Source organism: Jaculus jaculus, chromosome X (assembly GCF_020740685.1).
Source record: "Jaculus jaculus isolate mJacJac1 chromosome X, mJacJac1.mat.Y.cur, whole genome shotgun sequence".
In the NCBI taxonomy this organism is placed as follows: Eukaryota; Metazoa; Chordata; class Mammalia; order Rodentia; family Dipodidae; genus Jaculus; species Jaculus jaculus.
In genome coordinates this window covers 39173230-39296478 of record NC_059125.1, presented here as the reverse complement: position 1 = coordinate 39296478, position 123249 = coordinate 39173230, and the positions used below count along the sequence as shown (strand labels likewise).

General features: G+C 37.4%; 1 protein-coding gene and 1 pseudogene across 4 annotated transcripts; both read left to right on the top strand.

Annotated features, from left to right (window-relative positions):
• The first annotated feature begins 10734 nt into the window (after positions 1-10734).
• On the top strand, positions 10735-68167 carry Rpgr (retinitis pigmentosa GTPase regulator). 4 transcript variants are annotated; one of them, XM_045140999.1, is made up of 18 exons: positions 10737-10981; positions 13866-13991; positions 15205-15297; positions 16964-17026; positions 17888-18046; positions 20042-20191; positions 26092-26250; positions 27624-27779; positions 30588-30712; positions 32979-33158; positions 34980-35145; positions 39879-39976; positions 45448-45513; positions 46987-47889; positions 58534-58713; positions 60567-60624; positions 63758-63849; positions 67864-68167. In XM_045140999.1, exons 1-18 carry the CDS (start codon positions 10954-10956, stop codon positions 68065-68067), a joined length of 3006 nt encoding a protein of 1001 aa, XP_044996934.1. In that variant the 5' UTR covers positions 10737-10953; the 3' UTR covers positions 68068-68167. The 4 variants fall into 4 exon arrangements, with proteins under 4 accessions (XP_044996935.1, XP_044996934.1, XP_044996936.1 ...); XM_045141001.1 differs by having other exon boundaries at positions 67895-67980; XM_045141000.1 differs by lacking the exon at positions 20042-20191 and having other exon boundaries at positions 10735-10981.
• Positions 68168-99565: 31398 nt separating this feature from the next.
• On the top strand, positions 99566-100755 carry LOC101611904 (annotated as a pseudogene).
• Positions 100756-123249: the final 22494 nt, after the last annotated feature.

The following is a 123249-nucleotide window of genomic DNA, read 5'->3' as shown; positions in this document are numbered from 1 at the left end:
CTTGGTCCTAGCTATACTTCCACATATGAACACATAAAATTATCATTGATTTCCAATATTCTACTGTACACATTTTAGGTATACAAAGTGACATTCCATCATATGTCCAGATTTTTGAGTAAAATGATTACCACAGTCAAGCTAATATTCATCTCCTTGTAGTGGCCTTTATAATTTTTTCTACTCTTTTGGTAAATTCCAAGCATTTGGTACCCTGTGCCCAATATCTCCTCATATCCTCATTAACCATCCATAGCAATCAGTGTTATACTCACTGATTCTATGAGCTTGACTTCTTTAATTCCACATATAAATGAGTCATGTATTGTCTTTCTGTAGCTGTCTTATTGCACTCATCATAAGGTTGTGTTGATCCATTTATATTGTTGCAAATGGTAGCATTTCCAACATGTTTATAGGAAATTAATAATAGTCCATTATAATAGTTATCTATCTATCTATCTATCTATCTATCTATCTATCTATCTATCATCGGTCTAATTCAACACACACACACACACACACACACACACACACACGCACTTGCTTCATTTCAGTCTGGTGTGCCAGTGTGGTTGGCATAAAAGATCAAAGGATTACTTAGTCAAAACTTAAAATGAAGCCAACATCCCAGAGGGGCACAGATTTCAGAAGACTGTGACCCTAATCAGAAGTCTTCATGGACATGTATTGTGTACCACACAAGAAATAAAAAGTGCAAATATAAGGAACTTCAAGTTATTTTTTATAGCAAGTGTCCTTATGCAACTTAGGTATGCTCATAAACTAATTATTGATCTAATCTATATTATTTCAGGTGGAAAGGAATGCTGGTTCCTACGAACTCTGCTGTTGCTACATAAATTATAAGTTTTCTTCACAGTACTGATTTCAGCTCTGTGTTGTTTTCAATACTGCCATACTGCCTCAACGACTTTTGTCATGCTGGTGGTCTACATGGCAATCAAAAAATCTTCTACACATGGACACACACACACACACACACACACACACACACACACACACATACACATATGTCATACTTATTCAACTCATCTGCTGATGGACACTGGTTGTTTCCATATATTGGATATTGTGAAAAACAGTTCAATGAATATGGTGGTCTAGATAACTCCTAGAGATATTTATTTCATATCCTTCAGATATGTACAAACAGATATAATTGCTCTACAATAGGTAAAACAATGGTACTCTACTGTATTGAAACTCAATTATTAAGCCATCCTAAGCGGGTGTCTGAGGCAAGAGTATTGAAAGTTCAAACTTGTCTGAGTTACAGAGTGAAATCATATACAGCCCGGTCAAATTATTGAGATCCCACTCAAAATTCAAAAGAGGCCTGGGCATTTATCTCATTGATAGAATACTAGGTTAGTTAAGGTGTAGGTCCTATATTCTCTTCTCAGTACTGAAAATAAAATAGAAAAAGAAAACCCAAATTATTTCATTAATTTGTTGAAGTCATTTAAACATCTTTGTTTGTATTCTAACATCGATGTAATGCAGTTTCTTGCACTTGTTTTTGTGCAAATTTGTCAGTGCAAAAAAGTCTATTGTAGAAAGAAAATGAGAATAGTAGGTATGAGGAAATAAAATGCATATCTAGGTTAGGGTGGCATTAACTTATGTATATTTTACCAAATTCATCCAATTCTACAAGGGAAAATAATGTTAAGTCAGTGTCAGGAAAACAAATATCACAGGTTTTCTTACTTGTGGTTCCAAGATTTTATATATATATATATATATATATATATATATATATATATATATATATATATAAAATCCAAGATTTTATATATATATATATTTATATATTTTTTAATATAATTTTATATATACATAAAATCTTGGATATATATACACACACACATATATACATATATACATATACATATATATACATATATATATACATATATATACATATACATATACATATATACATACATATATATATATATATACATGTATGTATGTATGTATATATAACATGAAAGTAGAAGCAAAACTGCTTAGGGAAGCAAAGGGGAAAATAGGAGGGGGAACGGAGAGAAAAAAAAGTTGGAGAACTAAAGTGAACATGTTCAAGCTACATCGTATACTTGTGTGAAAAATGTCCGTATGTTACCCAGTGCCCTACATAATGCATACATGCCTATAGCAGGAAGGAAAACCTCATCCAAGAAAACATTTAAAATGGGTGCATTTAATACATGTAATTGTGCCTCAATAAAATATTTTTAAAAGACAAAACGATTTTTTGAAATTAAAAAAAACTTTGTCAATTTTCATACATGACCATAACTTTATCAGCACCCCCTCCCATTACGTTTTTGCATTGAACTTATTTTTGTGACACTAAAGTAACTTTGGAACATACCTTGTTTTATATCGCCATGGCTTAAATATTTCTTTTTTATATATACAGGGCCTGATGTAACCCAAGAAAGCCTTGAACTGATCCTCCTGCCTCCATCAAAAGACAGTTTTAATTAAAATATTTCACTTGTGGGCTGGAGAGATGACTTAGCATTTAAGTGCTTGCCTATGAAGCCTAAGGATCCTGGTGTGAGGCTCGACTCCCCAGGACCCACGTTAGCCAGATGCACAAGGGGGCACACACATCTGGAGTTTGCAGTGGCTGGTAGCCCTGGCACGTCCATTCTCTGCCTCTCTCTATCTGTCTCTTTCTCTCTCTGTCTCTTTCAAGTAAATAAATAAAAACAAATCTAAAAAATATTTTAATTGTGCAGTATAGAAACACAATCTGCTTGAATAGAGGTTAATGTTGTGCCTTATTTATTTTAGATCTCTGTTCTTTTAAAGAAACATTATAGATACTTATGAGGTTTGGTTTCACAATTCATTCCTCATGCTTCCTTCTTATTCCAGAGGAAGTACCTTCCTGATTGATCTGTATATGTATATGTATATGTATATGTATATGTATATGTATATGTATATGTATATGTATCCCTAGACAAATAGTTTACCTTTCATATGCTTACTTTTTAGATAAAATAGCTCTGATATTTAGATAAAATATAATGCATGCCTTTTTATTAATTTTATTTTTGTTTACATTATATTCTTGAGAGTTCTTCACATTCATAGCTGTAATACTCCTTAATTTTAACTATATAAATAGTCTACCCCCATATCTCAACTGATGAGAGAATTAGGTTGTGTTAGTCATATTTCCATCATTGTGACAAGATAAGCATTTTATAGAGAGGAAATATTTGATTTGTTTTAGCTTGTAATTTCAGAGATGTTAGTCAATAGTTGGCTGTATCAGTTACTTTTGTGCCTGTGATGACTACATAGGACCCTTTTCTCCATGTGAGGGAAACTCTCCACTGGTCTTCTCTCCTCCAAGAATTGCTGGGAGTGAGGAATGCCTCTTTCCTATTTTTTCTTCTCTCCTGTTTTCACCCAATCTTTTTTTTTTAAATTATTTATTTATTTATTTGAGAGCAACAGACACAGAGAGAAAGACAGGTAGAGGGAGAGAGAGAGAATGGGCGCGCCAGGGCCTCCAGCCACTGCAAATGAACTCCAGACGCGTGCGCCCCCTTGTGCATCTGGCTAACGTGGGACCTGGGGAACCGAGCCTCGAACCGGGGTCCTTAGGCTTCACAGGCAAGCGCTTAACCGCTATGCCATCTCTCCAGCCCTCACCCAATCTTTAATAAAATTTTATAACTTCCCTTCTCTTTGTCCTTGTGTTTCAATTTTTTGATAACTTAGAAAAGGACTGAAGTTTGGAGTTCATGAACCTGGGGGTCTCTTGCATCCTGCAACAATATTATGAGGTTAATGTGCTATTTTGTTATTGTTTTGCATCTTCCTTATTTCAAGTAAGGTGGGTATTTTTTAACTTTCTATTGACAACTTCCATACATAGGGACAATATACCATGATCATTATCTCCCACAATCTTTATCTCCCCCCCATTCTCGTGTGCTCAGAATCCTTTCCTCTTTCTAACTAGTCTCTCTTCTATTTTGATGTTATCATTTGGTTCCTCCTATTACTCAGTAATGCCATGGCCACTTTGTGTCTGAAAGACAGTGTTGCCAAACACTACTCTCCATTCTTTGGCTCTTACATTTTCCCCCATCTCTTCTGAAATGGTCTTTGAGCATTAGATGGTGTGACAGAGCTGTCTCACTGAGTGCTAAACACTTGAATGTCACTTCTCAGCACTTTGGTGAGTTTTGAGAGTCCCCAGTACTCATTATCATCTGAAAAAGTGACACTTCTCCAACCAAAAGTGAAAGTAGCATTACTATATGGGCATAAACATAAGTATTTAGAGAACAGTTTGGTGGGCATGATATATTCATGTACCAGATAGTAGTCTTATTCTCCCCCGCCTGAAATATAAGACCTTAAAGCCTCCCCAGCCATAGGCTATTGATTAAGGTATTAGTACCAGGCATGAATTCCCTCCTGTACAACAGGTTTCAAATCCAGTCTGAGAGCGGTTTATTACCTCCATAACATGCATGCCACCATTGTACCTGTTGTCACATTTGGCCTCTTTCCCAAATGTGAAATATGCAAGGTACACTGCTGCTTAAGAATTAAGGCCTTGGCTCTCCCCGCCCACTGGAGACTGATTGGTGTATTCATGACCCTACAGTGAATATCTGTAGAGAAGGAACATAAAAGTACAGCCAGATGGTAAGAAACCAATATACAATTTGTTTATATAATAAAATTCTCAATTAAAAGATATCTATACATAAGGTCCACCACCAAGAAATATGAAATGAAATCTTTCTAGAATAGGCTCTTGTAAAGACTTAAAATGCTGTCACTGTTGACAATTATATGTCTAAAGCAATTCAATAAACTGATAATTCAAAAAATGTCCCTACTTTTGCTAAGAAGGGACAAGGTCCCACTTGTCATTTGATTGTGGTAGGAGTTTAACAGACCTCAAATACTGGTGTCCAGGCCAAGAGTCTCTTGCTCTTTTTGATCTGAAGCACTGTGGTCCTCACCACTAAGATGGTTGTTTAGCAAGCCAAAGTATCTGCTATGGCCCATGTGTGAACTCTGTGCTTCTCAGGCAGCCAAGGTGGCAGAACAGGAAGGCCAAGTCCAGACAGGCAGGGGCAGTGGTGCCTTGGTGAATTTGCTGAGCAGAAGCAGCTTTCTAGGCATGTAGAATGTCAGCAGCTTGATCACAAGTCACTATACCATATGCCTGCAGGAAAGAAAAAGTCACTGGATTTTCAACACGGTTTTATGGCCATGGACAATATGAAGTAGGCTTATTATATTCCCTGAGTGGAGGCCCAATGGACCCATGTAGATGGATTGTGGGTTGCAGTGCACACCCAGTGGGAATGCCAGGACTTTGAGATGGCTGCCAAGGTGAGCTGTTGACACCAGATGAAATTTTCCAGGACTGTGACGAGCCTAACTGGAAGGGTGGAATTGGAACTCCATAGACTTGTAACTGATGAGAATTGACTTATACACTTGTCACTGACGAGAATTGTTGGACTTGGAGTTACAGAGTTTGATGTTGCCCTGTTTAAATCCTGTATTGGTTGAATATTTCTTTCTTATGCCCAAAGCCATCTTTTGCAGTGTGAATGTTTATTCTGTACTATGATTATTATTATTGTATTTTGGCTCAGTTAAAGATCTTGGATTATGGGAATATTTGAACATCATTGGGATATATGTGTGTGTGTGTGTGTATGTGTGTGTATTATGTGGACTTTTAAAGTTGGACTGACTGAATGCATTGTATTTTGCATCATGTATCAGTTTATGGATGCCAGAGGTAAAATGTGGTGCTTTGATTCAGGTGTCCCTCATAAACTTAGGTATTTTGAATGCTAGGTTCTCAGCCGATGAAGATTTGGGAATTAATGTCTCCTGGAAGCAGTGTATTGTTGGGGGTGGGATCATGGGTATTATAGACAGTTTCCCTTTGCCAGTGTTTGGTACACTCTCTTGTTACTGTTGTCCATATGATGTTGGCCTTGTGTTGATGTCTAACCTTAACTCATGCTATCATTTTCCCTTGCCATCATGGAGCTTCCCCTTGACTCTGTAAGCCATATTAAACCTTTTAGTTTCTACAAGCTGCTCTTTGTCATGTGTTTTCTTCTGCTAGCCATGCAAACCTGACTATAACAATGACCAAGATTTTTTTACATGATCCTGATATAATAGTTACAATAAATAGGTATACAAATCAATCATTTACTTAGAACAAATCATAAAGAAACTTACTTAAAAGCAATTCTTTGGCAGATATGTCATTTCAGAATTTATTAAAGAAGAAAGTAAATTTACACACCAACAAGATAGATATGCTTGTTTATTTTTACATAAAGAATTAAATTTTGGAATACAAGTTAATATTGCAAAACACAGATTCCCTTGAATATCTTGCATATTTGATCAGTGTTTTGATTTTCTAATCAACACTGCTGAGAACACTTTTCAAATATGTAGTACTGATGATAGAAGTAGGTTTAGGGCATTTGAGAACTTATTGAAAATTATGTCCTAATGAAAAGCCAAACTTGGGCTGGAGAGATTGCTCAGTGGTTAAGCGCTTGCCTGTGAAGCCTAAGGACCCCGGTTCGAGGCTCGACTCGCCAGGACCCACGTTAGCCAGATGCACTAGGGGGTGCATGCATCTGGAGTTCCTTTGCAGTGGCTGGAGGCTCTGGTGCATTCAATCTCTCCCTCCCCCCCCCCCTCTCTCTGCCTCTTTCTCTGTCTGTTGCTCTCAAATAAATAAATAAAAATAAAAATAAAGAAAAGCCAAACTTAATTGCATGTTTTTCCTTTGTAAAAATATTTTCTTTATTCATTTATTTGTAATGAGAGAGAGAGAGAGACAAGAGACAGAGAAAATGGGCATATTAGGGCCTCCAGCCATCACAAATGAATTCCAGATGCCTGTGCCTCTTTGTACACCTTGCTTTACATGGGTACTAGGGAATCAAACCCAGATCATTAGGCTTTTCAGGCACGTGCCTTAGCTGCTGAGCCATCTCTTCAGTTCTAATGATTTTTTTTCTAAGAAACTCAAGTTAGCAACTCAAACAGCAAATTTTTACATCAAACATGCTAACTCAATACAACCAAAATATACAGTACTAATTTGATACTACATACTGATGAAAGCTGGTAGAAAAATATTAAGTTTTGTTAGACATATATAGGCTACCCACCCATAGCTAGAAGGACACAGGCTCCTATCACTGACTCACCTAGTCCACTTGTTTCAGGCCCCAGCACAGTCCAGACACATGTCTGTTACTGGAGTACCCCAGTCCCAGACAACCATGTATTCTCTAGTGGAGCTGCTCTTGCTACATTCTTGGCAAGACAAGTGGATTATCTCCAGATGGGCAAACCCTGACTCAAAACAAATAACACAGGAAACCAAGGCAAAACATCCTCACCAAGAATGACTCATCCCAAAGTGGAAGGCTCCAAAAGACCAATTTGGAGGAAACTCCAGGCTAAATATTACAAAACACAATTAGAATAAACCTATAACACAAACTTAAAACATGATATAAACAAAATCCTGAACGACATGCAAGAGAATGAACTAAAAGAATCCTATAAACACCTGCATGAATTCAAAGAGGACATGAACATTTGCCTGAATGAATTCCAATCAACTAAGTATGAGTCAAACCAAGGAAAGAAAATGGAACTCAATGAAGAGGTAAAGATGTTGTAAAGAAACCACATGAAAATGAAAATGAAATAACTCAAAAATCTCCCAGGAAAGTCATTCCAATAACCAGGGTTAATGTGGAAGACAGGATATCAGGACTTAAAGACAAGAAAGAGGAAATAGAAAGGGAGGACAAAACCAATTACAAGTTCAAAAAAACATATGAGCACAGATCCGGAGGCCAAGATCATAATAAGTTAAAAATTGAGCATAATGAGAAAAACGTGAGACATCTTAAAAAGACAAGCATTAAGCCAGATGTGGTGGCACACGCCTTTAATCCCAGCACTTGGGAGGCAGAGGTAGGAGGATCACCGTGAGTTCAAGGCTGCCCTGAGACTACAGAGTAAGTTCCAGGTCAGCCTGGACTAGAGTGAGACCCTACCTTGAAAAACCAAAAAAAAAAAAAAAAAAAAAAAAAAAAAAAAAAAGACAGACATTCAAATCATGGGCTTACCATAAGGAGAAGAACATCAGGTTAATGCCATGAAAATATTGTTAGGCTGGAGAAATGACTCACTGGGTAAGGTGTTTGCCTGTAAAGTCTAAGGACCTAGGTTTGATTCCCCAGAATCCATGTAAAGCCAGATGCACAAAGTGGTGCATGTGTCTGGAGTTTGTTTTCTCCCTCCCTCCCTCCCTCCCTCTCTCTCCCTCTCTCTCTCTCTCTCTCTCTCTCTCTCTCTCTCTCTCTTTCTCTCTCTCTCGCTGTTTTAAAAATATCATGTCAATAAAATTATAGAAGAAAAAATTTCCAATCCTATGGAACAAAATCCCATCCAGGTATAAGAGGCATAGAGAGTGCCAAAAAGACCAAACTGGAAAAGAAATTTCCCATGGTCATATGTTAATTAACACTCTAAACACAGAAAACAAAGCAAGCATAATTAAAAGTATCAAGAGAGAAACAGTATGTCATTTATAAAGGTTAAGTCAACAGAAAAAATACCAAATTCTTCAATTGAAACTTTAAATGCCAGAATGGCTTTGGAATAGAGTAATTTAAATATTGAAATACAACTTTCAACACAACAACTATACCCAGCAAAATTATTTCTCATAATAGAAGGAAAAAGAAAAGCTACCTGTGATTAAAAGAGCTACCAATAAGAATATATGAGGACTGGAGACATGGATTAGCAGTTACGGCATTTGCCTGCAAAGCCAATGGATCCTGGTTTGACTCTCCAGGACCCACACAAGCCAGATGCACAAGAGGGTGCATGTATCTGGAGTTCTTTTACAGTGGTTGGTGGCTCTGAAGTGCCAATTCTCTCTCTCTCTCTCTCTCTCTCTCTCTCTCTCTCTCTCTCTGCCTCTTTCTCTCTCTCAAATAAATAATAAAATAATATTTTTAAAAAAGAATATATGAGGATTGAGTTACCAATACAGAGAATACTGGGTGGAATACTTAGAATGATAGAGAAGAATAAACATGATTTAGAAGCTACAGAAGGGGAAAAATAATAAAAATTAGAACTGTTTTAAAACAAATGGAAATCAATAAATCATTAAATTCCACAAAATCATCAACGTGGCAGGGATTAATTCACATCTATCAATTATAACTCAGAATATCAATGGACTCAATTATAGTCAAAAGAAGCAAGGAGACAGAGTCTAGGGGAAGGGAAGAAGAGCAGAATGGGAGAATGACAGAGACAGTCTTACAGCTTCAGACCCATGTATATGAGCCACATATCTAATTAGAATGAGTCTCTCCATTAGGCTCAGGGAGAAACCTGATTGGTTGTTGGGTCCAAGAGCAACACTGATTCAGGAAGGGCTCATCCATGGCAGTTTAAACCTGAGATTGGAAGCAGAGGAAGTTTTTGGTGTTGCTGAGGAGGAATTAAGATGTTGTTTTTTAAATAGCCATTTTGGATCAGATGGAAGTTTTAATCCTGCCCAGGCAGGCAGTGACATCTATGTTTCTGTGAGCCAGTCCCTGGCTGTCAGGAGAAAGCTACCTTGTCACTAATCTTATCATTAGCAGAACATCCTAATTACCCCACTGCAACAGCAATAGCAACGGCAACAGTTTCCTGTTTCTTCCCTAATTTAGTGTGTTTAGCACCTGTGGGCTTGCCCTTCCTAAATCAAAATTCCTGTTGTGCCCAACAAGGAAACATGTTCCTTCCTACACACCTGATCCTGGTGATGTGTTTTATTCTAGTTGGTTTCCTGATTCATATAAAGGGAGCCACGCCACCTGTGTAAACCCCTTTCTCCATAGGTTTCTCAGTTTCTTGGCTCCCTTTCCAGCAATGGTTTGCAATTTATTTGCCTTTCCTTCATCCCTCAACTCTCCCTAAAATAAATCCCATAATTTACTCTTCTCTGAGTCTGCAGGTTCTTAAAAATATTTTATTTATTTGAGACACACACACACACACACACACACAGAGAGAGAGAGAGAGAGAGAGAGAGAGAGAGAGAGAGAGAGGAGATTAAGAGAATGGAGGGCTACACTAGGGCCTCCTGTTGCTACAAACTCCAGATAAATGCACCACTTTGTGCCTCTGGCTTTACATGGGTTCTAGGAATTGAACCCATGCCATCTGGCTTTGCAAGCGAGCATCTTTACCCACTGAGCAATCGTTCCAGACCCAAATCTGCAGTTTTTTAATTATTTACTCACCTAGACAAAAACTGGAGACTTGAGAACTGCTAGTACAGGAGTAATAATCTTACTCAGAGCTCTCCCCTACATCACTATATTACAGACTCACGATTATTAGTGCTCTCAAAGCTGTGTATTGAGGTTTTTGTGCGTCATACAACTCACGTTAACATGTATGGAAGGTACGTGATATTATTACTGTCAGGTTCCCTGCATGGCCTTAGCATCTGCCAGCAAATGCGCATGCACTTTCAAACACGACAAGGTTTGGCCATCCTGCCCCTCAGAAACGCTAGAGGGCAAGCGGTCTCTACTGCCCCACCCACCTCATGTGCGCATGCGCCAGTGCGCTGGCACTAGCACCACCTCCGCTTCCCGTCCTCCAATGGCCATCCACCTCAACGCTCCGCCTCCGTTGCCCTTAGCGTCTGTTTGTTGACTTCCGGCAGCAGGGTAGAGGCCCATTCCAAGAGGGTCGCGATGGGGGTTTGGGGGGCTAAGGCAATATCTTAGGCCCAGCTGCACAGCTCCAGCTGTCTTCCCCAAGCAGTACTTTCCGTATACAGTCCTCAGCATGGCGGAGACCGAGTCTTTAGTGCCTGGTGAGTCGCGCCCGCGAAGGCGGCAGCGGCTGAGGCGTCTGACCTAAGGGGAGAGTTGGCGGGCGGGCAGGCGGCCAGGCCCCGCCTTCGGGCGGGCCGCATCGGGGTACAATCTGGAGTTTTAGTGGCTAGACTATGCCCAGAAACCTGGCCGCGCCTCTGAGAATAACTGAGTGGAAAAGAGGGGACCTGAGGTAAAATTCCGGGTCTGTGTGATTTTAAAATGAGCTTTTTGGTGAATTTTCTCACAGGCAGTGGCACTTATCTCGCGCAAAACCCTAGGTACCTACTTCATGTGAGACTGTATGGCCCAAGTACCCAGTTTGGTATTGAATTCAATAGAGTGAGTGGACTTGCGGTGGGAGGTTAAAGGGGATGAAAGAAATGAACTAGAGAAAGAGGAGGAAAGCCCTGCTCCCCCCTTTTAAAAAGGCATTTCTTTTCTTGAATGTTAGTTTGAAATAGAATTAACATGACCCAGTACGGCTTCCGTACTGCGTGACAGTTACATTTACCCTTTAGAACCCTTTGGAAAGTTGGTCATTCCGTCAACAATGCTGATTGTGGTCCACTAAATTGACTTGCAGACCCCACGCGACTAAATTTAGTCACACGACTAAAATTTGGACAAAAATACTGGTTAGGGCAGAAGTAAAACATTCATACTAATGTAAAAGTAATACGTAGAAGTAATATATTCATGTTTTCAGTTTTCTGTGATTCTCCCAACTTGCCACTCTTTGATACCTGGTATCCTGGAGTTCTGAGCTAAGTGACAGTACAAGAAATAAAAGGAAAATCCACTTGACAGATGCTAGGGGGCAAACCAGACCCACCAGTCTCTTGTTTAGAAAAGGAAATCATCTGCGGAGGCTTTCTAAGCAACCAAAATCAAGCAAATGATTCATTTATGGGTCCGGGTCTCCTAACTCTCAAATGAATGTGAACTAGTATGCCTCCATAATAGTTCTTAAAATGTTTTTATGGTGACTTGGTCTCTTGTACATTAATATTTATTATTAATATATGCTTTTCTTTCAAATACTGAGTAGGTGTGATCATTCCACTTTCGGATTTCCACAGAAGCCAGATCTAGTCTGTTTAAGATAGTGCACATGACTTTGAATAATTATTGTGGTCTGATAGTTTTTTTTAAAAAAATCTTAAAACTATTACTGGACCAAAAAGTTTGTGAAGGCTAATATGATCAAGTAATAACAGTTTAAGTATTTCGAGTTTCACCATCTGCCTCCTCAAATCTCCTAGAACCATGACACATTTTATAGTTATTTGTCTATTGAAAATTCATTCCTTCTTCGAAATAAAAAAAAAAACTGAAATGATTCTATGTTTAAGGTTAGGTAATCTGCTGTTAAAACATTAAGTGTTGAAAGGTATGTTTGACTCTCTACTCACCATTGTGATGACCTGTACACAATTATGAATAAATGTGCATGCATGTAAAAGGGAGGTTTTCTGTGCAAAATAGAATACTTTTAACAGTAACATACTTATTATTAAAGCACTACTTTGTGTAAGGTAATATGGATAGCATGGACAAACTTAAAACTTCAGAACATGGTTGAGAAAACAAAATAGTGATCAATAAACATATGTGTAACCATTTCCTTTAGAAAGGTTGCCAAGTAGAGTATAACTAATTGCTACATAACTTCTGTGTGTCACACAACTAAAAAATACAGTAATTGTTTCTTCTTTTTGTGATAGGAGTTTATAGAGGTAGCTATGAGCTAACATTTGGAATTGTGGGATCTGTACTAGGCTGTTTATGCATAAAATCTCATTTATTTCTCACAACTATGATATTAAGATAGCCCTGTGTTTATAACATAAGTACCTTCTACCTTTATGCATCACCTATTTGTACTTGTGTCAGATTCAGGACATATAAAAGCACATTGATATTTAGGTACTATCCAATAAATATCATAGTCATTAAAGAAAGAAGGTAAAAACTTAGTAAAGTGTTCTGTTGATAATAATATAGCTAAGAACTTGAATATGCAACTGCCATTAAAGACTTTTTATAGCTTCCTTTAATGCAAATTAAAAGGTTAATATTGTAAATAAATTGTTTCTGTAAGTTTCGCCCCCTAGTTTTATGGTTCACTGACTCAGCCAGTAGAGAAATTGACAAGTCAACATATTCGGTAACAGTCCTTTGTTGAATAAGAACACTGGCTATTCCTTGGAGAAACTATAATAAAGAAAATTCAAACTAATTTACATAGATCCTCCTCACAAATGTCCTGTGATACTAAAGAAGAAACTCAATTTTGTGCTGGTTCTAAGTACAGAACAGAGACTCTAGTCAGAGACCAGACTATGAGATACTTAACCAAAATGAATAAAGGGCACAAACTTTACAAGTTTATTCTAGATATTAAATACCCATGTAGTGCTTTTCTTGTGATAGTATATTTCTTATTTCATAGCATGAATAACACATATTTAATTTAGTAGATGTCAAAGGTCAAACCAGAACGAAATCTAAGAACTAAGACAGGATTAATACAAAAGAAAAAAAAGCTTAACCAGTGCTCAGAGGCAAATCTGACATGAGAAAAATGAGTTGTGGGCTGGGAAGATGGCTTAGCAGTTAAAGCCACTTCTAAAGCCTGCTGGCCGTGGTTCAATTCCCCAGTATACATGTGAAACCACATACACAAAGTGGCACCTGCATCTGGAGTTCGTGTGAAGTGGCAAGAAGCCCTAACACAGCTGTTCTCTCTGTCGCTCTCCCCCATTTGTAAATAAATAAATGAAAAAAGAAAAACAATTTGTATACTGCTACTAAAAATGTATTTTAATAAGAACCAGCACCGTAAAATTTGTGACATAAAAATCTGTTTTATGTTTGCAGATACAGGTGCCATATTTACATTTGGAAAAACTAAATTTGCTGAAAATATTCCTAGCAAATTCTGGTTTAAAAATGACATACCCATATGTCTTTCATGTGGAGATGAACATACTGCTATTGTTACAGGTTGGTATTATTATCCTAAGTATCAGAAAAGGGGCAGGGAGGAGGGAAAGGTTGATACCAACATGTGATGTTTACATACAAAATATGTTCATATCTAATAATAAACATAAATGAAAATAGTTATTAAAGCTGACCATGGTGGTGCATGCCTTTAATCCCAGCACTCAGAAAGTAGAGTACCATGAGTTCAAGGCCCACCTGGGGTTACAGAGTTGAGTTTGAGGTCAGCCTGGGCTAGAGTGAGACACTGCCTCAAAAAAAATTGTTATTGCATAATCTTAGAAACTCTTTACACTTAATAGGACCTGCCCATATGTAGAGTAACAATGTAAGTGTCTCAACATAGAAAAACAATGCCATTTTAGAAATCTGTTCTTTTTATTGCCTAAACATACGGTTCTTTCATGTCTAAAAATCCCACTGATTTTAAACCCAGAGACTAGAAATGAAATCATGATCCTAAAGTATTGCATTTGATCACATTTTGTCTGTTTGTAAAACTACATAAATATTACCATTATTATGTATGTATCTCTCCATATAAATAAATATATATGTATATGTATATATATAGAGAGAGAGGAGAGGGAGAAAGAGAGGGAGAGGGAGGTGGGGGAAGAGAAAGAAACAAAGAAATACAGAGAGAACAGGCATTATAATATGTTAAACCTGTTGAAGACATAAAATGTTGGGCTGGTGAGATAGGTTAGCAGTTAAGGCACTTGTCTTTGAAGCCTATGGACTCAGGCTTGGTTCCCCAGTACCCATGTAAGCCACATGCACAAGGTGGCACATGCATCTGGAGTTTGTTTGCAATGTCTGGAGGCCCCAGTAATCCCATCCTCTCCCTTTCTCAGATAAATTAAAATTTTAAAAAGACATAAAGTGTTCTTTTACTTATCAGAGAAATTTTCACATACTGGCTTTTCCATGTAGTTTTTGCAATGTTAAGTTACCTTATTATACTTAAGAAATTTTCTACATATACAATTTGTTTTAGGATATGTTTCAGTGTAATACAATTTATTGTTGGATAATATTAGAAACCTTTTACACCCAATGAGCTCTGCCTATACATACATGGACAACAGTAGCATGTTTCAACATAGAGAAATAGTGACAATTTTAAAAGTCATATTTTTTATTACCTTGTAATGACTTCTTCTCACATTATGTGAATGGTTTAATTTGATTTTTGGTTTCCCTCCTATAGGAAATAATAAACTTTACATGTTTGGCAGTAACAACTGGGGTCAGTTAGGATTAGGAACAAAGTCAACGATCAGCAGACCAACGCGTATCAAAGGTTTGGGTATTCCCCCCTTATATATCATTTTAAATATTCAACAAATTACACAACATACTTTAATGCACATTATGTTATTTAATATCATAAATAAGAAAGTCTTTGTTTTACTTTGTAACATTTAGTCTCATTATCAGCATCTAACTTTACTGTTTACATGAAATTTGAAATTACTTTTATATGTTATGTGTCTAAAAATTGAATTTTAAAGACATGACCCATAAAGAAAGTAATGATACTACAGTATTACATTTGAACATTAATTTTATTTTTTGTTTTAAAGTGGCTTAAATATTACTATTAATGTCACTTCTCATAAGTAAAAGAGGTATGATAATGTGTTAGACTATCAAACTATCTCATCACAGTTATATGTAGTTGTAGTTGTAGGTTTTATAAAACATGCTTTATCCTGTAGCACTATATATAGTTAGTAGATGATCTGAACAAAACATTAAGGGTAGAAATAGGAGTTCATTAATACTAGCCTACAAGAATAAAATATCTGAAATCAGCTTTGTCCCAGATTATATGATGTGTGTGTGTGTGTGTGTGTGTGTGTGTGTTTGTCTCCCTTAGAAAACATTCTCACTGTCTTATGCAAAGTTTCTGGGTATAGCTTATGAACACTAACTAAATTTAAAACATGATGGAGATTCGCAGGGATATTATAAAAGCAATATTCTTTGTCTTACTGGCCAAAATTTAAATTTCAGCTCAGAAATTTTAGTGTGAATTTATTATATTCATGGTAATCACTGGCATTGTAATTGCATTATTAAAGTTTTTCACATGGTCAAAATGTATTTATTGAGCACAGACTATTAATCACTTGGGGATATTCACAATGAACATGATCCTTACAAACACCTCATAGATAAGTGAGCAGTAGAGTAGATTATAAAATCCCCTAAAGAGCAAGGACTCTTTAGCCATCTGTGTAGTTGATTTGCCAAGTAAGTCTAGGAATGTTTAATTTTAAAATGTAGATAAATGAATTGACAACTTTAACATAAATGTATGCCTGTGATTATTGGCCTTAGGGTTTTTATTTATTGGGGTAGAAGATGAGTTTGATAATGGTGTTGGCAGGCTAGGTAATAGATTAGGTTGGTGAGGAGAGAGGATAACAGAAAGCATTGGACTTTGGCATGTGGGATTTAAAAAAAAAATAGATGCTTCAGCCTTACATTAGACACAATGACTCACTGCCACACTCCATTTGTTATCATGATGCACAACTAGGTCTAAATAAAACGTCTGGTGTAATAAGTAACATTTACATTGGATTCAGATAGACCTACTTTCAAATTTTCGTTCTGGAGCTACAGATGTAGTTCAGTTGCAGAATACAATAAATAAATAAATTTTAGGCTGGGGAAATGGCTTAATAGTTAAGGTTTAACAGTTAAGATTCAGTTCCTCAGGACCCACATAAGCCAGATACAAAAAAGGTTGCATGTGTCTGGAGTTCATCTGCAGTGGCTGGAAGCCCTGGCATTACTATTCTCTCTCTGTCTCTGCATCTTCCTCTTTCTCAAATAAATAAATAAAAATATTTTAAAAAATAAAATAAATATCAATTATATCATTTCGTTATCAGACCCCTTGATTACTTATTTTCATACCCATAAAATATTTTAATTGTCAATTTTTATATGTTTAGCTCTTAAGTCTGAAAAAGTGATACTTGCTGCTTGTGGAAGGAACCACACCCTAATTTCAACAGGTATGGTATCAACCTGTGTTACTTCTTTTGAGGCCTCTCTTATTAACTCTTGGGCTTTGTAAAATTAATAAAAATAGTACGTTAGCACTGGTAAGATTGAGTATACATAGTTTCCTTTTAAAATAGGAATAGAAATGTTAAATAACTGAAAATCAAGCTGTTCTTACATTGTATCAAATGATGGCATCTCCTTACCTGCGTGATTATCTTAGTCAGCTTGCTCTTGTTTTCTTGTTCTTCCTGCTTTACAGAGAGTGAGTGGAAGCCTCACTGAAGTCTAGTGATATGTGTCAGTTCAGTTATATCAAAATTTAAACAGGGTGTGACATATGTATATATGTTAATAAGGTGATTGTAAAATTTATATAAAAAATGAAAGGACATAGAATAGCGAAAAAAATTTAAAAGAACAGACTTGAAGGACTGATACTATGAATTCAAGATCTGCTATAAAGGTACAATAATCAAGAAAACATGGTATTAGCAAACACGGACAAAGTTTAGTGAAATAAAATAGACTCCAGAAATAGACCCATACATGCATGTCCAGTTTACTTCTAACAAAAGTGCAAAGCAGTTCAATGGAGGAAAATATAGCATTGTCAACAAATGCTACTGAAGAGTTAGAATTCCTGAATTTAGTGTTCCTTCCTGTCTCCATTTTTTTCCATAGTTTTTGCTTGCTTTGGCTCCTTCCCACTTGTATTTATTCATATTTTTGGACTCTTAATAGAGGAAATATCAGGTATATGTTGACTTATTTATAATTAATAATATTAATAGAGGAAATATCTGGTATATGTTGACTTATTTATAAAACAAGCTGGCTATAGTATATTAATATTTCTTCTCCATGTACAGTTAATGGCAGTGTATATGCAGCTGGAGGAAATAATGAAGGACAACTGGGACTTGGTGACACTGACGACAGAGATACTTTTCATCAAATTAGCTTTTTTACCTCCAAGGATAACATTAAACAGCTTTCTGCTGGAGCCAATACTTCAGCTGCACTAACTGGTAAGTGAGACTTGCTTGCATTTTTATTTGGACACATCTTTTCATTTAGAAGAGGATTTATAAACCCCATAAACCCAGTATCACTGCTCAGCTTCCTTTCATTGACTGTGCATATATAGAAAACTTAAAATACAGCTTTAAGTCTATTTGTGGTGTTTATAGAGATATAAATAAGAAGGGTGATTAATAAAGTCCAACCTCCTACTCTTGGATATTCTTAAATATTATCTTTTGTTTTTTGGTTTTTAAAGGTAGGGTGTCCCTCTAGCTGAGGCTGACCTAGAATTTACTTTATAGCCCTAAGGCATCCTTGAACTCTCCATGATCCTCCTACCTCTACCTCCTGAGTGCTCGGATTAAAGGTATGCTTAAATCTTATCTTAATTGTATGTTTGAAATGTATACCTACAAGTTTAAATGAAGTTATAGCCAGAAATATCCACAGAGCTGGATGTTGGGACACATGCCTTTAATCCCTACACTTGGGAGGCAGAGGTATGAGGATTATCATTAGCTCAAGGCCACCCTGAGAATAGATAGTGAATTTCAGGTCAGCCTGGGCTAGAGTGATCCTACCTCAAAAAAAAAAGAAAAAGAAAAAAAGAAATATCCTCAGAAATGTATTGGGACCTTACAGCCATTGCATCTTTCTGCCCTCCTTACTAAAAGAAGTTGAGAACTTTCTTTAAAACTCACTGGCATTGGGGCAGGGGGGAGGGAAGTGATGGTAGCAACATATAATGGGTCCATACAGAATTTCTACTTAACAGTAAAAAAAATAGAGCCATGATCATGTTGGTCCTACTGAAACAGCTGGTTTGCTGGTAGATTACAAGAAGGACTATCTAAACACTCATTACATTGTCTATTAGGAAAATCCAAGTTGTATCTGAAATTCTTTCACTTCTGTTTTGTGAACCAAATAGTTAGTTATTCATTGTCCTTCTTTTAACTCATTTACAATTTTAATTTTATTGCTTTATTATTAACCTACCTCAAAGGTTATTTTTTTAATTCATAAAATGATAGAAATTGCCACATATGGTGGCACATACCTGTATTCCCAGTACTTGAAGGTCCAAGATAGGATAGGAGAAGAGAATGAATTCACAGCCTCCCTGGGCTACAGAGACTCTATCTCAAATGAACAAACCAAACAAAAGAATAGACGTAAGCTAGAGAAGATGGCACAACAGTTAAGTTGCTTGCCTGCACAGCATAATGACCCAGGTTCGACTCCCCACTACCCATGAAAAGCCAGATGCACAAAGTAAAATATGCATTTGTAGTTCATTTGCAGTGGCTGGAGGCCTTAGTATGCACATTTTATCTCTCCTTCTTTCTCTCTGTCTCATTCTACTTGCAAAATAAATAATAAAATATTTTTTAAATGTTAAAGTACAAAAAAATAGAAGTACAGGGGCTAGAGAGATGGCTTAATGATTAAGGCATTTGCCTGTGAAGCCTTAGGACCCAAGTTTTGCTCTCCAGAGCCCACATAAGCCAGATGCACATGGTAGCACAAGTGTCTGGAGTTCGTGTGCCATGACTCTAGGCCCTGGTGTGCCCATTCTCTTTCTTACTGTGTGTCTCTCATAAATGAATAAATAAAATATTAAAAATATAAGTAAATAAATATTGATAATTCTTAGAATATTTATTCTTATTAACCTGAAGCTCTCCTCAGAAAGAGTGCAAGTTAATGTGATTTTTAAATACTGTAAATGCTAAGTAGCTATAGTAGTTGTTTTAAATGTTTTCAATACAAAGGAATTACACATTCTTAAAGTGATACCTTGCTTTGGTCATTAAATAATGTATACATGTATGGAAATACAATGTTGCATTCCAGACATGTATATGATTTTATGCATCAATGAAGAATAAAATAAAACTAAAAATATGCAATCCATAATTCAAAAATAATCTATAAAAAATAATAACTTGAGAGCACTACTACCTTTTGAAGCCTTTTCCACCTTGTTTTTCTTATAGAAGATGGAAAACTTTTTATGTGGGGAGACAATTCTGAAGGGCAAATTGGCTTAAAAAATAAAAGTAATGTATGTATCCCTCATGAAGTAACTATTGGGAAGCCAATCTCATGGATCTCTTGTGGATATTACCATTCGGCCTTTGTAACAGGTAAAACAGAACATTTTGGATTCATCACATTATCTCATTTCTAAGTTATTACTGCTAGTGAAAATTATATAACAAATTTTATAGTTTTGTAGAAATTATGTCATAGTTGACCATTCAATGAGAATATTTGGGTATGTTTTAAGTCATAGAATATCTATCTCCCTTCCTATACTTTTTTATACTTTTAAACTTTCTCTGACATGTTAACTTATTTTATTTTATTTTATTTATTTATTTGAGAGAGACAAAGAAAGAGAGAGAATGGGCGCGCCAGGGTTTCCAGCCTCTGCAAATGAACTCCAGACGCGTGCGCCCCCTTGTGCATCTGGCTAACGTGGGACCTGGGGAACCAAGCCTCGAACCGGGGTCCTTAGGCTTCACAGGCAAGCGCTTAACTGCTAAACCATCTCTCCAGCCCTGACATGTTAACTTTTAAAATGACTATTGATCTATTGGAAAAATAAAATTCATTCAGTAAAATCCATCCTACATTTTGGATCTCAGACCTTTTTGAAGTATTTCATTAAAATCAAGGCCTATGGTCCAATTTCTTTGGATCCAGGTCTACATTCTTTGACCATCTCCTTTATTCTTATTGTCCTGATTGTTTCTTTTATCGTTTTGAGTGAGTCGTAGATTATTCTTGTGGGAGCCAGGATGAAGACTAAATAAGAAAGGAAGAGAATTCAGTATATTATTTCCTTTGGTAGGTCTTTTCTCATTACCCAGTACACCCGTAAGCCAGATGCACAAGGTGGTGCATGCATCTGGAGTTTGTTTGCAGTGTCTGGAGGCCCTGGCATGTGCATTCTCTCTCTCTGCCCCTCTCTGTCTCTCTCTGTCTCTCTGTCTCTTTCTCTCAAATAAATAAAATAAAATAAAAAGTTGAAAGGTTGAACTTTATTGTTCTATACATCTACATTTATGATAGGAGAACTATGATCATGGCTTTTCATTTAATTGATATTTTTCTAACAATCAATTATCTAAATTAGATACTTTGGTAGACCCTCTTAGACATCTCTCCAAGATTTTATTCTGAACATTTACTCTTTAATCTTGGAACCACAGATTCAGGTTTAGAAAATTCTAGTTTCCCCATCCCAGTTCTCCCCAGATTTACCAACAGATTGGTAGGAGCATGATACCGAGATTGGACTAAACTGATTTTGCTGTTATTATTCACCACTATACCTCTGGGGATAACCAGTAAATATTTTTAAAGAGGAGCAAGTTAATATTATTATTAACTGCTTTAGTAGACTAGGTATGGTGGCCCATGCATGTAATTCTAAACTTGGGGGTGGGGAGTAGAGGCAGAAGGATCATCATAAGTTGTAGGCCAGCTTAATGTACATAATGAGTTCCAGGCCAGCTAGTAATATATTTTGATACACTGTCTCAAGAAATAAGCAACAATTAAAAAAAAACTCTTCCTGATTTGCCCATTATTTGAATATGTAGGATTTATCATCTTAACCAATAGGCATGACATTGAATATTGTGGATTTTTTTAATGTCCAAAAAACTTTATTGAGGGCTGGAGAGATGGCTTAGTGGTTAAGCGCTTGCCTGTGAAGCCTCAGGACCCAGGTTCAATGCTGGACTCCACAGGACCCACGTTAGCCAGATGCACAAGGGGGCACATGCATCTGGAGTTTGCATCTGAAGTTCATTTGCAGTGGCTGGAGGCCCTGGCGTGCCCATTCTCTCTCCTTCTCTCGATCTGCCTCTTTCTCTCTCTGTCTGTCACTCTCAAATAAATAAATAAATAAACTTTATTGAGATATATTTTACAAACTATATTATTTACTTGTTTACAGTATATAATTAGAAGGTTTTAAATATATTCACAGACTTATAAAAACGGGGATCTCTTAAACTACATACATTGCTACAAGTCTGTTTCTATTAACTGATGTGAACTGTCAGTAATTTTTGTATTAGCCACTATTTTATGACTTTTATCATTTAAAGCAACTTTTTACCCATCTTAGAAATAACTTAAGCAAAAGAGCTTTTACTTGACATTTATTTTGGTTAAAGATGGTATATAGAGAAGAACAGTAGTCATCTTCTCTTTATATGTGGAGTTTGGAGACCAAATAGAACATTAAAATTTTTAATGAAAATATAGGACAGGTTACTGAAATAGTCACCTCTAAGACATTCCATAATATTGTCACTCACTAGTATGTTTGAGTCCTCGTGTTTAAGTTCTAAATTATATAAAATAAGTAATTTATAAATATTAGAAATAAAATATATACAATTTTTGTTATTGTTCCTAATTTCTCTATCTTTTTATCTGACATGTTAATGGTTGGGTCTGAGCATTCTAACAGATGATTCATAGAATAAAGAGTGAATTTGTTGTAGTAGGGGATATAAATAAATGGGTTGTGATTGTGAGAACCAGGCACAGGTGTGTATGGAGCAGTCTTCAGAGACTAGAGAATAGAGAACTGGCAGGGTAATTAAAGTCAGATTTTTGCAGAAGGCAGATACCACAGCCAGGGAGATTAAAAAAAATTCCAGACTTTATTAAATGTAATAGGTTTAAGTGAAGTAAAAATAAATAAGAGGAAGTGATCTGTTTCTTTATTCATGGTATGGTGATATTTTTATATAGATAAAAATTGGAATTAAACTTTTTATATGAATTGAACTCTTTCTTTTTTTTCTTATGAAGAATATACTTTAGCTGGGTGTGGTAGCACAAGCCTTTAATCCCAGTACTTGGGAGGCCAATGTAGGAGGATGACTGTGAGTCCAAGTCGAACCTGATACTACACCTACACAGTGAATTCCAGGGCAACCTTGCCTAGAGTGAGACCCTACCTCAAAAAACCAAAAAAAAAAAAAAAAAACTTTGTATGGACACATCATGTGTTAGAACCATCATTTCCCTCCTCCCTGTTCCCAATCCGAGGGCCCACCTCAGTGGAGATACTGTCATTCCCCATGGGGTTGTGGGTTAAGTGCTGTGAAAGCAGAAGTCAATCATTGGGGTGGGGGAAATGCCTCTGGGTATGCTCTCCTGACCTGTGGCTCTTTTCTTTTGACCCCTCTGCCACAAAATTTCCTGAGCAGTTGTGGGTGTTTTAAATCTAATGAAATGTTAAGCTCTGAGGAACTTTTGCTTTGGTATATGTTGAGTATCCTCAGAGTCTCTCTTTGTCACCCTGGTGTAGATGGTCAGGCTCACCATGGAAGCAGTAATCTTGCTCATCTCACCAACTCCTCTGTGGTTTTACCTGGGCCTTGAGGTGTGTGTGTGTGTGTGTGTGTGTGGCGTGGGGGGTGGGAGTGGGTATATCCTCGGGTCATACTACCTTCTGAAAAACAACAGATTCTCTAGTGGGGAGTGAAGTCAGCATAGGTTAAATGCGATAAGCTTTGTAAATTTAGAGAGTTTTGGATGGATGTGGCCCTTCTTTTGGCCAAAACCTAGTGGGAGCTTGTCATTGGAGACCATAATCTCGGTCTCCATGGGATTCTGACCTGGTTCCCAGTCCCAGCCATGGGTTCCTTTGGAAAACCTTTCCCTTTATTGAAGGTCCTTCTAATAGCTACAGGAAATATTCAACCATATGAAACATCTTACTTTCAAAGATGGACATTCTGAAAAGTAATTTAGCAGCCTTCCACATAAAAGTTATCTTTTTAAATTTTATTTAGGATAGAGAGAGAAAGAGAGAATAAGAATAGACACATTAGGGCCTCTTGCTGATGCAGACTCCAGGCATATGTATCACTTTGCACCTATGGCTTTATGTGGGTACTGGGGAATTGAACCCAGGCTGGCAGTCATTCTAAGCAAGTGCCTTTAACTGTTGAGCCATATCTCCAGCCCAAAAGTAAAATTTATCTTAAAGAACCTACCCCCTTCCTCTCCATCTCCCTCCCTCCCTCCCTCCCTCCCTCCCTCTCTCTCTCTACATCTCTACATACACACATACACACACACACACACACACACACACATATGTGTGTATGTAGCATGTGTATGCAGATCCTCCCCCTTCTGAAACACATACATGGAGAGGCTGAAGGAGAATGTCAAGTGTCTTTTTATAATCACTTATCTATGTAATTTTTTTTTCCCTGAGATTGGGTCTCTCCCTCAATCTGGAGTTGCTATCCATCAGTAAGCCCCAGAAATTCTATAGTTTCTGTCCCTGTGCAGTTGGGTTACAAATGTGCATGGCTATAGCCAGCTTTTTATGAGTCTTGAGATATCAAACTTGGGTGTCTCTGGTCTAAGAGACCCTCATGCTTAAGTGTCAAGTGTTCTTAACTTCTGTGCTATCTCCCCTACCCCTGTAAAATGTTTCTTATAAAAATTAATGTGTTTAAAACATAGGACTTATCCTTTGGGACTTAATAGTATGCTAGCTCCAAGATGTATAAAGTTTTGCTATCCAGAAAGTATTTCAAACTATAAATATATTCCATTTTATCTCATGATAACTGTGTGAGAGAGGTGTACCACCTCCGATTCCATATACAGACAAGTTTAGATATAACGTGATGCAGCAACTCAGTTGCAGAATCACAAATCGGCTCCCAATCTTTGGATTTTACACACCTGAATTCTGACATCTCAGTTTCTCTACATATAAACATGAGGAAGAGAATGATGTAATAGCAACAAGAGGATAATCCCTAAGTACTTCTGAATTTATTAGTTTATTTATTCATATGAAGTAAATACCCAATGCCATAGTTATTTCTATTCATATGACTCTGTGAATAAATCACAGCATTATAGACATAAGCAAGTCCCTTCTTTCTATAAGCTCACAGTTATTAGATAGTGTGATAATTGTAATACAGAGGGAAATCAGTAGTGTTTGTGTGGACAAGGTAGTGATTGTCAAGAGTTCCTTGGCGAAAGGCTTTTGGAGAAAACATCATCTAAGTCAAATCTTCTATCTAAAGGTTTGCAAAACATATGTACCTCAAACATAAATGAGGTTTCTAGAAACAGGTATTGTTTTTAAAAACATTTAACTGGCTTAGTGGCACAGGCTTATCATAAGCCCATTTATTCATAATCTTTATTCAGAAGAATTGCATGTTGAAGGCCACACTGGGCTAATTACTGAAAGAGAATCTTTCTTAAAATTTGAAACTTAGCCAGGCGTGGTGGTGCACACTTTTAATCCCAGTATTTGTGGGGCAGAGTTAGGAGGATCACGGTGAGTTTGAGGCCAACATGAGACTACAGAGTGATATCTAGGTCAGCCTGGGCTACAGTGAAATCCTACCTCAAAAGAAATTAAAACAAGGACTGGGGAGATACTTCAGTGATAGAGTACTTACCTAGAATGTTCAAACCTTTAAGTTCATTCCCCAGCACCACAAAAAGTATAAGAAAGTCAAAGCTAATCTTTGCTATATTTTATGAAAGATTATTAGTAGTGGTAATCAAGAATTCTTTATGAAGATTAGATTAAAATGATCAAGAGGAAAGGAAAAAATATAGCTTTATTTTCTTACCATGAAGTAAAAATTTCTTTCAAAAGCCAAATTTATTGAGTTATTATTTAATTTTTAATTTTATTATTTATTTTATAAAGGGGGTAAAGGGAGGGAGGAGGAGAGAGAATTGATGCACCAGGGGCTCCAGCCAATGAAGTTGCATTCCAGACACATGTACCATCTTGTGGACATGTGCTACCTTGTACACATGCATCACACCATGTGCATCTGGCTTATATGCATTCTGGGGATTCAAACCTTGGTCCATAGGCTTTGCAGGCAAGTTCCTTAACTACTAAGCCATCTCTTCAGCCCTATTTAAATCTTTTATAGATCATGAGAACATGTACTAAAATCCTAGTATTTTGTTCCCATTTATGTCATAATTAATCATTCTACTTTTCTTCCACCAGTGGACGGTGAGCTGTATACATTTGGAGAACCTGAGAATGGAAAGTTAGGCCTTCCTGATCCACTACTGATCAACCACAGATCTCCCCAGCAAGTGTCTCGAATTCCTGAGAAGGTGAATCAAGTAGCCTGTGGTGGAGGGCATACTGTAGTTCTTACAGGTATGTATGGATCCTGCTCTGGTCCCTGTGTTCTGTGATAACTAATGACATTTTAATGACCTTTCTTTCATTGAGATAAGTGCATATAATATAAGGTATAGCTTCTAAGTAGAATTTTAAGTATATAATATAGGACTGTTATATTGCAATATCTCTAAAACCTTTCTTGTATAACGGAAATATTGTGCCTAGTGTACAACCTTGCTCCAGCTGCTGAAAACCATCATCGTTTTGGAGATCGCTTATGGAAACTGTCTTTATATCTCTCTTCATTAAGATTCCCACCTTTCATTCCTATAGTAATATACATTTCTGATCCATAGAAGAATTTTGTTTTTGAGGTAGGGTTTTGCTTTAGGCCAAGCTGACCTGGAATTCACTATGTAGTCTCAGGGTGGCCTCAAACTCATGGCAATTCTCCTGTCCCTGCCTACTGAGTGTTGGGATTAAAGGTGTGCACGGCTACACCCAGCTTTAGAACATTTTTTAAGAAAAATTATGTACTGAATTTCTGCTAACATACTTGATATTTATTTTCATTAATATAATACCTTTAATGGCAGTAGATCACATTGTTTTAGCTCATTTTAAAAAAGAATATTTATGTATTTGAGACAGGGAGAGAGAGAGAGAGAGAGAGAGAGAGAGAGACAGGCAGACAGATACAGAGACAGAGAGAGAGAGAGGAGAGAGAGAATGGGCACACCAGGGCATATTAATAAGGAGGAAATTTTTTCTCCTTCTCTTATTACTATTACATTTGCTAGTGACAAAATAATAAACTTGTGAATAAATCTGTCACATCTACCTTAAGTTTTAATTCTCATACAAAATATTTTCTGAAATTGTGTTTATGAGTATATATTTATATGTGAAGAACGAAGAATGGAGCCCTTGTGCATGCTAGACAAGTGATCTACTTTCCACCACACCGCCAGCCCAGAAATTGTGTTTCATAAAACTGATTATTAAACCGTTTTTTAAAAGTACGAATTGTTTTTTTTTTTTTTTTAGGAAACACTTTCTAAGTTTGTGGCAGTGAAAGGAATTGATTTAGTGACAGTTGATACTTTTTGAGCTGGTGTGATAATTATAAGGACATGACGGGTATTTCTCATATCCTACCTATTGCTTATAACAGTTTCTTTTATGGTTACTTAGAAAAGATAAGATCCATACCATAATTTTTATAAACATTCAATTTTCTGTTTCATTATTGAAACATGCATTATTATACTTTAGCATCAGTAATTTTGTGTGGGGATTTCTTTCCAGTGTACAAGACTGAATGTTGTTATTATTTAGATATGATGGTGATGATGTCTGCCTCCATGCAGTTCTTTTTTTATATATATTTGTCCATTTCCCTTCAGATAATGTTGTATATACCTTTGGTCTGGGACAGTTTGGCCAGCTGGGCCTTGGTACTTTTATTTTTGAAACATCAGAACCCACAGTCCTTACACATGTTAAAGATAAAAAAATAAATTTTATTTCCTGCGGAGAAAATCATACAGCTTTGATGACAGGTAAGAATTAGATTTCCTGTTTTCTGTTTATAGAACTGAGTAGGCTTTATTATAAAATGAAGACTATATGGAATGACCACCATAAGGAAAGGGGTTAATGAATAAAAGATGGCATTATTTAATACTTCAAAACATAAAGTTGTAAATTCCTTTTGTTAATTTTAAATCATTTTAAAATAAGTTTGGGGTGTGGGTATAGTTCAGTGACAGATTATATGCTTAGAATGTATAAAGACTTAGATTTAATCCCTAGCACCAAAAAAGTAAATTATCCAAAGATTGAGAACTTTAAAACAGAGCCTTGGGTCAAGGGTGCATTCATGACTCCATGGTGATTACTGAGAACCCCAATGAGTAAGGCCCTCAGTGGAATGGGGGAGGGAAAGAATAGATGTAACAGTATAACTTGATGGTAACATGACCAATTTGTGATATGTCTGTATATTAAAGTTCTCAGTAAAGATAAAAATAAGCTGATAATTTTATACTTTGCCAGAAAGCTGGAATATTGTATCACTTTGATGACTCTTAACTCTTCTAAAAACTCTCCTCTCCTCTAGCCAGAGGAGGAGATTGTACAACTAACAAGTTTTTTAATCATTCTTCCTGCTCAGGGTGGAAAAAGCTGCATGCAGTCAGGCAGATTAAATTCATATGCTGCTTTTGCTACCAATAGGCAATTGGGGGAATGACTTCTTTCTTCTCTTCCCAAAATAAGAAAAGGACATCTCAGAGTGATTACTGAGTGAATATATCTCCCACTTTTTGGCTTCTCCTTTATCCAAGGAGATATTTAGAGGTCCATTTCTCAACCTCATTAGCTAGGTATTACTATAGTATAGGACCCAATAAAATTCTCCTTTTAAATGCTTCAGTCATTTACCTGTAGGTAATTTTGTATGTTCCATAATATAAATGCTTTATAACAAAATGGATCTGCAATTTAAGTATTTCTCTCTAAAAATGATGTATGAGGGCTAAAGAGATGGCTTAGCAGTTATGGTGCTTACTTGCGAAACCTAAGGTCCCAGATTTGATTCCCCAGGATACACTAAGCCAGATGCACAAGGTGACAAATGTGTCTGGAGTTCATTTACAGTGGCTAGAGGCCCTACTATGCCCATTTTTTTTCTCTCTCTAATAAATAAATAAATAAAGTATTTAAAAACAGTTCCTCCTTCTCTGCAACCTTTCAGAAAAATGACTTTCCAATTATCAAGAATTGATGTTATTATGACATAAAAGAGCAATGTGTAGAATGTAATAAAGTAGTAGTCATTTATTATTCCATAGGAGTTGTTGATATGTGTCCCCAACCTGCCTCCCTAATAGTAGCTTCTCTAATTCTAAATTTAAAGAGATAGTAAACACATAATTTTATGGATATTATTAGATTATGTAGTTAAGTTTTCATAGTACTCATTTCCACCTCAAGAAAAGCTACTGGATTAATAATTGAATATTAACTGCTTGCCTTTTTGCTTATACATATTCCCCAGTGAACAAGTTTACAGATTTCCCTCCTAGTACTAATGAGAAGTGTATAGTGAGTTCTTTGTAAGTTTTTGCCGATGTCCTAATACAGCCATTAGCTCATATTTTTAAAGTTCTCTGAGAATGGATGTGCAGTGAGGCAAATTGAATTAGTTTATTTTTTTCAGGAGAAAAATCAGTTTGGAAAGGCTTTTTTGGGATAAAGAAAGCAGAATCAAACAATAAATTTATTTACTTTGTGAATTAAAAATTTAAGTTGGTACCTTACTGTTATTTCAAGTCAGATTTTAGTAAAAGATTTTGATTTTCTTAGTGTGAAATTACTTTTCTTTAACCAGGACTCTTCAAATAGGAGCTAATTGTTTCCCAGCCTAAAGACATTTATTTAAAAAGTTTACTGCCTTTAGAATACATTTCAAAAATACATAATCTAAACTAATTGAACCTTCCATCATGTGGTTCTATCTTAACTATGTCATACAACCCTCCCCCTTTTGCTCATAGAGCTTTTATTATGTTTCAGCTTCTTGCCTAAGCCAGGTTTTCCCTTACTTCAGGCTTTTCTATGTGCTGATGACTCTACCTAAAGAATGCTCATTCCCTTCTTACCACTGAATCCTCCTTACTCTTTGGGGTGCACTTTGAAAGCTTTCCCATGTCTAGAAACTAGAGGGAAATTCTTTTCCTTTGTACCTCTATTAGCATTCATTATTTCTGCTTTCTATGGCACTTACTCATATCCTTGAAATGAAGGGCATGAAGGAGGGGCCTTAGGAGGTACAGAAATTCAGAATAGCTACTCTACAGGCATGAAGAAGGATTAATTAGAGAGAAATGACAAGATTCCTCATCATAGTTGGCCCAAGTATAGAGAGGACCCAGGTACTGGTATTAGGACTGACCAAATGATTGATTGGATTGTGGCATTTCTTAGGCAGCATTCTACTGTGCAGGAGCCAAATTAATAAAAGAGATAGTTGAATGGTTCTAAGTTATAGTTTTCTACAAATGACAAGTTTACACCCCTAGGAAACACAAGTTACATATAAGAATTTTAAAAGTATGTGATATTCCTGTATGATGAGGCTTCAACCATCAGACTTTTTGATTTATTCTCCATTTCTGTCACCTATCATTATATATAGAACCATAAACACTATAGTATGGACATATAGACCAATGAAACAGAGTGAATATAATGCAAAATTTTTAGGAAGATTATAATTGCAGTGGCAGATAGTACATTTGTTTGTAAATAGATCCACACAAATAAAACTTCTATGATTTTATTTATTTATTTATTTTGTATTTTAGATATAGGCCTTATGTATACTTTTGGAGATGGACGATATGGAAAATTAGGGCTTGGAATGGAGAATTTTACCAATCAATTCTTTCCTACTTTATGCTCTAATTTTTTGAGATTTACTGTTAAATTGGTAAGAATATCACTTTTGTTTTCATATTTTTATATAGATTTCAGTCTTTTGATATTTCATAAATAATAAGTATTTTAATAAGTATGTGATGTTTGTATGAGTGTCATTGTTAGACCTAATAAATACAACTAGTTTTATTAAAATGTTAGATATTATGCCACTCTGAAAGCCTGTCCTTTTCTTATTTTCCTTCTTTAACATCTTCATTTTTCTCATAACTTTACTCTTCTAATAATTTTATCATGTCTCTTGAAAGCTAGGACTGTCATGCTATTATTTAACAGGTAGCCAATAGAATGCTTTGCTCATAATAATAAATACTAATAGAAATGAATGTGAGAATCTCAAATCCTGTTCAAGGGTAAATCTGATAATAATTAACAAATTTTGAATTTTTGGCCTAACATTATTCAGATAAAGCTGTATAGTTTCAGTGTCACATAATGGTCAGCATCATATCTATGTTGTTTCTATTTTTATAATTTTATTTATGTGTGTGTATATATATATGTTGGTATATGGGTATCAACATGCCACAACATGTGTTAGGAAGTTAGAGGACAACCTGAAGTTATCTGTTTGCTTCTACTTTTTTGAGGCAGTGTTTCTTCTATGATCTTCAGATTCTCCTGATTATACCTCCTCATAGTTGTAGGTATACTGGGATCACAGTCATGTGTACAACTTTGCATCCAGCTTTACATGGGTGCTGGAGATGATCAATCTCGAGTCAACGGGCTTTGCAAGCAAGCATCTTCTTAACCATTTCCCTAGTTTCAGTTTGTGATTACTTTTTTGCCAGCTTAAAGCTATGTATTGTGTGAATTCTGCTTATTTGGTGGTGATAGCATTGCTTCTCCAAAGGCATTGCCTCATACTGCAGAAGAATAATTCCATTTTATAACCATTTAGTTAAAACCTCTTATGTGCAAGATAACTGGACTGAGGATTAGGAGGAATAGAGTATTCAGCGATGAACACATTGAGTAAGTCCTTATTTATTGGGCCTAATAGAGGTGACAATTTTTAAAAAAGCACATATGGAACTACGGATGAAATTTTAATGTTAAAATAGTATAAGTGGGCTAGAGAGATGGCTCAGCAATTAAAGGTGCTTGCTTTCAAAGCCTTATGGCCTGGGTTTGATAAGCCAGTACTGACATAAAGCTAGATATACAAGGTGGCACATGTGTCTAGAGTTTGTTGGTAGTGGCAGGAGGCTCTAATGTACTTCTTTCTTCCTCTCTTTCTTTGTCTCTCTGCTTACAAATAAATAAATCTGAAAATACCATAAATAGAAGTTTTAGAGCAAACTATTCTTATACTACCAGCTACTATAAAGTGGTTAAAATTGGTGTCTGAAAAATATGGTGGAATTTTGTTACTATTTCCTTGATAATTTATTTCTTAAACTTCTTTAAATATTTATTTTATTTTTCATTATTCTGTCACCATGTACGGTTGCATTTTCCTCTTTATATTTATGTGCCTTTAATTTAGAAAATGTTCATATAAAAATGGTTTAGAAACATTTATCTTGATGCTTATTTATTCTTGAATCCTTTGCCCTAGTAGAACTTCTCTGAATGTTTTTCAAGTTTTTAATGTTTCTCCAAGATTAAACATTTTTCATATACATAACTATATACATATATGTGCACATATATACTTATACACATGTATATATGTGTATATAGAAGCCATAAAACATACATAGTAAGTAGTGAGTCTAGGAAGTCTAGTAAGAAATATCTTGTAGCTAGGACTGGAGAGATTGCTTAGTGGTTAAGGTGTTTGCCTGCAAAGCCAAAGGAGCCAGGTTCAATTCCCTAAGACCCACTTCAGCCAGACGCATCAGGTGGTGCATGAGTCTAGAGTTTGTTGGTAATGGCTGAAGGTCCTGGCACACCCAGTCTCGTTCTCTCATTCTCTCTTTCTCTCATTCTCCCTCCCTCCCTCCCCCCTCCCTGCCTCTCCCCTCCCTCCCCCTCCCTCCTCCCTCCTTCCCTCCCTCCCTTCCCCCCCTCTCTCTATATATATGCATACATATGCATATACATACACACACACACACACACACACACACACACACACACACATACGTATGCCTCTTTACCCCTCTCTCTTTCAAATAAAAAAATAAGTTTTTAGAAAAGAAATATATATTGTACTTGATGTAATAACTGTTAACATATTCATGTTTTTTAAACACATTCATGTTTGATGTTAATATTGATTAATTATTCTATGGACTTAATGGTTACAGATTGCTTGTGGTGGATGTCATATGCTTGTTTTTGCCACTCCAAGACTTGGTGTGGTAGAAGAATCAGAAATTGAAGAAATGCATGATCCTGACATAAGTACATCTTCTTTGCCAATCAGTGATCTTCCCCCAGAAATACAGGAGCAAACTTTATCAGCACGTCTGAAACGAAGAGAGCAGGTAAATTCTGGTCTGCTCTACATGGTAGTATTTTCTGGTATTGAAAGAAAATATGAAAATATCATTGCATTTTCTTTGTAAGTCAAAAATGGGTTTCGAAGGTGAAATTAATAATAAAATTATTAAAGGTATTAAACTTCTAAAGTTCAGTGTTAAGTCATTAAAGATAATCTCCATGGGGACGACATACATCCCCCAATGAATAGTGTACCTTTGGAAAGGGGGCAAGGATGAAGGAATGGATGGTACCAACATCCAACATATGCTGTTTTCATACAAAGTATGTTCACAACTTAAAAAAATAACAATAAAATGCACAAAACCAAAAAAATTCAAATTGTCTTTACTTGTAGAAAGTGATACTAGAGAGTGCCTTTTTTATGGGCATTACTTTGTTATCTCAGAGTGAAGGCTACATATGTGTTACATGCTTTTTTAAAAAAATATATTGATTTGAGTGGGAGAGAGAGTAGGTCCACCTTAGGGATTCCTGGTATAGCAAAGGAACTCCAGACACATGTGCCATTTTATGCATCTTCATCTATATGGGCACTGGGGTATTGAACCAGCCTGTCAAGTCTTGCAAGCAAGTGCATTCTAACCACTGAACGATCTCTCCAGCCATTTTTGTACTACTGAGGTAAGAACATAATATCTACACAGTGAAGCGTTCTAAATGTACAGTAAAAAATTATTAGCAAGGTGCAATGTTATATTGCACAGCAGACTTCTAGGACATCATCTTGCCTCGTGCAGTTTTTTTTTTTTTTATCTTTTAGTTAGACGTTATAAGCTGTGAAAGGGTATGTAACATAAACAATGAAACATGGAAAGCAAAACAAATAAATAAAAATTTCAGTTTGAGAAGGGGAATAGTCACCTTTATTAAATTTAAAGATTGCCTTTATATGCTTTAAAATTATTTTTGGGCCTGGAGAGATAGCTCAGCAGTTAAAGGAGCTTGCTTGGGTTTGATTTCTCAGTACCTGCATAAAGCCAGATTACACAGTGGCACATGCATCTGGAGTTCTGATTTTTATCACTCTATTTCTTTCTCTGTGCTTGAAAATAAATTAAAAATATTTAAAAAGACAATAAAATTACTGCTTAGCAATTCATTTCTTTAGAAATTATTTTAATACTTAGAATATGAGGTTTCTTATAGAAAATTACTCAGATTTTAAAATGAATCTCTTTTGAAATAAAAAAAGTTTTAACTCTGGATTTTTATTATATAAAAATAATAAGAAAGGGCTGGAGAGATGGCTTAGTGGTTAAGCACTTGCCTATGAAGTCTAAGGACCCTGGTTCGAGGCTCGATTCCCCAGGACCTACGTTAGCCAGATGCACAAGGGGGCGCATGCGTCTGGAGTTCGTTTGCAGTGGCTGGAAGCCCTGGCGCACCCATTCTCTCTTTCTGTCTGCTTCTTTCTCTCTCTGTCTGTCGCTCTCAAATAAATAAATAAAAATAAACCAAAAAAAATTTAAAAAAAATAAGAAATATTCCACCATTCTGTTGTAGTTATTGTTTATATCTTATACATAACCTTTTGTTTCTCACATAAGACATATTTATAATGTTTATACACATTCCCAAACACATGAAAACCAGACTTTCATATTGATGGTTTAGAGCATCTATGATACAAAAACAAAAGGAAAGAATTTTGAGTCTTGGAGGATTACTTAATAAATGTTGTAGAATCTTGGAAGACTTTGAATCTTTTCTCTTAAATATTTTTAGAAACTGGAAGAAAGTGTTATACAGATATTAAGTATGTGCCATAAATTGACAATTGATTTAATCTGCTTATTTTAAAGGAGAGCTGCCCAGAAGTTGCTTCAGGGATTGGAACATTGCCTCCATTAGAGGGGACTTCTACTACCTCTTCAGCTGCTTCTTCCCCCAGTTCAATCCCTTTTCCTTTGCCTATGAGTAACTACCCAGAGAAAAGTCCATTTGACCCTGTGGAGCAGCTGGATTCAGGTAATACTTTCTGGCTTTCAAAAGAAATGTGCCTTTTATTCCTTTTGTTTTCATTCTTATCTCAAGGACAATAGTAGCAAGTACTTGTAGAACAATAGATAATATACATGGAAACTTAAACCCTGGAAAAGGAAATTTACCTGCACAAGACCCCTCTAAGCTTCTCAGCATGGGGACTTTTATGCTTTACTTCTATTCTCTATTAAAATAAATCTTTCATAACCTTCAAAAATAAATGCTGAGGGTTGGAAAAGTGACTCAGTGATTAAGGCACTAAAGTGGCACTTGTATCTAGAGTTTGCAATGGCTGGAGGCCCTGGCACACCCATTCTGTGTGTGTGTGTGTATGTGTTAATAAATAAATAAAATATTAAAAAAAATAACTGTGAAAATTCCGTGAAGTCCATGGAAATTACATTCTTTAGCATATAGATGAAAAACGCAAGGCTTAAAGAGGTTAATTGGCTTTCCAAAGATTATTTGGTTAATAGATATTATGGACAGGATTTGTGTGGAAAACTTCTGGCCCATGTGATGAACAACACTTAGCCAGTAATGTATCACAGTGGCTAAAGAGAATAGGGTATGAATGAAAGCAATTCTAAGTAAGCTAATTGAGCTACCAAAACACAAAGCCATGAAAATAGAGTGGAAACTAGCTGGGAAGAAGAAAGGGTTCAGCATGAGGGAGAGGGGACAGGAGAGGGTAATGGGCCTTGAATAGGATAAAAAGTCATTATATACATGCATGAAATTGTACATAGATTTTTAACAATGGAGCATCAGATATGGACTTAAATTGATCTGATGTTACATGCTAGCTCCAATGTTTATTCACTTTATGACTAACTTAATTTTTCAAAGCCTCAGTTTTCTTTATAATGGGTTTAGTAGTGTCTAATTCAGAGTGATTGTAAAGATTATATGAGCTCATTTCCTCTATAAACCCCTTATTAAATATACTTAAGATTTTTATTCACACCTCAACCTCAATGCCTGTTTGCTATAGACTTCATACTTGAAATGATTGTTATCCCACATATTCTACATAATTTTATTTGTTGACATTGATCTACCTTAGGAGAATTTGTCTGCTACTATAGGTGTGTTCTTGGATGATAGGAGATGAACAAGAAACCAGTACCAGGAGATAAGAGGAAACAGTGGGTTTGTAATTACAATGATAAAACTAAGCTTTGGAGATTAAAAACCATGGCACAGATAATTTTTAGTGTCTTTGAGATCAGGAACGTAGACAAACATTTGAAGTAGTTAAGAACCAGGGACTCAGACAGAAGCAGGCCATGAGAATGAGAATATAAACAGGAACTGAATAGTGAGCTGAATACATAATCCAACATAGAACTCTCATAAGATTCACTTTGAAATAAAAATCAGTGTCAAATGTTGTCCCTTTAATTTTTTAAATGTTTTCTATGTGTTTATGAGAGAGAGATTGAGACTAGGCATGCCAGAGCCTCTAGCCACTGCAAATGAACTCCAGACACATGTGCTACCATGTGCATCTGGCCTATATGGGTTCTGTGGAATCGAATCTGTGCCCTCAGGTTTCACAAGCACCTTATTCACTAAGCCATCTCTCCAGCCCCAAATGTTGTTCTTTAATCCTGGATCAAATAGAGAAAATAATGACCTATGCAGCCTATTTCCCCTTTACTTCTTCATTCCACATTCATGTCTCAACCAATTTTTTTGTTGTTGTTGTTTTTTGGTTTTTCAAGGTAGGGTCTGACCTGGAATTCACTATGTAGTCTCAGGATAGCCTTGAACTCACATGATCTACCTCTGCCTCCTGAATATTGGGATTAAAGGAATGTGCCTCCATGCCCGGTTCATGTCTCAACCCTTAACACTCAGGCTTCTGTCTGCATCTTTCACAAATATTAGGCTCCTGCACTGAAAACAGCAATGCAGATATGAATTGAAATACATCTGGAAAAAAGTAATATGGAAAGTGTTATAAAGAATATGTTGTAAGCCGAGCAGAGCGTGGTTTTGAACGCCTTTAATCCCTTCATACGGGAGGCAGAGGTAGGAGGATCGCCGTGAGTTCGAGGCCGCCCTGAGACTACATAGTGAATTCCAGGTCAGCCTGAGCTAGAGTGAAACCCTACTTAGAAAAAAAAAAAAAAAAAAGAATACCTTATAGGATACAGAGGATGTAGGTTTGGAAAATAGAGTAGTTTGCATAAGCTGATACCACCTTGCCTCAGAATTGACTGAGGAAAAAGAAGTCACCAGACCAGATCTATATTACATTCCCATTAATAAACATAATACACCAAAGTTTTCATTTTCCTGCTAAAATTTAGGGTATCATTCTTGTTACTCTTTTTGTATGACAGCCTCTCCTATCTTTGAAGTACTTTGCATGAAAATAAGTATAAATTTTCCCACTTGGTTTTCTTCCTTCATCTCTCAATAATTGTTTCCTTACAACATTCATTTAGATTAGGAATTTGTAGACCATGGCTTATGGGCTAAATCTGTCCAGCAGCATGTTTTTGTGAATTAAATTTTAAAGAAAACCAGCAATATCAATTCCTTTGTATATTGTCTTGTGGCTGCATTGATATTAGGACAGAGACTTTCATGGTCACAGAGCCCCAAACATTCACTGTATGGAATTTTAAAGTAAAGGTTTCTTAACCTCTGATTTTTTTTTAAATTTAATTTTATAAAAATTATAGCAGGTTATACTTTAAGCATTGTACTTATTTATTTGAGAGAGAGAAAGAGGGAGGGAGGGAGAAAGAGAGAGAGAGGGAGGGAGAGAGAAAGAAAAAAAAGAAAGAGAAGAAAAGAAAAGAAAGAAAGAAAAGAAAACAAAAGAAAACAAAAGAGAAAAGAAAACAAAGAGAGTGTGGGAGAGAATGGGCATGCCAGGGCCTCCCAGCCACTGCAGAAGAACTCCAGATGCATGCACCCCCTGGTGCATCTGACTTAAGTGGGTCCTGGAGAAGCAAACCTGGATCCTTTGGCTTTGCAGGCAAATACCTTAACTGCTAAGCCATCTCTCCAGCCCCAGGTTATACTGTTTTATCCCATTGCCCCAGCTCCTGCTATCCTCGAGGCTCTCCTCAATGGAGTTATGGTATTTACTGTGGGGCTATGAAGGCCTCAGTCACTGTGTGGTAGTGTAACCCCTGGTTATGATCAAAGTGAGTAATTCATTCTGACTTGCTGAAAAGAACATGGACTATAAAATCAGACAAACCTGACATTAACACTGGGCACTAGAAAGGTCAGTGAAGCTTACTTTCTTCATACCTAGTCTCGTGTTATTACAGGATTAATCTAACATATGTAGAATTATTGATACATGAGAACTATTCCATGTAAGCTGCTTTCTTCTATCCTTTCCCTATACCTTTATTATTGTCAGGCTCATTTCACACCCTTCCACCCCCATCCTTGCATACCTCTCAAAATTCTGCTTATCTGTTCATGTACCTGCCTCCTTAGTGAAATCTTTCTCAATTCCTAACAATTGTATGTGATTTCTCTTTACCAAGTATCATTCCCTTCTAGAATATGGGTTCATTAAGAGTTAAAATTTAAAAGTTGCTAATTTTTTATTGAACTTAATGTATATCAAAACATTTATTGAAATGATAAATTATCAAACCAGTTCAAAGGTAAAAGATTTATATGATCTGAAGAGAAACTAGAGTATAGATCTAGACAATTAAAGAATTTGTTATTATTAGTTATTGTCTCTGTTTATTATCTCACAAGGAATAAATCTGAAATGAATTGTTGCTTATTCAGTTGAAAGGATTTAAAAGGGAAAGATCAGTATAGATGACATTTTTGTGGAAGCTTCACTAAAGAGCTCTTCTAAAATGGACAGGTGCTGAAAATAGAGTGCAGTGAAAGATTGAGAAAAGTGTAAGTTTGAATAGAGTTTTGTGGCTTAATTCTCTGCTGTATGATATAGTAACAGATTTCTGTGAAAAGTTCTACTTGCTTCTACTGGCTTGTCATTGCTCCATAAAATGACTAAAACTTAGGAAGTAAACACAATAATTATTAACTATTTCACATAGTTTCCAAGAGATAAGAATCCAGAAGTAACTTGGCTGTGTGGTTCCTGATCAGAATCTTATATGGGATTGCATTACACAGTGAGAAGACTTGGCTGGACTTCTGGCTCATTTTCATGACCATGAACAGGACATTTCACATTACCGCCACACGAATTTGTAAAAACGCTCACATTTTGACTTCCTACAGAATAATCCAAAAGAGAAGAGAAATAGCATATATGTGTGACTAACAAGCTACAATGCTATAACATTTAGGCTTAATTTATTTAATTGATCATATATCTAGAGACCAACCTAGTATAATATGAAAAGGGAACTACACAGAGATAATTCCAGGAAGTTGTGGGTCATTGGAACCCTCTTGAGACTAAACCCCACACTCAATACCTGAGTAGTATTTTTCCCACTGGAACATTTGCTGTCCACATGAATGAAATTGTTATATAGTTGGAAGCAAAGTTGTCAAATTTTTAAAAGAGGTTTTAAAGTATTTTTTTTTTTTTTTACTGTGAATGACTACTGTTCAACTCCAAACAAGATTAAAGGACTTTTGGTGAAATCGTACCCCTGTGTTGTATTACAGAATAACTTATTTTCTATACAGTTGCTTTTTTCCTTATTTTTAAAATCTGGATTTGGTTTTTCCCTCTTTTGTTCATTCAGATTATTTTGAAGATAAAATGATCAAAGAGAAAGAGACAGAAAATTCTTTAACAGTGGATTCAGAAAACCTTGGAGAAACTACTGATGTCTTAAACATGGTAATAATTTTCTATCTAAACATGAGTTTGATACAAATTTTAATTCATCATGAACATGTATGTTCATACTTTCTGTCATTTTATACACATAAAAGCTACTTTGCTTTTTTAAACCTTTATTAACATATATTAGTAGTGGATTTCACTGTGATATTTCCATACATGTATATATCCAGCATTGATCTGTATACCCTTTCCATTGTCTTCTCCTGTCCCTGTCCTACCCTCACTCCCTTCTATCCCCCAGTCCCCTTCTCTACCCTAAGACTCTACCTTTTCATTTTTAGGTCATTGTTCTTTTTTAGTTTCCACTTAGGAGAAAGAAAATGCATTTTTCTTTCTTTGTTTATTTTGCTTAACTTAATGTTATATCTATTTTACTGTTAATGACTTGATTTAATTTTTCTGTATCGCTGAATAATGCTTCATTGTGCATATATAGCTATTTTCTTAATCAGTTCATCTGTTGACAGTTAGCTAGTCTGATTTCATATCTTAGCTATTATGAATTAACACTGCAATAAACATGGATATACAGGCATCTTATTTGTATGTTGACTTCATTTACCTATTGTATATATGCATGCATTGTAGCATAGCCCAGTCATAAGTCATATGATTGTTTCTATTTTTCGTTATTTATTTTAGAAAATTTCATGCCATTATCTACAATGGCTGTACTAATTTACATTCCTACCAAGTGTCTAATCATACTTTTGGTTTACATCCTCAGACATTTTCCATCTCTAGTTTTATTTATCTGGATCTTCTTTTTTTTTCCTTTTGATTAGTTTATCTAAATGTTTATCAATTTTGTTTCTCTTTTCAGTTTCATTTTTTCATTGATCATTTTCTCTCCATCTATTTCTATTCTGAATGTTACTGTTTTAAGTTTAGTTTCTTTTTTCAAATGTTTTATTTTATTTATGTATTTATTTATTTGAGAGAGAGAGAGGCAGATAGAGAAAATGAGTATACCAGGGCCTATAGCCACTACAAAAAAAAAAAAAAAAAAAAACAACAACAACAAAAAAACCTCCAGATGCATGGGCTACCTTGTTCATCTGGCTTTATGTGGGTATTGAGGAATTGGTCCTGAGTCCTTTGGCTTTTCAGGTAGGTTCCCTAGCAACTAAGCCATCTCTCCAACTCTTGGTTTCTTCTTGTTCTTCTAAGACATAATTAGATTAATTAGATTATCATCATGTTATGATCTTGCTATATTTTTGTTTATTTGTTTGTTTGATTGATATAAACTCTCATGGGTATTTTAATTTAGCTTTTGTTGCATCCCACGGGTTCTTGCATATTGTGCTTATACTTTATATTTGATTTTAGGAATTTTTTAATTCCCCCTGAATTATTCAGTGACCTACTGTTTATTCAAATATTTATTGTATATTCTTCATGTATTTGCATAATTGCTACAGTTTGTCTTGCTGTTGATTTATGTTTTTATTCCATTGTGGTCATAATAATATGTAAGAAATTACTTCAAAGTTTTGAATTTATCACTATGTTTTTATAGAAATATTATGTGGTCTATTTGGAAATTTCTATGTGCTAATATCAAGAAATTTGTATTTCAGCAGCTTTTGGGCAGAATATTCTTTTAATAGAGAGAGAGAGAAGTGGGGAGGGAGGGAGAGAGAGAGAGAATGAGAGTGAGTGTCTGCCTCCCTGCCTGCCTATCAGGGCCTCTTGCCTGTACATGTTAATGGCAGGTACATGTGCTACTTTTTGCACCTGGCTTGTCTTGCTAGCTTGGGAATTGAACCTGAATTTACAGGTTTTGCAAGAAGCATCTTTAACCACTTGGCAATCTTCCCAGCCCCTTGTTGAATGGAATATTCTGTAGATATCTTTTAAGTACATTTGTTCTGTACTATAATTTATCTTTAAAGATTCTATTTTGATTTTTTTGGCCTGGTTGAGAATAGTGTATCAAATTCACCACTGTTGATATATTGGAGCCTATCTTTCCCTTTATGTCTAGTAGTACTTGTTTTGTAAAATTGAGTGGTCTATTTGATGAATATATATTTATAATATGACTTATTGATAAATTGCTCCCTCAATCCTTGATAAATATGTGGTATCCTTATTATTTCTGTTTTTGGCTTAAAGTCTATTTTGTGTGTATATGTGCCCCATGCACACTTGTGTATGTGTGTGTGTGTGTATGTGTTGTACATATATTAAATATATGTACATACATATATACAGACGCATTCCTGCTTACATTCATATCCCATTTGTAGTCAAGCATGGTGGTGCATGCCTTTAATCTCAGCAGTCAGGATGATGAGGTAGGAATATCACCATGAGTTTGAGGATAGCCTTGGTTATATAGTGAGATCCAGGTCAGCCTAGATGAAAGTGAGATCCTTTTTCAAAATCAACAACAAAACAAGTCCTAATATTCTATTTGTTAGAAATTATTTTTGTCCTTTCTCTTTTAGTCTGTAGTTTTGCTGGTGAAATAAATTTTTACAGGAAGCATGTTGCTCCTTTTTTAAAAAATCTAGTCTACTAATCTGTGTCTTTTAATAGGTAAATTAACACAATTTATATTCATGGCTATTATTTAGAGAGATGTAATTGTTTCTAATAGTTTGCTTTTTTTTTTTTTTTTTTTTTTTGGTTTTTAGAGGTCAAGTCCCACTCTGGTCCAAGCTGACCTGGAATTCACTATGTAGTCTCAGGTTGGCCTAGAACTCATGGCGATCCTCCTACCTCTGCCTCCCGAATGCTAGGATTAAAGGCATGCACTACCACACCTGGCTTATTTTGCTAATTTATTTATTTTAAAATAGCCTATGTTCTTATTTTCTCCTCTTACAATTTCCTATCATCTTAGAGTTGATGGTTAACTATTGTAATATTTTTTTTTCTTTCCTCTTTCTCATATGTATATCTGTGCTTTCAATTCATTCTTTTCCATGTTCTCATGATTGTATTTGCCTTTTTTTTTTTACCATTATTGGTATAGGATTCCCTTAAATATCTTCTGTAATATTATGGTCCAGTGACTATATATTCCCTCTATGCTTACTTTAGGAAGTCATAGCTTCTCCTTCAATTCTGAAGGATAACTTTGTTGGATATGGTAGTAATTTTGATTAGTACTTACTTTCTATTATTTTCATGAATTGAAATACGTGCCCTCCATGTACTCCTAGCCTTTAGAATTTCTGGTGAGAAATCATCTGTTATTCTAGTGGGCTTATCTTTAAATATGACTTGGTGCTTCCCTTATGCAGCTTGTTTGCTTATTTGTGTATATGTGTTTATTTTGTTGTTAGAGGCAGGTTCTCTGTAGCCCAGTCTTTCTTGGAACTCTCTGTGTAGTCCATACTCTTCTTGAACCCATGATGATTTGCCTGCCTCATCCTCATGAGCATTAGTATTATACATATGAGCCACAACGCCTGGCTTTTCTTTCCAACTTTCCATGTTCTTTCTTCTGTACTTTTAGCAATTTATTTATGTCATGATGAGGTTATTTTTGGTCATGTCTGTTTGGAGTTCTATGTGTTTTCTATACCTAAATATTAAGGTCTTTCTTTCCTTGGATTTGGGATAGAGTCTACCATTATGACACTAAATAAGCTACCTGTACCTTCACATACAGCACCTATCCCTCTGCTATGCTTAATCCTTTAATGGTGTTACAGAGATATTATTTTTTTTTCTATATTGCTGCTAAAATATATTGTGGTACAGTAATTTTCAAATTCTGGCATTCTGTGCTCTATTTGATCTACATTACAAATATAGTCTTTTCAGTTTTCACCTATGGCTTTTTATTTTACTTGGTGAATTTTTATTCCAAAATTATAATTTATTCTTTTTAAAATATTGAAATGTTCATTCACAACTTATATTATCTTCTTTAATTATTTCAGATGTTCATTTGTATTATCTTATATCTCACTGAATTTTATTGTTCTTTAGAATTCTTCGTTCAGCACATCATACCCTTCAATAATCTGGGAATTTGTTAGTGTAGAATTGTGAACATCAGAAGGTGTTATATTTCCTCAACATTTCATATTTCTTGTGTTTCTGTGTGCATATTTGCACTTTTGGAGGGAGGGATATATCTTACACTTTTCTAGGAGATCTTCCTTATTATCCAGCCTTTTTTGTATATATGTCATAATGCATCAGGGTTTTGTTTTTTTTTACGTAGTGTTGAATTTAATTCCAACTGAACTTTATGATATAATCTTCTGGCTTCTTTGGCAGTGCTTTTTACATGGTGTACAATGTCACAGTCTGAGAAACTCACTTTTCTATACTCTCAGTCTTTGCTAGTAAGCAAAATCAGTACAACTGGTTGCTCTTCCAGCTTCTGCTGTTGGGATTTCTAAGCCATTGATTTTCAATGAAAGCATCTTCCTTTCCCCTCATCAAGGCTCTCGGAGGGATTTTGTCAGAGTCTGCCCCCAGACTAAAGTGACTTTCTATGCTGCTGTCTGCTGAGCTAGTGAAATGATAGTGCCTGGAGCTCCAATCAGGAAAATGAAAGGAACTTTTGATTCCAAGAGTAAGCTGTAAGTTCAGACAATAAGACTCATCTCAAGATGGCTTCTTGTCATAATTCTGTGAGAACAGCCTGTGTACTATGGAGAAGTCTTCAGGAACCAGATCACTGCAAAATCTAGGACTTCTATTTCTTTAGACTGTGTGTCTTCCCCAGGCTAGCAGTGTAAGTTTTACAGCTAAACCTGATTGGTGATTGATAATTGGTGCCATAGTTCAGAGGAAGATACATATAGGCTCACAGACTCAGAAAGAAAAATATTTCCTGTTTCATCTCATCTACAGAATCTAGATTTAAAAGAAAAAGGTCAGGAAAGTAGAAGGGGGACTATTTGAGAGGAGGAGAGCAATCTAAGGAGAGATGGTGATAGAGGAGTAAGGCTGAAGTATGTATTACACATGTATGAAAATATTGTAATGAGATCTATTATTTTGTTTAATTAAAAGATTTTATTTAAAAGAATATATCCACAGAGGCTAACCTTAGAAGCATGGTAACCTATGCCATGGATTTCCATAAATCCCAGGTACCAAATCCTGACCTGTGGAACTCACCAGAGCACTGTCTTTCATCTGTTCTTCCCTCTTCCTGTAAAGCTGCCATGTGATTGGTGCCAGGGCACCCTTTATTCCCATTATCCCATAATTCCATCCTGTTCTGACTTTGTATCTCTCCACTGTTTCAATCCAGTTCTCTTCTATCCTCTCACCAGGTAGTTCCTGATGTTTTGTCTGTTTGTTAATCTTTTTTTTTTATTTTTTAACATAGTGTATAGTTAATATCTATTTTGACATGATTTTTATGACAGTTATGAATATATCATACTAATATCTGAATTACATTATACATATATTTTAAATATGTTAATATACAATGATATAAAACATTAATTCTTTATATTACGTATTTTTATTTATTTCAGACACATATGATGACCTTGAGTTCCAATGAGAAGTCATTAAAATTTTCACCAATCCAAAAACAAAAGGTATAATATGGATAGTTGATATTATTATGGTGGGTAAGAACAGTTTTAATTACTGTTCTTTGAATGTTTTTGGAAAGAACACAAGAAAGGTAAACACTCTCTTATATTGAAATTTAAAAGACGGAGGAGTACAATGTAGATGTCCTCCATCTGGCATGTTCATTGGTATGTATTTTCTGTGATGCAGCAGGAACAATTAGAAATTTATTGCTAGAATTTTCCTTCTGAGTTACCCACCTAAGTTATGATTCTTTTCTCTCCAGCAGTAGATTGCAACTATAGTTCTTACATATAAGAATTGGGTACTGTTTATATAACAGAATGTGTTTCCAATTTTGGTGGTGTATTACTTTGAGTGTTCACTATGCTGACTTTACTTGATCATATTCATATATTTTCTAAGTTCTAAATTTTGTGATGTAGTGAGTATTTTCTATAGTATTTTTTGGTTTGATTTATAAAGGAAGGAATGTTGTAAAAGCATGATTAAAATAAACAATTTGAAATTAATAAAAAATTTCATGGATGAGCTCTTTAATGCATAACAATGGCAAGAGGTTGTTTCCACACCTTATGAAATACAGAACTGCTTTAAAATATTTTGCTTTTCTGGCTATAAGAACCAGTGAGCTAAAATGATGAGGATTTTGGAAATTAGTAAAATAAAGCAGAGAAATGTAACTTATAGGGAGAAAAATGCTATGGGAGACACTTAATTTCAATTTCTACTAGTCTGGCCACATTGTTAAATCAAAAGGCCTTAAAATCTAAGCCAATAAAATATAAGATAAACATAAAGTGAGTTATAAAAATTATATCTAGTCTTTTATATTAGTGAGAAGCATTGGTGAGTAACAGCATGCCTTTGAATATGTGAAAGCTATTCTAACATATATGTTGTACAGGTCCATGAATATTGTCCACCTTAATGAATTACTACATACCAAGTAGACATTTACCTGTGTCTTTACTCCCTCTTCTCTTCAACTCTGGTCTTGGCCTCCTCTGGGCTGCCTTATTGTGTGTTGGGGAAAGAAAGGCTCATACATTTAGAAATAAGATCTAGCAGTTAGATCTCTTTCTCTTGGTACACTGGAAATAAATTTCAGGTTTTATGACTTTTTAAAGAATAGTGGAAATGGAAACCAATTTCAAACTGACATATGTTTTATACTTAACATAGTTCTAATAAGTGTAGGCTATGTCAGTCCTACCTTAGTGAGTACAAAGGATTTGTTATCCTGTTTTAATAATTGGTTTGACAAAAGGTAATAAACCCTTTCCCAGACGTAACACATCACATTTTGTGGAATTAAGTTTAGTGAGGTTTCACCACCCAGAGACACAAATACATCAGATGCTGGATTGCATTAGTTTATAGATATAAATATAAAATCTTGGCAGTAATTTGTAGGAGATAAGCTACCTTTGTAAACTAATAGTACTATGATGATTACTTCAAAACCTTTACAGAAGCAAGATTCATTTGAGAAACTGATGCAACGTACAACTGGTACTGAATATGATGATAATTATGAATATGAAGAAATGTCAAAAAATAAAGAAGGGACAATATATAAGCAGTATTTAGCAAAAGGGAGCTACATGATACAGCTACCTGTGATAATGGGAGCATTTTCAGATGAGGCATTTGATAATGACCCAGACCAGGCTGGATCTCAGTTTGGCCTTGATGAAATGGATTTACAAAAAGAGGAAATAGACAAGGACAGTGATGAAGATGAAATGTTCCCTGAGAAGAAAACTGACCTGATGGAAATGGCAGGTATGGAGGATATAAGAAAAAGGGAAGTGGACACAGAATATCTAAGATCTGACTCATTTTTTGATGACTTACTAGACAATGACTCAAATTCTGATAATGAAGAAAATAAAAGTTTCATTGAGGAAAAGAAAAGTAGGGAGTACAGTATGATTATTGACAGTGAAACAGAATTGCTAGAAGAACCAGACAGTTTTATGGAATGTGAAAGGCAAAGTCAGCAAAGCAAGGATAAGAAATGCAAGCAAACCAAATCAATAGATATTAGTAGTGAAGAAGAAGAAGATGATGATGATGTGGAAACTGATCCCTCCATGTGGCTCAGCAGAAAATGTGTTGAGCAAGGAATTCAAAGTGAATCCAGAGTATCCAGATTGATTTTACTGCATGATCTTAAGCATGGCCAATTGGCAGGGATACCAGAGGAGCCAGAATCAGGGATACCAGAGGAGCTGGAAGCAGCAAAGGATTCACAAATAATTGCAGGAGAGAAAAAAATGGTACAGGCACATAAGGAAAAGCTGGAGGTTCAAGGAGGAAGAAAGGAGGAGAAAGCAGAAAACCTATCACATGTCCTTGCAGACAAAGCAGAGGTGAGTGAAAGTGAGGGAGTTTCAGAGGGAGAGGCTCAGGATGGGCCTGAGGGTGGAAAGTATCAAATCTTTGAGAAGAGTAGATCAGTAGTGGAACAGTGGCAGAAGACAGAGAAGAAGGGGAAGAAAAATGAGTATAAAGGGGAAAGGCACAGCCCAGGTAAGGAAGATAAAGACCTAGAGGAGGAGGAAGAATGGGAGAAAAGATATGAGCAGGAAGGGGAGGAAAAGGAGAGAGATGAAGACTACCAGGAAGAAGTAACTGAAAAGATAGAGGAAAGAGAAGGGAAAGACAAAGCAAGGGAAGAAGAGCAGGGAGAAGGGGGAGAAGAAGAAAAGGAATGGGAGGAAGAAATAGAAGAAGAACCAGAACAAAGTAAGGAGGAGAAAGGAAAGAGAAGAAAAAATGAAGGTGATAAGAAAGTGGAAGAAATAAATAAGGAAAAGGAAGAAGTAAAAGGGGAAGAGGCAGAGAGATGGAAGGAGGAAGAGGGGGGAGGGGAAGAAGAAGAGGAAGAAGATGAAAAAGGTGTAGGAGAAAGAGAGGAAGAAGAGGGGGAAGAGGAAGTAAGAGAAGAGGGAAAGAAAGAGGGAGAAGAAGAGGAAGAAAGTGAAGGAAATGAAGGAGTGGAAGCAGGAGATAAGGCAGGAGAGGAAGAAGGGCATAGGGCAGGAGATGAGGAAGAAGCAGATGTGGCAGGAGAGGAAGAAGGATATGAAGAGGGGGAAGGAGAAGAGATGGGAATAAAGGGGGAAGAGGAGGAAGAATATGAAGGGGAAGAAAGAGAGGAGTTGGAGGAAAGGGAAGGAGAAGAGGAAGGAGATGAAGAGGGAGAAGAAGGGGAAGAGGAGGTAGAGGAAGGAGATGAGGAAGAGGAAGAAGAAGGAAAAGAAAAAACAGAGGAGATATGGGAAAGAGATGGGGAAGAGGAGGAAGAAGAAGGGGAAGAAGAAGAAGAGGCAGAGGAAAGAGATGGGGAAGAGGAGGAGGTGGAGGAAAGAGAGGAAGAAGAGGAAGAAGAAGACAGAGAAGAAGGGGAAGAAAGAGAGGAGGAGTTGGAGGAAAGAGAGGGGGAAGAGGAGGAAGAAGATGAAGAGGGAGAAGAAGAAGAAAGAGAGGATGAGTTGGAGGAAAGAGAGGATGAAGAAGAGGATGAAGATGAAGAGGGAGAAGAGGAAGAAAGAGAGGAGGAGTTGGAGGAAAGAGAGTGGGAAGAGGAGGATGAAGATGAAGAGGGAGAAGGGGAAGAAAGAGAGGAGGATGTAGAGGAAAGAGAGGGGGAAGAGGAAGAAGAAGAGGGAGAAAAAGAGGAGGAAGTGGAAGAAAGTGAGGGAGAAGAGGAGGAAGATGAAGAAGGGGAAGAAAGAGAGGGAGAAGAGGAGGAGGTAGAGGAAAGAGAGGAAGAAGAGGAAGACAGACAGGAGGTGGTGGAGGAAAGAGAAGGGGGAGAAAATAGAAGTGGAGAAGAGGAAGAGAAAGAATTGGCAGACAGTGAAGAAGGAATATGCCAGGAATCAGATGAAAAGCAGAATGACAGAAAAAAGTCCAAAAAAGTGAGTAAAATGAAAGGGTCTATGAAATATCACAAACATAAAACATATCAAAAGAATTCCATTACTAATCCAGAGAGTAAGAGGAAAGAGTCGAGTTATAAACTTCCAGTGAGGTCAAAACAACTTTTAGAGAGTGGGACATCAAATTCTAGAAAATTCTGGAATAATGTGTTACCACTTTATTTGGAATTGAAGTGATGAGAGTTTAAGTTTGACCTGATTATGGCTAGCTAAATTATTTGAATGCCTTATATATTATAGCTATATTCAATTACATTTTATTAAAATGATTCTATATCATAACTATATGATATGTGGTAAAAAGTAATAATAATGTTGGGCTGGAGAGATTGTTTAGTGGTTAAGGTGCTGCCTGCAAAGCCAAAGGAACCAGGTTCAGTTCCCCAGGATGCATGTAAGCCAGATGTACAAGGTGGCACCTGCATCTGGAGTTTGTTTGCAGTGGCTGGATGCCCGGGAGTGCCCACTCTTTCTTCCTCTCTCTCTGACTCTTTCCCTCTCAAATAAATAAATAAATAAAATATTAAAAAATAAAATAATGTCATTTCTGCTAAGGTGTTAAAGGAGACACTAGCACATTGTGATTTTTCTTAAATTGATAACGTGTTGTATTTTTCTCCTGATTACAAGTCCATATTAGAAAATATCAGAAGGTCACATAAGCTAGTTAACATTGTATGTTCCATATTAATGACATATGTATGTACTAGAGGCATAGTATATATGCTATATGTGTATATAAAATCAATGTATTTAAAATGTGTAGATGCTTGAGCTATCATAACTTAAAGATTTTTTATAAATAAAATGCTACATTTTTTTGATCCTTGGTTATAGTTTACAATATTGAATAACTTTTATAAAATGGATATTTTAAAACTATAATGAGGAATTTATATTTTACAGAAACAATTCTGTCCTTTTAAGTCTTTCATAAAAATCTCCGAAATTAAAGCTACATTCACTCCTTAGAGTCTTATAATGTGAGCTCTTTCAGTTGATGCCAAGGCAGATGTCAGTCTATCTAATAAGATAACAGTCAATTTAAATGTATAATCTAGGAGTACATAGAAATTTTTATCAGCCAAATACAGTTACATGGTGGGCCTCATTTTCCTCATATATAAAATGAAGTGGATGAGATGATTTGATAAAAGGTAGGCACTTCTAATTCTTAGTTCTTTTATTCTCACAGGTCAAATGTTTTATTATTTTATTTACATAAAAATTATAAGTAAAAGTTTAATACCTTGTAATTTATTTTTCATAAAATAGTCCTTTCTACTCTTACAAAGTTTTAACTTTATTGTCTTTTGTCTTCTGTAATTCTGTTTCTAAACTCCTATAATTCCTGAGTTTTAACTCTGTCAGAACTTTTACTCCTAGTATTTATTATGTGTCCTCAATGTATTTTTATTTGAATATTTTGTAATTCTCAGTACCTGTTACATAGCCAATTTGTTCTAGTACAATAAAGATTAAATGTGTAAGTTCATTATTGTTTGTGAAAATAATACTATCTAATATTAGATATTTAATTTAAGAGACACTAGGTTCCATTAAATGTATATACTATAGCTAGTTTGCTTGCCTGTCATATATTCTCAGTTATCTTTTCAACTGGTTTCCATTTCCAGGCCCTTCCATATCTTGGACATGAGGGACTTCTTATACTTTTATCAAAAAAAAATTATGATAAACTTCAATGAATTTTATGTAGTTGAATTCTTTGAGAGGTTGATTGTGAGTGAAAAAATATAAGACTAGAATCAAGTCAAATAAACAATTTCTTAGCCCAATGTGGTGGCACACACCTTTAATCCTAGTACTTGGGAGGCAGAGGTATGAGGATTGCTGTGAATTCGAGGCCACCCTGAGAATTCAGAGCAAATTCCACGTCAGCCTGGCCTAGAGTAAGACCCTACCTCCAAAAACCAAAAATAAATATATAGATAAATAAATAAAAATCAGCAATTTATTAGAAGCAATCTTAAATTATAACCTGTTACAAAGATAAACAGTTGTCTACTGTAATAAACTAGGTACATTAATTTGACACTGCAGTCCTTGGCCAAGTTCTGCCATATCCAATAAGTGCTTGTGGAATAAAATTAATACTATTAATAAAGTATTAATAAAATTAATACTATTATGAAGTATGTATGCCAAATATGATTATTTGAAAATTGATTTAAAATAATTAAGGCAGATGACAGACATAAAATTTACATAGTATTTACATAAAGCAACTCCAGGGAAATGAGAAACTCTCCAATTCAAGTTAAGGGTATGGGCATTTATGTTCCCCTGATAAGAATTGGCCAATGATACTAAACTCAGGTTCTAAAGTGTGCAAATCTCACAATGGTCTCGATGTCCATTTTTAAGCAGGGTTTCTTTGCATTTCCTTGTATGTTCCTTTAAAGAAGTAATTCCTACAAATACTGGTTAAAAGACACTTTTAAGTCCAGGGCCCAACGTCTATCTTTGTTCTTTCAAGTTGTATGAACTTGGGCCACTTTCTTCACTTTTTCATGTAGGTATCAGTTTCTACATCTGGAAATATCTAGAATTAGAGACTGTGACCTGAATAATTCTGTAGGCACACCAGCTGTTTATTATGAAATAGCTTAGTCAGAACTAGAATTGCTGATGTCCATTTTTTCAAATAAAAATGTCTCAAGCCTTGTCACCATAATTATCCAGTCTTTAAGCAAACTAACAGTTATATTGAAGTAAGCAATGACCTTGAACAAAGCATGCTGGTTCTCAGTGACCACTCTTCATTTAGCATATATTTAATCACAGATGTGGGATGCCTAATAACTTCTAAAGTTTATGGACAGGAATTTGCTGGTGGAGAGTGGCATGATAAGGTGAGGGATAAAATAAACTTCCATTGGTGGAAATTGTTTGTCTATATATAAACATAGTACAGAAATAAAAGTAAAGACTGAGACTATTATATCCCTTATGACTTAATAGTCGATTGGTTATATAAATTGAAATAGCTAGCTAGTTATTTTTATGTATGAAATAGGGTCTCATGTTGCCCAGCCTGATCTCAAACTCACAATGTACCCAGGGATGGCCTTGAACACCTGACACTCTTGCCTCCATCTTCACAGTGCTGGAATTACAGACATATTACAGGACACCCAGTGTGACGCCTTTATTGTCTAAATTGCTCAAGCTTTTACTATAATGTATTACTGATCATTACTGTGGGAATTGTAAGCTGTACATATAGAATCCATTGAGTTACAGTTTCCTAATGAGGACTTTGGCAGAAAAAGAGTTTAAGGTAAGCTGCAAAGACGGTTCACAGAGCATCAGCAACTGCTACACTGCAGTATTTAAGGTGAGTGTCACTGAAATGTCTTTTATCAATTTACTATGGCGATCAACTTACTATACATTATACACTTAGATAATGCATCTAAGAAGGAATGTGCTCCAATTTTCCTTCTTTCATTGTGAAAATTCAGTGTGATATTACATTAGCAGAGTCTTCCCTAAGTCACATAGTGGTGGGGCAGGTTTGTAATCTGCCTCCAGGATCCTTGGGTGTATGCTTCATATATATTTCTCTAAAGTCTATGTGGGAACACTAAAGCAGCTCTTCAGTAACTATTTAACAATGCTGTTTACCTCATCAGTCTCCTTATTGAAGGCTGCCCAAAGTTAAAACCATGACCCAAAATATGTTTATGTTTTTCTTACATTAAGTTCCTTAATGAATGATTAAGGACTTTTTTTTAATCTTGGATTTGTAGAGTAAGATATGGCCCCTGATTCCAAGGAGTTGTATAGACTGAACAGGAAATTGATTAGTACATTAGGGTACACGTGAACTATAGCTTCAGCTGCCACAGGAAAAAAAAAATTGATAAAGGACTTCCCACAATGAAGGAGGGAAACAAACTAAGCCATGTCAAGCATGACTTAACCAGGCAACGAGATCAAGGGAATAGGGGCTTTCCAGGCTAATGAAAGTCTTAAGAATGTTTAAGGGTTATTGCAGCCTAGAGTATGTATGCATTGATCATAGAGAGATAGATGGCCTTATCAGTTTACCAGCAATGTTGAAAGAAGAATAAGTTGACCACATTTGAAGTTTTGTAAGGATATTCCAGCAGCAATATAAAAAATGGATTTGAAAGCAACAGGAAAAAATTAGGGATCCCACTTAGGATGCAGAAAGAGTGCATAGGGTCATGATTAGTGTAGTGTACCTGGGATGAAGATATGGGGATATATATCAGGCAATGAGATTTATGTATAGAGTTGTAATGTTAGGAAGGGGGAAAGTGGAACCTTTTGTGTATCTGGCTTAGAGATATTAGTAGATAGAGTGGTAGTCATACCAATATTGAGAGTTGGGAAGTAGTAGTAACTTTGAGGGACCATTTGGAATGATTTTACATGATCTCTAGGAAATGTCCATTAGGAAATGTGTGGGTCTAGTGTACAGCCAGAATTCCTGGATATCACCAGCTTATTCATGTGGTTAAAACTGGGTTGAATAAAAGGAAGCATTTTTAGTGGGAAAAGAGCACTAAAGACAAGATTTGACAGAACATCACCAAGTAGGAGGAGGTTGTGAAAAAAAAAAAAAATGAAAGGTAGAGGACACTCACTAAGAAAGTGATGCTAAGAAAGGGTTGCAGGGAAGAATTGATAGCAGCTAAAGTGAACAAACAGAACACACACTGGTAGCAAAAACAGCTTCAGGAACGCAGCCTTGCAGAGAAATAAAGTCTGGACTATATAGTGAAAAATAAAAATATTAGCACTGTTGGCACTGTTCTTGGGAGATGTATACCCTAGAGACTTAGATACTTTAGGGAAAATATCCTATATACAAGCAATAAAATATAAGTGTAGGATGTTCTTGATGGGAACTTATAAAACAAAAATTTAAAATACTGTAATTTTTTTCACATCAGTGAATGGGGGAAATAACTATGAGGGATGACCTTTATGATTTTCAAATGATTTGGGCAGAGTTGGGAGCCTGTAGTCCAACAATCTTTAAATCAAACCTCAGCACTCCACTGATTACTCCTTTGGACACCTAGGGAAGGCTTTTCCTTTTATTTTGGTTATTTACCTTTCTGAATCATATTCATTCTTTAAATGTCTTTTGATACTACTTGAGACATAGGAGACATGTTATAGTCATTCAGTATATTATAACCTGTATTACTCTAATTATCCTGTCTTATCCTGTCTAGTTAGGTATAGAAGTACACTCAGGAATGCCTAAGTCACTAACATTTGCTTGAGGTTAGTCCTGTGAACTAGACTTGTTTAAACATAACAACCAACAAATTTCTTGTGCAAATAGATTGATGGGAATGAAATGGGATGATGATAACCCTTAAGAATTAGGTGAAGCGAAGCTATTGTTATTCACTATACATGGCTCAGTAAAGCCTCTTAGTGTCTACATCAGGCTCATCTATGTGCTTAGCCTAAAATACAAGTGTTAGTATCAATAGGAAATAACACTGCCTATGGAAAATTGGAAGGAATAGCAAATAATAAATATGAAAATGAAAATAGAATTGCCTACTACTATAATGTATAGTATCTAAGCATTAATTTTTTGCAGGCTTGCCAATCTAAGTCAAACAGGACTATATCCAGTGGTAAAAATAAAGTATTAGACATGAAATAATGAATTTGTGCCTAGAAAGAAGGAAGACTGGAGTTACCAAATGGTCTCATAAGCAAACAAGAATCTATAGATCACAGCTGGTAGCCCATGGGTGTACTCTGACCTATAGACTTGTTTTACTTGCTATACAGTGATTTATTATAATTTGAAGTATTGCTTATGTTGACATATGAGCAGATTTTACATTTTATAAATGTTTCTTGGCTTTATCTTTGAAAGCCTCAGAGTCATTGAGCATTATTCTCTAGGGTAATCTTGACCTGAAGCAGAGCCCAGGCTACATTCCCAACTCCCAGCCAGTTCACTGCAGTCCCCCCCCACCACCACCACCATAGTACATAGCAGCCTTTTCTTTACCTGCCCTGGCTATAGGCTCCTAGTTCGGAATAAGAGGATATGGAAATGAGGGTAGAGCAAATAAGTTGATAATTTGACCTATTTTCTAATGAGATCTGGAATATGGTGGTAAAACATCTCCAAGCTCTTTGACTTTTCATTAGTACTCATAGAACTAGGAATTCTATCTTACTTTTATAGATGGGACTTTAAAATCACTTGTATTTCTATTCAGATATTAAGTATTTGCTCATGTTGACTTCTCTGAAAGCAATAATTTTAGTCTTTACACAAACTATTTTTTGAGGAAAGTGCTGCTGGTGTTATTTTCCTATTTTATACATAGTCTGTAAAGTACATTAATTCTGAGTCCATGAGTGATAAAGCAAGTTGATCAAGCAGTGATTAGACCTTTGAATTTAATGTACTTTACATTCCTAATTTAACTTTCCCTTCCGTGTGTGTGTGTGTGTGTGTGTGTGTGTGTGTGTGTGTGTGTGTGTAGTGCCAGGTGTGGTGGCACACACCTTTAATCCCAGCACTCGGGAGGCAGAAGTAGGAGGATCACTGTGAGTTCAAGTCCACCCTGAGACGACATAGTGAATTCCAGGTTAGCCTGAGTTAGAATGAAACCCTACTTCAAAAAACAAAAAAATATATAAATTAATCTTGAAATAAAATTTTTATACACATACATACATACATATATACATACATACATATATTGTCTGATATAACATAGCCAGACTTATATGCCCTAATGAATTACTTTGAAAATGTTCTCTGTCCTATATGATGAAGCTTGTCCTGAATACAGAATTATAGCACTAAATTTTATGGTATTGGGGCTTTGAGGGCTTATTACTTTTAAAATGTAGAAAAGTATATATCTTATACATATATAGCTCAACATGTTGTTTAAATGAAAACACTCATCTCAAATCCTCACTAAAACAAGGAGAAATAGGAGAAATAGTATTGTCTCAAAAGCTCTTCTATAACCCTTTTCTAATCTCTTATCCCCTTCTCCAGGATAACTATTGTAACTACTATGCTGTAAGCCTAAAGAATGCAATGTAATTTTTTCATAGTCTCAAGCATGGTAAGCAAATGCAATACCAATGAGCTATAAACCTAGCCCTGTAATTATATTCTTTTTTTTTTTTTTTTTTTTTTTTTTTTTTTTTGGTTTTTCGAGGTAGGGTCTCACTCTGGCTCAGGCTGACCTGGAATTCACTATTTAGTCTTAGTCTCAGGGTAGCCTTGAACTCTCGGCAATCCTCCTACCTCTGCCTCCAGAGTGCTGGGATTAAAGGCATGTGCCATCACGCCTGGCTTATATTCTTAAACAAACTAAAACCTCACAAGGAACATTGTGTTCCTTCATATTCCCACTAATAATTTTTTAAGTGTTGCCCTAGGTTAGACCAAAGGCTCACTTTGGCCAGTGAAACAAGGGTCCCATTCCTTTTTTACTGAAGTCCTAAAATAAGATCATATTGACTATCCCAGACTAGCTCTTTACATCTATATGGTTCTATTTCCAAGAATACTTAAACTTTACCCTTTCTTTTTATAAAATGACAGTATTCTGCCAATTTCTCCTAAATTATTTGAGTTTGAAGGTAAGTGCTTTCTGTGGTTTAAAGTAGTTGTTCAGATACATGTAGAATACTTGTAAATGTGCTTAGCAAGTTCAAAGTACTATAGATGATATGAATTTTAGTGAAAAATACAATTTTCTATTGTATTTTCCATTGTTACATATTTTAGATATTGAGTATAATTGTAGTTAATTAAAGATGTGTATGTTTTGCTTATTTCTAAAAATAAGTTAATAAACTCCAAACTTGTTCTTATAATAGTATGATGTTCTCTGATTACATTAAAGCCTCAGTTAATGAGCCATATTAGAGTTGACCCAAATACTAGATCAGGCACTGTATCCATATGAGGACTATGCTTGGAACAGAGCTCACTGAGTGCCTAAAACAGTAGCAGACAGAAATTCTGTGTCTCAGCAGATTGTTCTTTCTAGTTAGCCTTTTAATTACTTATATATGAATATATGTATCACCCACAAGTCTTCCATTTTCCTTTCAAAATGAAGTTAACTCTGATAACGTTTGCTATATTTTGTGCACATCTTGGTAAGTATGATATACAATCTAAATCACTTAGTCAGAAATCATACATAAAATAAAGTTTAGAAGTCATTAGCAAATACTAGCTACCTCCAGGTTAACTCTACATAACTCCAACTAAATAAAATAAAAGCAAACAATAATATTTCAGCATGTACTAAAAAAGTATTACATAGTTTATCAAATCTGTAGACAAAGTGTTTTATAATTTGGATTAGCTGGTAGCCAGTGAACCAAGTTATGTTTCTGGCTGATTTTCCCTTCCATGTTTTTTCTTAATCTCTCTGTAGCCTAGGTTGGTCTAGTGATCACATTGTAGGTCAGGCTCATCTCAAGTTGACTAACCTTCTGAGGTCTTAATCTCCTAAATACCTGGATTACAAGCATGTGCCCCCATTGTCAGCTTTCCTTTGCTTTTAATGAACAAGATCAAAGCATTTAAACTGCCTATAGCCTTTATATTTTTCCTGGAATGTAAATAGTTATACCTGTCTGTTGTAAATATCAGTGAATTATACCTCTATAAGGATTCTAAATCTCCTGTGTTTTAGAAAAGGAACATAATACATAGATACTTTTATGGTATAATCCAATAATAAATAGAAAGTTTTTCTCTCAAGTTTAAGAGCACTCTTTAGAGACAGTGAAGAAAATGTACCTTTTTTTCCAGTTTATCCTTACCATAGTTCCTAATAGAATTTTGGGAATCCTAGGAAGTAAAATAGAGCAGCCTGAATAAAATCCTTGGTAAGAGAATACCTTGATGTTCAGCATCGATTATACAGTATTTTATTTATTTAGCTTCTAAATGTGACTTTAAAATATGGTTTGGTGTAAATTATAATAGCAATATCCAATATATATTTTTAAAGTAAAATCTTACTTTTATGATCAATCTTGTCACAGGATCATAAACTTTCAGAAGTGGAAATAGCAAAACCAGGAGACATGGATGAACAATTTAGTGACAAAAATCTGGAAGCCAAGAATGAAACTGTAGGAAATGAAAATGTACTTGAAGATGACTCTCATAAAACAGAGAGGCCACAAATTTTCACAGATTTTTCAACTAAAGTCATTGACAAGGTATGATGATAGGTGCTAATGTCCTGAGAAACTGCCTAAGAGAAAGCAGGGGGAAGATTGTAGAGGGCAGAGGTTTCTCTATGAATGACTTCAATCATGTGCCAGAAAAAGTTTGGCTAATGTATGAGTCGAGGATGACTTGTCTCTAGCACACTTTTCGCATACGTTGCTTGGCAGCATTATACTCCCCATATGAGGGTATGTCAGCTGATATGGGTCAAGATGGTATATTGTTGGGAATTGAACCAGAAAGTTGGGCATCTGACTTTGAAATGTTAAAGATGCAAAGTTATGAGCCTTTGTTCTGGTGGCAGAAATGGGATGTTTATATGCATATAAACCTACATGTATATAAATGTATATGTACAAAGTAAAGTTGATCATACCAGTATTTGAGTTTGTAATCAAGTCTTCAAAGACACAGGAGATGACTGAGAAAGCACAGTATCTGGATCATCTGGAAAGGGAATTAAGAGTGTTTAAACAAAGGATCTATTTGGTAGCTTGACATGGGAGTGTTCTGAGTAGGAGAGTGTCAATAGGTTTGAAGTTAGGGTTGTTAACAGTACTCTGGATTAATTTTACAGATGTAAAATTCTGAAACCCAGAATTATATTCATGTTCACTTTTGAGACCTCTCACACTAAAAAAACATTGAGTTATTGCTTCTAGTTAATGTAATGTTCATTCTACTGTGTACAATGTTCTTTTTTATTCAAACTCATTGTTTTTCTCTAACATAGAAAACTACTAAAACACTTCAATTTTTATTTGAATATATATTTTAAAGGCATGTGCTAATTTTGTGTTCATGTATTTTTTTCATTTTTTCTGTAAGACAAACTTTCATATATCTCATGCTGGCCTTACACTTGCTATATGGCCAAGGATGACCTTGAACGTTTTATTCTCCTGCTTCCACATCCCTAAGATTGCAGGGCATGCACCACTACACTTGACAGTGTGCCTGTATTTTTAATTTAAATGTTATTGCACTGTGGAGGTCATTCTCTACCTTTAGTCCTTCTGTTTTCAAGACTTTCCTCTCACTGAGAAAAAAAATTGTTATTGTTTTCTTTCAGAAAGGGAAGGTGATTCTTTGTTGAAATTGTTTATGAATGTAGGTTAAAAAGCATTAGTATTTTTTATCAAAGAAATCATTAAATGCTTCAGACTGTAAAATGCTAAGAAAACCATTATTTAGTAGTCATTAATCATGGAGAATTCTTGACTCATAACAGTTTTGTAAACTCATATAACTTTTAGTTTATTTATTCTTCTGAAACAGGGTCTCACTATGTAGTCTTGGAACTTGGTATGTAGATCAGGCTGTGGAGATCCTCTTGCCTCTGTCTCCTAAGTACCAAGCTTACAATTTTAAGTTATGAGGACATTAGCATCACTGAACACATAAGGCATTCCATTTCACAGGTGCCCAACAAAGTGAGTGCTTATTTCACTTAATTAGAAACAAGATCTGGAACCCTGTGTGGTGGTTTGAATGTGAATATATATCCCCCATAGCCTCAGAGATTTTTTATTAAGGTTAAGTTTCCTACTTAAGCCTCTAGCAGCTTGCTGGAGGATGTGTCATTGGGAGCAGGTCTTGTAGTCCAGCCTTCTGGGTATAGAGAGACAGGTTTGAGCTTTGGCTGTTTGTGTTTGCTTACTGTTCATGGTGTTTCTCTGGTATGGATCTGTGGAAGTGAGTCTATAGTGAATCTATAGCCCTAAAATAAACCCTTTCTTCTGATAAGCTGCTTCTAGTTCGATTTTTGTTACAGCAGTGAGAGTAACTGCAACACCCTGTTTAAAATTTGTGTTTTGACTTACTGTTTCTTTACTGTTTATAGGAAGAAAGAATGGCCATAGTGCAACAGGCTCTCTCTGAATATAATGAAAACCCAAAAGGTATGAGCACATTTGTCTTTGAAAATAACATCTTTAAGGTTAGATGTTTATAACTTTAAGTGTTATAGCAAGCTGTGGATTATGAATTATGTGACCTTGAGTTAAATCTTACCATGTATAACTATCACAACTTCTTCATGGGATTTAGGACAGACTAAAACTACCTGTTTCTTCCTTTATGCAACAAGTGTCATTAACTTGAGCTTCTGCTCCAAATCTCAGTTTATATCTCTGGTGAGCACTAGTTTCTTCTTTGCCCAAGTTAGGATGGCTGAGCAAGTCTGGAGCCCCATCAGGGCCCAGACCTGTGTCTTTGATTGTACCACAAGCATTAAATAAAAATCCTTCCTCATTCTAACTATTAGCATAGGAACAGATACCACACATTAGAGAAGACTGTGGTTGCCTTCTGTGCCTGTATTCTTTTAGATGCAGATCAACTCTGGTTTTGCTGCAAGACTCCTACATTATGTTTTGACGCCACCATTTCATAGTGTACTGTTTACCATGTTTTCATTAAAAGTAACTGAGGATGTAGTTCAGTGGTGCTTTATACAGTCAAGGCCTTAGGATTGATCTCCAACGCCTCAAAAGTAAATAAAAGTGGGTGAGGATGACTCATCCACGAAAGACATTTTCTCAAAATCTTACATACCTGAGTTCAATCCCCCAGAACCCATATAAAACTGGATGCAAAGTTGCATCTGCATCTGTGATCCTAATGCCTCTATTGAATGGGAAGCAGAGCCAGGAAAATCCAGAAGTTTGCAGACTAACCAGATGGGCACACTTGTAGCAGAATGAAAAAAAAGGGGCGGGGAGTACCTGTCTCAAGCAGGGGTAAAAGAGAAGAAAAACATCCTGTTCTCCTCCTTAGACTGTCACATGCTTGGTATCATACATACATGCATACACACACACATGTACATACATAAGTAAATAATTATCCATAGTAAAGACTTTGTGATCTATTCTTAAGCAGAGGAAGGAATAATTTTCCAAACCCTTTTTTTCCTTATAACTCCTATTGAAAGATTTAGAATATTTTAAGAGATTTATCTTTACTTATTTACTAGAAAGAGAGAGAGAGAGAGAGAGAGAGAGAAATAAATGGGCATGCCAGGGCCTCTAGTCATTGCAGATGAACTCCAGATGCATGTGCCACCTTGAGCATCTGGCTTATGTGGGACATGGAGAGTTGGACCTGGATCCTTAGGCTTCACAGACAAGCACCTTAACTGCTATGCCATTTCTCCAGCCCAGATTTAGAATATTTTAAGAAAAGTGCTAAAGTATTTGTCATCTTTAGGTCTTTTTAGAATATAGTCATTACTGTAAAGAAAGAAATTAAATATAGATGAATGCTTCATAAGTATACTTTTAAAGTTCATTATTTAATTATATAATATGGCTTAGTTTGAAAAAAACTATAAATATCATTTCCATATGAATGAGCACAAAAAATCAAAACAAAGTTAGTGTAATAGTCAACGTATTTTTTTTAACGTTAACTTTTTAAAAAAAATTTTATTAGCATTTTCCATGATTATAAAAAAAATCCCATGGTAATTCCCTCCCTCCTCCTCACACTTTCCCCTTTGAAATTCCATTCTCCATAATATTACCTCCCCATCACATTCATTGTACTTACATATATACAATATCAACCTATTCAGTACCCTCCTCCCTTCCTTTCTCTTCCCTTTATGTCTCCTTTTTAACTCTGCTAGTAAGTATTTTCATTTTCACGCAGAAGCCCAATCATCTGTAGCTAGGATTCACATATGAGAGAGAACATGTGGCACTTGGCTTTCTGGGCCTGGATTACCTCACTTAGTATAATCCTTTCCAGATCCATCAATTTTTCTGCAAATTTCATAACTTCATTTTTCTTTACTGCTGAGTAGAACTCCATTGTATAAATATGCCACATCTTCATTATCCACTCATCTGTTGAGGGACATCTAGGCTGGTTCCATTTCCCAGCTATTATAAATTGAGCAGCAATAAACATGGTTGAGCACGTACTTCTAAGGAAATGAGATGAGTCCTTAGGGTATATGCCTAGGAGTGCTATAGCTGGGTCATATGGTAGATCAATCTTTAGCTGTTTTAGGAACCTCCACACTGATTTCCACAACGGTTGGACCAGATTGCATTCCCACCGGCAGTGTAGAAGGATTCCTCTTTTTCCACATCCCCACCAACATTTATGATCATTTGTTTTCATGATGGTGGCCAATCTGACAGGAGTGAGATGGTATCTCAATGTAGTTTTAATCTGCATTTTCCTGATGACTAGTGACGTAGAACAGTTTTTTAGATGCTTATATGCCATTCGTATTTCTTCCTTTGAGAATGCTCTATTTAGCTCCATAGCCCATTTTTTTTTGATTGGCTTGTTTGATTCCTTATTATTTAACTTTTTGAGTTCTTTGTATATCCTAGATATTAATTCTCTATCAGATATATACCTGGTGAAGATTTTTTCCCATTCTGTAGGTTTAGGCAACATATCTTTAACAGAAATCTTCTCTGTCATTTACTATTACATTTATAATAGGAAATATCTGGATACTGATCATTCATTGGGTTCCATGTTGGTCAGGTTCTTGTGAGAATTTAACCACAACTCACGCTGTTTGGCAGGAAATATAGTAAGCTTTTTGTGAATCACCTCACAGGTCACAGTGGATAGAGTTTCACTGAAAAAATCAGGCCTTTAGTGAGAATAATATTTTCTGTCTTTTTTACTTGTGTGTGGTATGTATATATGTATATATGCATGTTTGTGTGTAGGATCAGGTATCCATGTACATGTGTATACTCTTATGTTAAAGCCAGATATCAGTGCTGGGTGTCTTTCTCTGTTGCTCCCCACCTTCTTGTTTTGAGATAGCTTCTCTTACTGAACTTGGAACTCAGCAATTCAGCTAGACTAGCTAGCCAGAAATCTCCAGGGATACTCCTGTCTCTGCCTCCCCAGACCTGGAATTACAGGAGTACACTTCCATGCCTGGCACTTTGTGTGGGTGATGGGGATCATACTTAGGTCCTCATGCTTATGCAGCAAGTGATTTGCCCAATGAGTCATTTTCCCAGGACTAATCTTTGCAAATGTATCCAACTGTAGGACACATGCTTGATCGTGCAAAGAAGAATTCTTCAGAAATTTTGGAAGTTAATGAATTAACACAAAGCAAAGATGTAAAAAAAACCAAAAAGGTAAGTGAAATGAATTTTGCAATTTAATATTAAGACCAAAGTTTTGTATTCACCTTCTACTTTTCATATGGTAATCCACATTATTTAACTTCCTTAATGTGAGTTTTATGACTCAAAATTATGCAAAGCCTTTTTAGATGATGTTTCACATGTTTAGTAATGTAGCTTGTTTTGGTTAGTATTGGCCTACTAAATCTTTTTATCCCCTCCTTTTACTTGTGTTTTAAATGGTACTTGTTGAAATTTGAAATTTTACAGGTTTCACATGTACATCTAAAATCTGGAATAAATGGACATTCCTGTCATTTTCAAATAATACCAGAACCTTAGAATAATTTCGGTCTTATCATCATTTTCTGTTTATTTTACACAGTGTTTTAATTGTTTTGCTTCTATGCATTTTATATGGATTTATGTTACTTTTTTATTATTGTACTCTGAATACAGTCAAGTTGGTATCATTGTTAGCCTCTTCCCTGTCCTTCCTCCTCCACAGGGACCCTCCTTTTTGGGGTATATGGGTCATGCATTGTGGGGTTCGCCTTCAATTTTTGGTAGGAGGAAATGTCTCTGTGTGTCATGACCCAATGTGTGGCTCTGACATTCTTTCTGCTCCCTCTTCCACAAATTTCCCTGAGCCATGTTGGGTTCATTTTAGGTCTGCTTCAGTGTTGAGATCTTGGGAGCCTCCATGTCTCTGGATATCTAATTTGGTAGGGGTTGATTGTTCTCTGTGTTGATCTCCTTCACCATTGTGCTGGTTCCAGGTTCACCAAGAAAACAGTATTCTTACATGTTTCCCCAATTACTCTTAGTTTCATCTGGGGCCCTTTTGAGGTATGATGGAGTGGTTCTCTCCTTGGAATCTGCATTGATCTGAAAAAGAGAAGCAGATTTTCCAATAGAGAGTAAAGTTAGCAACAAATAAATGTGATAACCATTATTTTTTAGTGAGAGTTTAATAGATGTAGGTCACTTGAAGCCCACTATTGGTGGGAGCTTGATATTGGAGAGCAGGCTCATTTTTTGATATGGTTCTGACTTGTTTCCCAGATCCAGCTGTGGGTTCCATTCCACTGACCAGCTCAGTTAACCAAATCGAGAGCAGTTGGTTTCCCACCATGGCTGTGTGCCACTATTGCACTTGTGTGAGCATCACATCAGGTTGTTTGCTACTAAGTAGGTTAGACCACGCATTGCTTGGATAGATATTGGTCATCTTCCCCCAGCCATTCATATAGGACCTTCCGGCAGTAGACACACTGTCTGGGCACTGACCCCCTTCCAGCTACCAGCCATGTCACTTCATGTTACGTGCCAACAGTATGGTACGAAGTATAGTGTCTTCAGCAGTAGGGTTGTACCACTAACCTATGGTGGGTTATCAAGCACTTTAACAAATCTGTCTTCTTTTGGGAAACCTTTTAGGTCTCTCTGATCAAAAGCCCATTGTGGGGAACTGGGGAAATGGCTTAGCAGGTTACAGCATTTGCCTGAAAAGCCTAAGGATTCAGATTCAATTCCCCATGACCCATGTAAGCCAGATGCACAAGGGGGCACATGTGTCTGGAGTTCATATGCAGTGGCTAGAGTCCCTGGTGTGCCCATTCTCTCTTTCTCTCTGTCTCTTTCTCTCTCATAAATAAATAAATAAAATATTTTTAAAAAGCTCACTGTGGATGATATCCAACTGCTAGTACCAGGAGTTATATGTCAGCACCCAAGAAGAGAAGGAAGAAAAAGATATGTGGTATAAAAAAGACAGAGAGATGAGAGAGAAGAGCGAGGGAGGGAGGGAAGGAGAAAGAGAGAGAGAGGGAGGGGGGAAAAACAGAAACAAACAGAAATAGGAGAAGATTAAAGTCAGTCTCATCATACCCTCTCCAGAGCCTTGTGATTCAGGTGTTCCCTCTAAGGTTCTGGTGAAGAACAACTGCCTAGCATGCTTGAAGTGCCCTGGGTCCTACCCTGGCACTGAAAAGCAAATGCTACTTCTGTATAATTACTGATAACTTTGTATATAATCTGTCATTTCTCTCTGGCTGACTTTTAAGATTGTCTTTGATATGTTTCTGGTCACTATAATATGAATAGATGCAAATTCTGTATTTTGATTTTCTTGAAATTTATTATCACTCTTGAATCTGAAAATTCATATTTTTTAAATTACCAGCTATTTTATATTTGAATATTGTGTCTAAGAATATAATGTAGAACTTTTTGTTGTTAGCCATGTCTTCTAGTATCAATTATTATTTCATATAAGTCAATAATACTGTTGAGAGAACAATCATCTCCTACCAAATCAGATATCCAGAGACCCAGAGGCCCCCAACACCTCATCACTGAAGCAGACCAAAAATTAACCCAACATGGCTCAGGGAAATTTTGTGGAAGAGGGGGTGGAAAGAATGTCAAAGCCACTTCTTGGATCATGATGCGCAGAGACATTTCTCTTACCCTTAACTGTAGGCTAACTCCACAATGCATGACCCATATACCTCAACAAGGAGGGGCCAAGGGGAGGGGGTAGGACATGGATGAGCCTAACAATGGTACCAACTTGACTGTATTCACTGAGTACAAAACTAATAAAATAATAATGCTGTTGAGTAATTTCATGACTTTTATTGACTTCATCATTCCTTTTGCTAAAATTACTCTGCTCTTTGACCTACTCAATGATTATATTATTTACATTTTGTTTATTTTTTTTTTTTGAAGTAGGGTCTCACTCTAAAATGCCCAGGTTGACCTGGAATTCACCCTGTAATATCAGGGTAGCTTTAAAGTCACAATGATCCTCCTACCTCGGCCTCTCAAGTGCTGGGATTAAAGGCATGCGCCACCTACCTGGCAGGGTAGAGCCTCTTACCACTGCAAATGAACTCCAGATGCATGTGCCACTTTTTACATCTGGCTTTATGTGGGTACCAGAGAATGGAATCTGGTCCTAGCAAGTGCTTTTCCCTGCTGAGCCATCTGTCTGGCCTCCTAGAACTCTCTACAGGTTAAATGTTTTACTTTAGCTCTCCCATTTTAAGCCAAAAGATGAGAGATATGGTTATTAGCACCATTTTTATCTAATCTAGTTTTGGTTTCCTGGTTATTTTTTGTGGGAGGAGCAGAGTTTTGGCATCTCATTCAAAGCATTATTTATATTATTGCTCTTTAAATAACCCTAATTTCTCTGTTTAAAGAGAGAAAAAGGTCTAATAACTCAGATGAAACTTTCATCATCATTTTACTCACTAGCTCCAGCATGTGGCCCTGTTGGCAAAATCATTCTTATATTCTCCTCCTCTGTCTTCTCACAGTTGCATTATTTTCCCAGATTTTTCACATAAATCCCCATCTTCATTGCTGTCCCTTCTCTCTCTGCCATACTTTGTTCATCAGTTTATCTTCTGATACTCTGCTTTGTGCCTTCCAGTAATATTTGGGTTACTTTCATCTTCTCATCTTATCTATATTCTACATATCCTCAGCTTTGGCCTCCCCTGAGTAGCAGCTCAATCTATGCTACTGCCTACTCAGACCCACAGGACTCACAGCCTTCATTTGGCCAAAATTAACTTTTTGTCTAAAGTTCTGATCTCAACAATATATCCTCCTTTAGAATATCACAACAGAAATTCTCTGTTATGATACACAAGGATGGCAGATATACTCTCAGAATGACCCATACTTATTATATTTTAACGTTAACAATAAATTATGTTCAAGTTTTCTTTTTTCCCTTTATAACCTAAAGTGAAATACTCTTTCTTTTTACTTTGAAGAAGCACACCAATATTAGATGCCAATGGTATTGAAGGTTAGATTCTAAAAGGTCTTCATTTAGGGAGTAGAGTCATGACTGCACGATGTGCTAATGAAATACCATTGAATGTATAGTACCTTGTAAAAATATAATGAAATCATGCATATAGCTATTAACAATTATATCCCTATATTGCCAGTGATTGTCTTATTTACTGAAATGAAATTTTTTTGTTTGTGTGTTTTTACTAGATCTCCTTCTTTAATCGGATATCATTGACAGGTCTGAAAATGATGCAGAATACCAATGATCCACTCCCAGAGATAAAGCCAATAGGAGATCAAATAGCCTTACAAAGTGATAAGACAGACAACAACCAGAACCACAAGGGTCAAATTCTTCGGGACACTTCACCAAATATGGAGGGAAAATCAAAATCCTGTACAATACTATAAATGTATGTTTATGTTTTCATGGTCACTGAAAATATTTGTACTTTGTACTTAAAAAATGTTAAGACTTTTGAAGGAAATTTTCTAATAACACTTTTAAAGATATGAGTTAATATGTTTGCTTTGTTTTGAGCAGTATGACCAGTTTGATATTTATTTATGCTTTTGTGCTTAAGAAGCAATTTTAAATTCATATATCTCCAACTCTTCTTGAGGTGTTCTGGCCTTGACTGTTCAGTGTTACATAAAACAGTATATTTTTATACTTGAAAATGGACTTAACATAGTTCATCGATTTTGCTAAACCATTTTATTTCTTTATAATTTCATAAGATATTTCACAATCTCAAAACACTGTAACAGTTTTTAATGTATTTGCCGTTTTTAAAAACAGACAAAATTGTAAGGAGCCTACTTTATTTTTTATTAATTAATTTAGTTGATTCTGCTGTTAAAATGGATGTTATACTTGGACTTATTCATTGATATAGTGGAGACAAAAAGTACAACTTGAATATATCAAAAGAAGGCTGGGGAGATTGCTCAGTGGTTAAAGGTGCTTGCTTGCAAAGCCTGACAGTCACATAAACTAATAACCATGCATGATATAAACTGCAATGCATTCAGTCCAACTTTAAAAGTCACCATATTTTTTAATCAATCCTAATACTGTTCAAACATCCCCATAATCTAAGGTCTATTTAACTATGCGCTGTTAATCAAACAAACCAAAAAAAAAAAAAAAAAAAACATAAAAGCACAGAGTAAACATTCACACTGAAAAAACATGACATTGGGCATAACAAGGAAAGATTTAACTAATATAAGTTCTAAAACAAACAGCAAACATCAACTTCCATAACTCCAAGTCTGACATCTCTCAACACTGACAGTCTTTGGATTTCCAGTTCTATCATTCTAGCTTGGCTGCTTTCAGCCTAGGGAACAATCTATCCCTATCCAGCAGCTCTTGGCAGTTGTCCCATAATCTTGATATCTCCTGTAGTCTCCACTGTAACCCACAGTTCATCCTCATGGCTCCCCTGGGCCTCAATGCAAGGAGTCCCAGCAAGCCTACCTCAAATCATCTAGTTACCATTTCCACAAAACAAGCCATGTTGCAAATCCAATGACCCATTCTTTCTTGCATTTGTTGTACTCCGTAGAACCAGGTAAGTTACCAAATTCATTAATTCAGAGGGAATCAAGTCAACTTTGAAGAACAGAAAAATTTATTCTGCATCCAGACCACTTACTTTCAAAAGAGTTAGCATTCTTTCTGGTGTCCCAAGGCAGAACATCTGGCCCATCATAATACTTGTAATCTCAAACAAATGAATCTGAACTTATTGTCAGAAAAATTGAGCTTTATATTACCAAGAATGAAGTTTAAGAATCCCAGATGTAATCCTGGAAATGCCTTGGATTCTCTCACATCTTTCTCCCCACCCACCCCCCTTTTTTTTTCTTTTAAGGTAGGGTTTCACTATAGCCAAAGCTAACCAGAAATTCACTATGCACTCTTAGGCTACCTTTGAACTCAAAGCAATCCTCCTACCTCTGCCTTCTGAGTGCTGGGATTAAAGGCATGTACTACCATGCCTTGCTATGAATGATATTGTTAAACTTAGCTGTTGTAAGTAACTACAGTACTAGTACAGTATTGTAAAAATATTTTACCAAAACAAAATAGAGGAGCTAAGTAGAAATAAAATTCACAAATATAAGTAAGACATGCCATTTTTGGTGGGTAGAATTCCAAGATGGTACCTAAGGTTCCTACCTTCTGTTGCCAAATACCATTTGTCTCATTTTAAGTCCAGTAGGTATGAGAGAATAAAAGATTACACAGGATACATTTCCTTCTTGTGACCCAGAGAGGACCCAGTTTTTAGAGGACTGTGACTGTGACTCTCCCCCCACCACCGAAGTCTGCATAGATTTTTATTAAGGACAAACAGAGGTGAAATGAATAAAGAATATAAGGTTACTATCTAGGGCTAAAGAAGTAGCCAGTTAGTACAAACGATTTAACCCTGCCAGGACAGCTATTTGTTTGATCAGGTCTTTGCTGAATGTACCATCTACATATTTTCTCACAAAGGCTATCAGATGTCTTTGATGCTAGCAGATGGCTAGCTGGTTTTGTTGTGTTCAACACTGGCCTTCTGCCTGAGGACTGTTGTCACATAGGTAGTTTTCATGGCTATACAAGGAGTCTTCTACATATCCCCCACTTTTGTTTATAAAGGGATGAGAGTTGTAGGAAAGTCAGAAGTAGGTTAGGGGAGGCATTGGAGCTGACTGTTGCAGCATCACTATCATGGCTTCAATGTGTGGATTCACTGGAGGACTCAGCAAAGAAGATTCAAGACTTCCAGAAAACAAACGATAAGAATGAAAACAGCACTGACAATCCATATGTGAGTATTGAATCTGGAAAAACTAATTAATAGGGTTGAGCTAATGAGCAAAGTTACTGAGAACATTTTGAGTTTCCTTTTGTGCCTCCTCTTTTAACTTAGTTATTTGAGATTGTAGCTTGTATTTAAGAGAGAATATTCTGGGCCAGGGTAGTAATATAAGGACAAGGAAGATGTCATTGTACCTCTCTGCCCATGATGAGTTGCAAATATTATTGAAAACAATAGGGGTAATACACATTGACTTGAAGCCTTGACCATTAGTGAGGTGGCTTTGAGTCCTAAGGCCTGTTGTTGTTGGCTTAGACAAAGGACAGATGCTTTGAGAACATCCAACCTGGCCAGCATTTCTTCATCAATACTTGCTAGATCAACAGAGTTCAAAAGTTATATTTTGTAAGTAACTGTTAACTAAATTTTCAGTATAGATAAATTGGGTCAAAGCACCTACTGCCATGTACATTGTAGTGGCAATAGCAGTGGCAACTGTTACAGAGGCTTATTAGCACCAGCTGTGTTCTAGGGCTTTAGTGATTTGTTCAAGAGTAAAATGTTTTTTCCACTCCCAAGTGAGGTTGACTGAAAGCCAGGCTTCTGGGATCTGAAAATAAAAACAGAGTAGAAGCATTATGTTCAGTGAAACAAGGAGTTAGCCAAGTGTAGTTAGCAAAGAGGTTTATATTAAGAGAAGCTGTTAGACAATGAAAGGGTGAAGTGTGGAGATTACGTGTAGGGGCAGTTGTGAGAGGTCCTTAGGAGATGGCCAGGATGTATGGTCTACTAGCACAAATCATAAGCTCTTAGGCAGTGCTGTGCCATTAATAATCCACTTAAACCCTTTATTAACAATTTGAAATTTACCTGTACAGAGAGTTCCATGAAAGAAGGGAAGTTCAAGTTTCCAGAACTTAAAAATGACCTTGTTAGAGAATCAGATGTGGTCCTGCTAGTCTGGAGATCCCATAAGGGAACTGTTATAAGTACAAAGAAGACCCCAATTCCATTTTAATGTCTTCCAAGTTTTATCTTCATGAGTTTCCCAACTTTCAAGAATCATATTAGGGGGCTGGAGAGATGGCTTAGCGGTTAAGCGCTTGCCTGTGAAGCCTACGGACCCCGGTTCGAGGCTCAGTTCCCCAGGTCCCACGTTAGCCAGATGCACAAGGGGGCGCACGCGTCTGGAGTTCGTTTGCAGAGGCTGGAAGCCCTGGCGCACCCATTCTCTATCTCTCCCTCTATCTGTCTTTCTCTCTGTGTCTGTCTCTCTCAAATAAATAAATAATTTTTAAAAAAAGAATCATATTAAACATTAATGTTTGAGGGATGGAATAAGTTGATTGATCAGTGTCCCAATTTAGGTCATTATATGTACCAATGTTGAGCCATGGGCACATGGACATGAGAAAATTTGGTTTAGAATAATTTTTCCTGGGATGAAGGATCCTCCTATTCTGATGGCTTGAGTCTGGTGTTTTGGACTTTGGGCTCAAGATCATTTAGGCCTTATTTTTTTTACATGTTTAGCCTTGTATATGTTATTTATATACCATTGTTGTTGGATGAAAGCACAGACTTTTTCTCTTATTTGCATCATGATACAGAGGGGAAGTTCATCTGTCAAAAAAATCATGTAGTAATCAATGCTACCAATTGTGATACCCTGTACTTCCACATCCTTGCCCTCAGTCAAGAAATTGCCAACTATTCTCCTCCAGTGACTGCCATGTTTAGATGTCACTGGTGGTTCTGGATCCCCTCAGGAGAGAAGATCAAACATAGGAGGGTCAAGGATATGAGCCCAATAAGAAAATTTTATATTTGTAGGAGAGGCTACTATGTGGGGGGAGGGGAATAAATAAGACAGAACACTGTACTCACTTGGGTTTTTTTTTTTTAAATTACTTATTACATAGGCCATATGTCTATCAATAAATTCTCTGGGGTCATAGAAATACTGATTTTACTCAAGATGTTTCCAGCTCAGGCAGTCAACATTTTCAGGTCACCTCATGTCAAACCAGAGGTTGTCTGTGTCTTGGGCAGTGAACTTATCCTCAGTCTCATATGTCCATTCCTGGGAGGAGTGGTCACTACCAGCCTGTCAAATTCTGGAAGAGGTCATATTCCTGATGTGAAGTCTTTGTAATACTTACCTACTTGAGCTGGAATCTGCAAAGGCTCTATAGGAGAATAAAACTACAGCATATCATTTGTCCCTGGTTGCAAAGCTCCTATAGGAATATTTTTGGGGCCTTAAATTGGAAATCTTGGAAAAGTCTCTATATTCTTCAATTTTTTGGTATACAGAATATGGGGGTGCTCCATGGGTCTTGGGAAGACCCTATATGGCCAGCCTTAAGTTCTTTTTACAAGTAAATTGACTTGTTTCATTTTTTCCCTTTTAAGAGCCCATTGCTACACCAGACTTTTGTCCAGGAAGCCAGTGCAGCCTAGGAGGGGAGATCTAAGCAATGGCCATTACATTAAATCTTAAGTGCCAATTTTTACACTGTGTGAGAAAATCCTTTCCCCATAAAGAGGTGGGAAACGTCATAACATAAGGAACAATAACAGTAGAAACCCCGCATGGGCTATAGCAAATTAAAGGATGTTGCCAATATGTATGAGAGCCTCTAATTCCCCTGAGAGTGGTATAGGAGGATGTTAAAGGCCAGTTGGATAGCCAGTTATGTTTAACAATAATAGTGTATCAGCCAGGCATGGTGACACACACCTTTAACTTCAGCACTCGGGAGGCAGAGCTAAGAGGATTGCCATGAGTTTGAGGCCACCCTGAGCCTATATAGTGAATTCCAGGTCAGCCTGGGGTAGAGTGAGACCTTACATTGAAAAAAAATAATAATAGTTGTATCAGCTCTATAGCCCCTCCCCAAATATCTTTATTATTAAAATCACTTACCTTTTGTCTATGTGAAGGATTTTTTTTTTTTTGTGGAGGTACTTGGGGGTGCTAACAGCAATTGAGCAAGTTGAGCGCTCTTTCATATCCATTGCCAATAACTGCAAGTTTTATTTCATCTATATGGTAAGAATATATGAGGTTGGGGAGAACTTATAGCCCCTGGTGTTGTAGCCAACTCCATGTTGCTGAGACAAAATTCCAAGTAGACACAGCTTATGGAAAGGAAGGGTTTATTTCAGATTTATAGAGTCTAGAGGAACACCATCGATGGTAGAAGAAGCTGGCTTCCTTTCATAGATCCAAGCAGAGAGATAGCACCAAACATCCAGCAAACACAAACAAGCACTAACCAAATTGCCAGAGCTCAAACTGCTCTTTTCATACCTAGCAGGGCTGGACTGATGATCTGGCCCTAAACACACCTTAGGGCTGGACTCTAGGATCTGTGCCCCCCAGTGACAGGTACCCCCAGTAGCAGGGATTTGCCTGGTAGGGGCTCAATTTTAACAAAACACCGGAGTCTGTGGGGTCATGCATTCAAACCATCAAATCCAAACTACTACACCTCGGTAGTAAATTTAGAGCATCCCAGGAGGCATTACCTTTGGCAGTGGGGCCAAGCATTATAGTAAGAACTTCAATTTCATCTTCTGTATTTAAAATGACTTCCTGTTCTGTTAAAAGGTCAAACTTAGTTTTATCTGGATTTGGGATAATTATAGGTTAGACTCCTGGGGGTAAATTCCCTTTTCCAGGGTTGGTGGCTCCTCAAACTGTGGAGATTCCCAAGATGAGGCATTTAATATTCCATGCATGGCTCCCTCTGATTTGGGGGAGTATGGGAGCCTGTGCCCCTCCTCTCATTTCCCTGAAGGGGATCACCTTCTTTCTCAAGTTTAGATAAGCGTTGATTGGCCCAATGAAACATTTATTATATTTGGGATATTTTTGCTTACACTTACATTTATTGTCTTCTTTAGATTTACATTTATTTTGAGGATGGCTTGCTTTTCCACAATTAAAATATTTTGGGGGCTGGGGCTGGAGAGATGGCTTAGCAGTTAAGGACTTGCCTTTGAAGCCTAAGAACCCTGGTTCAAGGCATGATTCCCCAGGACCCATGTTAGCCAGATGCACAAGGGGGTGAACACTTCTAGAGTTCGTTTGCAGTGGCTGGAAGCCCTGGCATGCCCATTCTCTCTATATATCTGCCTCTTTCTCTCTCTGTCATTCTCAAATAAATAAATAAAAATGAACAAAAAATATTTTGGGAACTGAAGACTAGCCACTAAAACAATTTGTGTTACTCAGCATTTTGACAGGCTTTAATTATTTCTGCAAGATTATGCTGTTGCTTTTTAAGTGGAGCTAAAATGTTTTGCAGTCTGTGTTGGTATTTTCCTAAGCCAGCTGCAGTATTGAAACACAGACTGCATGTTGTTTACTTGCCACAAGATGGCACTCTGTAACCAGTTAATGAAATCTATATATGATCAGGAAGCTCCCTGTCTGATGTTTACAAAGGAGCCAACAGGACTCTTAGTGTCTCGAATTTTATGCCATGCCCATGTAACAGTGTGCAAGGTCCACTCATGGGCCCTGGTTTCCATTTGGACTTGGAATTTGAATGTTAGCACGAGTCCTTTCTCCCATTAGTATGTCAATGCCTATGGGGATACTATTTTGTAGATTATCTACAGATAATTGTATAGCAGTATGGCACCATTCACAGACTGTGGTGGATAGGCCTTTATCAAAGCTCTCCAATCCCATTGAGTCATACTATATCCTTCTGTTCCTTCTATTATGCCTGTAGTAAATGAACTTTAGGTCCCATTCTCTAAGACACTCTTTCTGTAATTCCTGAAACATTTGAAATGACAATGGCTCGAATCAAGGGTTCACTCCTTGTCTGCCATTCTCTGCATCATCCTTTCTCCCCTTATTACAGTGAAGGCCTGAAGGATTTCTCCTGTTTGTCCTTCCTGAAGGCATTTCCCCATTACAGAAAAGGGGAATGAGAGGTTTTTATTATTTTGTTTTATAATTCTGGAGTGTGAGGGAATGGAAGTGGAAGTTGCTTGGTCAACTGCTGGAAGAGTACCTGTCTGTGAGTTTTTAGCTCAATGAGGAGATACATCAAAATCATTTGTGGGTGGTTCAGGGGGCTACCTCTGCAGGTAGAACATAGACAATCAATACAAATCCCAGGTAAATTAATGTTACACTGTTATTGGACCTAAATCTGACAGAGCCAATGCCCAACATACTCCCATTCTACTGTGTTCACACTCCCTTCCAATGGATACCAAAGACAGTGTTTATAAATGACTTATAAAAGTTCATTGAATGGTTTACCTGTTACTTTACATTCCGCTCCCTTAAAAAGTCCTTTGTTACATTTTATGGTCTGGCTAGGCCTTAAAAGGGGGATTCCCATAGTTAAACAGAGCAAAAGCAACTGTGAAGGTAGAGAAAGCATGACAGGAGGGGCAAAATAGGAAAGGGGATAATCCTAGACCACCAAAGATGTCTAAGCTGGTCTTCAGCTACTTCAGCCATCTATGTCCCTAGTCAGGGTGAATGTCAGATATCCTTTTCCTTTTTCCAGGGTTGGGGGCTACTCGCTTGTGTCTGAGTTAACTATACAAGCTGTTGTCTCCTCACATAAAACATCACATATGTCATTTTAATGGGTAAGCACGATAGAACAAAAGACTACTTGGAATACATTTCCTTCTTGTAATTCAGAGATGCATAGAGGTCCCAGGTGTTAGAGGACTATGACTTTGACCCCTCTCCTGAAGTGTGAATGGATATTTATTAAAGACAAAGAGAAGAGACAGAAGGAATAGGAAAATAAGGTTACTATCTAAGGCAAAAGAAGGAGCCACTTAGCACAGACCAATTAACCCTGGCAAGACAGCTTTTTGATCATATCTTGACTAAATATATCATGTATATGTTTTCCCACAAAGCCTATTAGACTTCCTTGACACCAGCAGATGGATGACTAGATTTTTGGTTGTGTTCAACACTTACCTTGTGCCTGTAGACTATTGTTGCATAGGCAGTTGGCTCGGCTATTCAAAGAGTATCCTACATCCATGAGTATTTCCCTCTGAGTATGGGCAAAACCAGTGACTATGTCAGGCTGACACTCCCTTGCCCTGCTTACATTATCAGGAATCAGTGAAAAATTTTACAGATGAAATTAAAACTCATAGTTGACTTTAACTTTTTAAAGATGGAGCCAATCACAGTTGTCCCTGACCTAATTAAGTATGCCCCTTCAAAAATCTTGAGAGATCTTACTTAAAAGAAGTCAAAATCATTCAAGTAGCAGAGATCCTATCAGTCTAGAAGAGAAAGCAATATATCAGGAAGTAGAAAACAGTAGCCTACTGTCCTTCAACAGTTGGGAATTGAATTCTTTTAATAACCAATGAGCTTAGAAGAGGAACACAATCCTCCTATGAGATCAGAGCTCTGGTTGACTACTTGTTTTACAGCCATGTGAGATCCTGAGCAGAAGACACAGTTGAGCAGTACCCAAACTACTGGCCTGAGAAATCTGTGGAATAATAAGTACACGTATATAACAAATGGTATATAGTTACTCTCTGTCATTCAGAAGGGATTTAAAAAAAATTCATTCACAAGCAGAAAGAGAGAACAGAGACAAAGAGAGAATGGGTGTGTCAGAGCCTCTAGCCACTGCATATAAACGCCAGATGCATGCATCACTGTGTGCATCTGGCTTTACATGGGTACTGGGGAACTGAACCCAAGTTGTTAGGCTTTGCAGGCAAATGCCTTAACCATTAAGCCTGTTTTTTGTTCCTCAAAAAAACTAAGTATCTTTGTTGATTAATGTTAATTAATTATTAAAATATAAAAATCATGATCCAATATATTGATTTCCAGTTCACAAAAGTTGTTACCAAAATTATATAACTGCACATCATTTTGTAATGTTATAAAATTCATTACTAAATAATTATATTTAACCTATAGGCTGATCTTCCAAAATTAGTAATTCAATATGCTCTGCATTATTTACTATTTAATTTATAGGGAGGCATATAGGAGGTAAATACATTTTTAAAGAGATAAGTAGGGGATTGAGAGATGGCTCAGCGGTTAAGGTGCTTGCCTGCAAAACTGCAAAACCTAAGGACTTGAGTTTGATTCCCCAGGACCCATGTAAAGCCAAATGCACAAGGTGGCACATATGTCTGGACTTCGTTTGCAGTGGCTGGAGGCCCTGACATACCCATTTTTTCTGCCTCTGTCTGCCTCTTCTGTCTTTCTCAAATAAGTAAATAAATAGAATATATTTATAAAAAGAAAGAAGTAACCCTATGTATCTGTAGAGGCCTGCTTAGACATTTTAGACAGAAATATGATTAAACATAAATTTCAGTATTCAGATGACTAGATAAAGCAAAACAATGGAAAGAAATACAATCCCTGACAACTACATTGTGCTTATATTCTAATTGATCTTTAAAACCACCATCAAAAGAAACACAAAAGTCAATTCACATGAAACAAACAGGTGAGGTTCAAGTAGCTTGGAACCCTGTGTGAGACTGGCTGAGATTTACATAGCAGACAGTCCTGAATGTAAATATCTCTCTGGTTAAATGGATCCTATGTTAAAATTCTTGAGTCAAAATTTCATAGTCTCTTACTGTTGTAGTCAGGTTTGCATTACTGGCAGAAATCACCTGACCAAGAACAGCTTGTGGAGAAAAAAGGGTTTATTTTGGCTTATAGACTCAAGGGGATGATGGCAGTCGAAAATGATGGCATGAGCAGAGGGTGGACATCACCTCCTGGACAACATAAGGTGGACAATAGGAAAAGAAGAGTGTGCCAAACACTGGCAAGGGAAAACTGGCTATAATACCCATAAGCCCGCCCCCAACAATGCATCACCTCCAGGAGGCTTTAATTTCCAATTGCCCTCAGCTAGGGAGACTAGCATTTAGAATACTTAAGTTTATGGGGTACACCTAAATCATACCACCACACCTACCCATACTAATGGGACAGGTGTAAGATTCCCTTTAGGTTTAATGTGTGAAAATAAACCAAAAATGCTGCTGTATAAATTAGACTTATACATATTGAAATGTTCTAAAATACATACATTCTAAAACTTATAAAGAGCCAATTTTATAAAACCTGGTAAAAATGTGCCAGCTACCTGTCCTTGGACATTTAATGCCTATATTTCTTTTCTAAACTGGGTTTTATATCTTGATTTTACATTGAAGAAATATTTCCTAATTCCTCTATGCTTGTACCAGTTATGTGGAAGTACAATGAAGAATATGGGATACAGTATTCATTTTTCACTGAGAATTTTTATAAAAAGAAAATATTATTTATGAATTAATCTATTCACACAAGTTTGAAAATTGAAAGGGAGCTGGGCATGGTGGCACATGCATTTAATCCCAGTACGTAGGGGCAGAGATAGGAGGATCACTGTGCGTTCGAGGTCAGCCTGAGAATGAGCCTGGGCTAGAGTAAGATCTTACCTTGATAAACCAAAAAGAAAAAAAAATTAACAGGAGTTACTTTTACTAAAACCTCATAACTTAGAAAAATATAAATTATTAATTTTAATTCCCTAGTCCTTGATCTTTGCTACCTTTTCCCTTAATTCCTCTTTACTCTCCATCAAGATATGACTTTAGATTTCCTTAGTGGGACCTAAAACTGAAACCATTCACTTGAACATCAGGGAGTTACTGACACTGTTCAGGTATATTATGTGTCAAGTGTTAAGAGGACTGTATTAGTCAAGGTTCTCTAGAGGAACAGAACTGCTAGAATGATTTTTTTTTTTTTCTGGTTTAATTTTTTTTCAATTTTTATTAGCATTTTCCATGATTATAAAAAATATCCCATGGTAATTCCCTCATGAATTATTTTTAAAAGGGAATTTATTGGATTAGCTTACGGTAGTCCAGTATCAGTTGCAGACCAGAGAATCATGGAACCTGGTAGCTGCTCAGTCCACATGGCCAGATGCCTCAGAAATCCTGATCCGGCATTGCGGATGGTGCCCGAAGGCCTGGAGGCTTCCTGAGGAGCTGTTGGGTTTCAATCCACACGGGTCTTCAGTTGATGCTGGTCAAGCGTCATGTGTGCATTCTCTATCCATGAAAGGATGTTGACTGGTCACATCATGTGTGATATGCAGGTAACCACAGGTGCTGTAAGTTCATGAGTGTAATGGTCATGTCTTGTCCAGATGATACAGCTTCACATGTCCATTCTCCAACTCTTATATTCTTTTCATCCCCACTTCTGAAATGTTACCTGAGCCTTAGGAAGGATGGTATAGATGTCTAGTATAGGGCTGTGTCTCTGCATTAACTGTCTCCCTCTTCAAGAAAAAAAAAATCTTTTCTGACCATGGCTGAGAGCAGCACTAATCTTTAGGTACAAACATAAATATTTAAAAGATAGGTTGAAAACACATCTGTTTAGCAAAAGTAAGGCCTAGAGCTTTCCAAGAATTGGTCTTTTGACCTGGTTACAGTACCAAGCACTAATTTCCTCTTGTGAAGTGTGTCTCAAATCCAACCAGAAAAGAGTTGGTTACTCCCAAAACAGACATGCAAAAATTGTACTAGTCAGCATATCATGTCTCACGGGTCAGTATTATAGAATGCAGAGTCTACCACTACCAGCACTATGAAAACTATCTTCTAACTCAGTTCCAGATTGATTTTTCTATGCCCTGAAACCACACAGTTTGCTGTCTTCAGCCATAGACTCCTATCATTCAGTTCTGGTGGGTAACCAAAAACAAGGACAGTAATCTGGACAGAACTTTAAAATTTATTTCACTTAAAAATAGTGGAGAAGAAAAAAATCATAAAGTTGAAAAATCACTTCATGAATGAGGTGAACATTTCATTGAACACAAAATGAACTTAAGTCAATAATCATATGACTAAATTATTTTCAGGAGTAAAGCAGGTAAGGATATTAGAGGTGCTACCACTTCATTCTTTCTTAAAATTTCTGTGTTCCCCAATACTAGACTTAAAATTGCCAGAACTCTTACAGCAGTACTTAAATGAAGATAAAAATTTGGGCTTTTATATGGATAATTCATTTTCCTACATGTGCCCCTCTCTCTCTCTCATTCTCTCTCTCTCTCTCTCTCTCTCTCTCTCTCTCTCTCTCTCTCTCTCTCTCTCTGTGTGTGTGTGTGTGTGTGTGTGTGTGTGTGTGTGTGTGTGTGTGTGTAAACTTGGGTCTAAACCATAATTGCAGGGACAATTTGGCCAGCCAAGGTATGACTTCTGTCTTAAGCAAAATATGCTGTTTTGGCAAGAGAAATTAGTTTACCAGGAAAGCATGTTGAAATGATTAGGCCTTACATTTATCTGTTATAAACCTTCCTAATTTGGTCACAAGTTGCAAGGCAGGAAATAAGAGTTAAAGAACTAACTAGAAAAATTATCATTTGGCTAAGACAATTTAACAATATTATTGCATACACATCCATACTATGCTTTTTTGAGAGAAAAGGGAGTTGGGGAAATACAGTAACAAGGGTTCTGCACAAAGAAGTTGCAACAAAGTTAAGGGCCAGCGTACTAATTACAAGTCCCACCATTTGTGATACATGTTTGCTTTGGCATAGTGTAAGTATATAATTATAGAACACCTTGGGAACATACCTCTAAAACGGCTTGATAAAACTGCAGTAAGAGAATTCTATTTGTCCAGGACGAGCTGTATTCCCATAGTGTCCCATGGGCATTGAATTTTCATCTGGTACAGATAATCTGTTCATTATGATACTAGCAGTAGAATAGGAAGATGCATCTAACATTAAGGAATGTATAAGTGACAGATATCTTTTTCTAAATATATTTCTTTGTTCATTTGTTTATAATGAACAAGAAGAGAAAGAGAGGGAGAGAGAATAGGCATGCCAGGGCCTCAAGCCACTGCAACTGTGCACTTGGTGCATCTGACTGTATATGGGTACTGGGGAATAGAACCTGGGCCATTAGGCTTTGCAGGCAAGTATCTTAACCACTGAACCATCTCTCCAGCCCTGATAGATATATTTTATTTTTGTTTAAAATCTTACATGGTCAAATTATTTAAAAATTATTCCAAGTTGTACATTGTCTGCAATAGTCTAAAAAGGGCCTCTTGACATTTCTCAAAAGCAATTTTGCCAAGTCATTTGTTAAGAACTTTTGGGGCTGGAGAGATGGATCAGTGGTTAAAAGCACTAGCTTGCATGCTTGCTGACTTGATTTCAAATCTCCAACACTGGTGTAAAGCCAAATGCAAAGTGGTGCCTGCCTTTATGGAACCAATGCACCCACAGCAATGGGAGGCAGAGTTGAGAGCTTCCAGAAGCTCACAGAATAGCTATATTGGCACACACAGTGGCTAAGCAAGAGAGCGCCCTATTTCAAAAATAAGGTAGAAAGACAGGATAAATACACAGGGGTTATCCTTTAACCTCCATATGCATGCAATGGGATGCATGCACTCATACATGCACATATCATGCACATCCACACACAATAATAATATCAAAAAAACAATAGTATTAACATATACTTAGTTTTTATAGATAAGATCAGAAATAAGAAATCGGATCATCCTTTGATTTCTAGCAAATGCAGAGTTTCCTGTCTTTTTACTCTCAGGGGCCCAGTCACCCTAACTGTTTACTCCCTCTCAACTACTTCTTTTTTTTTAAATTTTTATTAACATTTTCCATGATTATAAAAAAATATCCCATGGTAATACCCTCCCTCCCCCCTGACACTTTCCCCTTTGAAATTCCATTCTCCATCATATTACCTCCCCATCTCAATCACTGTACTTACATATATACAATATAAACCTATTGAGTACCCTCCTCCCTTCCTTTCTCTTCCCTTTATGTCTCCTTTCTAACTTACTGGCCTCTGCTACTAAGTATTTTCCTTCTCATGCAGAAGCCCAATCATCTGTAGCTAGGATCCACATATGAGAGAGAACATGTGGTGCTTGGCTTTCTGGGCCTGGGTTACCTCACTTAGTATAATCCTTTCCAGTTCCATCCATTTTTCTGCAAATTTCATAACTTCATTTTTCTTTACTGCGGAGTAGAACTCCATTGTATAAATATGTCACATCTTCATTATCCACTCATCAGTTGAGGGACATCTAGGCTGGTTCCACTTCCCAGCTATTATAAATTGAGCAGCAATAAACATGGTTGAGCATGTACTTCTAAGGAAATGTGATGAGTCCTTTGGATATATGCCTAGGAGTGCTATAGCTGGGACATATGGTAGATCAACCTTTAGCTGTTTTAGGAACCTCCACACTGTTTTCCACAATGGCTGGACCAGATTGCATTCCCACCAGCAGTGTAGAAGGATTCCTGTTTTTCAATATCCCCACCAACATTTATGATCATTTGTTTTCATGATGGTGGCCAATCTGACAGGAGTGAGATGGAATCTCAATGTAGTTTTAATCTTCATTTCACTGATAACTAATGATGTAAAACATTTTTTTAGATGCTTATATGCCATTCGTATTTCTTCCTTTGAGAATGCTCTATTTAGCTCCATAGCCCATTTTTTGATTGGCTTGTTTGATTCCTTATTATTTAAATTTTGAGTTCTTTGTATATCCTAGATATTAATCCTCTATCAGATATATAGCTGGCAAAGATTTTTTTCCTATTCTTTAGGGTGCCTATTTGCTTTTTTCACTGTGTCCTTTGCAGTGCAAAGTCTTTGTAATTTCATGAGGTCCCAGTGATTAATCTGTGGTTTTATTGCCTGAGCAATTGGGGTTTTATTCAGAAAGTCTTTGCCAAGACCAATATGTTGAAGGGTTTGCCCTACTTTTTCCTCTAGCAGTTTTAGAGTTTAAGGTCTGATGTTAAGGTCTTTAATCCATCTGGACTTAATTCTTGTGCATGGAGAGAGAGAAGAATCTATTTTCAACCTTCTGCAGATATACATCCAGTTTTTCCAACAGCATTTGCTGAAGAGGCTGTCTTTTCTCCAATGAGTATTTTTGGCATTTTTATCGAATGTTAGGTGGCCTTAGCTACTTGGGCTTACATCTGGGTCCTCTATTCTGTTCCACTGATCTACATGTCTTTTTTTGTGCCAGTACAATGCTGTTTTTGTTACTATGGCTCTGTAGTATAGGTTAAAATCAGGTATGGTTGACACCACCAGCCTTATTTTTGTTGCTCAGTATTACTTTAGATATCCGAGGTTTTTTGTGATTCCAAATGAATTTTTGGATTGTTTTTTCTATTTCCATGAAGAAAGCCTTTAGAATTTTGATAGGGATTGCATTAAATGTGTATATTGCTTTAGGTAAGATTGCCATTTTCACAATATTGATTCTTCCAATCCAAGAACAAGGGATGTTTCTCCACTTTCTAGTGTCTTCTGTAATTTCTCACATGAGTGTTTTAAAGTTCTCATTGTAGAGATTCTTCACTTTCTTCGTTAGGTTTATTCCAAGGTACTTTTTTTTTTTTTGTGATGCAATTGTGAATGGGAGTGATTCTCTGATTTCATCCTCTGTGTGTTTGTTGTTAGCATATATGAAGGCTACTGACTTCTGTGTATTTATGTTGTATCCTGCTACATGGCTGTAGGTTTTGGTCAGCTCTAACAGTTTGCTAGTAGAGTCTTTAGGGTCCTTTATATATAGAATCATGTCATCTGCAAATAATGATAACTTGATCTCTTCCTTTCCAATTTGTATCCCTTTTATGTGTCTCTTGCCTTATTGCTATGGCTAAGACTTCCAAAACTATATTAAATAAAAGTGGGGACAGTGGACACCCTTGTCTTGTTCCTGATTTTAGTGGAAAAGCTTCCAGTTTTTCCACATTTAGTAATATGTTGGCTGTAGGCTTGACATAAATAGCCTTTATTATATTGAGGTATGTTCCTTCTATTCCCAGTCTCTGTAGGACTTTTATCATGAAGGGATGTTGGATTTTGTCAAATGCTTTCTCTGCATCTAATGAGATGATCATGTGATTTTTGTCCTTCAACACCTTTATATAATGTATTATATTTATAGATTTGCATATGTTGAACCATCCCTGCATCTCTGGGATAAAGCCTACTTGGTCAGGGTGAATGATCTTTTTGATATACTCTTGTATTCTGTTTGCCAATATTTTGTTGAGAATTTTTGCATCTATGTTCATGAGGGAGATTGGTCTATAATTTTCTTTTTTTGTTCTATCTTTGCCTGGATTTGGTATCAGGGTGATGCTGGCCTCATAGACAGAGTTTGGTAGAATTCTTTCTTTTTCTATTTCCTGGAAAAGCTTAAGAAGCAATGGTGTTAGCTCTTCCTTAAAGGTCTGGTAAAATTCAGCAGCGAATCCATCTGGGCCTGGGCTTTTTTTAGTTGGGAAATTATTGATAACTGTTCGGATCTTCATATTTGTTATAGGTCTATTTAAGTGATTAATTTCCTTTTGATTTCATTTAGGTAGGTCATGTAAATCAAGGAAATCATCCATTTCTTTCAGATTTTCATACTTTGTGGAGTATATGCTTTTATAGTATGTTCCTATGACTTTTTTAATTTCTCTGGATTCTGTTGTGATGTTACCTTGTTCATCTCTGATTTTATTAATTTGTGTCTCTTCTGTCTTTCTTTTGGTCAGATTTGCTAAGGGTTTATCAATCTTTTTTATCCTTTCAAAGAAACAACTCTTTGTTTCATTAATTCTTTGGATTTGTTTGTTTGTTTCTATTTTATTATTTTCTACCCTAATGATTATTATTTCTTCCCATCTACTGATTTTTGGTTTGCCTTGTTCTTCTTTTTCCAAGGCTTTAAGGTGAAGCATTAGGTCGTTTACTTGCAACCTTTCTAATTTTTTAATATAGGCACTTAAGGCTATAAATTTACCTCTTAGAACTGCCTTCATCGTGTCTCAGAGATTTTGATATGTTGTGTTCTCATTATCGCTTGACTCTATAAATTTTTTGATTTCCTTCTTGATTTCTTCATGGACCCATTCATCATTTAGTAGTGTATTGTTTAGTTTCCATGATTTTGTGTATGCTCTATAGCCTTTCTTGCTACTGATTTGTAGTTTAATTCCATTGTGGTCAGATAGAATGCAAGGAATTTTTTCAATTTTCCTGAATTTGTTGAGATTTGCTTTGTGTCCTAATATATGGTCTATTTTAGAGAATGTTCCATGTGCTGCTGAAAAGAATGTATATTCTGCAGCCTTTGGATGAAATGTCCTGTATACATCTGTTAGGTCCTTTCCTTCTATGACCTCATATAGTCCAGATGCCTCTCTGTTTATTTTTTCCTGGGATGACCTGTCAATTGATGAGAGTGGGGTGTTAAAGTCACCCGCCACCACTGTGTTTGGTGTTATCTGTGACCTTAGTTCTAATAGTGTTTGTTTGACAAATTTGGGAACCCCCATGTTAGGTGCATATATGTTGAGGATTGTAATGTCCTCCTGTTGGAGTGTGCCCTTAATCAATATAAAGTGACCTTCCTTATCTTTCTCGACTAACATTGGACTGAAGTCTACCTTGTCAAATATTAGGATAGCAACACCTGCTTTTTTACTAGGCCCATTTGCTTGAAACACCGTTTTCTAACCTTTCACCCTAAAATAATGTCTATCCTTTGTAGAAAGGTGAGTTTCTTGGAGAAAACAAATTGTAGGATCCTGCTTCTTAACCCAGTCTGCAAACCTATGTCTTTTCGTTGGGGCATTGAGGCCGTTGATATTAAGAGATATTATTGAAAGGTGTGTATTTATGTTTGCTAATTTTTTTGTGGTTCCGGTTCTACCTGTTCTCTCTTGTATTAACTAGTATTTGAGTATTGCCTTTTTTTTCCCCCTAGGTTCCTTATATGTGTGCTTTTCCTTTTCTTCAGCATGGAGGAATCTATCAAATATTTTCTGTAGAGCTGGTTTTGTCTTCTAATACTCCTTTAACCAGCTTTTGTCATGGAATGTCCTTATTTCTCCATCTATTTGAATGGGTATCTTTGCAGGATAAAGTAACCTTGGTTGACAGTTGTTATCTTTCAGAACTTGGAATATATCACTCCAAGCCCTTCTGGCTTTAAAAGTTTGTGTTGAATAATCTGCTGTAATCCTGATGGGCTTGCCTTTGTAGGTAACTTAATTTTTCTCTCTAACTGCTTTCAATATTTAATCTTTGGTGTGTGTGTTTGGAGGTTTGATTATAATTTAGCTAGGAGAGGTTTTTCCAGATTTTGTCTGGTTGGGGTTCTAAAGGCTTCCTGTATCTGCATTGGCACCTCCTTCCCATTTTAGGGGAAATTTTCTTCTATGATTTTGTTGAAGACTCCTACTATGCCTTTGGAGTGGAATTCTCCTTCCACTATGCCCTGAATTCTTATATTTGATCTTTTCATAGTATCCCAAATATCTTGAAATTCCCACTCATACTTTTCTATAAGTTTGTTTTTCTCTTTGTTGGACTGTATTAGATCTGCCACCTCGTGTTCTAGCTTAGATATTCTGTCCTCTCCTTTATCCATTCTACTGGTGAGATTTTCTACAGAGTTTTTAATTTCATTAACTGTGTTCTTCATTGCTAGTAATTCTGACTGGTTTTTCTTTATTATTTTACTTCCTTATTTATGTCTTGTATTGCCTTCTTTATTTCATGAAATTGGTGTCCTATGTCTTCTTTGATTCCTTTGATTTCCTTTTTGATATCTTCTTTGATTCTTTTGATTTGTTGTTTGACCTCTTTGAACATATTTACAATCATTCTTTTGAACTCTTTCTCAGGCATTACCTCTAACTTGTTCTCGCTGGAGGACATTTCTGATGCATTAATACTTTTAGGTGGATTTATATTGTCTGGCTTTTTAGTTTTTCTTGTGTTATAATGTATACATTTTTGCATCTTGGATTAAGTTAATGCTTAGACTTTCTAGCTAACTGGGTATTCGTAGCTGTATCAATTGATTTGATGTTATATATTTTCAGGGTAGGTGCTTAAGGTGTTAGGTGTGGCTCTTAAGGCTCTCAGAGTAACTACAAAGGTGTTCCTAGGGGTTGAGTTTCCCTGCTATGGGAGTATTCAAGCAGGCTGAGTGGAACAAAATACAGGTAGATTTCAAAATTTAACTAAACCCTGTACATATTCAATGAAAAACAGCCCCAAGTATATATGCAAGAGTAGTTATTATAACGACCAGATCCTCTATCAACAAAGAGGTTAAGATTTCTGGTCTATTGAGGGATCCAAGTCAGCTTGTGATCAAGTGAGACCCTTCCCTGGTGCAATCCCAGTTACCTTGGATGATTTTGGTCTCAGTCAAGTTGCTGCCTGGGTCGTCGAGCTGCTGTTCTGATTTCTGGAGCTGTTCACTGGCTTTTCCTTGGGGCAATCTGAGCCTGGCAAGTGTGGCCCTGCAGATCAGCACCCCTGCTGCTGGAACTGCTCCTGCTAAAGGTGCCTCTGCTGGGTCTGTAGCCGGTGCTTCTGAAGCTGCTGCTGGGCCCACCTCTGCTGCTGCCTCTACTTCTGCTGCTGTAGCTGCCACTTCTGGAGCCACCACTGCTGCTGAAGCTCCTGTTGCTGGGTCCACTGCCGCTGCTGCCACTGAAGCTGCTGCTGCAGGATCTGCCGCTGCTGCCGCTCCTGGGTCTGCTGCTGCTGGGTCTGCTGCTGCTGCCACTACTGGATCTGCTACTGCTGGGGCCGCTGTTACTGGTGCCGGAGCCACTGATGTTGCTGCCGAACTCTGCTCCTGCTTGGGTCCCGCTGTCGGCTCAAGTTGGTGTGGCCAGGTCCTGGGACCACTGTTCCATTCGTTAGAGCTGGGCTCAGGTGGTGGGGGAGGGGAGGAAGCCACAGCTACTCTGGTTCTCTCACTGTTCCATGTGTTCTTCTACCTCGTGCTCTACTCCTCCGTTGCTCACTGCCACTGTCCCTTCACATTTCCTGAGTTGCGGAGAGCGCCAGTGTGAGTGGAAAATCCCCGCACCTGGCTCTTCCTGAGCCTTGAGCCGAGCCTGGCCACTTTCTGTTGCACTGCCGCCACGGTTGGCGGAGCTGCGGGGGCAGCTTTTGCCAGCCTGTGCGGGCACTGGATGCTCTGGATCTCTTCTGCTTCTCTGCTGCTGCTTCAATTTCCTATACACCTCATTTTTAGTAAAAGTGTGCATTTTGCAGAGGTTTTTTTTGGTCTTTTCCCCCCTAGGCTGCTTTGGCGTGGTACCTACGCCGCCATCTTAACCGGAAGTCCCCTCTCAACTTCTTGAATGAATTAATGAGTTCATGCAAAGTTGCCATATATTTTCTTCTTTTCCATGTTTCTGCTCCCTCTTCCACTTTTTTCTTCCATGTTGTAACAAACCCTCACTAACGTGGTTACTTGTTCTTGAATTTTCCTGTCTCTAGAACCAAAATTCATAATAATTTTTATTTAAAGTTTATTTATAATTGTCCAGTTTCATTTGTTTGTTAGGGCAATAGGAAATGAATAAAGTAGAAATATTTCAAGCCAAAGATTCAAGAAGTATTCCAGATCATCCTGGGCTAGAATGAGACTCTATCTTGAAAAACAAAAACAAAAAAGATTCAAGAAGTACAAAGAGGAAATATATAAGTCATACCAATTCAATTTATGACAAATCACTTTATACCTATCATAGAATATGGCTCTAATTTTATGTTCATTGAAAACTTTTAAGTCCCCCTGTTCTGCTCCACATCTGAGTAAGCTTATGACATGTCCTAATTGTTCCTAGTTTTGTCACCTGCTGAAAGTTCAAACCATACAACCCTCAGCTTTCATGCAGAAACCTTTACCCCAGGCAAGGCCAGTTCCCTGACACCATAAAAGTCTTAATCCCACCTCTCCCTATTTTCTCAAGTCATTTTCACATCAGTTTGGGAAGCCTTTCCTGTTCTATCCAGTAAGCCTCACGTGTGTAATACCTTTTCATGCCTTCTGCACATGAATTTGGCAATATTGCTTGGTATCAAAAGTAAGCCTTGGGGTGGAGAGGTGGCTCAGTGCTTAAGGCATTTGCCAGAAAAACCATAGGACCCAGGTTTCCCACATAAAGTCAGATACACGAAGTGGCATATATGTCAGGAGTTTATTTTCAGTGGCTGGAGGCCCTGGTGCATCCATTCTCATTCTCTCTCTCTCTCTCAATCTCTTTCTCTCTTTCTCATAAATAACTAAATAAATAAAATATTTTTAAAGTAAGCCTTGTAGTGAGACTATGCATCTTCAAAATAAAAATGTTGAAAGCTGTCAGGAAGAATGGTGTATTACCTTGAAAAGAATGTTAAACATAACATTGTTCAACATAAGTAATGAAAGGTAGAGGATAAGGTAATGAATGTTTTTTTATTGATAATTGTATACAAATGTAATTTATTTTGATCCTAATTCCCTCACCCTTACCTTTTCTGGACTCTATCTCTGTCCCCCTTTTGCAGAAGTCCTTTTTCTTTTCAAGTAGTTACTTTTCTGTTTTGATGTCTCTCTCTATTTTTTATTTTGTTTTGTTTTCACAGTAGGGTTAGCTCTAGCTGGAGTTGACCTGGAATTCACTATGTACTCTCAGGGTGTCCTTGAAGTCATGGTGATCTTCCTTACCTCTGCCTCCTGAGTGCTGGGCTTAAAGGTGTGTGCCACCATGTCTGGCTTTAATTTCTCTTTTAATCCATATATATGAATATACATCTCTGAGTTTATTTGGACTGCACAGCCATGGGAGGGGGATTATTTACCATAGCAGGTCAGTCCTACCAGTGGCTTCACCAGTACATAAAATGTGTTCTGCTCCCCTAGCCACAATGAACTGCTCAGGGAAGAATAGAGGCCTCATGCCCTTCTCTATCATCCTTGATGGAATGTTGGTCGCTCCAATATTGTGTGTATTTTGTTCAGGTTATGGCAGTCACTATGGGATCATGAATGCATGCCTTTCTAAAATATTTTATTATATTAATTAATTTATTTACAAGTAGAGAGGGGAGGAAAAGAGACAGAGAGAAAGAATGAGTGTGCTACCAGGGCTTTTTGCCACTGCCAATGAAATCCAGACCATGTGCTGCTTTGTGCCTCTGACTTTACATGGTTGCTGGGGGATCGAACTTAGGTTTTCAAGCTTTGCAAGCCAGTGCCTTTGACTGCTAAGTCATCTCTTTAGACATGACTTTAAAAATATTTTATTTATTTATTTGCAAAATGGGAAGGATGGAGGCAGGGAAGAAGGGAGGAAGGGAAGGAGAAAGAGAGAATAAATATGGGTGAGCTGCCAGGGGTTCTTTCCACTGCAAGCAAACTCCAGACATACATGCCATTTTGTGCATCTCCTTTTACTTGGGTATTGGGGGAACAAACTTGGGCCATCAGGCTTTGCAAGCAAGTAGGTTTTTAAAAAATATATATATGAAGAGTTTGTGTGGATTGATCATGTGTTCGTACCATCTTTTCCCTTGTCCCTGACCCCAGTCTGCAGGGGTTCCCTCAGTGGGGTTGCTGGTATTCCACATAGAGTTGTGGGTTATGTATTGTGGGAGAAGCAGTCAGTCATTGGGGGGAGGCAATGCTTCTGGGCATGACTTCCCAACCTGTGGCTTTTATAATTTTTCAGCCCTTTCTTCAGCAAATTTCCCTAAGCATTGTTGGGGGTGTTTTAAGTCTACTTCAGTGATGAGCTCTTAGGAACCTCTGGATTTCTGCTTTAGTATGTGCTGAGTATCCCCAGCATCTGTTTCCTTCACACTGGCCCTGATTGTCAGGCTCACCATGGAAGCAGCACTCTGTTTTAAAAAATATTTTTGGAGAGCTGGAGAAATGGCTTAGTGGTTAAGTGCTTGCCTATGAAGCCTAAGGACCCTGGTTCGAGGCTTGATTCCCCCAGACCCACGTTAGCTAGATGCACAAGGGAGCATACGAATCTGAAGTTTGTTTGCAGTGGCTGGAGGCCCTGGCACATCCATTCTCTCCTCTCTCTCTCTCTCTCTCTCTTCCTCTTTCTCTGATGCACTCAAATAAATAAGAATAAACAACAAACATAGTTTTAAAAATAGTTTTAAATTTTTATTTATTTATTTATTTATTTATTTATTTAACAGAGAAAGAGGGAGAGAGCATGAAAGAATGGGCATGCCAGGGCCTCCAGCCACTGCAAATGAACTCCAGATGCATGCTCCCCTTGTGCATCTGGCTAACGTGGGTCTTGGGGAATCGACCTTTGGCTTTGCAAGCAAACACCTTAATCGCTAAGCCATCCCTCCAGTCCAACTCTCTTTTTTTATTAGATATAGATATGTTTTCTTGTGAACAACACATATTAGTATGATAATTTCCCTCCTCCCTGCCCCTTTTCTGAAGAGGCCTTCCTTGTTGGGGATGCAGGTCAGCCCCATGGGCATTGTGGGTCATGCATTATGGGGACAGTTATGGGGGAGAGGCAATGTCTCTGTGCAAAATGTCCCAACTTGTGGCTCTAACAGTCTTTCTGCCCCCTCTTCTGCAAAATTTCCTGAGCCATGCTGTGAGCATTTTAAGTCTACTTCAGTGATGGGCACTTAGTAACCTCTGGGTCTCTGGATTGGTAGGTGTTGAGTGTCCTCAGTATCTTTCTCCATCAGATATAAGATTCACTAAGGAAGCAGGACTCTTGTTCATTTCCACAATTCCTCTGTGGATTCAGCTGGGGCTGAGGTGGAGTTCATTGGGTCCCTTCAGGTCCAGCTTCCATCTGAAAAAGAGAAGCATATTCTGCAACAGAAAATGAAGTCAGCACCGGTTAAATGGGATAATCATTATTAACTTAGAGAGAATTAAAATGGGCTAGACACTCTTATAGTCCAAGGCTAGTGGGAGCTTGACAATGGAAAGCAGAATCATTATCTAGATATGGTTTTGTCTTGTTTCCCAGTTCCAGATATGGTTTCCTTTCTACTGAATGGATCTGTTAGCCAATCCAAAAACAGTCGGTTACCCACCATGGCTGTGTGCCACTATTGCACTTGTATGAGCATCATGTCAGGTTGTTTATTTATGAGTCACATTGACTTTTAATTGCTTGGACAGATGTTGGCCACTTTCCCATGGTAGCTGATGTAGCGCCTTCCAGCACTACATGGGCTAATTGGGGACTGGCTCTCCTCCAGATTCCAACCAGGTTGGTCCATGGTCCGTGCCAATAGTGTTTGGTGTCTTCAGCAGTAGGGTCTTACAATTAACCTCTGGTGAGTAATCAAGTGCTCTGACAGGAGTCTGTCTTGTTTGTTTTAGGAAATCTAGTAGGTCTCTCTGATCAACAGGGAATTACAGGTCAGTGCCAAGGAAAAGAAGAAAGAAAAAGCAAGAGAAGAAAGAGAAACAGAAATTTGAGGTTGGGTTTAATCTTACACTCTCTCCAGGGCCCTTCGATTCAGGTGCTCCCTCTTGAGGGTTCCACCTTTAAGTCTGACTTCTAGGATAGAGGATTCTATGCAACCAGTTTAATTTGTATTCAGTTTTGTGTCCCCCATCCTTTCTCTTTCCCCAAGTCCTACCCTCCATATTGTTCAAGCCTTATGATGCTATTCAGTTATATCAGAAACTTGAGCTGATCCAGGTTAGGAACTGCAGATGAGTGAGATCATGCAACAGTTGTTTTCCTGTGTTTTTGGGAGTTCACTTAGAATTTTCTGTTCCAAGCTGGACCCTTTTTTCTACAAGTTTCAATATGTCATTTGTTCTTACTGCTCAGTCAAATTCCATTGTGTAGATATACCACATCTTAGTTATCCATTCATCCAATGATGGGCACCTGGATTGATTCTAGATTTTATCTATTATGAATTGAGCAGCTATAAATATGGTTGTGCAAATATCAATGAAATATATATATAGTTTTTAGGGTAAATGCCCAGTAAGGGAATTGCAGGGTCTGTTGGTAACTCTATATTCATCCTTTTCAGGAGTTTCCATATTGATTTCCACAGTGGTTGCACCAGCTTACATTCCCATCAAAAGTGAATGAGGGTTCCTATTTCTACACAGCCTCATCAACATTTGTTTTCATTTGATTTTTTTAAAGTTTGCTATCCTTACTGGGGTAAGGTGGAATCTCATAGTTGTTTTAATTTGCGTTTTCCTAATGGTTAGTGATATTGAACATTTTCTTAAATGTGTGTTAGTCATTTTTAATTCTTCCTCTGAGAAATCCATATTTAGTTCTCTGTCCCACTTTTGGAATGAGCTGTTTGATTTTTTAGTTTAGTTTTTTGAATTCCTTGTAGATTGTAGATATTAGGTCTCTGTCAGTGGTATAGCTGGCAAAGATTTTCTCCCATTCAGTGGGTAATCTATTGGCTCTACTTATGGTATGTTTGTCTGTGCAGACGCTTTTTAGCTTCATGAGATCCCATTGGTTTTGTGCTTGTTTAATTTTCTGGGCTACTAGGGTTTTGTTCAGGAAGTCTTTTTCCAGTCCTATGTCTTAGTACCTCTGGTTTTTTCTTCCAGTAGTTGAAGAGTTTCAGGTCTTATATTTAGGTCTTTAATCCATTTGGACTTGATTTTTGTGTATGGTGAAATAAGTGGGTCTAATTTCATTTTTCTACATATGGTCATCCAATTTGTTCAATACCATTTGCTGAAGATACTGTTTTTTTTCTCCAGTATACATTATTGGCACATTTATCAAAGATCAAGCACATGTATTTCTTATCCTAAGGTCTGGGTCTTCAATTCTGTTCCATTGGTCTGTGTTTCTGATTTTATTCCAATACCATGCTGTTTCTGCTATTATGGCTTTGTAATATAGCTTTAGATCAGGATGGTGATACTACCAGAAATGTTTCTTTTACTGAGGATATCTTCAGATATTGAGGCCTTCTGCCATTCCATATGAATTTTGAGATCATTTTTTCAGTCAATGTGAAGCATGATGTTGCTATTTTTATTGGTATTTTGTCAAATCTGTATATTACTTTAAGTAGAATCGCCATTTTCTCAATATTACTTTGACCTATTTCCATATGTTAAGCCATCCTTGCATCCCTGGGATGAAGCCTACATGACCAAGATACTTTTTATGTGTTGCTGAATTCGGTCTACAAGGATTTTGTTCAAGATTTTGCATCTAAGTTCATTAGTTATATAGCCCTATAATTTTCTTTCCTTCTTGCATCTCTGTCTGATTTTGTTATTAGAGTGATAAGTTTCATAAACGGAGTCAGGGAGGATTCCTTGGCCTCTGATTACACAGAATAGTTTGAGAAAAATTGATGTCAGTTCTTCTATGAAGGTTTGATAGAATCCAGCTGAGAAGCCATCCGGTCCTGGGCTTTTCTCTTTGGGGAGGTTTTTGATTACCTTTTCAATCTCCATGGATGTGATAGGTTTGTTTAGGAGATTAATCTGCTCTGAGTTTAGTTTTGGTAGGTGGTATGTGTGTAGGAATTTATCCATTTCTTCCAGATTATTTTAATTTTTATGGAGTATAGGTTTTGGAAGTATGCCCTGATGATTCTTCCAATTTTATTTATGTCTTTGTGATGTACTTCTCTTTTTTAGTTTGAACAAATTGGCCAGGGTTTGTCAATCCTGTTTATTTTTTCAAAGAACCAGCTCTTTGTTTAATCAATTTTTAAAATTGTTTTCTTGGTTTCCAATTCATTAATTTCTGTTCTAGTCTTGATCATTTCTTTCCATCTGGACTCTTTGGGTTGGATTCTTCATGTTATCCCAGCATCTTTAGGTGGACAGTCAGGTTATTGATTTGGGATCTCTCTGTCTTTGTAATGAAGTCATTTAGAGCTATAAGTTTTACCCTTATGAATGCCTTCATTGAGCCCCATAAGTTTTGATAGGTTGTGTTTTCATTATAACTCAATTCTAGGAAATTTCTTTTTTGATTTCTTCCATGATCCATTCATTCATTAAAAGTTTGTTGTTTAGTCTCCAGCATTTGGTAGAGTTCTTGATGTGTCTCTTGTTGTTAATGTACAGCTTTAAAGTATTGTGATCTGATATAATGCAGGAAGTTACTTCCATTTTCCTGACTTTATGAGAGCATGCTTTTTGGCCTAGTACACTGTCATTGGAGAAGGTTCCATCTGCTGAAGAAACTGTGTTCTGTAGAAATGGGGTGGAAAATTTCTGTAGATATCTGTTAGGTCTAGTTGATGTGTGATGTTGTTGAGCTATATTATTTCCCTGTTGATTTTCTGCTTGGATGATCTGTCTATTGATAGTGGAATATTACAGTCTCCAACCATGGTGGTGTTGCTGTTTATTTCTGTTTCATTGTTCAGTAGATTTTGTTTTATATACAGTGGCGCCCCTGTGTTTGGTACATATATATTTATGATTGTAATGTGCTCATGTTTGATCATTCCTTTGATAAATAGGAAGTGGCCTTCTTTGTCCTTTTTCATTATTTTTGTTTGAAGTCTATTTTACCTGATATTAATATAGCAACACCTGATTGTTTTTTATTTCCATTTGCTTGGAATATCACATTCCAACCTTTCATCCTGAGGAGGTGTCTGTGTTTAGTGGTGAGGCAGTAGATTGAAGGGTCCAGTGTTTTGATCCATCCTGATAGTCTGTGTATTTTGATGGGTGAGCTAAGACCATTAATATTTGAGATTTTTACTGTGAGGTTCGAATTAATCCCTGCAATGATGAGGTGTTTTATAGGTTTTAGTGCTTTCTTGTGTCATATACTGTTTTGAACCTGGTCTATTTTGGTTACTCTGATCTTCTTCTTGTCAGCTCTTAAGATTGGTTGACTGTTCTGTGTGGAGTATTCCCTCAAGTATTCTCTGTAGGTTTGGCTTTGTGTTCATGTAAATATAGAGTTGACTTTTTTATGGAAAGTTTTTCTTTTACCATCTATTATGGGGGATACTTTTGATGGGTAAATCTTGGGTTGAAAGCCATAGTTTTTAGACTTTGAAGTGTTCCATTCCAGGCCCTTCTGGATTTCAGGGTTTCCATTAGGAAATCTGATGTTATTCTAATGGAATTGCCTTTGTGTGTTGTGAATTACTTCTCTCTTGCATCTTTTAACACTCTCTTTTTCTTTTCATTGTTAAGGGTTTTATTTGTGGTATGTCTTGCAGAGTTTTTTGGTGTTCTGTGGGCTTCTCGTATCTGTATTGGCCTCTCTTTTGCAAGATTCAGAAAATTTTCTTCAAAAATTTTATTCAGTATGTTCTCTATGCCTGTCATGGATTTCTTCTACTTCTGGTATACCCATGTTTGGTCATTTTGGGTGTCCCTTAGTTCTCTCATATTCTGTTCACTTCATTCTTTGAACTTAGCAAGGTTTTTGGTCTCCTGATCAATTTCTTCTGTCTTATCTTCCAGATCAGAGGTTCTTTCTTACACAAGAGGAACTCTGTTGGTGATTTTTTTAAAGAGTTTTTTATTATTAGTTATGTACACAGTGTATACAGTCATGTTGGTACCATTGGTAGCTTCCTACCTGCCCTCCTGCCTCCACAGGGACCCTCCTTGTTGGGGAATGGGGTTAACCATCAGTTATGGGTAAGAGGCAATGTCTGTGTGCATAATGATCCAACATGCGGCTCTAACATTCATTCCACCCCCTCTTCCATAAGTTTCCCTGAGCCATGTTGGATTTATTTCAGGTCTGCTTCAGTGATAAGGTATTGGGAGCCTCTGTGTCTCTGAATATCTGGTTTGGTAGGAGTTGAGTGTTCTCTGTGTCTGTCTCCTTCACCCTTGTGCTAGTACCAGGTTCATCAAGTAAGCAGCACTCTTGCTTATTTCCCCAGTATCTGTTTGTTTCATCTAGGGCCCTTTTGAGGTGTTATGGGCTGGTTTTCTCCTTATTTCTATTAGAGTACTTGATGACCCATGAAAGGATAGTGGTAAGACCCTACTGCTGAAGACACCATATGCTGATGTTGGGGAATATGTAGTGACCTGTCTAGAACCTGTAAGAGAGTCAGTCCTCAGACAGTTAGTTCATCTAGTGTCAGAAGGTGCTACATGAGCGACTGGGGGCAAAATGACAAATATCTGTCCAAGCAACTTGTGGTCTAAACTACTCAACAGCAAACAGCCTGAGGTGGTGCTCACACAAGTGCAATAGTGGCACATAGCTATGGTGGGAAACCAGCTGCTCCTGATTTGACTAACTGCTCTGTTCAGTGTACGGAACCCATAGTTGGAGCTGTGAAACAAGTCAAAACCGTATCCAAAAATGAATCCACTCTCCATTAACAAGCTCCCACCAATGTTGGGCTACAAGAGGGCTTACACCTATGAAATTCTCTCTAAAATATGGTTATCCCATTTATCTGGCACTAATGGAGAGTGTGCTTCTGTTTTTTTTTTTTGTTGTTTGTTTGTTTGTGTGTTTGTTTTTTGAGATAGGATCTCACTCTAGGTCAGGCTGACCTTTAATTCACTCTGTAGTTTCAGGGTGGCCTTGAACTCATGGTGATCCTCCTACCTCTGCCTCCTGAGTGCTTGGATTAAAGGCATGTGCCACCATGCCCAGCTGTTTCTGTTTTTTAGAGAAGTTTTTATAATTTTTATTTTTTTATTTTATTTTATTTTTTTGCTTTTTTATTATTATTTTATTTTTTTAATTTAATTTATTAGTTTTCTTTTCAGTAAATACAGGCAGTTTGGTACCATTATTTAGGCTCATCTGTGATCTACCCCCTCCCATTAGACCCTCCTTGTTAATGAAAATGGGTTGAGCATTGTGGAGTTAGCCCCCAGTTATTGGTACAATAAATGTCTCTGCAAATCATGACCCAACATGTGACTCTGACATTCTTTCCTCCCCCTCTTCTGCAAAATTTCCCTGAGCCATGTTGGGTTCTCTGATGTGTTATTTTGCATTGTGTCCATCTTTTATTTGAGATATGATTTCAGAATTCTGATTTTCTTGATGCTTCCTGGAGTTCACTCTTGCATTTGATCAAGTCTTCCTTAAGCTTAATCAACTGGTTGTTGAGGTCTTCCATTTCTTGACTTACCTTCTATTTATTAGTATCTCTTTAGAGGGTTCTAACTTTTCCTTCAATCAAGTTCAACCTACTGTCAAAAGCTGAATGCTCTAGGAGACAATTCTGTTCAAATTCATTGATACAATTGTTGGTGCTTTGATAGTTTGCTTCAAGTTCAGTGATTTTATTTCTTTTTTTTTTAATATCATTGGTTGTTGTGTTTTCATTTTGGGAATGAATTTTTGTTAATTTTTTTGTGAATTCATTGGAGGCTTCTGTAGTACAACTAGACATCCTTGGTCAGTCAAGACAAGTTTTATGACTTTCATTGTCTTTTTTTGGTGCTGTTGTCTACCCATTTTAGAAAGACTATTTTATTGAGGAAGAAGCAAGTTTTTGTCTTTTGATCCATTTACCCTCTCACTCAGGTGAACAGGGATGTTTATACATGGTGGCCAGTCAGGATAGTAGAGCAAAAGACCTGATTCCACAGCTCACATAGGTACCAGACCTCCCCAATTAAGGCACAATGGGACCTACCAGGACCAGGGGACTGGGAGGAGCAAGGGAACAGGGATCTAGCCTACTCTGTGCTGAGCCATCCAAGACACAGACAAGTGCAGGCAAACCAGACTGGGAATGTGAGGACCCCCGATACAAGGGTCTGGCCTACTCACTTCAGGCTTCTGTGCCTGCCCACACACTGTCTGACAAAAAAGCCCAGAATGGGGAGCTGGGAGGAACCTGGAAATGAGTTCACCCTACTCACCCCAGGCCTCTGCGCCCATTGTCCATGCAAGGAACTCACTCCTGATCGCTGAGAGGAGCCCAGAAATGGGCCCAGCCTACTCAGTCCAGGCCATTGAGCCTGCCTACTCACAGTGTGCACAAGGAACCCAGACCTGGGAGCTGGAAGGAGTCCAGAAATGGGCTCTTCCTACTGACTCCAGGCTGCTATCCCCACCCACACACTGTCTGTGCAAGGAACTCCAGAAGAAACACTCTACCCAATACCTCTGTGGTTTCACCTGGGCCTTGACTGAGATGTGAGGATTGGTTTATCTCTTCGGGTCTCATTACCTTCTGGGAAAAAAAAAAAAAAAAGAGCCGAAGAGAAGTGACCCAAAACCATGGCGGTGGTGGTGGTGGTGGCGGCAGTGGCGGTGGCGATGTGGACCCGGATCCTGCAGGCTTCTTCCAAAGTAAATTACAGCTGGTATCCAGTGTCTTCCTTCTCATCATCAGTGCCAACTGTAAAGCTCTTCATTGATGGGAAATTTGTTGAATCCAAAACTGACAAATGGATTGACATCCACAACGCAGCTACCAATGAAGTTATTGGCCGGGTTCCCCAGTCCACCAAAGCTGAAATGGACGCAGCCGTTGCTGCTGGCAAACGTGCTTTTCCAGCCTGGGCAGACACATCAATTTTAAGCCATCAGCAGGTCCTGCTTCGTTATCAACATCTTATTAGAGACAACTTGAAAGAAATTGCCAAATTAATCATATTGGAACAAGGGTACACCCTAGCTGATGCTGAAGGAGATGTATTTCGCGGCCTTCAGGTGGTTGAGCATGCCTGTAGTGTGACATCCCTTATGCTGGGAGAGACCATGCCATCCATCAACAAAGACATGGACCTTATTCCTACCGTCTGCCTCTGGGGCTGTGTGCAAGCATTGCTCCATTTAATTTTCCTGCCATGATCCCTCTTTGGATGTTTCCCATGGCCATGGTTTGTGGAAACACTTTCCTAATGAAACCATCAGAGTGAGTCCCTGGAGCAACTGTGCTTCTTGCTAAGTTGCTGCAGGATTCTGGTGCCCCTGATGGAACACTGAACATCATCCATGGACAGCATGAAGCTGTAAATTTTATTTGTGATCATCCGGACATCAAAGCAATCAGCTTTGTGGGATCCAACCAGGCAGGAGAGTACATCTTCGAGAGAGGGTCAAGAAATGGCAAGAGGGTTCAAGCCAATATGGGAGCCAAAAACCATGGGGTAGTCATGCCAGATGCCAATAAGGAAAATACCCTGAACCAGCTAGTAGGCGCTGCATTTGGAGCAGCAGGTCAATGCTGCATGGCTCTTTCAACAGCAATTCTTGTGGGAGAAGCTAAGGAGTGGCTGCCAGAGCTGGTGGAGTGCACCAAAAAACTGAGAGTCAATGCAGGAGACCAGCCTGGAGCTGATCTTGGCCCCTTAATCACTCCCCAGTGCCTTTGCCAATGTTTTCATTCACCGGCTCCCGATCTTCCTTCAGAGGAGATACCAATTTCTATGGCAAACAGGGCATCCATTTCTACACTCAGCTAAAGACGATCACTTCTCTTTCCTCACCCTCTGTCGTCATGCCTACTATGGGCCGCTAGGAACAAGTTTCTTCAACTTAGTGTAGCTTGATTAATCTACTTTCGTTCTTGGCCAACTTCACTTGTCAGCTTTGCTCAAATAAGATTTCTGGGATTGGAATATGTTTTAACTTCAGTATTTCTCAGAACACTGAGTGCCTTCAAAGTTGTAGTGAGGAAACACTAGAGTAGTACTGACAACAGATTTTCCACTTCTTCATACTTCTGGTTTTGAAGTAATTGTAACTGTAAAGTGATTACCTAGAGAGTGCTGAGACCTATTTTCTAAAACTTCTCCTGAAGGAGGGGATTGTCAGTGTATGGATTTATCTTCAATAATTGGAAGGAGAACCCTTGGACAGGGAAATGGAATAGAAGAACCCTCTGGTTGAACCTCAAACACAACCCTCCACCATGCCAGTTTTCCCACTGCCACGTTTCCCCACACTACACAATAAGTAACTGTTTCTACTTATCCCAGTGTTGTGACAATTGATTCTTTTCTGCTCATTGCCACTTATTCTTGTGATTCCTGACCTCTGTGTAACACTGTCTTGTCCATGTTCACTTCTTAAACTACTGCAGGATAATGTAGAATGTTACTGATGATCAGCGTTTGGTCATATGTGCCAAATATTAAGCTTCAAGATTTGCTTCAGCTGTCATAAATCAATACTTCTGCCATTAATTCAAATACACTTAGTTTCCTTAGAAAATTAAGTCACAAGTTTTATAAGCCTAGAAATCAAAGAATGTTCCAATCATGAGCGACTCTTGCCTTAAATAAGCCTAACAAAGTATTATTTGCTAAATTTTTTGTTATTCTTTCTTCTTGCCTGCATTTCTCATTAGTGATACTTTTAAATAACTTTTTTTTCATGTAGAATAATTAGTTGGTGCCTAGAAAACTTTCTAGGATATAAAGTAGTAAGTAGTGGAGAAGTAATATTTTTGCTAATCTTCTGCTACCACTTACTCAACTGCTTTTACAACCTTGTCTCATTGATATATCTAAACCTTAAGTCCGAAGACACTGTGGGCTGAACAGTGTCTTTGTTTGTTTGTTTCGTTTTTGAGGTAGGGTCCCACTCTAGCCCAGACTGACCTGGAATTCACTATGCAGTTCCAGGGTGGCCTCAAACTCATGGGATCCTCTCACCACTGTCTCCTGAGTACTGGGATTAAAGATGTGTGCCACCACGCCTGCCTACAGAGTATCTTTTTGTTTCACCATCCTTTCTGAATCCTAGCTTTCTGAACTGGAAGGCTGCTGGATGTGGTGGCCTAATCTTCATTATTTTGCCTGAGGGCATTGGTCATATATTTTTTTGGTATACTTTATAGTCATCTGGACAGTACTGTCCTACTCCATGTAGTTTTTCTGTGAGCTGAGGGTGGTTAAAAGCACTGAAAAACCCAGGCTTGGTGATGCACGCCTTTAATCCCAGCACTTGGGAGGCAGAGGTAGGAGGATCACTGTGAGTTTGAGGCCACCCTGAGATTACAGAGTAAATTCCAGGTCAGCCTGGCTAGAGTGAGACCCTACCTTGAAAAACCAAAAAAGAAGAAGTAGCAGCTCCCACTGGTGTATTTAGAGGACTTGATGTGTATTTAGAGGACTTGAAGATTCTACTACCTGCTGCAGAAAATACCAGAAGCATAGTCATTTAAGTAACGAATAACAAAATACCACCCTACTGAGTCTTTTTTCTTTTTCCACTTTTTTTTATTGGCTTTTTTGAGAGAGATTCTTGCTCTAACCTAGGCTGACCTGGAATTAACTATGTAGTCTCAGACTGGCCCCAAACTCATAGTGATCCTCCTACCTCTTCATCCTGAGTGCTGAGATTAAAGGCATGCGCTGCTACACCCACTGAGTCTTTTTTTTTTGTGTGTGTGTGCATGTTCTTAAAGGTGTGGCAATAGAAATTAATAGTCTGTGAATATACTGCCCCTTGTTTATCACTTATAAAACACAGGTGATATTCAATCTAATCCAACAATTTTGGCTGGGTTTAAAAAGGTTATTGCCATGTATGGTGGTACACATCTTTAGTTCCAGCACTTGTGAGGCTGAGGTAAGAGGATCAGAGTGAGTTCCAGGTCATCCTGAGCTTAAGTTAGACCCTGCCTCCAAAAAGGAACAGGTTATTATTATCTTAATTCCAAATAGAATTAAATACAACTCCTAGTATTTTGCTTAGATATAAAGAAGGTCACTTAAAAATTTTAATGACAGCTGGATATGGTGGTGCATGCCTCTAATTCTAGCACTTGGGAGGCAGAGGTAGGAAGGAGGGTCGCCACGAATTCAAAGTCACACTGAAACTATGTAGTGAATTAGGTCAACCTGGACTACAGCAAGACTCTACCTTGAAAAAAAAATTAATTGACAATTTCCATAAATAAAAACATTCCATGATAATAATCCCCTCTCACCACCCTCCCAAATCTGCCCTCCACTGAATCCTTTCTTTTTCAAAGCCACTTTAAAACAAAATGATGGGGGCTGGAGAGATGGCTTAGCGGTTAAGCGCTTGCCTGTGAAGTCTAAGGATCCCTGTTCCAGGCTCGATTCCCCAGGACCCACGTTAGCCAGAAGGGGGCGCACGCGTCTGGAGTTTGTTTGCAGTGGCTGGAGGCCCTAACGCACCCATTCTCTCTCTCTCTCTCTCTATCTGCCTCTTTGTCTCTCTGACCGTCGCTCTCAAATAAATAAATAAACAAACAAAAATGATGAGAGGTGGGCATGGTAGCGCACGCCTTTAATCCCAGCACTCTGGAGGCAGAGGTAGCAGGATTGCTGCAAGTTCGAAGGCATCCTGAGACTCCATAGTGAATTCCAGGTCAACCTGAGCTAGAGTAAGACCCTACCTACCTCGAAAAACCAAAATAAATAAATAAGATGGCCTAGAGAGATGGCTTAGCTGTTAAGGCACTTGCACAAAGCCAAAGGACCCAGATTTTATTCCACAGGACTGATGTAAATCAGATGCAGAAGGTGGTGCATGCTTCTGGAGTTTGTTTGCAGCAGCTGGAAGCCTGGGTGTGCCCATTCACTCACTCGCTCATATATATATATAATTCCCCAATGGAGAGGGAAGTCAGCACAGCATAGGTTAAATTTGATAAGTGTTATTAATTTAGGGAGATTTTGATGGATGTAACTCCTCTGGTAGTCAAAGACTAGTGGAAGCTTGACATTGTAGAGCATAATCTTTGCAAAGACAATTGTTTAACCAGCCAGATTATCCTCCTTCCCTTAATCTATTTGACAATATCTAGGGACATTTTTTTGATTGTCAAAACTCAAGGAACATAGAGTGGGGAAAATGGTACTGGTATCTAGAAAATAAGGTTGAGGATGACGTCTAGCACCCTAAAATGTGAAGGCCTGTTCACCCCAAACACCTCTTCATTCCCAACTATTAATACTTATTATGTTTAAATTATTCTTAGAGAAAAGTAGGGTTCATAAAAAATGTAAATATTTTATAGCAGCTTTATTCACAGCCTCTAAGACCTGGAAAGAACACAGCTGTCCATTAGTGAATAGAAAACAAGTTGTAATAGGTCAATATAATGAAATATTCTCACAATTAAAAATAAATTCATGGGCTGGAGAGATGGCTTAGCGGTTAAGCGCCTGCCTGTGAAGCCTGAGGACCCTGGTTTGAGGCTCAATTTCCCAGGACCCACATTAGCCAGATGCACAAGGGGGTGCACGTGTCTGGAGTTCATTTGCAGTGGCTGGAGGCCCTGCCATGCCCATTCTCTATCTATCTATCTGCCTCTTTCTCTGTCTGTCATTCTCAAATACATAAATAAAAATGAAAAAAAATGATATTAAAAATAAATTCATGATATGTTCCTGTCACATAAACCCATTCTCCGTGGTGGCATGAACACACATCTTGCCCCCAGGTATGCCCAGATAGGGCACAGATGACAGCCAAGGACTATTACACCAAATTCAGTTTTGGTGAGCCAATGAGTTTATTGGTGTCACTTATAGAGCAGGATGAGGGATTGCTTATAGGAGCACTAGATGACTCAAATGTAGCTGCATTACCAAAAAGCCTGGAGCAATTCACAGAAGTTGCATTTCTGGAGCACCTCCCAGCCTGCAGGCAGCTCTGCTGTCAAAGTCTCCAGCATACTGAACCACTTGCAGGTAGCTCAATAGGACAGTCTCATCCCCAAGCAATATAGCATTAGTGATGGGGTTTTATAACCCTTTCTCAGACTTTTTGACCTCTTGAGCCTCTGGAACTTCCTTCCTGCCCACCCAGGAAGGAATATTTTAGTTTCTAATTAACTTAAACTTTGGGAATGGTTGTATGACCTTGAAGATTCAGATCTCTGAGACTTGACTTCCTAAATCAAAGCCTCTTTGTCCTCTTCAGCAGAGAATATTTCAATTCGGAGGAATCTGCCCCATAACAGTTCAATAATTCAATTCAGTCAGAAAAGAAAAAAAGAGTCTCAATATGATTCCATTTCTCTGGCATTCTTAAAAAAAAAAAAAAACTGTGGGGACTGGAGTGATGGGTCAGTGGTTAAGAAGCTTGCCTGTAAAGATTAATGACCTGAGTTAAATTCCCCTGTACCAAAAAAAAGGCAGATAGTAAAGGTGGCACGTGCCCAAGGAGTCCATTTTTAGGGGCTAGAGGCCCTGGCATGCCCACTGTCTGTCTCTCTTTAACTCTTTAAGTTTAAAAAATACAAAACTGTTAACAACAGGAAATAGATTTGTTGAAAATGGTTAAGGGTGGAAAAACTGTGACTTCAAAGAAATAGTGTGAGACATTATTTGCAAATGATAAAACTGATCTGTATTCTTATTTTGGTGGGATCACATGAACCTAAAATATATGAAATTCCTAGAACAAGACAAATAAATATGTAACTTGTATTATATGTTGATTTAATAAGCATAGTTAAGATATCCTTTAAAATAACTCAGTTCATGAGAAGGAAGCCATCTCCCTCTTGGCTAAACCTCATAGTACTGTAAAGTTCTGTGGGTGCTGCTTGAGGATAATGATCACCAATAGCTTGAACAAGCAGGGGATCCTGCAATCTACAAAATCAACCATCCAGGTAAGTGGCCCACACCTGTGTAATAGAGGTACACAGGCTATGGGGGAAATCAGCTTCTCTCTGCTTGGATATGAGGCCCACTCAATGTGAGGGAATTCATGCCTCTTACTGAGAAACAACTCAGAATCCCATGGATAGTAAGGCCATAGACTCTAAAGAGAAGCTCCCACTGTTCTTCAGCTAAGAAGAGATAATATGCCCATCAAAAAGTCTTAAATGTTTATGCTCATCCTCTTTGATCCATGCTTCTCTCACTCTTGAGAATGTGCTTTTTATATATGGCTTCAAATACCAGGGAGAAACAAGATCCATCAATATGACAAGAAAAGATGACTGCCTGCACAAGACAAGAAATCTCTATCACATCTCCCAGAGCCCAGGAAACATTACAGAGGAGGTAGTAATTTAAACATGAGTATTACTGTCACTGCTAGCTTGATAACTTCCTCCAGGGAGATGGTGGTAGATACTGAGGGGACTCAAAATTCATTAAAGCACAAATGCAGAGGATGCAGAGAGCTCAACACTAAAGGAGACTTATAACATGTCCACCAAGGCTAGGGAACATTGCAGAAGAGGAAGGCCCTCAGTAGAATGGGTATGGAGAGAGTAGATGTAAAAGCATAAACTGATGGAAATATGACCAATATGCAAGAAGGTCATACATTAAAGTTCATAATTCATAAAAAATCAGTTCAGTAAAATGAAGTAATTGGATGCAAAGCAATGAGGTAATAGTCAGAAAATGCAGCAATGTTACACAAATAGATGACTATGCCTGACCTCATTTTATCTACTATGTGGACCCTCGTCATTTTGGGAATATGTTCTTTGAATTTGTTTTTATGAAATTATAATACAACAATGTGAAGGAAGAATCACTGGCCCAAATTTTTTAATGACTATAAACTTTCAGAATGTTTTATCTCACAAGAAAATTGAGAATAATAATTACCAAATCTGCCCATGCTATTTCCCTAGAAAAATAGTTATTGCATAAATAGAGGTTGTTTAAAGGTTATAAGAAAAACTCAAATTTTCAATTGTTTTAGGTGTTAAGTATTTATTTCTTGCCAATGCCATAATTCATAAAGGGTGAGTGGAGGGCTTTGTTCCACAAGTCATTCTAGATTCTTGGCTCCTAAAGTGCTTTGGCACTTTCAGTGGGCCTCAATGGTCTACAGGCCTAAAAGTGGCATATGAACTTTTGCCTACATGCCATTGTTACTCAGTGACATAAAGCCAGCATTCTGCAAAGGAAATTGGAAAATCCATGCTAATTGTGAACCCAGGAAAACAAAGCAACTGTCACAAATAACTATTATTACTTTACATGCCAATGAAAAGCAAATCCATGTGATGAATAAATAGCAGAAAATATTCATTTGTAGTAGTTATGATATATACTTAATTTAAGTGACAATTAAAATGTTACAAAACATTTAAGTTCCCAAAGCATAATTGTGTTGTTATGTTTTTCCTCTAATTTGATCTTGAGCATGTTGTCTATCTTTGGACAGTGACTATAAACTATACTCCTGACTTGATGGACTCCAGTAGAAGTGATGGTGTTGTTTACCACATACTTTCCACAGGACAGTTCTTGATCTTGGAAATTCCCTACTGCCCAACTGTACAACCCATGACCAAGGTGTCTGTCTATTCTACTAAAAAACTTGTTTATACTGGCAGATACCCTTGTGGCTCATGTCTAACTTGGGTTCTGTCTATTAACAGCACGATGGATACTGTGTGACAGAGCCTGGGAAAAAACTTGGGGTTCAGTGTGTGGCCAGTCAAATGATACACATAGTAGACATGATACAACACATGGCGTGTCACTTATAAATCCCACAGAAAAGCAGGCAGCATCCTCACATAGACAATAAGGGGAGAAAAGGCCATTAAAGCACTAGTAGAAAGGGAGAAATAAAGGGTGAGGGTGAGAGGGAGATAAAGCATGCGAGAGAGAGAGAGAGAGAGAGAGAGAGAGAAAGGGAAAGAAGATGACCTGTTAGAATGGAGCCTTTTTTTTTGGAAACCAGTGCATTGCCATCACCAGAATAGCTTCCTTGCAGGGAATTTGATTTGGCAGGTTGTAATAAGCAGACCACATTATGGAGTCACACTGGCTGAGCCTATCTGCACACTGTATGTGGGATGTGGGGGTCAATTGGGTGAATTAGGCAGGCTACATATAGCTGTCTCATGAGGATGTGATCACCAAGAGGCATCTGGTTAAGGCAGATACCTAGGTCAGTCACTTTGAGACACTGGGGGAAGTAGAGGACTGACAACTATGTCAAGGGTGTCTGAGTTCTGCTTCCAGGATGGGAAAGTCCTACTTATATTCAAAATGAATTGCCTAGGTATCATGATTTGGATCTTAAGTGGTGATGTGTTGAATATTGAGTCACAAGCCTTTAGCATGAGGGGCCTAATGGAAGGAGTTTAAGAAGTTTTGGAGCCATGCTCTTTAAGGGGATATTTTGATCGTTTGATCTCTTTCCTTTATTCTTGGCCATTATGAGGTGTACACATCAAGCTTATATTCAAAATTGATGCTTAGGCAACATATATTTATAACAATCCTCTACCTTTCCTTACCAATATGGTTGAAAGAATTTTGCCAACTCCCCTTTTCAGCAGCAATATACTCTAGCTTCAGAAGGAGGGACACAACATATTATATGGCAGGTCTATGACCCTTTTTCTTCTCAATTCCAACTCTCCTTCATGTGACCTCCAAGAACTCAGATCTAGTCTCCCTGTATCTTCTTGTAATTGCAGATGTAGCATCATAGCTATAGCTCTCTTAGAAGCTTTGGGATTTGGTATGCTTCCAGTCTACTATCATCACCCTTGTTTATTTCTCTTGCATTGTGTTGAAAGATTTTGTTTTCCAGCTCTTGTTCTTCTCCAGAGTATTCAACGAATATCTAAACAGATGTGTTCTCTCATTCCCTACTTCCCACACTGATAATATTGCATACTTGAAAATAACTCATTTCATATTCATTATGTAGTATCTGAAAATATTATTCCTAATATAATATGTGTGCAATATGTTTTAGTACATATAATAAATGAAATATGGATGATAGAATGGGTGTCACAGAGATACCCTGAGAAGTCACTTTGGATATCCTTTATTCTTCACTCCCCAATTAGGTACTTAAGCACATGATTGTTTTACTTGTTTGGCAGTGTTGGAAATAGCATTCATAGTAAGCATATGGGAGAAGGTGTGAGAAGAAGAGGAAACAGAATAGCAGACATAGTCTGTTTTCTACTGAGAAAGGAATTCATTGACATTTTGTTACATATGCCTCAAATAAATGTAATGTCAAATAATTTGAATAATCAATATGTCCTGTCTATCCCCTGTGTATTTCACAGACAGCACTCATATTGATTCAAAGAAAGTCTTATGTATATATTCCAGGTAGGGAAGATAATGGAACATAAGAATTGCAGCAACTGGGTCAGTACCTTTAAACCACTTTCTCCAAAGCTGCATACACCACTTCTAACATATCTCATTGTCCAGAACTTGATTGAATTCCTGTTACAGAGAAACCAGAAAATATAGTCCTTTAGTCTGAATCAGTGCCCCTAATTCAAAATCAGTATGGGGTGGGGCTGGAGAGATGGCTTAGCAGTTAAGGTGCTTGCCTACAAAGCAAAAAACCCAGGTTCAATTCTCCAGGACGCATGTAAGCCAAATGCACAAAGTGGCACATATGTCTGGAGTTCATTTGCAGTGGCTGGAGGTCCTATTGCACCCATTCTCTCTCTCTCTCTCTCCCTCTCTCTCTCTCTCTCTCTCTCTCTCTCTCTCTCTCTCTCCCTCTCTGTGTATGTGTGTTTCATAAATAAATAAATAAATAACATAGAATATAATAAAACAAATTAAAAATCAGTGGGGTTTTATGTAAAACCCAGTTCATTGTACATGAATTCCATTAAACTACTCTGTCAGCCTCTTAAGGCTTTGTTATTCAACAAAAGAATGTCACTTTGGTCCTCCAGTTTAAAAACAACTCCATAGATGTGTTTGATGGCAGACACAGTAATCCCAAAATTTTGGAGGCTCAGGCAGGAATATTTGTAGTTCAAAGTCAGCCTCTGAACTACATAATAAGATCCTGATTCAAAAAATAAAATCCACACTGGAGTTGTGGGTAAGAATGTTAGTGGAAAGCATGAGGGTCTCAGAAGTCCTGAAACCATCTGTGTTTGATCACCCAGAACCCACACAAATAAGCTGGGCTTGGCCATGCATGTCTGTAACCCCAGTCTTATGAAGAGTAGAAAGAAGAGAATTGCTCCAGCCCTTGAAATCCACAGCTCTATATTCATAAAAGAATGTCTCAAGGAATTACATGAATAAGTTATAGAGGAAGGACACACTATATTCTCTCCTGACTTCCACATGCCTGTGAGTGCCTCTTCACATACACATGTGTAGTACAACACACACACACACACACACACACACACACACACACACACACAATCTGGATTAAGCTAAGGAATATACAGAAAGAAGGGAGAACATTTTTCCCTATGATCCTACTAGGACTGGTTTAAATACTTAGTAAAAGTGGAATCTATGACCACCAGGTTCTATTTAAAAAGTCTCATTCCCCTACAGACCTTAGGAAAAACCTAGACATTAAGCTTAATTTATACAACTGTATGTATGCATCGATTGCATGTACTGTTAGAGGACTCTTTTATTTGTTGAGAGAAATGGAAAAGTCTTTCCCATACCTGTGTGATGGTCCCATGACAAACTTCATTATCCAGTTTAGTCTTGCCTAATTTATCCAATTTAGTCTTGCCTGTCTGCAGGCTTCTCCCCTGAAAGGTACTGAGTGCTTTAAAGCAATAAAATGTAATCAGCCTTGTAGACTATGAAAACCTACCAAATAGAAACTCTAATCCTAAGCATCCTCTTACACACATGTGCCCAACACACATACATAGGGGTGAAGGAAGAGGGAAAGGGAAATTCTCAAGGAAATTAAATTAGCCTCAGATCCTGAGTTGAGTCTGATGAATCACAACTATGCTTTTGGAATATTTTACCTTTATGAATCCAAACAAGAAGGACAAACTCTTCTCTTTACACACAGGACAGGTTGTATTTTATTTCATCCCTATTTATCTTTTATTTTATTGGTGTTGGGGATTGAACCTAGGGTCCGCCAAATGCTAAGCTTGTACTCTGGCACTTGCTATCTTCCTGGCTCCATGTCAGATTTCTATGTGTTGGTTTTCTCCATCAGTAGATAGTTTTGTTAAAACACCACCTATCATGGATAAAAAGAAAGGCCTTCTGTCTGAGCTTCCATCCCTGGGAAAAGGCTTCTTACTTGGCAAAGACCAGCCAAGCAGCTTTTGTAAGTGGGCTGAAATGGGATACAGAAACATTCTGTGATCTAAGATTCACCGTTGCAAGATAAAATTTACCATGGATTGTCATACTGCATGCACTGGAGCATTCTCTGCCTTCCAAGTAACTGTCACCATATCTTTTAAGACTGTTGTCCTCCTGATGGGCAAAGATGATGTTCATGGTAATTTAGTGAACAAAAAATGTTACAAAATGACCTATTGTATATGGTATGTGCAGTACTATCTGTCACTTCCAACTTCCAGCACTGCCCACAACTTTTACAACTCCTCCTCCTACCACACACACAATTTTACAAAACAAAATTTTAGGCCATTTCTTTAGACCCTTTATTGCTGTTATGGGCTGGGTCTGGGTCTGCATTATTAGACAGCTCTCCCCACTTTTACCTCTCCTATATGAGTTTAGAAAATGTTATGTTGCTTGCCTTCTAATACAAAATAATATACTAGTAAAAAATAAAAAGGGACTGAATAGATTGCTCAGTGGTTAATGCACTTGTCTGCAAAGCCAAAGGACCTCAGTTCAACTCCCCAGGACACACATAAGCCAGATGCACAAGGTGGTGCATGCATCTGAAGTTCATTTGCAGTGGCTGGAAGCCTTGGTGCACCCATTCTCTTTCTGTCCCTCTCACTCTGTCTTTTGCCCTCTCTTAAATAAATAAATAAATAATTTTTTTTAAAAAAAAGCAGGGGGGCTGAAGAGATGGCTCAGCAAATAAGTTGATTGCTTGAAAAGCCTAACAATCAGAGTTCAATTCCCAAGTACCCACATAAAGCCAAATGCATGAGGTGGTGCATACATCTGGAGTTTTAAGCTGCTGGAGGCCCTGGCACACCTATTGCCTCTTTCTGTATTCTCTCTATCTCTCTCTGCTTGAAAAGAAATAAAAATAAAATAAAATAAAAAATAAAAGTAATACTTCATGTAAATGAGATGTGTATTATACCAGACTGTAGTAGACAGCTTCGGGTTCACTGAGATGAACCTCCAAACCAGGCACAATTATGGAGGAAGGGATATTTTTTGAAGCTTATAGATCTAGGAGAAGTTCTATAATGACAGAAGAAGCTGGCCCTGCTTTCACAGGTCCAAGCAGAGAGAGAAAAAGCTAAAGCAAAGGCAGGACTAGGCACTTTTCATATCTTTAGATTGGAATTTCAAATCTACCACCACACCTTAGGGTTGGACCCTAAGATTCAACCAGTGACACCTTCTCCATTCAGGTGGCTGGAAATCCAAGAAGTTTTAATAAACTCCTGAATCTATTGGGAGGCATTTATTCAAACTACCACACAGACACTCTTAAATAGGAAGCATTTAGCAATAGAGATTGCAGACCTAGTTTTTTTTTTTTTTTTTGCCCATTCTGGACACCAGAATCTTGCCCACATTCATCAACCAGAGGCCCACATCCAATTATCTAGCTGTCATAGCACAAGAAGGAAGCAGTTCACCCAAACTTTCACAAAGACCACTTAGAAACCAACTGTTAATCAATTTCTATGCTTTTAATTGAAAGTGAAGGCGTTGGAATATATAATAGTTATATTTGCAACATGAAGTAAGCATACATGGAGCACCAGTACTTTCTCCTCATTAGCTCATTTAATTTTCATGAAAATTCCATAAGAAAAAAAACATTTCTTTTAATTTTTTTCATGTTTATGAATGTGAGTGTGGTATCCATGTGTGCATGCATGTTCATATGTGTATGGGCAAACATATGTATACAAGTGCATATGGACATTTTTGTGCATGAATATTGAGACCAGAGGTCAGCCTTTGAGGTCTTCCTCAGTTGGTTTCCACCTTATTCTTTGAGACAGGGTCTTTCACTGAACTTAGAGCTCACTGATTTGGCTAGACTTACTAGCCAGGGAGACTGAGATATTTCTTAAGTCCACCTCCCCTATGCTTGGGTTACAGGTATGTGCCATAACTCCAGATATTTTACACATATACTGAAGATCCAAACTCAGGTCCTCATGCTTGCTTAACAAGCAATTTACTAACTGTACCATCTCCCAAGCACAAAAAAAGTTTTATAAACCACATTTTCAAATGACTTAAGAACACTGGGTTTAAATTTCTTATTGTATAAATCTTGTCCTTTTAATGTACAGCACTATTTGTATTCTATGTTATTTTTCTTTTCTTCTCTCTGTCTCTCTGAAGAATTGATTAATATCCTTAGCCAGATGTGGCTTAAAAAATCTTTTTTTTTCAAGGTTGGGTCTCATTCTAGCTCAGGCTGACCTGGAATTCACTATGTAGTCTCAGGGTGGCCTCGAACTCACAGTGATCCTACTACTTCTGCCTCCCAAGTGCTGGTATTAAAGGCGTGCGCCTCCACACGGGCTTAAAAATATTTTTATCCCTTTTTGATTTACTTTATGTTACTAAAGTTCATTTCTTTAGTTTCATTTCTGGGTGTAACATTGTCATCTCTTTTGGGGTCTACTACCAAGACCCTATGTCAAAAAGGGAAGAAGGGCTGGGGACATGGCTTAGCAGTTAAGGTGCTTGCCTGTGAAGCCTAAGGTCCCAAGTTCGATTCCCCAGTACCCACATTAGCCAAATTCACAAGGTGGGCATCGGGAGCTCATTAGCAGTGGCTAAAGGCCTGGCCCTGGTGCACTCATCCTCTCTCTACTATATCTGCCTCTCTTTTTCTCTCTCTGTCTCAGCAGGAGCATACCTGATTATTCTTGGTTGAAAAGTGTTAGAAAAAAGACAAATTTATCTAATTTTCCTCTCCAACACATAATATGTAAGGGTAGAAATAAAAACATATACTTGGAGAGGAAATGGAATGGGACATTCAGCAATCACTGGCTGTTGAAAGTGAATCAGGCCCTAACTTTATCTCTGGAAGGAACTTTCTTATTATTATTAACATATTATGTATGGATATATAATGTATTGATACCCCCTTTTCCCTCATCCCTGCCCCCATTCCTCTGGGGACCCTCCTCAGTCAAGTTGCAGGTATTGCCTATGGATTATGGGTAGTTTTTGATTCATTTTTAAAGGTTGTTTTACTGTGGTAAGTCTTCTGATTTTCCATGTTCTTTTTAGAATTACTATGTTAATTTTAACCAAAAAGTCCATAGAGAATTTCATTAGTTAATTTGAATGTATAGATCAATTTGAGTCTTCTGCCCAATGAACATGAATTTCTCTCAATACATTTTGTTAGTTTTGGTATACAGATCTTGTGCACATTTAATTCGATTTATCCAAATCATTGGTAATTTTTGTGTCATTAAAAATCATTTGAGAGCTGGAGAAATGGCTTAGCAGTTAAGCACTTGCCTGTGAAGCCTGAGAACCCCAGTTTGAGGCTCAATTCCCCAGGACCCACGTAAGCCAGATGCACAAGGGGGCACATGCATCTGGAGTTCGTTTGCAGTGGCTGGAGGCCCTGGCGCACCCACTCTCTCCCTCTCTCTCTGTCTGTTGCTCTCAAATAAATAAATAAAAATAAACAAAAAAACTCAAAAAATCATTTAAAATTTGTTTTGATATTTATTTATTTATTTATGAGAAAGTGGCAGAGAGAGAGAAAAGGAGAGAGAGAGAGAGAGAGAGAGAGAGAGAGAGAGAGAGAATGAATATGGGCACACCAGGGCTTCTAGCCACTACCAATGAACTCCAGACGCATGTGCAACATTGTGCATCTGGCTTACGTGGGTCCTGGGGAATTGAACCTGAGTCCTTTGGCTTTGCAGGAAAGCACCTTAACAGCTAAGCCATCTCTCGAGCCCTAAAAATCATTTTTAAATTTAAATTTCCAATTGCAAGTATAGCATAAAGAACTAATTCTAAACATATTTTTTGTATATTTCACTTCATTTTCTACATAAACAAGCATGCTTTTTTTGAATAATCGATTTTACGTCTATCTTCCCACCCCAAATATATATTTTTATTTTTGGGATTTTTTAAAAGTTAATTTTGTATTCTTCAAATACAGTCAGTTTGGTACCATTGTTAGGCTCATCTGTGACCTACCCCTTCCCCTTGGCCCCTCCTTGTTGAGGTATATGGGTCATGCATTGTGGAGTTAGCCCACAGTTATGGGTAAGATAAATGTCTCTAAATATCATGACCCAACATATACACCCTGAATATATTTAATTTCCTTTTCTTGCCTGACTTCACTGCCTAGAAATTCCAGTACAATATAGCATTAAAAATGACAATTGTGGAATCCTAGCATTATGGATCATTCTATCTTCAAATATATTAACTGCAGTTCTTGGCCAATCATATATATTGTAAAAGTTTCTTTCTTGTGTTAGTTTGCTGAAAAATCTTACCAGAGAAACACATTGAAGTTTGTAAAATGACTTTCTGCATCTATTGAGATGATAATATACTTTCTTTCTTTCTTGATCTGTGAATGTGGAACATTACTTTGAATATTGCATATTAGAAATCATTTTTATTCCTGGGATAAATTCCACTTGGTCATGATGATACTTTTTATATTATATATTTATTGATTCAGTTTGTTAAAATTTAAAGAACTTTACATCTATTTTCATGAGGAAAATTGACAATTGTTTTTTTGTAATATATTTGATTTGCTAATCAAAATCATGTTGGCCTCTTAGAATGAGCAAAGGCATATTTTCTCCTTCAATTTTCTCAAAAAGTTTATGAGAATTTGTATGAATTCTTCATCAAATATTAGGTATAATTTATGAATGAAGTTATCTGGGCCTAGAGTTTAATTGTGAAAAAGCTTTTAGCAACACATGTTGACTCTTAAAGCTTAAGCTTACAAATGATGCATAACACTTTTCATAGTCAGAACCAGCCATATGGTTCTGTGTGATTGAAAGCAGACTGGGGAATATGTAGGAACTCATACATATTCAGTAAATATTTCTGTCATAAAGTCTTTCTGAAAATGTGCAGAAAATTATGTGTTCATTAAGAATTGCTCAAAAGTTGCTTTAAACTCCTCTGATATAATTGCATTACTATGGTGGGGACTGCCTCTAGAACTCTGCAGAAAGGCCACTGCTTTATCATGCAGCTCTGGGAATAATATCCCATTCTCTGCTGTGGCTCTGCTCTCTCTTCACTGTGACCTCGTTTTTCTCCTCCTATGGCTTTTGTTCGCATTTGTGAAGGAGAACGTTTTATCCAAATTTGGCTATGGCAGGAAAAACGTTTCCAATTGGATCCAAGATGAAAATGGTTCTTCTGTCTTATGGAAACATTAATACCATGATTTTTCCTGTCTTCCACTATAAATATTCCAGTGTCCACACAGTGGCTTCTCTTGGCTGCAGAGCTGTTTAAATATTTCATATCCACCAGGATTTTAACAACAAAAACCCCACAAAAGTTCAAATTTTATTAATAGTTTATGTTATTAATATTAAATTTTAAGCATGCCAGACAAATTTATTTGTTCATAAACTAAGAATATAGTGGAAATTTTCACAGCCCATAAATGATCAGTACATGTATAGTAAACCACTCTGAGATAAGATCCATTTAATGGTTCATGGATGCCCATCTACCATCATGCCAGACTCTTGACTGTTAAAGGGATGGCACATGAACTTTCCATTGTGGAGAACACCTTGAAGTAGTATACTTCTGATTGCCTGAAATGAGAAAAAAGTACTCTCATGACCACATTAAACAAGTAGAATAAAATATTCTGAGCTTGGAAACAAAATGCTTAGTCACAACCATGGCACTGGATTACTAAAGAAAGGGACACTGATATTGGTAAAGTTGAGTATAATTTTAGCAGTGTTGGCAAAACAGTAGAAGGAAGGATTGGAGAGATTACTTAGCAGTTAAGGCACTTGCCTGTAAAGCCTAAGGACTCATGTTTGATTTTCCAGATCCTATGTAAGCCAGACACATAAAGTGATGTAAGCACACAATGTCACACATGTGTGCAAGGGAGCACACACATCTGGAGTTCAATTGCAGTGGCTGGAGGCCCTAACATGCCAATTTTCTGTCTCTCTTTCTTGCTCTCTCACATAAAAAAGGCCAGTCTATTTTGCTTGCTTAAAAAAAAAAAAAAAGTAGAAGGAAGACAACTTTAGGGGACAGGGCATAGGACTTGTAGGTACGAACAACAGCAATTCAGAGGACTGTTATAGGGGTTTAAAACATACAACCATTTTGTCATTTCTTTGTCACTGGCATGAGATTCAATGTCTGAATGGCTAAGAAAATGTGTCTGTTATATTTTCTTAGCCAAATAAGGAAGGATTTTGTGGATACTTCTTCCCATGTAAGTCTTTGATCTTTATTTTATTTTTCCAGGTAGGATCTCACTCTAGCCCATGATGACCTGGAAATCACTATTTAGTCTCAGGGTGGCCTTGAACTCACAGAAATCCTCCTATATCTGCCTCCTAAGTGCTGGGATTACAAGTGTGTGCCACCATCTTTTAAAGTTGGAGAAAATATTATTATTACTGAAATACTTGGTCTCTCAGGTACACAGAATATTTCCAACAGAAAGCCTATGATGTCAGTCCTTTGGGAAATGCTCAATGCGGTAGATGCCTGACATGTTTTGTCCACATTCCCTTTCCCTTCTTGGGAACAATTCAATATCATTTTGCACAAAGTATATTAACTTTCCATCTGCTCATCCAAACTCTGAACTACTCCATAGGTCCATCTGCAGAGTTTTTGTGAGGTTCATTGAGGCTTTCTTATTGAAGCCACATCACAGCTGAACTTTCTCTTGCCTCCCTCCTGCTGCCTTCAATTTCCTCCCACATGTGGCTCACTGCAATCTTGTATGAACCTCCCACATGGTCATTGCCATCTCACAGTTTGCTTTTCATGGAACCTGACTTGCAATGAGAAGTAATGAAACCTTTCATAGGTCCCCTTCAATTCTCAGTGTCCAACTTTGCCACATGCACCTCTACATGAATTACTAGTAGGAGGAATGGTACTGTATAATGGGATTATGAAAAGTGGGACTTATTCTAAGAGCTAGGTTGAAGTCCAGCTCTCTTAAGTCTTGCTATGCTGTTCCACATGGGGATGTGCTGGCAGTGAGAAACAAAGTGGATGTTGGGTTGACAGCCCACAATGTCCGAGGGATCAATTTCCTGCCTCTAGATTACACTTATTGCTGATTGCACTCACTGCCATGGTTATTTTGTTCAGATATTGCTTTGTTTCTATTTTATGCCTTTTAAAAGCCTTCTTTGGGTACTCACACATCATTTTATTACTAATTTCAATCTTATTTTCTTTTCTTCTTAGCCCACCCAGAAAACCAATGCATGTTCATCAATAAAAATAGCTTACTTCTTTTTTTAAAAAAATTTTACTTATTTATTTGAGAGCGACAGACACAGAGAAGAAAGACAGATAGAGACAGAGAGAGAGAATGGGCGCGCCAGGGCTTCCAGCCTCTGCAAACAAACTCCAGACGCGTGCGCCCCCTTGTGCATCTGGCTAACGTGGGACCTGGGGAACCGAGCCTTGAACCGGGGTCCTTAGGCTTCACAGGCAAGCGCTTAACCGCTAAGCCATCTCTCCAGCCCAAAAAATAGCTTACTTCTTACAATTTCACTACATAAATGATGCTGAGAGAGCAGCAAAGGATGAGTGAAACAATCCAGATGAGATTCTCCAAATTAAGCTTTCTAGAAACTTGTGCTTTTTAAAAGCCCAGGAAGAAATATTTCATTCTTTTTGAAAATCAGTCACCCACAATTTCAAACTCCAGGATGAAATAAATTTTAGCTTTCTCTTTAAAGATCCATGTAACTTGGCTCCTAGTCGTCTTTCTAGCTCCTTCTTCCACTGTTGGCCCACACAATAATTCTACTCCACCTGTTATGGTTAAATCTGAAAATCTCCCTATAGGCAAATACAATACAAAATACTGAATGCTTAGTCTCCAGCTGATGGTACTATTTTGGGAGGATCAGCAAGTTTTATGAGATGGGATCCAGTTGGAGAAAGTGGGTCATTGAGAGTGTGCCTTTGAAAATTATATAACTGGTCCCTAGTAGTTTCATCTCTTCCTGCTTCTTGTCCACCATAAAATGATTCTCCTGCCCCTTCCTCTAAACGTTTCCACATTTCCATCACCATGACATTCTGCCTCACTAGAGGGCTAAAATCAACAGAGGTCAGAACTATGGTGTGAAATCTTGGAAAGCGGGAGCAAAATAAATTCGTCCTCATTCAAGTTTTTCTCTCAGGTATGTTGGTCACAGCTGTACAAAAGTAGTTATCATCTTGTTGCATTGCAAAATGTATTTCTAGGGCGAGAGAGATGGCTTAGCAGTTAAGCGCTTGTCTGTGAAGCCTAAGGACCGCAGTTCGAGGCTCGATTCCCCAGGACTCACGTTAGCCAGATGCACAAGGGGGTGCATATGTCTGGAGTTCCTTTGCTGTGGCTAGAGGCCCTGGCACACCCATTTACTCTGTCTCTCTCCCTCTTTCTCTCTCTGTCCTTCTCAAATAAATAAATCAAAATAAACTAAAAAATTAAAAAAATATATTTCCATATTTCTGGTCACAGTGCTTCCTTTGTTTACATTTTTCAAATATATGGTAAATCTTACCTCCTTCATAATGGCTTTTTTGACAATTCTATCACACTTTGACCATTCTTCTACCATACTACCTACAGTGTCAGCCAGCAGACTTTTTCTGTATTTTCTCTTTTTTCCACCATAAAAATAAGTGTTATAAACAATGTAAAGTGTGGAAAGATTTATTTTGGGTTCTGACTACAGAGGTCTCAGTCCATGGCTATCTGACTCCATTGACTCTAGGTAGAATGGAGCCCTACATAGCCAAAAAGAAGGTCAATATGAGTGTAGCACAGGGAGTGAAGTGGAATGGTGATGTGAGTTGATGCTGCATGATAGGTAGACAGAGTCTCCATCAAATAAGACTTTGTTGGTTATGTTCAAAATGTTACCGTTTATTCTTCAAATACTAGTGATACATCAAGGACATGGGCTGGTAGGTGACAGTTTGCTCTAACTATATATAGCAAGTGGACAGTATGCTGAGGTTTTATAAGTGATATATTTGGATGCAGAGGACCACTTAGGAGGTCATTATCAACAGCCCAGGTGAGAAGTGATAGAATATAGCACTGGGGCTTTGATAAAGATAGAGATACATAACTGGTCTTAGGTACTGTGAGGTGGAATGTCAATGGGACTTTGGGGTGGTTTGGTGCAATGAAGTGCTATAGAAGGAAAGACTCAAGGATAACTTCAGTCCCAGCCACAGAGACACAGAAAACAACAAACACATAAAGCAACTAGCTTTGCAAAGAAGAGGTCCTGAATTTACTCAGTATGTATGCAATTGGAGGTGTTCTTCACCAATCTAAGCAAGTATAATTAATAGGACTAGAGCAGAGATGATAGCATATGTAGCTACGTAAAGTTCTGACATTTTAGTGTTTGTAGGTTTTAGGCAAGAGTATGAATAAAATAAGATTGGGAGAGAACCCAGATAGTTTTATATAGTCAAACACTTTTTCAGAGGCTGAAGTAAAGAAGGAGATCCAGAGAAGTTAGAGATAATATAATATGGTTTCCTGGAAGGTTAAAGTTAATAGTGTTATTTAAAGTGCTAAGTTGTCATCAGTGGCGAATGCTCTCAAGGGGTATATCAAGATGTTGACAAAAACATGTCTAGTAGGTCCAACAATATGCAAGTCATGAGAGTAGAAATTGTTTCTGGGGAGTAGCATGATGTAAGTAGACAATTGAGACAGCCTATTGAATAGAAGAGAGAGTTGAAGGAGAAATATATAATATTACCACAATGGTTATTTTACTCATTGCTGTGACCAAAACTCTGACAAGAATCAGCTTAAGGAAGGGTTTACATAAGCTTGCATTTCCAAGGGATACATTCAATCATGTCAGGGAAGGCATCGCAGCAGGAGGAAGAAACCAGCTAGTCACATAGCATTCAACATCAGAGAAAGAACAGAAAGTGAGAACAGACTAAAAATCCTCAAGGCGGGCTGGAGAGATGGCTTAGAGGTTAAGCGCTTGCCTGTGAAGCCTAAGGACCCCGGTTCGAGGCTCGGTTCCCCAGGTCCCACGTTAGCCAGATGCACAAGGGGGCACACACGTCTGGAGTTCGTTTGCAGAGGCTGGAAGCCCTGGCGTGCCCATTCTCTCTCTCCCTCTATCTGTCTTTCTCTCTGTGTCTGTCACTCTCAAATAAATAAATAAATAAAAAACTAAATCCTCAAGGCCTGCCCCAAGTGGCCCACTGTCTCCAGAAAAGACTCACCTTCTAAAGGTTTAATAGTCTTCTCAAACAGTACCACCAGCTGAGGTTCAAGTGTTCTAATACATAAGCCTATGGGGACATTTTACATTCAAAGTACAACATTCAGCCACTGGGACCTGTAGTCTTCTGGCCACCTCATGATATAAAATGCATTCATTCCAACTTCAAAAGTCTCCATAGTCTTTAACAGTTCCAGCACGGTTCTAAAGTCCAAAGTCTCTTCTGAGAGTCAAGGTGTGGTGGTATGAATTAAGTGCTCCCCCACAAACTCATGTGTTCTGAATGCTAGATCTCTAGTGGGTGGCAATTTAGGAATTGGAAGCTTGTTGGAGGAGGTGTATTGTTGGGGGCAAACTTATAGATATTATAGCCAGCACCCCTTGACAGTGTTTGACACATTCTTATGCTATGGTGTTCCACTTGCTGTGACAGAGATGAAATCTAGACTCTGTTCATGCTATGGTTTCCCTTCCCATTATGAAACTTCCCCTACAGACTATAAGGCAAATAAACCATTTACTCCAATGAGCTGCTTTTGGTTGGGTGCTTTGTGATAGCAATGAAAAGGTAACTGCAACACAAGACAATATCTTAAATGTCATCCCTGTAAAATCAAAACACAAGTCACATACTTCCAACATATTGTGGCATGGTGTACACATTTCCATTACAAAAGGGAGAAAATGAAGGCATAGGAATAAATATTTGATGAAAATAAGACTAAAATTCATCAAGGCAAACACTAAATTCTTCAGCTTGCTGTCAAACACCTGTGACACATGATGGAATTGTGGATTCCAAAGGACTTGAGGAGCCTGTCTCTTCAGCTGTACCTTCTGCAGTACACACAGCCTTTCTGGCTGATTCTACTCCATGCATGATGCTTTCCTTAGTGAGTGTTTCATGACACTAGCATCTCCATCATTCTGGGGTCTCCTTTACAACTTAAAATTAATCTTCACAGCTTTATAAAAGAACTTCTAAGATCCTCTTTGCTGGGAAACCTACCAAGCTTCACACTGTATGGCCTCAGTGGCTCTCTGAAACTGTGGAGCAAGATATCATGATCCTTTCAATCTTACATATTTCATGCCTACAAAACCAGTCCCATGTGGATGATACTATTAATTTATGATACTTGGCCCCTATAGACCAAAGGCTGTAGTAGTATTTGTGTGCCATGGTTGCTGAATTTGTAGAAATACTCTCCTAGACAATTATTTATCCCTAGACAATTATTTATTTATTCAATATTTTAGTTGTAATACAGATATTTAGATATCATTTTTTGGCATTGTCACATAAAATATTCTAAAAATATTTACTTATTTGCATACAGAGAGAGGGAAAGAAAGATAATGAGCAGAACATGCCCTCAGCCACTGCAAATGAACTCCAGATGGCATGTGCCACTCTGTGTATCTGGCTTTATATAGGCACTGGAAAGTTGAACCTGGATCATTAGGCTTTGCAGGCAAGTAACTTAACTGCTAAACCATCTCTCTCATGTGTGTGTGTGTATCCTGGATATATTGTAATAAATTGTAATGTATATTAATTATAATATATAAATTGTAATATGTGTATATATACATATATACAATATATATTACAATTTGTTTTTGTTGATTCCTGTTC

What these genes read in the sequence shown, in the direction of transcription:
- Rpgr (XM_045140999.1), top strand. Translation starts at nt 10,954, where the DNA reads ATGGCGGAGACCGAGTCTTTAGTGCCTG. An exon ending in GCATACTGTAGTTCTTACAG is followed by an intron (nt 26,251 to 27,623) that starts GTATGTATGGAT and finishes ATTTCCCTTCAG; the next exon opens with ATAATGTTGTATATACCTTT. An exon ending in CTACTGATGTCTTAAACATG is followed by an intron (nt 39,977 to 45,447) that starts GTAATAATTTTC and finishes TATTTATTTCAG; the next exon opens with ACACATATGATGACCTTGAG.